A 144,179-nucleotide genomic window follows, 5' to 3' on the forward strand; every position below is an offset into this window, starting at 1 on the left:
ACCAATTTCTGTTGAAAGAGCTGGATTATTATTTTTTTAAACCAAATATACTTCTTACTGCCAAATGTATAGTGGAAAAATTAAATTAGGCTGGTAGTTTATCTTAATCATTCAAGAACATCTAGCTATTAATAGAAGTCAGTGCCACCAAACATGCCATGTATTATTAATACAATATTGTTTTAGGAGGCAGGAAACAGAATTGGGGGAAAAATCATTCGGTGTTTGAGTCAGAAAATCTCTGGAGTCAGGGAGCTCAAAAGTTCTTTGTTAATAGTTCTGTGACCTTGAACAAGTAACTTTGCCTGTCTGATCCTGGCTCTACAGCTATGAAATGCAGCCAAAAACGACTGCCTGGAGAGCAAGTCAGTTGTGTCAAAGACATCAAAGTGTTACACTAGTGAAAAAAACCGATGCTGTGAATAGACACATTGCAGTATATAAATCTATCGCTTTGTGATTTTACACTGTACGAATTTGGAAACTAGGCATGTGCACCGGTCCCCGCCCCCCGCCCCGAGTCTAGTTTCCTGCAGGTAAGGTAGTTTATTTTCAGAAAAGAACTGAGCTTGTTGCCCTGCAGAAAGAGGAGGCTTTTCGGAGGGGAGTTCCAGAGAAACTGGCTGGCTTCCAGGTGCATAAAATCGAAATCCACGGCTGCAGCAACTTCTGCAGGAGAGGTGTCATTTGAGTCCTTTCTATGACAAGGGTGAAAGAGACCACCCGCCACAGAAACGTGGCATCAGGGTTCACTAGGAGGAACCACTCTAGGACATGATATTTCTAGTGTCACCAGGATATTTTCAAATAAACCAGGATACTCACTGCAGGAGGGAGAGGGCGAGGGGGGCAGAGAAGGAAGATGCAGGTTTTAGTGACTTCTGTTTTGGAGGCTCCGGAGGGTCAGTGAGTGTGTCCTTCCCTTGAGGGAGAGGGCTCAGGGAGCTGGAAGCGGTCTAGGGGAAGCATCCGTTAGTCCCCAGGGCCCCGCGCTCCCTTTCCTTCGCCCCCTGCTTAGGGGGCGGCTGGGGCGCGCTAGGGGCAGCAGTGTCGCGAGCCCTCCGCACCCCGCCTCCATTCCCACGCGGGTCTCGGGTTCGATCGCCCCCGCCCCGTCCCGCGGGCATCCCCCGGGCCCGTCTGGTAACGGTTTCTGGACCCGGTGGCCTCCGACCCGCCACCCCAACCCCCCCTCCCGCAACCCACCGGAGCCGCAGTGCTGCGCGGTTCCGAGAGGGGTAATCCGCCCCGGAACAGACGTGAGCGGCCCCGGGGCGGGGTCGCGGAAGGCGGCCCAGGGATTCCCCCACCCGCCTCCCCCTAACTCCATCCCGCCCGCCGTCTCTGCACCTCACCGGAGGTTTGCGCTAGCCCCCTACCCCCGCCCCTTCCCCATTCCCCGGAACGACCCCCGGCTCCTCCCCACCTACCGCCGGGCGCCGGCTCCCGCCGAATACCTCCTCCTGGGCCCATCCCCTTCGCGGCGCGGCTCCTCCCCCTCCCCTGGTTGCCGGGTCCCCCGCCCTCGCTCCCCCCTCAGCCCCCTCCCCCCCCCGGGCCCCGCCGCTCTCTCGAGCTGCCGAATCCGGCACCGCCTCCATCAGAGCCGAGCCCGCGGCTCCGCGGAGCAGCAGCCTCCGCCGCCGCCGCCGCCGCCGGACCCTCCGCGTCCCCTCCCCGTCCCGCCCCTCAGTCCCAGGCGCCCGGGGCCCCCGTCACCACCCTCCTCCCGCCCCCTCTTCCTTCCCTCCCTCCTCCCTTCTCCGTTAGCCCGCAGCCCGAGCCCGGCCCGCTTGCCGGGCTGGCAGGAGGGCGGCGGCGGCACCACCATGAGCTTTGAGGGCGGCCACAGCTGCGGCCGGCGCCGCGAGGCGGAGAGCGGGGACGCCGAGCCTCCCCCGCCGCCTCCCCCGCCGCCGCCGCCGCCGGGAGAGCCGGCTTCGGGCCCCGCGCCCCCTCGCTACCTGCCGGCGCCGCCCGCGTCCCCTGAGCGCCGCGCGGGGCCCGACGAGCCGCCAGCGGAGGTGGTCCCGCGGCACCGGGGCGCCGAGGAGCTGCCGCCGCCGCCGGCAGGGCAGGAGGTGTCTGCGGCCGGCGACTCCGGCGAAGGTCCGAGGCGCCTTCCGGAGGCGACGGTCCCCGAGGCGGCGGCAGGGAAGGGCGGCCCCGGGGAGCCCGAGGCCGGCGCGGGTGGGGAGGGCGAGCGGCGGGGCGCAGGCGACCAGCCCGAGACGCGCTCGGTGTGTAGCAGCCGCAGCAGCAGCAGCGGCGGCGGCGGCGACCAGCGCGCCGGGCACCAGCATCAGCACCACCAGCCCATCTGCAAGATCTGCTTCCAGGGCGCTGAGCAGGTGAGCCCCGGCGGGACCTGGGGCAGAAGGAGGTGGGCTCAGGCAGGGCTGGGCTGACTCTCGGTCCGGATGGCCGACTTTCAGCACCAAGGACAGCGCCCGCTTCTGCGTTCCTGGGATGAGCGGTTGCGTGGCGGCTACCCAGGGTCCCTTTCTTGCAAAGGCAAATAACCTTGTCCCGGTGGCGAATAGTGCTTGATTTGGTCTACACTTTTTTTTTTTTCCTACCTGGTTTTGCAGTTACACACTCTTCAGGTGTTTTAGTGATAATGCTATAAGTATCTCTTTTGTGAATTACTAAGTGGATTTGGTTTATACATAGAAACCAACCTATATTCCTTTATCTACAAGTTTATCGTGTGGCAGATAGCCTTAGAGCACAAACAGGGAGTGAGTCACTTCAAAACCAAAAAGGGCAGAGTCTTTCCTTATTGCAAATTTTGGTGACTCAGTCTCACTGATGTGAAAAGCATGTTAGAGTTTTTAATAGGACACATAAAAATGGATTTTGATCTTGTGAAAGAAAGCCTATTTAGCCAACAATGTACTTGATTAGAAACACAATTCTAAAATTATTGACTCCGTTAGAGGTGCATGCAAACTTATAAGCAAGTAATCACGGGGTAAACAGGATATACATCTCTCTTATGAAATGTGTGGTCTCAGAAAACATTAGGTTTAATATTTTTATAAGTAAGGAAATTGCATAAGAACATGTAAGCTTTCAGGAATATAGTGCCCTAAGTCAATATTTATGATACTACATTTAGAAAAAAAAAAAAGCATAATGCTATTGCAAGCTACTTTCTGGGATGGCATGCATTTCTTCTTTAGCAATGATTAAGAATAACTGCAGAGGAAATGCATCTGACCATCCACTTAAAAGTTATTAAAGAGATTTAATAGTACAGCTTTTCCCCAAGGGTATTGAGAGCTATATCTTGCAGACATTTTGTATGTTGGTAGAACATTTATGTCATGACTCTAAGTAATATCTTTGAAATAGTTTTAAGACTTTAGTTTCATTCCCACCAGAGATATAAAAATTAAATTTCATTTTCTAGGATGGAGTTCGATGCTTGTATCCTTCTGAGTAAATTGCTTTGCAAGAAAAGAAAGCAAGTATTGGGTTTTTAAAACAAAAACACAAACATAAAGATTCATGCTGAGTTGTTTTCTTTTCAGGGGGAGCTGTTGAACCCCTGCCGATGTGACGGGTCTGTTCGGTATACACATCAGCTGTGCTTGCTAAAATGGATCAGTGAGAGGGGTTCCTGGACCTGCGAACTCTGCTGTTACAGATACCATGTCACAGCCATTAAAATGAAACAACCCTGCCAGGTAAACTGTTGTGAAATTTCCTTCCCTTGAAGTCATTTTGCTACTAAGCATGAGGATATCTGCATATGCTACTTAAGATATTCTATACACATCACTCTAAAACCAAGATTTAGAATTTGTAGAGATGTGCTTTGAGAAGTCTGTAACATTTTTACCTGAGAAACTCCAAAGCCATTTTTATTCAAATGGCTTCCTTTATTAATTGGTTGTTTATGGATGAAATTATACTCATCCTAGTTTGTAAATGGGCAGGTAGGTAAAAAAATGTCTTATACTCCAGTTAATTCAATTTTATTAATTAGAAATGTTACACAAATTATTTTAGTAGTATTTTGTTAATTTAAGCATTGAAACTCTAAATGGGCTCCATTTACAGGAGATAGATGCAAGGAAAGCAAAAGTTTACTAATCTGGAAACTTTGGTGGGATCCATTATTTCTAATCTGAGCCGCTTTTACACTTAGCCAGACTTTCTTTTTCATATGAGTATTTTTTCACAGTTTTATTTTGGCTACTTTCATTCATTGCTCTGTTCAACTACACAGTGGATGCAGAAGTATTCCCAACATTTACTCTCAATAATATTACTGAAATTTTATATATTCTTAGAAATTTTAGTGCATAATCACACGATCACATAATGCTCATAACCAAACAAAAATTCTTGGAGAGATAAGCTTTTTTTTTTTTTTTTCTAATGGTGGAACAGATTCAGGTTCTTGGAATAGACTGGTGGGATGTAAAATGATACTAAGAAAGACGTCTTAGACTAAAGCAGAATAGTGTGTAATCGACAAGGTCTTATAGTGACATGGGGTTGACGTTTAGCCGATATAAAAGAGTAGGTTCAAAACAGAAATGAAGGAGGTAATGGAAGGAAAAGGAAGAGGAACTGAAAGGTAGGAGCGTGAGAAAGTAATAAAGTCCCATGTTCCCTGTTTCACTTTAAATTACCAAATTTAGTTTGCATTGAGCAATATAAAATAGATGGAATTGTTAGTGATGGCAGTAGGAATATGGAAGCTGAATTCAGTTCAGTTCTGTTCAGTTGCTCAGTCGTGTCCAACCGACTCTTTGCGACCGCGTGAACTGCAGCACACCAGGCCTCCCTGTCCATCACCAACTCCCGGGGTTTACCCAAAGCCATGTGCATCGAGTTGGTGATGCCATCCAGCCATCTCATCCTCTGTCATCCCCTTCCCCTCCTGCCCCCAATCCCTTGCAGCATCAGGGTCTTTTCCAATAAGTCAACTCTTCACATGAGGTGGCCAAAGTATTGGAGTTTCAGCTTCAGCATCAGTCTTTCCAATGAACACCCAGGACTTATCTTCTTTAAGATGGACTGGTTGGATCTCCTTGCAGTGCAAGGGACTCTCAAGAGTCTTCTCCAACACCACAGTTCAAAAGCATCAATTCTTCGGCACTCAGCTTTCTTTATGGTCCAACTCTCACATCCATACATGACCACTGGAAAAACCATAGCCTTGACTAGATGGACCTTTGTTGGCAAAGTAATGTCTCTGCTTAATATGCTATCTAGGTTGGTCATAACTTTCCTTCCAAAGAGTGTCTTTTAATTTGCAATTAATTTGCATTTCTGATACTCACCATTTAAGGGATGATTAGCTGGCATGAAATAAAAGTATGAATTTTCTCAAGCTGACCTAAGGCTGGTAAATAATTTTGAAAGAAGATGAATAACTAATGTGAATGAATGATGATGGTGGTAAAGATAGGCACAAACCTGACATATTTTCTCAGAACCACTAACTGATTGACCTACTTGGGTATCGATTTATAGATCTGTCATAATTGTCTTGAAAAGCAGAGGGAACCATGCCCAAATAACAGGATATGAGTAGTATAATTGAATCTATAATAATTTTATGAATAGAATGTGTGGAGATGAGAAATGGAGAGCCTTGAGGCTCCAGTGAAAAGTCCCATGAGAAGTGCTACGGTCAGATGTTCCAGAGCTGATATAGATTGCTAAGTATTTAAAAAACTTCAACTTATGCCACAATGTGTTAATTCGCTTGGTGTGGTTAATTCTAAAGTAAATAAAAATAGGCACTTGATGTAATTTTAAAATAGAAGAGACAGAGGGTTGGGGCAAAATGATATTTACTAATTCTAAACCTATAGCAGTATATAGATTATTACTGTATTTTGTTTCATTTAAAAAATCAGTAGTTTTGCTTCATTTTAAAAACCAGTAGTTATTTTAATAAAAACAAGTCCCCAAAGTGTGTATGTAATATGACTGAAAAATCAAGAGGAAAAAAAAACAACCAAAAACCAAAAGCTAACCTAGTATTACTAATACATTTAGGATTAATTTTATTATGACATGTGCAAATATTGTCATAATCTATGGCCTGACCTGTTTGTTCCAGTGAACTACAAAATAATATTTAGAAACAAAATTGATATGAGCTCATGATGATGATAGTTCAGATCATGCCTGAAAACACAACTTTCCAGGACTGCATTACGTGCTTATAAAGCTCAGTACTCTTAATGAACAGAACTCAGTTATAAGGTTCCCATAGCATAGATTGCCATACCTAGGAGCAGATTATCCTCAGATAAAATTTGAATGATTGACTGACATATCTGTTATTGATGACCCACACACTGAGCATTTACTCTGAGTTTTGGTTTCCTCTGGTGTGAAGCTAATCAAATTTAGCATTTGTCGCACTCATATTTTTATGACATGGCAGAGATCCATCTCCTCATGGTATAGCATCAAACGGGAACCATGTCATGTCCGTCCCTTGCACTTTCTGAACCCCTTCATTTTAAGTAGAGAGCCCTCCCATAGCTGTGAGTGGGTAGTTCCTTGGATGTAGAAGGGAAAAAGATTAAGTAATACTAGTAAGAGAAAGCATTTACTGAACACTTACTTTGTGCCAGGCACTGTTCTAAGTGCTTTACATATTCTATTATTGATGTTTAATCTTTAAAATAAACTAATGAGGTAGAGACTATTATCTCTATTTTATACAAAAGGAAACTGAGGTACAGCATAGTTGAGTACTTTTTACTACACTCATATCTAGTAAAAGACAAAGCCAAGATTCAAACAGTCTGAGGCTCTGAGGTCCATGGCCTTAGCCACTGTGCCCTGGTTGGAAAGTGTTATTCTCAACTTCATCATAGCCATCCTGATGTTTCTGGGTTCATCACGACTTATCCTGTGTTATGCTGAGTCAAGCAGGCACTGGTTTCAGCCTGAGTCTCGAAGATGGTCTGGAAAGGCTTTATCTACTGCTGTTTAACAAACTACCTCACACACTTAGTGGTTTAAACAACATCCATCGTTTATTATCTCTTAAGAGTCTGTGGGTTGATTGAGATCAGTTGGGAGGTTCCTCTCCAATATGGCATCATTCTAGAGCGGTGAGGTTTGACTGGATGGGAACATCCAAGAAGGGTAACTATTTGACTTGACTGACCCAATGGACACGAGTTTGAGTAAACTCTGGGAGCTGGTGATGGACAAGGAGGCCTGGCGTGCTGCAGTCCATGGGGTCGCAAAGAGTCGGACACGACTGAGCGACTGAACCGAACTGAACTGACTTGTGCTGGTCGTTGATTGGAAGCTCAGTTGGGGCTGTCAGCTGGTGCTTCACTCCTTTCTGTGTGTGATTTGGGTGTGATGATTGGACTCCAGGAGCATAAAAGTAAAAGTTACAGGTCTGTTATGACCCAGTTTTTATGTCTGCTGCATTCCCTTGATTGAAGCAAATCAGAGGACCAACCAGATTCAAGAGAAGAAAACATAGACTCCACCTTTGGAGCCTGCCCTTCTTTAAAAAGAGTGGACATCTTTAATCCCCTGTGGAGGTAGCTTCCAAAATGGTGCCGTCTACCTACCCTGGTGTTTGCATTTGGCCCTCATCAGGTCCAGATCGGTCAACAAGTACCACCATAACTCCCCTTTCAGGGATCAGAAATAAAGAAAGTTAAAAGATGGATGGGAGTTGGACTCCATCGGCAGTGCTCGATGTATCCACTAAAGCACTTTCAGAAGTGACTGTTGCCATGATGCTCCTCTTGGTGCCCAGAGAGATGTGGGGACAGAGAAGGAAAGGAACAGCTAACCAAGAAGCATGTGTGTGTGCAGGAAACATGTTGCAATGAGTCTAAAACCTTAGTTCTACTTGTTTTTCTCACTGAGATTAGAATTCGTTGAGAATTGGGGTGTAAACCTCCCCATTTTGTGAGCTTTTAGTGATGCTCATCAACATGACCCAACAGAAATCTGATGTAGCCTGTAGAATATATTTAAATCTTAATTACTGTATCATTAGCAGTAGGAGCTAATTAAGACATTAGAAGTAATTAACATGCATTTACGTTCCTACTACCTCCTTGCAGAATCTTTTATTGATTACCATATTCAAGATGATGCATTAATGATAATTTTAAGAGTAAAAGCTGATTCTGTTTTGAATCTCATACTGTGGTATAAAATTAGTGCAATCTAAGAACATATAAGATCAAATTTGAGATGTTGGTGATATTTTAAATTAATTAAGCAAGTATATTTAGCTTTATGAATGCTTTCAGTACTTTTTCAAGAACTAGAGATGTTTGAAGAGAGAATATTTACTAGATGAAGCATTGTATGGGAAACTTTAAATATGCTATAAGACATGGATTATATGGCAACCCACTCCAGTACTCTTGCCTGGAAAATCCCATGGATGGAGGAGCCTGGTGGGCTGCAGTCCATGGGGTCGCAACTGAGCGACTTCACTTTCACTTTCCACTTTCATCTATTCGAGAAGGAAGTGGCAACCCACCCCAGTGTTCTTGCCTGGAGAATCCCAGGGACGGCGGAGACTGGTAAGCTGCCATCTATGGGGTCGCACAGAGTCGACTGAAGCGACTTAGCAGCAGCAGCAGCAGCATAATGCCTAAACATAGAAAAATAAAATGTTAATGGAAGGCAGTAGCTATGTTACCTTGGCTGAGTTAACTATTTGTGCCTCAGTTAATTCATATTTAAAAGATAATAAAGGCATCTATTTTATACATTTTTTTGAGGATTAAATATGTATATACCTGTAAAATGCTTGGAATAGTGCCAGCACATAGTAGGTGCCATTTTAATGTCGACTGCGATGACATTTACTTGTTCAGTTGGCTGAGCGATGGGGACCCTCGCTCACTCCCAGCAACAGTTCTTGTTGTTTCCTTCAGTCTCTTGTCACTGAAATAAAGTTATTGACTCTTCTTTCCATATCATTCTTTATCCCTGCGTGTTTACTCTCTGCTTTTTCTAGGAGAGCCCGCCTAGGTTTCTGACCAGATTGGTTATTATAAATAAAGAAGGAATCAGCATTTTACAAAATCAGATGTAGTGAGATATAAAATGATCTCAGCTCGTGGGCGCATATTTACCCTCCAGCTGTTCCTCCCCATGAGTCTTTGTTGGAGTCTGCTTATAATTGGAGAGATGCTTTTTCATGGCCAAGCACAAGGCAATACCCTCCAGTGTCACTGAGTAGCATTGCGTGTTTACGCTCTGGAAAGACCCCTGAGTTTGGGTGTGTGTGATAAGCAGGAGGTCGAAGAAGCTCCAGAGATCCTGGGGGGCAGTCACAGAGGGCACAGGCAGGTGGTCTGGCATCAGTCAACGGTGAATCTGGTATCCATCAGCTTTCCTTCCTCCCCTGTTACTTGGGGCACCAACGACTGGCAAAGGGCTTGTGGGGTAGGGTCGGAGACTGCCACGTGGGACGCCTGCCTTTATAGATAACAGGGCCCCAGCCATCTTTACCAGCCAATAACATTTTTGTTAGTCTGCCCCGATGCTTTCCCTTGAAGCTCTTACAATGGGCTATCAGCGCCAAGTCTTCTAGCAGTGAGACTGATTGGAGCGACTCCTTGAAATGAGAGTAGTTTTCATTTTTATCCATGTTCTTTTCCTGATGGGATTCATTGTGATAGTTTTGAATTAGAGATGAAGTTGACACGAGGCAGCTTCACCTTGGCTACCGTTCTAAGGTACAGCTTCTGGACTACATGTGTACAAAGCATTTATAGACCTTTAATGAGCTTCTCGAGGGCCCCATGATCATTATTTTGCTAAACAGGGCTCTGTCGTGAAAGGGGTATTTCCTCCTTCAGAGGTGATTTAAGTTGTTCTCATGACGTAGCTGATGAAGTAAGAGAAGCTGACAAACTATCATTGAAAATTGACTGTGATTTTGGAAATGTATTAGGAAAACATCAGAAGATGAACTTTATCAGCCTTGCTGTCTGTTGAAATACTCAAGGCGTTTGCATTTAATGGATTAAGAATGTCTGCATACATTCAACATGACTGAAGTGGTGAAGCCACCACTTTTGCTTTTTCTCTGTTGCTGTTGTTGGCATCTCTGTAGGTTTCACAGCAAATGACACGTGGGGGGTGGTTATTACCATGCCTGAATATCTGAGAAACAGTGCTGAAATGTTAATATTTAAATACATGTACTGATGTATATAATAGGTAATTAAAAATATCAAAATAAACAAAGAACACATCATGAGGCATCTCCCTGGCCTTTGAAGTGATTTTTGTTTCATTTGCTTACTAATTCTCAAAGCACTTAGATCTGCATTTTACTGCAGTTAAACACTGCCCAGTTAAATCTGCACTAGAACAGATTAATAATCCTCTAGTGAATAAAACATGTAAATTATACTGCATCTACTACTATAGCCATCTTACTTACTGTATGGGCTGTGTGTACAGTAATTTAGCAATCTGTTTCAAAGCCAGATGGTTCCAAGATGATAGTAAAAAAAAAAAAAGATGGAGACCCTTCAGGGTATCGCGGACTGGTGCTTGCTTTTGTCCTTTATGGAGAGAGGGCCAGGAATGATGCAGTCCTGATGGATGATACTCTCCAGAACTTTCTTTCCCACAGGTGTCTGCTTTTCTACATTCATTCTAGCTCTTTTCAAGTATATCTTCCTTTTGACACCTTTCTCTGCTTTGCTCTCTTGGCCTTTCCACTCAGCTGCTTGGAGAGGACGAATCTGCCCCTAAAAATCTGTGGGACAGACTTTAGAAAAAAATGAGGTAACACAGATAATGTAGCTTGGCAGTCACTTTCTTGGTCACTTCGTGGGCATTCAGTGAGTATTTGTAGTAGGCATGAGTGGATGAACACATGAGCAGGTGTTTTAGAAAGACAGAGAAGATCATGGGGGTCGTGTTCGTATTTCTGTGCTGAGAATATGATTTAAGGAAATTAAGTTGCATTTACTGCTCACCCATTAGCCATCTACAGTTAATTTTCAACTCCTTCTTAAACTGACCTCATACTCCTATCTGAATCTGCCTGGGAAAATATGTTTGGTTCTTCAGACCATAGGGAAAAAAAATCTTAAAAGTAGGGTCTATTTTTAAAAACCTAGAATAAAAAAAAAGTTTCCAGTGAGACAGATCTGCTCTTTTCAAAAACTAAAATGTCATGAAAAAGACTCTGTGAATGTGAAGTTACCCATGTGTGACACACTTGGTTTCTTGAGGTTGTCACTGGTTGAAGGATTTCATCTAGCATTTGTTCAGAGAAATTGAATAATTTGTTGGAAATTTTACTGTATGATCGCGGGTGTAGATGAACTGCTAAGAATGTCTACTGGGTAGTTTTCTTGGTGTGAAATCTGCCACCTGGCTGAAAACTAGGTGATGGATTTTTTTTTTTTTTTTAATGAGCAGTTTGTACAGTTGTAACATAACTTCCAAAATGATTTTCCACTGGTGAGTACCATACCCCAACGCAGGGCGATGCCGCAAGGGAACAGACCATCTCTCCCTTACTCATTTCCTGCTTTGTCTTGGCGTGTGGCTTTGCTGTGATGTGACTGACGTTTGCTCAAGGGGTTGGAACAAAGGAAACTCAGCTTCCTTCTATTTTTGGACCTCCTAAGAGTAGGATGGGATGACTCTGAGGGTGAAGCTACAGTGCTTCTGACCCTTCAGAGCAGCAGGGAACGGACAAGATAATCGCCTACAATTGCAAGTAAATGGATAGCGGACATTGAGGACGTTGCCAAGACAAACTGCACCGTGGCTTGTACTTTTCTGTATCCTTGGATATTTGACAGCATCTTCCCTGTGCCCATAACTTATAGTTGAACAACTGTTCTTGTGATTTAGCCAAATGAAGTCCCACATAAGGAGAGGTGGTCTGGAAGCAGTCCCGTGGGAAGACGTGACAAAAACGTTGCTGTGTAAAGTCAGTGAGAACTTACTGGGGAGATATTTCTTATTCAGTCCCTCCTTTTAGGTATATATGCTCTGAAAGTGACTCTAAAAACCTGTTCCCCCCCCACCCCTAGCTTTCATCTCTTCAACAAAGCTGATTTTGAATAATGACACCTGGGCAATGCATGTGTCCTTTACATGGTAACAGGGTTCCATTGCCCTTGTTTTCCAGTTTTCTTTCTCATTTTGGTATGCTAATTATGTGCAAGTGGCCAAGGCTTAATCTAGGCACAGGGGCCCTCATCGTATGAATGGAGCATCCAGCTCTTATTTCAGGAGCCCTCTGGGCACGCCTTTGTTATATATGGACCTGCAGTTGTGCCCTGACACTTACATGTCATAACTCCAGGGTACAAAATAGCTCAGATAAACAAGGAGCTATTTCAAGAAATGTATACAGGCTTGCTTTGGTTTGTTCAGCCTGTTTAAAAAAAGTCTTTAAGAAGGATAATATCTCTCACAAATATTAGTGGATTTTATTTATATTCCTGTGACAGAATATTCCAGAAGCCACAGGAAATAATTTTTCTCTTTTCTTCCCACCCCAGTGTTAACTTCTTTTCTGTGTTACATTTGCAGATTTTAATATAAGTATGTATGTAAGCATCCTCGCGTACATACACACTTTAAAAGAAAGTTTTAAAAAGAAAATCAAGGGCTTCCCAGGTGGTACTAATGGTAAAGAATCCACCTGCCAACGCAAGAGATGCGAGAGACTCAAGTTCAACCCATGGGTCGGGAAGATCCCCTGGAGTAGGAAGTGGCAACCCACTCCAGTTTTCTTGCTGGAGAATTCCATGAACAGAGGAGCCTGGAGGGCTACAGTCCATGGGGCTGCAAAGAGTCAGACATGACTGAGCAACTGAGCACAAAGAAATTTAAAACTTTACCACATTTTGGTAAAATCAGTTGTAATCTTAAGAGTAGAATAATAATAATAAAAAGCACAGGATTTTCCAGGCATATACTGAGCATTCTGTAAATATTTCTCTTATCCTCCTTCCCTCTTTTTCTTCCTTTTCTTGACAACATCTTAGCCTTCTCTTTGCACTGAAGATAACTAGATGGGAGGTGTCCAGGGGAGCCTGCAGCTCTTCAGAGAGAAAAGACGCAGTGAACAGGGTGACGGCCCTTGCCCACGTTGTGTTCTCTAGGGTCGACAGGCATGCCTTGGGGCAAACCTGGAAGTGGGAAGAAAGTCTTGGATGCAGAATCCCTTTCAGTCCCCTCTCAAGCTGTCTTCTTTTTACCTTTCATACTACAAAAGCTTCTATGAAAGACCTTTTCAGAACTAGACACGGTTTCTCAATAATTTGAGAAATAATAGAAAGAAGAAAAATGCTAAGTCAACAAAATTAGAACTAATTGTTCCAAAATGTGTCAGGTAGCTTTGAGTGACACGTCGTCCCTAGACTTGGGGGAAAAGACCTCCTTGAGTAGTTTGGTGAAGCATAAGGATGGGTGAGGAATATCCTTACCTCCTGTCTGCCTCTTCTGTCTGAGCTACACCCTACTAAGACTGAAGTAGTATACGTTGCATAGAAGGACATCTGAGATAGAAATATGTTACTTTCATTTTGGGCATAATTAAGCTCCACTATAGTAAACTTCAGGGGAAAATTCTCAAGCATTCCTTGAAATGCTTTTGGGGAAACTTTCATCTCCTAGTGATGGTGAATGCACAGTGATTATTGATATAACAGGGCATAGAGTTGGATTAATATCTGTTTATTTTTCATTTAGAAGATCTTACTCATGTCAAGGGTTAGGCTCAAAATATTTCATCTTTTTTTCTACTATGAATTAGTTGATGATTTTTATTGACTATTTTTTCACTCATCAGTGCATTAACCACTCCCAAGTTGCAGGCACTGTTCTCAGTTCTAGAGCTATGGAATTTGTTGAAACAGGCCTCTGTTTCTAAATTTAAATTCTTGATGATGAAGGACAAACAATAAACAATAAGTAAGCAAACTAGGTAATTTTAGATTAAGTTAATAATTTCAGTAGGAAAAATCTGGAAGATTTAAAAAATGATTAAAAAATGATTTAAAAAATGCAATGAACCATATGATACTGGGTTAGAGTTGGAAACATCAGTGTAAACTCATGTTTTGCTTAATATGGATACAAATGGTTACATATGGAAATATTTACAGATATGTGCTTGTGCATGAGTTAGTATACACACACCCATTTCTTCTCTCTGTCTCTTGAGAAGGCCCAATAGTAAAACCCCAGTTACAGTTTACCTAGCACCAGATCTTAGTTTCCAATATCATCCTCCAGTAAAAGGAACCAGTCTTATACAAGATGTTATTCTATGAGACTGGAGTGTGTTGTTCCAGAAAAGAAAATGCTCAAAAAAACAATGATGGGACTCAGGAAAAGGACACATGAGCCAGCCTGGAAGAGTCCCCAATGGCTAAATTTGGAACAATTTGAGCAATAAAATACATAATGTAGTATTGGATTATAATGTAAACTGTAATATGAACTTCCATGTATGCATATTATTATAAATAAATGACTGCATGAATAAGCAAATGGAGAAAAAGAGACAAATCTCCCACAGAGGAATTCTAAGTTATATATTTATATACTGTCCTCTCCAGGAAGTGGAGCCCGGCTCCCCTTGGCTCTTGAGTATGGGCTGTACTTAGTGGCTTGTTTCCGAAGAATAGACTGGTTATAGGATAGAATGTGGGGAGAGTGATTAACTTAACAGTAGAGAAGTCTGGCAAATGCCACCCAAGCCTTGTGGCCAAGTTTAACATTACCAGTGATAAGCCACGTTGCTAATATGTGCCCTTGATACGGTGTGATGAGACTACCTTCCTTACCTTTGTAGTCTTCCTCCTAAAAACCCATAACCCTCACTGAACCATGAGAAAAACAGCAGACCAAACCTAATTGGGGTACAGGCTACAAAATACCTGACCAGTACTCTTCAACACTGTGAAGAAAAAACAAGAAAAGCCCAAGAAGCTGTCACAAGCCCAAGAAAGCTAAGGCTATGTGGCGTGCATGTCCCTCTGTCCATGGGGTTCTCCAGGCAAGAATACTGGAGTGGGTTGCCATGCGCTCCTCCAGGGGACCTTCCCAACCCAAGGATCAAACCCAGGTCTTCTGTATTGCAGGCGGATTCTTTACCGCCTGAGCTACCAGGGAAGCCACCAGGAGTTGCGGTAACAAAACGTAATGTGGTGTCCTGGATGGCATTCTGGAAATAGAAAAAGGACATTAGAGAAGAACTAGTGAAATCCTAGTGAAGTGTGCTGGTGGTTTCATTTCTAAGTCGTGTCCGACTCTTGCGACCCCATGGACTGTAGCCCGCCAGGCTCCACTGTCCATGGAATTCTCCAGGCAAAAATACTAGAGTGGGTTGCCATTTCCTTTTTCAGGGGATCTTTCCAACCCAGAGATCAAACCCCGGTCTCCTGCACTGCAGGCAGATTCTTTACCAACTAAGCTACCAGAGAAGCTTAGTAAAGCTTAGTAAAATGTGGAGCTTAGTCAATAGTAACGTGCCAGTGTTGATCTACTAAGTTGTGACAAACGTACCTTAGTAATGTTAGATGCTGACGGTAGGAGAAACTGTGTGTCATATATGGGAACTCTTTGTACTTGTCTTTGCAACTTTTATGTACATCTAAAGCCACCCTTGGAGAAGGCGATGGCAACCCACTGCAGTACTCTTGCCTGGAAAATCCCGTGGACGGAGGAGCCTGAGAGTCTACCATCCATGGGGTCGCAAAGAGTCAGACACGACTGAGCAACTTAAAAAAAAAAAAAAGCCACTCTAAAAGTCAATTTTTTTTTTTTTTAAGGTATGGGAAACACTAAGAGTGTCTAGATAGAAGGGGTAAGGAGAGTCTTTCTGAGATGATGGTAGTCAAGTTTAAACCTAAAGATTGATGATAATCACCCTGAAAGGAGGAGCAGCTAGATCAAAGACTCGAAATCATGAAGAGCTTGTTGTATTGGGCGGAATAAAAGGGGATCCGTGAGTGAGGAAGAGTAGGAGATGCTGGGGAGTAGGGGTGCACCTTACCACACAGGCCACTTGTGATAGATTGGTGTTTCATTCCAAGAGCCATGGGGCGTCATTGTAGAGTCTCAGGCAGAGGAGTAAAATAGTAAAAGTAACAAATGCCTTTGGCTGGTTTGTAAAGCCTGGATTGGAAGGAACCTGGGCTGAGAGCAGGAATGCTGCTAGAATGCTCCCTGATGGATAGGAAGGAGGTAACAGGGGTTCCTATTTGGATGATGGCAGCAGAGATGAAGAGAAGCAAGAGTTAACATTTTTTTTTTTTTGTAATTTATTTCATGACAAAACACCTGGACTGAGTTGAAGCTGTTTGTAGTCTTTTTCTAAGGTAGGGTCCGTTTTCATATATTTTGCTGTAGAAATATTGTGACCAATTATAGGATATTGACCTAGACCCTGCTGAGCATGAAGGATATTATATAATACAATAAGAATGCAACATACTTTAAAAATATGGACAATTTGAAATTCTGAAACACATATGGTCTGAAGTGTTTTGGGTAAGGGATTTTGCTCTAACATATGGTCTACTCTGGAGAGTATTCCATGTGCTCTTAAGAAGAGTATATATTCTGCTCTTGTTGAGTGATGTATTCTATAAAGGTCTGTTTGGTGTAGTTAGTTTATTTCCTTGTTGATCTTCTGTCTAGTTGAAAGTGAGGTATTGAAGTTTCCAAATGTTATTGTTAAATTGTCTATTTCTCTCTTCAATTCTCCCAGTTTTTTATGTATTTTGGGGCTCTGTTATTAAGTGCAGATACATTCATAAGTGTAACGTCTTGATGGACTGACTTTTTTTTTTTTAATGACAAAATGTTCTTGGTCCCTAGTAACAATTTTTATCTGTAAGATACTCGTATAGCTACTCCAGCTGTCTTTTGGATATGTCTGTGTGATTTATCTTCATTCTTTTTATTTTCAACCTATTTGTTTCTTGAATCTAAATTGTGTCTCTTACAGACAACACATCATTGGATTATTGGGTAAAAGAGTTTGGACCTGTATGTAGTTATTCCTGTAATAGTGTCTAATGAAAATCAACAAATGTTGTTAACATTGCTTGAAAGGAACTATATCACCTGAGGCTTGATGTGAGTAATTGAGAATTTGTGGAACCCTAGGCCTTTCTATGGAGAAGGCAATGGCATCCCACTCCAGAACTCTTGCCTGGAAAATCCCATGGACAGAGCAGCCTGGTAGGCTGCAGTCCATGGGATCGGTGAGGGTTGGACACAACTGAATGACTTCATTTTCACTTTTCACTTTCATGCATTGGAGAAGGAAATGGCAACCCACTCCAGTGTTCTTGCCTGGAGACTCCCAGGGATGGGGGAGCCTGGTGGGCTGCCGTCTCTGGGGTTGCACAGAGTCGGACATGACTGAAGCGACTTAGCAGCAGCAGCAGCAGCAGCAGCAGCAGCAGCAGCAGCAGCAGCAGCAGCCTTTTCTAATAAACAGGATATTCTTATAGCTATTCATAAATACTCAACTGTTTCTTCTAAGTCTCCAAAGCCCCCTGAGTATGAGCATTTTGACACAATTAATCTTTGTAATTTTAGATCACCCTTTTATACACTTGTTACACATCTTCTAGAGGAGCTGAGATTATATGTAGGTCAGTGGGATATAATGGATAAAACATAGACTTTAGCAACATGCAGACCGGGGTCTAAATTTTAGCTCAGCTACATACTAAGTTGTGTGACCCACAGTGATACCGTAGGTATTCATTCCTTAGTGTTGCTGGAAAGTTAAATCAGGTAACATTTTCAAAGTTCTTGGCGTGTAACTGTTTTATTAGTTCTGTTAGAACAAGAGTTGGAACACATAAAGTTCTGCTAGGTTTTGTATTTGTTGTTTATTCATTTACATTCATCCGTTTAATCCAACAAATATTTATTAATTACTTACTAGGCCAGGCACTGTTCTAAGGGTTGGAGATAAACAGAAGAGTAAGCAAAAGAAATAAAATTCCTGCCCTCAGAGGGCATATACTCCAGAGAGGGAGATTGATAATAAACAAATAAAAATTCCAAATAAAAAATTAGTAAATTAATTCATTGTAAGTGCTAAGGAAAAAACTTTGGCCAAAAAGAGGGGTATGAAAAGCTGAGAAAGGTAGCTAAAATTTTAGATGAAATGGTTAGGAAAGTCTACCCATGCATGAGATTTGACATTGACAGAAATTTTCCATATGTGGCTTTCTAGAGATAGGAAGTAGGATATACTCATGAATATTTAGGGGCTTCCCCAATAGCTCAGTGGGTAAAAAATCCACGTGCAATGCAGGAGACACAGGCTAGGAAGATCCCTGGTTTGAGAAGATCCTCTGGAGCAGGAAGTGGCGATCTACTCTAGTATTCTTGCCAGGAGAATCCCAGGGACAGAGGAACCTGGCAGGCTACAGTCCAAAGGGTCGCAAAGAGTCAGACATGAGTAAGCATGACAGTGATATTTCCCATGGTTAGTTTTCCTACTAAAGTACATTCCATTCTGGGTTTTAGTTTTCCATGAGTAGACTGTTGGGGTCCATGTTTTACCGCCTATAGTTTTCAAGTTTACATACGTATATTAAAAACCTTGGTGAAAGTTGAAAGTGAAGTCGCTGTCATGTCCGACTCTTTGTGACCCCATGGACTGTAGCCTGCCAGGCTCTTCCATCCATGGGATTCTCCAGGCAAGAGTACTGGAGTGGGTTGCCATTTCCCTCTCCAGGGGATATTCTCAACCCAGGGCTCGAACCCAGGTCTCCCGCATTGTAGGCAGATGCTTTACCATCTGAGCCACCAGGGAAATCCTTGGTAGTGGCCCTATTTCCTTGACCTGTTGTATATCTTGGATATTATGGTGAATGTTCAGACATTGGTTTTAAAAGCAAGGAAAAAAACTACACTGTCATATATATAAAGAGAAAAAGAATAGTTAAAAGTGTATTTTGGATTCTAAGAATCATAGATGCTCAATTTGTACTTCCTGAATTATTTAAAACATATGTGTTGCCACATTCACTGTTCAATCTATAGAATTATCAAGGGGTTAGGAGTATCCCCGGGACGGGAGAGCCTGGTGGGCTGCCGTCTGTGGGGTCGCACAGAGTTGGACACGATTGAAGTGACTTAGCAGCAGTAGCAGCAGGATCTTAAATACAAACTATCATATATGAGAAACGTGAGAAATTCAGCCTGTTTGGATTATAATTCTTTTTAACACTGATTATTATAACTACAATATATTTTATAAATATAGTGATAATAAAACACTTTTCTAGGACAAACACATTTTTTTTTCTGTTGAGAAACACACATTTTCTGAGATGGATTGTTTTGAAGGGACACTCCATCATCTCATGGAATGCCATCCAAGAAACTTGATTATCTGGAGAATGAATGTGTGAGGCTGTAATTTTCAACCTACTGTAATTAGGAGCTTTTGACATGGCATGTACATGACTTGGCCACTCTGAAAGTCTTGCAGGGGCTGAAAGTGGAGAAGTGGCTTTTTATGTTGCTCCTGGAGCTACAGAAATTGAAACTTGGGTTTCCAAAATCCACGTGACATAAACGGCTTCCATTTATCAGTGCAGTGGAATGCAGGGTACCCATCTTTTTTGAATCTCGGCCATTGACAGAGAATGAGCACCGAGGAGCTCTGAAGGTTGAGCACTTCTTCCTCCTCAGAAAACTTTTAATAATATGGAGACATTTTGTCTCAGCTTATGGTACTTAGCTCACCAAAATGGGATAATCAGTTCCTCAGATTTGACGGGAAATGTCATCTGTAACTTAAAATCCCTGGGTTTCAAAGGCATGAGCATAAGTGGGTTATGAACAATCTTTTATTCAGGAGAAAAGTGATGGTTACTTCACGGGGAGTGACATGTTATAAACATGTGCAGGAAGGAAGATAGATGTTCTTACAGCAAATATTCTCCATAGAACTCCAGTCTGGGTGTCCTGTGTTTGACTGTAGTGAACTAGTTTAGATCTTCTGTTAAAAATCTAAAGCCTTTTAAGATAACTCAGTATCTTGAGAGTTTGTAATAAGGGCAAGCATCTGATGACTGATATCCCCTTCCCCAGTGAGATGTCAGAAAGACTTCACCATGCAACTCCGCCCTCTAGTGTTTCCTGGTAACTACAGTCATGGTCTCAAAATCGGACCCATGGTGCCCAGAATTTCACTAGGTTAGAGATATTTCTATATATTTCACATCTTGTTTGAAAATAAATTTGGCCCAGGTTCCATTTGTGTAAAAGCCTTTGACATCTGTTTTTGTTTACCTAATTTGTTTTAGAAAAGGTGTTCCCCCCATTTGATTCAATTTTGATTAAATCAAACTTGTTTTCTTTATTCTACTTTGCAAATATGGAGGATTGAATTTTAGTCTGTTGAGAGACTTTGGAATAACTATGTCTTAAATAGTTTAAGAATATAAATCATGTGAGCGCAAGAAGAATGTTAAATCCATTTAAAGTTATTTTAGGGAGCACATTCACATGTTGATTCCCCACTGACTATCTAGGTGCAACAAGTTTACATAGAAGATGATTATGACATCTAGCATCCCTGTCGGGAGAAGGCAATGGCAACCCACTCTGGTACTCTTGTCTGGAGAATCCCTTGGATGGAGGAGCCTGGTAGGCTACAGTCCATGGTGTCACTAAGAGTTGGACACGACTGAGCAATTTCACTTTCACTTTTCACTTTCATGCATTGGAGAAGGAAATGGTAACCCACTCTAGTATTCTTGCCTGGAGACTCCCAGGGACAGAGGAGCCTGTTGGGCTGCCGTCTATGGGGTCGCACAGAGTCGGACACAACTGACATGACTTAGCAGCAGCAGCGGCAGCAGCATCCCCGTCAAAGCTGTGGTTTTTCTAGAAGTCATGTATGGATGTGAGAGCTGGACCATAAAGAAAGCTAAGTGCTGAAGAATTGATGCTTTTGAACTGTGGTGTTGGAGAAGACTCTTGAGTCCTTTGGACAGCAAGGAGGTCAAACTAATCTATCCTAAAGGTAATCAGTCCTGAATATTCATTGGAAGGGCTGATGCTGAAGCTGAAGTTCCAATATTTGGCCACCTGATATGAAGAACTGACTCATTGGAAAAGACCCTGATGCTGGGAAAGATTGAAGGCAGGAGAAGGGGATGCCAGAGGATGAGATGGTTGGATGGCATCACCAACTTGATGGACATGAGTTAGAGCAAGCTCTGGGAGTTGGTGATGGACAGGGAAGCCTGGTGTGCTGCAGTCCATGGTGTCGCAAAGAGTCAGACATGACAGCAATTGAACTACACTGAACTGAGCATTTTTGTCAAAATATTTGTAATATATTGATGATCAAGTATTTTAGATATTTTGCAAATTAGACAAAAATATCCTTAGTATTTGGATTAATGTATTTAAGAGAAACTGCTGCTGCTGTCATTCAGTCACTAAGTCGTGTCCAGCTCTCTGCAACCTCGTGAACTGCAGCAAGTCAATTCTCCTTGTCCTTGACCATCTCCCAGAGTTTATTCAAACTCATGTCCATTGAGTCAGTGATGCTGCCTCGTCTCTGCCTCATCGCATCCTCTGCCTCCCACTTCTCCTCTTAGCCTCATTTTTTCCCAGCATCAGGGTCTTTTCCATGAGTCAGTTCTTTGCATCAGGTGGCCAAACAACTGAAGCTTCAGCTTCAGCATCAGTCCTTCCAATGAATATTTAGGGTTGATTTCCTTTAGGATTGACTGATTTCCTTTCAGTCCAACGGACTCTCAAGAGTCTTTTCCGGCACCACAATTCTTAAGCATCAATTCTTAAGAGAAACTATTGATCGAATATTGGGGCAGTTTTATTTGAAAGAGAGACTGATCACATTTCAGCTTCTTTTGTTCAGCTTCAGATTTTTCAAAGAGGCCCTTTTATTTTGCTGCAGGCAACATTTTTAAAAAAAGAATTAGATGAGAAGCAATTTTCATGATGTAAAACTTATGAACTATATGTGAAAATGAGGTTTTTAATTACTGCTGATTGTTTTACTAATGGTGAGCCATCTTGCTTGAGGGAGAAAATTTTTCCAGGAGGCTTAAGCTCTTAGTTAACAACCAGAGGAACCTTAATTAAGCAGTTACTATTGAGGTCCCAGCCACCTCCTGAGGTTTATCACTGTGGGGAGAGATGGTGAAGAGAGAGTGTTTCTGTCTGGTTTGAGTACCCTCAAAATAACTAGAGTAAATGAAAAGAAATAATAGCAGAAGGAAAAGGAATGATAAGTAGAGTTTTCTTTTTATAAGTGGGGAATATAATTTTATTTTAGAGATACAAAGGTTTCTAAGAGTATTAATAGGGGTATTAAACAAACTTAGTTGTCTTGAACAGTGTTAATATCCTTCCAAGTCAATGAGGCCATAGGTACTCTTGGTTCCATGCTCAGAAACTAAGACCTATTAGTTATTGTGTGTGTGTGTTTCTGTGCGTGTGTGTTTGTGTGTGTGTGTGTTAAACTTGTGATTTATTTTGCAAGTAGTCTTGGTAATGTGGTTATATAAAATTGCCCGTGGTTAGAAAACTCAGATGTTTTTTAAACTTTATATTTTATATTGGAGTATAGCCGTTAACAACATTGTGATAGTTTCAGGTTTTCGGTAGAGTGACTCTAGCCATACATACACAAATATTCGTTCTATCCCACACTCCCCTCCCAACCAGGCTGCCACACTAGCACTGAGCAGAGTTCCCTGTGCTGTATAGCAGGACCTGTTAGTTATTGAAAATGAATAATACGTAACTATCAATAGGTCAAAGAGCTCAGTTTGTGGTACTGTCCCTGCCCTCTTGGCTGAGTAACTCAGTTATCAAGAAGTACAAGAAAGGATGGTAAACGTGGAAAGAACGTTACACTCTATTGGGGGAAACGATTTCAGCACTGTAGTGTCCAGCCTCATAGGTGGGGCAGGGGGCTTGTACAAAGCTTCTGATAGACACTTATGTGGGCATAACATTCATTAAATATATTTTAAATAGGGATAATGTGAGGGGGATTTTAAGTGGACAGATAAACATTTAAAAGAAATACACTGTCTCTTCCATAAAGATGCACAAGTAGTTCTTTCGGCTTATCAAAAATTAAAAAGTATTTTGAGACCAGCGTGGATTTCAGAGAAGATTTTAAAAAGCTGAACATGATCATAATTGCATAAATTAGCATGATAAATTTACAGTTGACTGTCTTGGTCGTGTATAAGTTTTAGTTTCGACAGCTGGAAAAATGTTCTTCATCAGATTTTCATACGGTGAGAAAAAAGGCTTACATTACTTAGTGAATGCCTTTTTTCTCTCTGAGTAGCAAACCATAGGTGCTAAATGAAATAAACACAGAATAAATTAAAATTATTTTGCAAGGGTGATAACATGCTTTCAGTGGTTAAATCTTACAGCAAAATGAAAACATTCTCATTTTTACGGTGTTATTGCAATGGAGAGTTAATAGCAAATTGGGACAATTTTCAATGAAATAGCATAATGTTTCATTAAGAGTAAGGAGAAAAATTCTTATATTAATCGTGTATATGCATTACACGTTCTGTGTGAAAACATATTCGTTTAACCATTTCTCAGCAGCTTCACATCAATATAAGACTAGTATTTCCATAAAGAGCTATGAGAATAATGGCCATCATTGAAGGCAGTTTTAGTTTATAGTTTGAAGACAAGGCCTTAACTTTAAATAAGGTGCTAATTATATATAGATGACAGTTCTGTGATATGAAAAGAAAACACAGAACTCCTTATCAACTGTGAGTCAGAATTTGGCCAGCACATTAGAAGTAAAGAGAAGCTCATTTCTCATATGGTATCAGAATCCAGTGATGGAATTTCTTTTAGATATCTGGTCAAAACCAGCCAGTGTCAGCAAAGTGACTTTACAATAATTAAATTATACAATTACTATCTTTTAAGTATCTAATAAATCCACTCAGAACTCAGTACAAAATTATATTGCTTTATCTACTTGGAGATATTTATGGATTAAAATGAACTTGATTGCACAGTGAGCAGCAGTGCAAAGCGACGAAGATTAGACAAGCCTTTACTTTAAGCAAATCCCAATATGTCATTTCCAGGACTGAAAATATTTCTGACGTATGGTTGAGAGCTATCTGCTACAAGAGGATTAGAGTATGTTTGAGCATCTCCCCTTGGACACGCTTTCTCTGCGGCAGAGCCTTTGAAGAGCTCGGAAAATAAGCGTGTTTATTGTAAAGTTTGTGTCCCACTACAAGACACTTGTGGAGACTCTTACTGATGATAATAATAGCTGTTGTTTATTGAGCTCGTAGGTGCTTAAGAGGCATTACCTCATTTAATTCTCAAAAATACTGTAAGAATGAACATTTGGAAAAATGTATCTTACTTGGAGGTGCTTCAGTTTAAGTTTGTGTCTGCATTTACAGGATCAACCAAACTCTCTGGAATTCAGTGACATTTAAATCAGTTTGGGAAAATGGAAAAACCCTTTCCAATCAGTTAAGGAGACTGAATGCTAGTTTATGAGTCACCACATATAGTGACTCAATGGTGAAGAATCTGCCTGTAATGTGGGAGACACAGGGTTGATCCCTGGTCCAGGAAGACCCCCTGGAGAAGGAAATGGCAACCCACTCCGGTATTCTTGCTGGAGAACCCCATGGACAGAGGAGTCTGGCGGGCTACAGTCCACAGCGTCACAGAGTTTCAGACACAATTTAGTGACTGAACAAGTACAACAACAACAACAACAACAACATGTCACTCTGAGATTTGGGATAAATTTAATAATTTACTGAACTGTTTTTACACAGATAACTCAGGAAAACATAATATTGTCAAAAAAGCATGTTGAAATTGCAATAATTGAGATAATATAGAGACCAGTAAAAAATGAATAATCTCTCTCTTTATTGACTCTCAAGGCCCCACCCCAATCTGGGTAATCACTGTTAAAACATTGGTCTGTATACTTCAAGTCCTTTCTGAAGAATGCATTTACATATATATAAATATATGTTTGTGCAATTATAGTATTTTTTCCTCACCTCATGCCTTATTCTTTAGTTTCTTTTACTTGATAGTATGTATTACATGACTGTTATTTTTTTTAATTAATGAATTAATTATATTGTTCAGACTGAATCTAAGTTTATTGAACAGTTTTTCTGTTGAAGGACACTCAGGTTATAATTTTTCACTGTTATAAAAGTGCTGCAGATAACCCTAGACACGTGTTGGGAACATAACGGTAGGGTGGAGGCAGACATGGAAATGTTGGGGTATAGGGTATGTGCCATAAACTTTTGAAAGACAAAGTCACTTCCCAATTGGCCACCATCTCCAGTGTCTTAATACGACGCTCCATCAGCAGTGGAGGTGAGCATTTTCCGTATCTTCACCAATACCGGCAATCATCAATTATTAATAGTTAGTAAACTAAATTATTAATGTTTTATAAAAATGATACTTTGTTATTTTAAATTTTATTTCCTTAATTGTCAGTGAGCTGGAACACTGCTTTTTGTGTTTACTGACCATTGGCATTTCTCTGTGTGTGCAGATTACATGCTCATACCCTTGGTTTGTTTTTGATTGAGACCAAGTTTATCAGTTTTAAAAATCTATGTTCATGTCTTTACAAATTTTCCCCTTTTCTTGACCAGTTTGATCTGTCAGTTTCTCTTATATAACTTAGAATCTATTGGGATATAGACATTAACAAGTTATCATGCAGTTAATTTTTAAATGTATAAGGATTATCTTTGTGTTACTGATTTTTAATTGAATAGCCTGCAGATATGTAATGTGTGCTTGCAAAGAATGTGTTTTCTTCAGTTATTGGATGCAGTTTCTCAAGTCTGATTGGATTGTCCAGTATGGCTTGCCTCACCCCTTACAGAATTCTTGAGTTCCTAAGGTGAAGTTAACAGATTTGCTGGATGTGTGACTGCAAAAAGCCTCTTGCATCACTTTCTCAACCGTGTCAGATAGGATTTGGTTTAGATGCCTGTGGTGAATATCCAAAATACCCAAAGCTCAGAAAAGATAAGAATTTCTTTCTCTCTTTCATGAAAATGTCAGGTAAGATGCTCCGGTGCTGTGCAGGTGCTCCATGTGTCAGAGCCCAAGGTCTTCCTCTTATTGTCCTGATATATGAGACCCTCATGTCACGGTCACCTTATTGGCAATGTTGGCTGCTTCAGCTCCAGACATTACACCTACATTCCAGCATGAAGGGGAAAAGAAGGGGAAGATCCCTCCTCAAGAGATGTGTGGAAATGTCTAGGCCACTTCCCAGAAGTGTGCACAGCACTTCAGACTATGTCCCATGGTCCGCAGTTTAGTCTTATGACCTTATCCAGCTACAGGGCAAGTTAAGAAGCGTTTGGTCTTTTTTCTGTGACTTGCCTACTCTGGAGAATTCTTTAACAAAAGTGATGAATAGGTATTGAGTAGCAATTAACCATCTCTGCCATAACCAGTTTCCATCAATATGTACACATATCAATTAATACTCAATTTATTGAATGCAAATGTCTTAAAATGTAAAGAATATGCTTTAATTTTGTGTGCCATCTTTGTTAAAAGACTTAGAACTCCACCTTTTCTACATCTTAAACATAACTCTGAACATCTGAATCCCTTCTTAAAAGCTTTTTCAGCAACTACCAGTTGCCTACTGAGTCACATTCTTGCTCTCTAGCATGGTAGTCAAGGTCTTAATTGACCTCGTCATAGCTTAAGTTACTGACATATGCCTGCTTCCTGGGCTTCTTCTTGCAAACCTGGTAAAGAGTTATTCTTATTTTCCCAACACAAACCATAAACCCTGCCTTAGTTCCTATGCTCCTTTGTCATCTAGGAAGTGTGCTTTCTCTATTTTCTACATGGAGAAATCTCTTGCTTTCCAAGTGTAATCCAAAAGCCGCTTGTCCATTGAGCCGTCTCTGATCACTCCAGAATGTGCGTTATCTTCCTGTTGGGACCACTATGACACTTTATCTTTTCTGTAATTGTGTACACATTTTGTCTCTCTGTTACACTGGGAGGTGTGTGAGGGCCAATCTAGTGCCTGAGTTACTTTCCATCCTCTCTGCCTAACCATGTGTATAATATTGGGCAATAATACATCAATAAAGGGGTAAATAAAGTGAATGATTGATTGCTTATAAAATGTGTGTATTTAGTGCCATAATATTTATTTTATACAAATCTATAGTATTAAATTACATTCATGTAGTTCTTTTTCTGTGTGGTCCAGATGATATAGTTGGTTCTTGATCACAGTAATAAGCAGAGATGCTTTCAGTTCAAAGATAACATGACCAGCTGCAGGTGGTGAGAGAAACAAGATCCTACTTACTGGCATATCTTAATATTTTAACAGATTTATTCTTAGCCAAACAGAGGAAGCAGAATTTAGAAACAATGCCGGTTCCTGAAATTGGATTCGTCAGGGGGCACTTTATTTCATAAACTTTGGGAAAGAGTGATGAAACATCTCGGGTTCCATTTGTGTCTCTGATGGAGGGTAAGAAATGGATGTCTGGTTTTGCTGTGAAAGCTGTTTGTAGGTAATCTTATCCTGTGGTTTTATATCTATCTGGTCACAAACAGGATTTCTTTACATCAGACTAGATCTTGCCAAAATTTGGTTTAGTGTCTCTAAGATGAATTAATAAAAAAGGCTTGATTTGGTTTGTGACACAGATCTTGATTATATTGTTATTACTCTTACATTGTACATATACTCAGAACATGTGCTTTAACTCTATTTTTGCAAGTTGGTACAGAAACTTGGAACAAATCTCATGTTTGGACAGAAACTGAAAAAAGGGTCTTTGTTAGACAGATGGGTAGGCAGGTAGAAACTGTCTGGTTCATATCACACTCACCATGAGTATCTCAGTCAGTGTGTATTCATCTTGATAGATACACAAAAGCTTCATTTGGAAAAAGTCATTTAATCATAATGGAACTGTGAGAGAAATATAAATAAAAATATAAAACTCAACTAAAAAGTGTCTTGTGCTTGATAACTGAGATACTGGAAATATAACTGCTAATGTCAGGTCAGAACACAAGTACTGCTGTCATCTCAGCTGTTTGAAAAATTTCTGGAAGTGCAAGTTAATGCAGTTTGGAAAGAGATCCAAAAAAATGGACATATGTTTCTTTCCCTGACACTTGCCTCAAGAGAGAATATTACTCTTTGCCTTCGCCTCCAAATGACAGCAACAAGAAAACAAAACCCAAATAGTCATTGTTATTTTATTTGCATTCTTTTGGTTAGTGGGAGTTTGGATATCTTTTCATATGTTTACTGGCGAAGTTAAGAGTGAGTGTTGAAATGTTTACTTGTGGCAATAACTAGAGACATGGAAGGGAGAATTCTGATTGACATCACTTTTCGATAGCTCCCATCTCTCTCTCTCATACGCGCGTGCGCGCGCGCGCGCACACACACACACACACACACACACACACACACACACACAAGCACGTGTGCTCTTAAGGCAAAGTAAATAACTAAGCTGCCAGATTTTTGTCTTTCTAAGAGAAGGCAATGGCACCCCACTGTGGTACTCTTGCCTGGAAAATCCCATGAACGGAGGAGCCTGGTAGGCTGCAGTCCATGGGGTCGCTAGGAGTCAGACACGACTGAGTAACTTCGCTTTCACTTTGCACTTTCGTGCATTGGAGAAGGAAATGGCAGCCCACTCCAGTGTTCTTGCCTGGAGAATCCCAGGGATGGGAGAGCCTGGTGGGCTGCCGTCTATGGGGTCGCACAGAGTCAGACACGACTGAAGCGACTTAGCAGCAGCAGCAGCAGGAGACAAAGTAATTAATCAGTCTCCAAGAGTGGGATGTGTTGGGGAGTGGTTCTGGGAAACGGATTTGGGTCCTATAAACTGATATTCTGTTTTAGGAAAGTAATCTGGGAATGTTTATACAAATATAAAATCTTCAACTCTTTGACTTGGCAATCACACCTTGAGATTTACTCTAAGGATATAATTATACAAGTCTGAGATGGTGTATGTACTAGGATATTGACTTCTGTCTTGTTTGTGATAGAAAAATATTGGAAGAGATTTAAATGCTCATCCATCAAGGCATTGTACACCATACAGTAGTACGAAACCAGTGAAATGTATGGACTTGGGAGAATTTCTGCATCCTTATTTTGAAAACAAAGTGGAGGTTCCTAAACACGTGTATGTTCTAATTCTACTTTGTAGTTGAATAGACAGGTAGATTCATATCTATATATCTAAACATATCTATGAATGTAAAGAGATAGTTAGAAAAAACATTTGCTAAAATATTGACATTGATAATTAAAAATCTAACTGGGAAGATGAGCTGGTAAAGATTCCACCTGCAGTGCAGGAGACCTGGATTCAATCCCTGGGTTGGGAGGAGAAGGGAATGGCTACCCTTTCCAGTTTACTGGCCTGGAGAATTCCTTGGACTATATATTCCATGGGGTCACAAACAGTCAGAAACGACTGAGCAACTTTCACTTTCAACTGGGCAGATACATGCAGATTCAAAGCTGATGGGGAGTAATGAGAGATACAGTAATTCTTAGGGTCTCAGGGCTTCAGAAAAGGAGAAGCTTTGTGTAGCAAGAAAGGTCAGAGGGTCTCACATAGTTGGAAGCACTTGGATTGATTCATTTATCCAGGGTACGGCTTGAGCGGCTAGAGAGGCGGGAACAGCATTTTAGGTGGGAGTAAAGCATTCATCTGCCTCATTGGTATGAAGCAGTGAGGGCAGGCACCAAGAATCACATATAAGTTATGGCCTGTAGACTGAAGGAGCTTATAGTCCAGTGGAGAATAAAAGCACCTAAGTTACAATCCAGTGTGGAACATGCATCTGTAAAACTGTGCCCAGGGCACTGTGAGAATACTGAAAATGGGTACTTACCTAAGTCTAGAGGGTGGTGAATGAGGAGGAGGGGAAATGGGAAGGGGCTCCATGGAGGAAGTTTCCAGGAGTGGTGAGTGTGAGCTGAAACTCAGAGGGTGAGTTAGCTATGTGGGGATTGAATAATGCTAGAAATAAATGTGAATGTTTACCTCAGTTTTGATGGTTACATGGATAGAAGAGGCTGCCTCCAACCTACCAGCAGGATATGAATGCATTGATGAAAGTGAAAGAGGAGAGTGAGAAAGTTGGCTTAAAGCTCAACATTCAGAAAACTAAGATCATGGCATCTGGTCCCATCACTTCATGGCAAATAGATGGGGAAACAATGGGAACAGTGACAGACTTTATTTTGGGGGGCTCCAAAATAACTGCAGATGGTGACTGCAGCCATGAAATTCAAAGACACTTTCTCCTTGGAAGAAAAGTTATGACCAACCTAGACAGCATATTAAAAAGCAGAGGCATTACTTTGCCAACAAAGGTTTGTCTAGTCAAAGCTATGATTTTTCCAGTAGTCTGTATGGATGTGAGAGTTGGGCTACAAGGAAAGCTGAGCACCAAAGAATTGATTTTGAACTGTGGTGTTGGAGAAGACTCTTCAGAGTTCCTTGGACAGCAAGGAGATCCAACCAGTCCATCCTAAAGGAAATCAGTCCTGAATATTCATTGGAAAGGGCTGATGCTGAAGCTGAAACTCCAATCCTTTGGCCACCTGATGCAAAGAACTGACACATTTGAAAAGATCCTGAGGCTGGAAAAATTGAAGGCGGGAGGAGAAGGGGATGACAGAGGATGAGATGGTTGGATGGCATCGCTGACTCAATGGACATGAGTTTGAGTAAACTCTGGGAGTTGGTGATGGACAGGGAGGCCTGGTGTGCTGCAGTCCATGGGGTCGCAAAGAGTTGGACACGACTGGGCGACTGAACTGAACTGATCTTATGTGGGTGTGATACCCTCCTTCTCTTCTCTGTCCCCTGCTAGGAGTACAGGTCCCTACAGGACTGTGTCTTCTCCTTTCCTACCAGATTCTTTGTGGATCTTTCTTTACAGCTTTGCCTGTAGAAAAATCCTTTCACCAGCCTCCTGGTCGTCTTCAGTAAGAGGTGCTCCTCATGTGGTTGTATTTTTGACGTGTTCATGGTGGGAGATGAGCTCAGCATCTGCTTACCTGACCATCTCCAGCTCTACCACCTAGTAGGGAGCATACTGGTATACACACACCCAGTCTTCCTCTTGATTAACATCTTACATTAGTTACTATGGTGCACTTGTCACAGCTAAGGAGGAAATACTGGCACATTATGATTGACCAAGCTTCATTAAAATTTCACTATCCTCTCCACCCCCAATAAATTTTGTCTGGCTCAGAATCCTCTCCAGGGCAGCACATGACGTTCAGTTGTGTCTCCTTAGGCTCCTTTGGTCTGTGACATTTTTGAAACTTTCTTTGTTTTTGATGACCTTAACAGATTTGAGGAGAATTGGTCAGGTGTCTTCTAGAATGTTGCTCAGTGTGGGTTTGCCGATGTTTTTCTCTCTTAGGCAGACTGGGATTATGATCATGGTTTTCAGGGAGAGGTGAAGTGTCATTCTTAACACATTGTATTAAGGATACCTGCTCCCACTAGGAATTGTAACCACTGATGTTAACCTAGTTTGAGATAATATTTAGCAGGTTTCTCTACTGTAATGTTCCTCATCCTCCTTACTCCCATAATTTCATAATTTACTCTTTTGAAAACAAGTTAGTAAGCGCAGGTTTCCTTGGTGTTTCAGATGGTAAAGAGTCTGCCTGCAATGCAGGAGACTCATGTTTGATCCCTGAGTCAGGAAGATCCCCTGGAGAAGGGGATGGCCACCCACTCCAATATTCTTGTCTGAAGAGTTCCATGGACAGAGGAGCCTGGCGGGCTACAGTCCATGAGATCACAAAAGAGTCGGATAAGACTGAGAGACTAACATGTCGAGTATTCAAAGGGTAGAATATCTTTGACTTTATTAAACAAATGTGTTGAACTCTTTTCTATTACCCTAAACTGTTAAAGTGAGTCCCAATTCTTATCCTTATCTAATGGGAAGTTTTTTAAAAAACATTACTGAAATACAGTTGATTTACAATGTTAGTTTCAGGTGTACAGCAAAGAGATTTAGTTATACATATATATATACCTGGAGAAAGAAATGGCAACCCACTCCAGTATTCTTGCCTGGAGAATCCCACGGACAGAGGGGCCTGGTGGGCTACAGTCCATGGGGCCACAAAGAGTTGGACCCAGCTGAGGGCTTAACGTTATTTTTGTTTAGATTCTTTTCCATTATAGGTTATTAAAAGACACTGAGTTTAGCTGCCTGTGCTACACAGCAAGTCGCTGTTGATTATCTACTTTATATATAATAATGTATATATTTTAATTCCACACACCTAATTCATCCCTCTCCTCTTTCTCTCTCTGGTAACCATATGCTTGTTTTCTAGGTCTGTGAGTCTATTTCTGTTTTTTAAATAAGTTCATTCATATCATTTTTAAAAAGATTCCACATAGAAGCAATATCATATAATATTTGTCTTGCTCTGTCTGACTTCATTTAGTATAATAACCTCTAGGTCCATCCATGTAGCTGCAAATGCCATTTCATTCTTCTTTATGGCCAAGTTTTCCGCTGTGTTTATATGCACCACTTCTTTAGCCATTCCTCTGTTGATGGACACTTAGGTTGCTTCCATGCCCTGGCTACTGTAAATAGTGCTGCTGTGAACACTGGGGTGCATGTAATGGGAAGAATTTTCTCTCGTGATTTTCCTGCAAGCTCCACGTATTCTCTTCTTGTCATTTCTGTCAGCTGTCATTCTTAACTTTGCCCCCCCCCCCTTTTTTTTTTCTGTTGTGCGCACATGGCATTTAAAATCCAGATTAAGATTGGAAATTTTAGTCAGCTATCCTCCTGTTTCCACTTAATTTAAATGTTTGCCTAATAGCCTAAAAATTCAGATAACAAACTGAAAATTGTTTTTCAATTACAGATTTTGGCACTGTAGGGTGATATACTTACTTTGGCACCGTGAATTTCTCACTTTGTTATTAAATTGTATATAATTTCAAGGGATGTGGAGCCACATGACTCATATTTGAGCATTCCTCTGTGGGCTTGATAAACAGAGTGCAATATGTTGCTTTGATTAAGAATCAGCAGGCTGCATGCTTTAACTAAAAGTGAAAACCCCTAAATCAATCATGTGGGCTGGTGGAAAAACAAGTAAGGTTAGGGGATAGAGAGGAGAAGGCCAGTGAGCACCTGTTTAGTAGTTAGTGCTGGAGAACAGAGAGAGAGAATAGGACTGTAAGTGATGCTGTTAGGAAATGTCCCATTATGGAGAGGGCCGAGAGGGCATGCTGATGATGGCAGATGACGGAGATGATAACGCACTGGGACAGCATGTATGGTCTAGGCAACTCGGAGCAATTTGATAAGTTTTATTTTAAAGGGCACAAGTCATCTCAGTGAGTATTTAAATAGTATTCACGAATGCAGCTATGGGCTTCCCTTGTAGTCGGTAAAGCATCTGCCTGCAATGCAGGAGAGACCTGGGTTTAATTCCTGAGTGGGAAAGTTCCTCTGGAGAAAGAAATGACAACCCATTCCAGTAGTCTTGCCTGGAGAATCCCATGGACAGAAGAGCCTGGCAGGCTACAGTTCATGGGATCCCAAGAGTCAGACACGACTTAGTGCTATCTTTCTTTCAAGAACGCATTCTTGACTTTTTGCTTTACTAAACTCATTTTACAGTGTTAATTCTGAGTTTCTCTGAGAAACAGTAAATTAACATTTTATTCTTGTTTTTCCATGCATAAGGTGCTTTCACATTCATTCACTGAATAATCTCATATGAAAATTATATGATGTTAATTTTTTTCTTAGTCCCATTTTACAGATGGGTCTTTCGAGGCTTGGGGAGGTTAACCAACTTATTCTGGCTCACCTGCTCAGAGATAAGCAGGAATTTCTATTAATTTCAGTTGACTGGCTTCAGTGAACATAAGTGAGTAACGTTGACTGAATGAGAGTGAGTCGTACACCTGGGTCTCCATACAGCTGCTCTCTACACTGGAGTTCACTGCAGTCTATTTAAATCAGAATTCTGAAGTCCTGCCAGTGTTTGAAGGAGATTTTACTATCAGGATGTCTAAGCCAAGTTTCTGTTTTGGGAGGTGTCGCCCAGAGGAACCTGGGAGGCTACAGTCCATGGGGTCGCAAAGAGTCGGACATGACTAAGCGACTAACACACACACACACACACACACACACACACACACCCAGACTCAGGCTTGATTATGACTACCCCTCCTACTCCGTGCCCACACTCCACTAGACTCAGGCAAGATTCTCTCCAATGCCTGCCTCCCTTTCTCTGACCTTGCCCTAGTCACCCTGGTTTAGGTAAAAAGGGTAGATTAGGGTTAGAGGAAAAATCTTTTTTCTTACAACATTTCCTAGGGCTTGGCTCTTACTTAGGACAGTTCTCTTTCTTGAGCACATTCTTGTTGAGTGATGTTCAGGTTAGCTCCAAGACAGGCTCACGCCAGAAAGGGAGAAGGTCCACATTCAGTGGCACAGTGACCCACTCCAGGGAGTCAGCGAGGAGGAGCAGACTGGCCAGGGGGGCCCAGGAGACCTGGCATCGAGGTGTTAAGAGGGACAGGGAATGACTGCACAAGAGAAGCAATGGGCGGGGCAAGATGTGTGTCCCATCAACCGCCCTCGCCAGCCCCCTGTCTGCCTCCCCAGCTCCAGCACGTTCACAGCGCTCTCTTACTCCCCACCTCCTGTGCTGCCTTAGAAATAGGACGCTGCTGCTGTTTAGTCGCTATGTCGTGTCTGACTCTTTTGTGACCCAGGCTCCTCTGTCCCTGAAATTTCCCAGGCAAGAATACTAGAGTGGGTCACCATTTCCTTCTCCAAGGGCTCTTTTCTGACCCAGGAATTGAATCCGGGTCTCCTGCTTGGCAGGCAGATTCTTTCCCAGTCTGAGTCAGCTGGGAAGCCCCAGAAATAGGGATAGAACAAAGCTATCAGCTAGAAGAGCTTCAAATAGAGTGGAGAGCCAAGGACAGGTGAAACAGAAACAGAGAAAGCAGGGGGAGGAGATATGGGCACAGGGGGGGTTGTCTCTTTTAAGGTCTGAATCGATTTGCATTTATACATTAGAAGGTGATACACCTGCGGTGATATGCCTGCGTCCCTATGCCTGTCCTGCAAATAGGTTCATCTGTACCATTTTTCTAGATTCCATCATATATGTGTTACCTATATATGATATTTGGTGTTCTGTTAGGATGGACATGCAGACACGGGAGGGAAATGGGAGAGGGGGACGAATTGGGAAGGTACCACTGATATATATGCTACCATGTGTAAAGTAGCTTGCTGGTGGCAAGCTGCTGCATAGCACGGGGAGCGGTGGAACGGTGGCGCAGGAGGGAGGCGATTCATGTTGTACCGCAGAAACTAACACAGCATGGTGAAGTAATGATGCTCCAATATTAAAATTTAAAAAAAAAATTTAAATGAACATTTTTAAGTATTTTTGAAAGAAGCTAAAATACACTAAGTACAAACAGGGCTTTCCCTCTGAGCGGACTAACAGAGGAGAGGAAGGCAGGGGTCGTGGAAGCTGTGGTGTCATGACCTCGGCCTGGTCCGCCAGATGGCACAGCACCCTGTGCTCCACCAAATGGCGGCTTCCGGAACTTGTCGGCAGTTTGAATCCTCAGGGCAAAGCCAGGCTGCGTTTTACGGTACTTCCTCTAGGGTACATATATATTTTTAATCTGGTTGCCTTAAGAGCCATCCACTTGGCGGAAGACACTGTTGGACTCAGAAGAGGACTATTTGAAGTCTGTCCCAGTGGTCCTGGAGCGGAATGACTCTTCCTGTTGTTCTTCTAACGAGGAAAGTGAGTGTGAGCGGAGGAGATGATGAAGGTACCAGGTCCGCCCGGAAGACTGTGTTCTGGTTGTCAAGTTCTTGGATGCTGTTGCCTCTTAAACATCTCACCTCAGAAACGACTTGTCTTTGTCAACAGAGCACCATTTAATAGCTTCCCCCTTCATTATAACTACTTGTCGGGAACTGTTTTGGTTTCGGAAACCGCAGTGCCAGCTCTTCAGTGGGGTTTTTAGTCATGTTGGCCTGAGTTGATACTCTGTGAATAAGACAGAATCTGCTGTTTTTCCTTTAAAAAAATGGTCACAAGACTGGGCTCCTAAATTTCTGGCAGTGACTCATGTGGAAACCACGGGGAGGCTCTGACTTGCCTTTTAAAAATCTCTATGTTAAAAGTAATTTGCCAGGAAAAAGGGAAAGAAGTCTTTTAAAAATCCAGCAACATCCTGGTCACGGAGGGCCTTGAGGGTGTTCCTGTACTGTGAGGTAATGACTGTGAAGTGCCCAGATCCTGGAAAGTACCCTTGACAGGGCAGAGGGTTTGTAGGCAACATCACTCTTACCTCCTCAGGGTCACAATATATTGTTCTCATGTGCTTCTTGGCTCTTGAGCTTCAATCCACATTTTCAAGGTGAATGGAAGGAAAATTTTATTCGTTTTTTAAAAACCAATAAAAACCTTTTCCTTCAAAATGTTAAAGTGAACCTGCTCTGCAGATGAGGGTGTCCTAAGCCACTGTTTAACTTCTGATGGGTGTGTTTCTTTCCTATTTCTGTTTCTGAGTTTCCAAAGACACTGCTTTCTTTTATTTTGCTGATAGGATATGACAGGGTAGTCATGGTTCCTGGTGACACTTGGCCTGCACATCCCATGGGTGCCTTGAGAAAGACCATGGTTTTGTATTCATTTAATCTAGTGCCTGAGGTTTGGGGAGTGTTTGCTGATAATAAACAGGATTCGCACTACTATGTGCTTCCTGTGTTTAGATTCAGGACCAGAATGCGAGACAGATGAGGACAGTTTATTCTCTTGGTAAATCTCCAGCACCTAGAACCGTATCCGGCACCCTGCAGGCATTCAATAAATATTTGCATGTTCCATGAGCGTGTCTGCCATCTGATGAGATATGCATTGGCTGTTGGGTAAAGCAGAGCACCTGCTACACGGTCCCTGTCTAGAGGGTCCAACGGACTCTGGGAGGTAAGCTTATAGATGTGTCTTCTTCTGGTTTAGCGACCAGATGATTCCTGCAACTTTCAGAATAAATCAAGGGCCCTACCGGGTGGGCCCTGCCTCCCTGCTTCCTCTGTTCCCATTGCCCTTGTGTTACTTTCAGAAAAGCAAAAAGAGAGTCTGAATAAGTACGCATCCACCTAAAACACCACGTAGTAAACACTTTATAAATATTAGTTGTTATTATGATGTTACTGAAGTCACCATGTTCTATTTTATTGAGTTTTTATTTTATTTTATTTTTTTAATTTAAATTTTTATTTTTACTTCATTTTACTTTACAATACTGTATTGGTTTTGCCATACATTGACATGAATCCAACACGGGTGTACATGCGTTCCCAAATATAAACCCCCCTCCCACCTCCCTCCCCATAACATTTTAAAAAATCAGGTGAATACATTTTAAATTTTATCAAATTTTGTCCAATTAATTTTTAATGAAAATCATTTCTTTTTATTTATTATTACAATGAAAAGTTATGTCAACATTATTCTCTAATGTTGAACAGTCCAAAATTTTATTGGATTATAGTTGATTTATGGGCTTCCCAGATGGCTTAGTGATAAAAAATCTGCCTGCCAAGGCAGGAGACACGGATTCAATGTCTGGGTTTGGATGAGCCCCTTGAGTAGGAAATGGCAGCCCACTCCAGTATGTCTTGCCTGGAAAATCCCAGGGACAGAGGAGCGTGGCGGACTACAGGGGTTGCAAATACTTGGACATGACTGAGCGACTGCACATGCATGTATAGTTGATTTACAATGTTATATTAGTTTCTGGTATACAACAAAATGAGTCAATTGTACATATAAACACTCTTTATTTCTAGATTCTTTTCCCTTATAGGTCATTGTGGAGTATGGAGTAGAGTTGCCTGTGCTATGCTGCAGGTCCTAGTTTTTATTTATTTACTATTTTTTGGCCGTACCATGTGACCTGCAGGATCTTAGTTCCCCAGCCAGGGATCAAACCCATTCCCCCTGCAGTGAAGTGCAGAGTCCTAACCCTGGGCTGCCAGGGAAGCCCCTAACATTGAACAGTCAGTAAACGCCTCTTGTGAGCCCCACTGAGCTGCATAATTTGGCTTACGTTAATTTAGGACTTTTGCATTGAGAACATAAGTGAAATTTGTCTGTAGTTTTGTTTCCTGTGGGTGTGCCATCTGCAGATGTTGGTGCTGATTTTATGCTGGTTTTGTCGAGTCAAAAGCTTCTCTTCCTTTTCAGTGTGCATTGTAAGTAGCGGTGAAATCTGATCCTTTGAGGATTTGTAGAATTCACAAGTGTGAAATTGATTAAGTCTGGTGCATTTTGGGAGGGGTTATTCTTTTAAAAATGTACTACAGTTTCATTTATGGTAATTGCTAGTGTGCAAAAATCATCCATCCATTTAGGATTTTACATTTATTATAATATTTTTCAGCCAAGTAGTTTTTATGATGCACATATTCTATGAACAATTGTGGTTATTTCTATAGTCTCACTTCTGTTTCTTTTTCTTTATTTTGGTTAGTCAAAGGTTTATCTTATTTATTGGCCTTAACTTAAAAAGAAGACTCTCATATATATAGGTATATATATGTATATATATATGTGTATATATATATATATATATATATGTAGGTAGTTTAGACTGTGAATTTTCCTTTGAGCACATCATAGCTGTATCCCAGAGATTTCAATAGAGAGCATTCCATTTTATTATATTCTGCATATTCTGTATTCTTGGCTTTGATTTTATTTTTGACACAAAGTTTATCTTGGAGAATTAAAAAATTTTCAGATGGTAGGGTCTCTTTCTGCTTTTGTTATAGATTATTATTTTACTGTGAACATAAATAATTTTTATCTCATTTTAACTTTTGTGATTGATTGAGGCTTTATTTTTGACCTAATAAATACTCAAAATGGAGTATTTGTAAAGAAGCTGTATTCTCTGTTCTAAGATATGAAATTCCATTTATATATCAATTAGAACAGTTTTGTGTCTTATTATTTCTTGTTCATGTGATCATTTTTCAGCAGGAATAAATTGTCATCTGTATTTCTTACACCTCTGTGCTTCAGATAATTTTTGTTATATAAATGATGATGGCATATCTATAAATGCTTATTGTGGATTGTACTCTCTGCAGGTTTAAAGTACCCTCTTCCCTTGTAGCTAAGTTGGTAAAGAATTTGCCTCCAATGCAGGAGACCTGGGTTTGATCCCTGGGTCAGGAAGATCCTCTGGAGAAGCAAATGGCAACCCACTCCAGTATTCCTGCCTGGAGAATCCCTTGGACAGAGGAGCTTGGCTGGCTACAGTCCATGGGTTCGCAAGAGCTGGACACAACTTAGCATCTAAACCAAAACTTTGTATTGGATATCTTTCCTTTGAATTCAATGTGCCTGATACTAAGATTAAGATTTCTGGTTTTTTGTTGGTACTTGCCTGGCATGCCTTTACCCAGACTTTTATTTTCAAATTTTCTGAGTCATTTTATTTTAGGTGTTTCTGACATAGAGCATACAATTTTTTTTTTTTTTAACTTTAAGAACCAGTTTGGGTCTTTTTGTTTTGATTTTTGAATATAATGCACATATGTTTCTTTATAATAGATATGTTCAGCCTTAATTCTGTAATTATACTTTATGCTATTCTTCACTTTATTGCTTCACTTTTTATTATATGGTCTCAGTTTAATTGTATGTTTTTCTCCTGTTATTTGGAAAGTTCTTGCCCATCATGCCATAACTGTTTTAGTGATAACCTTTACAACAATAGCTTAATCAGTTCAGTTCAGTCGCTCAGTCGAGTCCGACTCTTTGCAACCTGCAGCAAGCCAGGCCTCCCTGTCCATCACCAACTCCCGGAGTTCACTCAGACTCACGTCCATTGAGTCAGTGATGCCATCCAGCCATCTCATCCTCTATTGTCCCCTTCTCCTTCTGCCCCCAATCCCTCCCAGCATCAGAGTCTTTTCAAATAAGTCAACTCTTCACATGAGGTGGCCAAAGTACTGGAGCTTCAGCTTTAGCATCATTCCTTCCAAAGAAATCCCAGGGTTGATCTCCTTCAGAATGGACTGGTTGGATCTCCTTGCAGTCCAAGGGACTCTCAAGAGTCTTCTCCAACACCACAGTTCCAAAGCATCAATTTTTTGGTTCTCAGCCTCCTTCACAGTCCAACTCTCACATCCATACATGACTACTGGAAAAACCATAGCCTTGACTAGATAGACCTTAGTCGGCAAAGTAATGTCTCTGCTTTTGAATATACTATCTAGGTTGGCCATAACTTTTCTTCCAAGGAGTAAGTGTCTTTTAATTTCATGGCTGCGGTCACCATCTGCAGTGATTTTGGAGCCCAAAAATATAAAGTCTGACACTGTTTCTACTGTTTCCCCATCTATTTCCCATGAAGTGATGGGATCAGATGCCATGATCTTCGTTTTCTGAATGTTGAGCTTTAAGCCAACTTTTTCACTCTCCACTTTCACTTTCATCAAGAGGCTTTTTGGCTCCTCTTCACTTTCTGCCATAAGGGTGGTGTCATCTGCATATCTGAGGTTATTGATATTTCTCCCGGCAATCTTGATTCCAGCTTGTGTTTCTTCCAGTCCAGCGTTCCTCATGATGTAATAGCTTCATAGTTAATTATAATCTGTTAACCAGTGTCTGTCTATGCCTCCTGAGACTCATGAAGAAATGAGTATAATTCTACTTATTTCTACATTCCATTCCTTCCTTCTACCATCTAGTTTTAGTTGATTATACTATATATTTTTAGTTATTCTATTTCCTTTTATACTTTTACTTCACTTAAATTTCCTTTCCTTTACCAGATTTGAATTTTATGTTTTTACCCTGGCAATAAAAGATGAGTCAACCCGTGCATTCCACACGTCTTGACTTCTCTTTCTGCGTGCCCCGAGTTTTGTGGGCTACCTTGTTTCTATACCATTTTTGTTCTATTCTATAGCCACAGTTCCCATGGTGGCTTTAATCCCCATTCCTTCATTAAATGCAGTCAGTGCTCAGTACTAGGCATTTTGATGAAGGTTTTGTTTTTTTTTTTTTTTTAATCATCTCTTGGTTTACCTTGCCTGAGGACTTCTTGCCTTAGGTCTTCTACCATGTCTTAATATTGAATGTTTCTGGGGGAGAAGCCAAAGTTGGCTCATGCCTTTTCCTTCAAGATAAAGTCATCTCTTTATCTTATCTGGATGCCCAAGCAATTTTCTTTATTTGAAGTCCCGTAGCTTCATGTTGGTTGTTACTTAGCAGTTTTTCCCCTTGGTATCCAAGACTGCACTTTCAGTCTGCTTTGAATCTTTTCTTTCTAATATTTTCTTGTATTACTTACCTGTTGTATGTACATATGTATGTATATATATATTTATCTATCTTACTTGTTTTTCCTTTTTTCTGCAGCATTTATACAAATATAGCATCTGTTTGTTTAATTGCTATCACTTTGTCCCTGAATTTTTAAATATCAGATTACATTTACTCCTTAATTTATAGATGAGAAACTGAGGCATAGTAAGAGGACTGGCAAGGATTCAAACCCAGGTCTGCCTTTTCTGTGTCTTTGTAGAGGGGCACCTGTCTTCCTACTGAAGATCTTTCTAAGTTTGTTCCTTCTCTTTCTCTCCTTTCTTCCTTACCTTCCCCCACCACATACCTCTCTCTCTGCCCTTCCCTCCTCACTTTCATTCCTTCTTATTGTCTTTGATATCTTTCCCCACATCTTTTCACTGAGGAACATGTTCTAAATAACAATGTGGCTGTAACAGTGTGTGTCACTGGAAGCAGTCGTGGAAGAGAAGGAGCTGGCATGAAGGTCACATTGCTTACTCATACTGTTTTGGAGGCATTTCCTTCAGTAGACATGGAGACCTCAGTTACTTTTCATGTACCCTAAGCCTTCTAAACTTTTCAATAGTGTCCTCTTTGGGCTATGTGGTCTTGTTTCTGAAAAGGTACTGTGATAGATGATGTTTTCCTTTAAGCCTTTCTTTTTAAACTTTGGATCAAAAACTATAGGTGATATTCATTAAAGACTGAACATGGTCAATGGGATGGGAAGGAATTCAGCTCACGTTTTTGTTAGTCAGTGTAGATTTCCATAATGCACTTGACTTTATACACAGCTTTTTAACTCATGTTCATTCAGTTCCTGGTCCACTAACTCCTAGATCCATTCTAGACACGCCTGCACCCCCTCTCTGTATTGCCTAGTGTAATTAATGCATGTATTTACAGAGGATGAGATACAATATGCATCTTCTGTAAATGACCCAGCAGACATCTCTTTTGGACCTCATCCTATTTATTTCTGATTACTTCAGTGTTTAACAACGTCATTCTGAATTCATAAAGTCTTCTGGTTTAGCTATTATGTTTATATACTGCGCCACTGTGTAGTGACCAATGAAAAGATTATAAAATGTACTGAGCCAGGAATTGACTTCAAAAATTCATCCAAAGCTATACTAATTATTTTTTACTTCCAGTTTTACTGAAATATATTTGACATAGAGCATTGTAGGAGTTTAAGGTGTAGAGCATAAAGATTTGACTTACGTACATCATGGACTGATGACTGCAGTGAGGCTAGTGAACATCTGTCATCTCACATCGACACAAAACTTGAAAAATAGAAAAAATATTTTCACCTTGTGATAAGAACTCTTAGGCTTAACAACTTTCCTACATAACATGCAGCCATGTTAATTATATTTATCATATTGTATTAATACATCATATCTCTAGTACTTATCTTATGACTGGAAGTTTGTATCTTTTGACTGTCTTCTTCTAATTCTCCCTCCTCTCACCCTGTCTCTTTACCCATTAATTTATTGATCAACACTAAGGTGGCTATATAACTTATTCCTTAAAAAGTGAATTTACTGATTGTATTTATAACATTAAATGTATGCTTACTGTGCAGCATTTGAAAACTGTGTGTGTGTGTAATGTTACATAAGCGTACTCCTGCAGGCACAATGATTACTTAGCATGCTTTGTGTTTCCTTCTGGTCTTTATATACACACACACTTTTATTAAATTTTAGTCATGCTTAAATATCTAAAATTTAGTATTGTTTTTCTCTTTATATTGCTATGTTATCTCATTTTGGTAAATATTCTTTATTTATGGTTTCTGTAATGGCTACTTAATTTTAAATAAGGCTACACCAAATTTTAGTCACTCCCTTATTATTAAACCTCTTGTATTATCAGATTTTGTCCACATTTGTTATCTGTTTTATTAAGACAATGTCCGAGTGTAGAATTAATAAGTGAAATATCATGATTTTTTTTTAGTGCCATTTGTTTTCTGTTTCATTGTAAAGTACTACATGTGTAGAAATGTAATATAAGCATGAGCCTTTTTCAGACTCAAAATATGAGACTCGTCATAAGAATGGCTTGTCATTTTTACCTTCTAACCAAGAATGTGTTTGAGTGGTTGCCTTCCCATGCCACACTCAACATTTAGCCTTGTGAGTTTTAAATTTTATTGTCAATTTAGCATGGAAAAATGGCATTTTTTTTTGGTTTAATTTTTGTTTCTTTCATCTATGGAGTTGTGTGGACTGACTGTGATATTTATTATCCATTTATATTTTTTCCGTAAATTGTCTAAAGGAGTTCTTTGCCCAATTGTCTGTTGGTGTGTAGAGTTTTGCTTATTTCCTTCAAAAGCATTTCAAATATTTCAACATTTTTCATATACTTATATGTATGCATATGTGGGTGCATGTGTATGCATGTTACAATATTTTTGTTCCTATTTAGGTAAATTAGTTAGCTGGTGCTGCGTAACAAAAAAATTATGAAACTCAGTGTCTTACAATTATCCTTTATCATTGTTCGTTAGTCTTTGGGCAGTCTTTCTATGGGTTTTTGATCCTGACTGCAGTGTCTAATGTGTCTGCTGTCAGCTATGGGGTAGGGAGATGTTTCTGCTGATCTTAGTCAAGGCATTTTAGGCAATGACAGGCTGGCTGAATGATGACCTAAACTAGGGCAACTGAGTTCTGTTTTCTTCAGGAGGCTAGAATGGCTTGTTCAAATGATAGGATTTCAAAAAAGCCTGGAACTGGTACACAGCTATTTTTGGTACATTTATTGGCAAAAACCAGAACCAAAGTCACAGAACCAACCCAGATTCAAGAAATGGAGAAACAGACTCCACCTCTCAGTGGGAGGAACTGCAAAAAGCATTGCAAAGACACAGATAAAGGGAGGAGGGGATAGTTGTGAACATTCTTTAAATTTTTCACAGTAGCTAACTAGTTTGGTTTTTGTTTTTCATTGAATCCTTTTAGGATATTTCCTCACCCTTTTGTTTCGAAGATTTTTCTACGACATATCTAAAAGACATTTTAAAATTTAATTTCACTTCTCTTTAAGTGCAAGATTTTCTCAAGCATGTCTTTGATGATTGCATCTATTCCTGCTTATGTGCATGCTAAGTCGCTTCAGTTGTGTCTGACTCTTTGTGACGCTATGGATTGTAGCCTGCCAGGCTCCTCTGTCCATGGGATTCTCCAGGCAAGAATACTGGGTGGGTTGCCGTGCTCTCCTCCAGGGGATCTTCCTGACTCAGGGTTCAAACCTACATCTCTCTTACCTCTTCTACATTGGCAGGTGGGTTCTTTACCACTAACACCACCTGGGAAGCCTGCATGTATTCCGATTGCCTGTGTTAATGTCAGTTGCTTACTCCAGTGTGAATTTTGTCTTACTTGTTATGTTTTATTATTTCCTTGCAATTATTTGTCTCTGTTGTGGCAAATTGTGTTTCTATCTGTTCCTGTTAACTTTTCATCTGAGGGTTTTCTGTACTTGTTATTTTCTGCTTTTAGCTCTTATAAGGCATTGCTTCTTTTATTCTTGAGGCTTCCAAGAAGTCTTTAAGATGTTCTTTGGGTTTCTTTAATAAAACATCAGCTCTCTTATTTTTGGTCTCCAGATGAACACTCCACACTGTCTTGTTCTCTGACACTTTAAATATAAATCATCCATATCCAAATGCAACCCTTGATTTGCCTGTTTCTGAACCTTTTTCCATATTTTAATACCTTGCTTATAAAGAGCTCTCCTTATACAGCTAAATTTCCATGTCCTGTTGAACCTTGAACAACATGGATTTGAACTGCATACATCCACTTACACATGGATTTTTTCATAAATGTTACAGTGCTACACATCTATTGGTTGAGTGAACAGATACAGAAACTCAGATACAAAGGGCTGCCTATGGGACTCGACAGTTCACAGATTTTGGTCCTGGAACCTATCCCTTGCAGGTACCAGGGACAGTTGTACACACTTTACACCATTAAGCATCCTTGGTTCTTGCAGTCCAGACACTCTAGGGAGTTTATGAGGGTCATGTTAGGGAGAAAGAAGCCAAAGATGGATGCAAAGTGTAAGCTCCTAGACCAGCAAGGAATGGAGCCCTGAGATGGGTACTGAGTTGGACTGGTAGGATACACATGACTGGCCTGAGGCTGATAAGATCAGACCAAAAGGAACATATTCAAAACAGGGCCCATTATTCTCTTTATCATCACCTTTTCAGACATATTAGTTCCTTTTTGCTTTTAAGCCATTCATACAACTTGAGAATAAGTCACAATATGCTTGGTTCTGGCCACAGCAACAGCTCCTGCCTCATTCTCCTGCATCACTTGGGCAGCTTCTCCAGCCACAGCTGGGGATGCTTAGAGCTCTTGTCCTGAGGGCATGGATCAGGAATGAAAGGAATCCTTTGTAGCAGGCTCTGGGCTACACTCTGGGGCCTAAGTCCTTGACCTTGTCTCTGCTTTTCCTTTCTGTTCTTTTATGTGGGTGAACCTTACCCTACCTCAGAGCATCTGTGACTTTATCGTTGCGTCTCCCTTTTAAATGCTGCCACATCACTGCTATTAAATATTTTGCTTCACAAGTTGGCAGAAGATAGAACTGAGTAGGTATTTAGATACGAAAGGACATATATTCCAGTTCCAAGCACAAAGTAAAATGATCTTTCTATTTAAGCTGTTCTTTGTGAAATGGCAATGTTCCCAGGTTATTTGAGCTGGAAAGGATCTAAGAGATCATCAGCTGTACCTGGAAGAAGATGAGCCCCAGAGGCGTAAGGATGATTCATTCATGATTCCAAAATTGGAATTCAGATCCAGGTCCCATCAATCCATTGCTTCTTTATTTTTAACTTTCCCTCTGGTTCTTCACACTACTTTGCTGATAACATATTTTATTTTAGATTGTGATTTTTTTCTTTTCTCTCTACTGTACTTAGTCGTATCTGACACTTTGCCACCCCCATGGACTGCAGCCCACCAGGCTCCTCTGTCTGTGGGAATTCTCCAGGCAAATACACTAGAGTGGGTTGCCATCCCCTCCTCCAGGGGATCTTCCCAACCCAGGGATCGAACCCAGGTCTCCTGCATTACAGGTGGATTCTTTACTGCCTGAGCCATCAGGGAAGCCCAAGAATATGGAGTGGGTAGCCTGTCCCATCTCCAGGGGATCTTCCTGACCCAGGAATCAAACCGGGAAATCTTGCATTGCAGGCGGATTCTTTACCAGCTGAGCTACCAGGGTTGAAATCTTTTTCACCTTTGTTCTATTTTGTATACTTTCTATATTTCAAAATTGAAAATACCCATAATCTAATAGAAAGTCCTAAGTAAGAAATTGTAACTTACTATTTTCTGCTTTCCTTTCTCCATAGTAGGTAATTCTAATGGCATTATGTTACTGCTTATGAACTAGAGTACATTACTGCCTGCTATTTCTTTCATAATGATTGTTTGGTTTCTTCCTTACAAATTAATGAGGAATTACTGCAATTAGGATTAGAATGTTGCACTTTAAAAAACAAAGCATTATGTTGAACTGTTTTATTAACATGCATTGCCTTAAGTTGCATGTGCATCCTGGTGAGCTGAGCCTGGCCTTCTGTCCAAATTCCCCAGGCTGTCCCCTATTAAATGGAACAGTCAAGCCACTGCTGGCTTTAAAGTGTGTGTCTAAATGCATTTGTAAGTATTCACCATTATTTCATCTATTTAAAATGAAATATCAATCCCGTCAGATCTCATTTGCCTGGTAAATTAACATGAGCCTTCAGACATGTTGTTTAGTCACTAAGTCATGTCCAACTCTTTGAGACCCCATGAACTGCAGCACATTAGGCTTCCCTGTCCTTCACTGTCTCCAGGGAATTTGCTGAAACTCATGTCCATTGAGTCAGTGATGCCATCCAACCATGTCATCCCCTGCTGCTCCCTTCTCCTCCTGCCTTCAATTTTTTCCCAGCATCAGGGTCTTTTCTGATAAGTTGGCTCTTCCTATCAGGAGACTAAAGGATTGGAGCTTCAGCTTCAGCATCAGTCCTTGCAATGAATATTCAGGGTCTATTTCCTTTAGGATTGACTGGTTTAATCTCTTTCTAGTCAAAGGGACTCTCAAGAGTCTTCTCCAGCTCCACAGTTCAAAAACATCAATTCTTCAGTGCTCAGCCTTCTTTATGGTCCAACTCTCACATCTGTACATGACTACTGAAGAAACCATAGGCTTGACTATTCACACATTTGTGGGCAAAGTGATGTCTCTCCTTTTTAATATGCTGTCTAGATTTGTCATAGCTTTCCTTCCAGGGAGCAAGTGTCTTTTAATTTGTGGCTGCAGTCACCATCTGCAATGATTTTGGAGCCCAAGAAAATAAAATCTGTTACTGTTTCCACATCCATTTACCATGAAGTGATGGTCCTGGAAGCCGTGATCTATAGGCCACAGTAAATTTTGTCAGGTGGAAAGATTTAGGAAGTGAACTGATTTCAGTAAGAATGGAAAGTGTTGTCTACTGTAGGAACATATCTGGAGTTAGACTGTCAGCTTACAATTGGATCTCTGGCAGTGTTACTGGGTTGATTTGTTGGTGACACGATTGTCTTTTGCCTCAATAATGACAAATTAGAGTATATTTTGAGCACTCTGACTTTGTTTAATAATGCTGTCTCAGTTGTCTTCACCTATAAAATTATTACTGCCTTTTGCCCTTTTGCGTCTATCCCTTTATGTATATCACCATCAGACTTTTTTTTTTTTTTTTACCAGAGCCAAGGATGTTTTATTTTCCTTCATTGAGTAGCACCCTGCACAGATTTTGTTCTGTAATATCCTACAACTCTACAGAAGTCTGAAAGACAGTAAAAGCCAATGGAAACCCACTCCAGTACTCTTGCCTGGAAAATCCCACGGACGGAGGAGTCTGGAAGGCTACAGTCCATGGGGTCGCTGAGGGTCGGACACGACTGAGTGACTTCACTTTCACTTTTCACTTTCTTGTATTGGAGAAGGAAATGGCAACCCACTCCAGTGTTCTTGCCTGGAGAATCCCAGGGACGGGGGAGCCTGATGGACTGCTGTCTGTGGGGTTGCACAGAGTCGGACACGACTGAAGTGACTTAGCAGCAGTAGCAGTATATCCTACAACTCTACAGAAGTCTGAAAGACAGTAAAACTATCTTTATAATGCCCAAATGTCATGGGCACAGCATTTTGTGTCACAATATCTTAATTTTGAGTGTGTTTAGCATAATAGAAGTCTTCAAGTTCAAGGTTTGTAAACACTTGATCTTTTCAAATAGCTCATGATCTTCATCGATTGGAAACATTGACCAATGTTTAACAAATAGTAAAAATATGAATACACCTATTGTATATGTGTGTTTATCACCTAGAATTGATGGTACTTCCATCAGCACCGCAATTAATATGAACTATTAGCTGAGAGGTGGACCAAATTTCCAAAATTAAATCTGGATTTAATTATTGAGTTTATTAAAGTGAGATTTTACTCGTATTTACATAATTCAGTTAGAACAGAATCTTAAGGGCAACAAATAACTATCTCATTTTCTCTGTAACTGATGTAATATTTTGTCTTTATTAATTTACTAGGAAATTTTCACATCTTGAAATGCTAAGAAAGGGAAACATGGAAATTTCATCATCCTTGCGTTTACTAGCACAGATTTTTAACTTCATAGCACAAATGCATAGCATTGCATTCTCTTTTTAAAATTTTGATTTAGTTTTCTTTTGGTCCTTGATCACTGATAGGAATTCCTCACTCTGATAACAGTCCCAGTGCCACGTAAGGACAAAAATAAGTTGGGACAAGTGGCATAAAATGACCTCAAATGAAAGAATTGTGTAACTTATTGGGATGAATGTCAACTGGAAATTACTCTTTCTCTATTGAAACACCTGAAAACAAACTCAAAAATGATGTTAGTGATATCTTACTCAATTCTACAGCTAATTTTTATAAAGTCTTTTTTGGAGCTCTGAAACTCAGTATAGAAATAAAGTATTGCTCAGCCAGCAAGTTGCTTGAAAAATAATTTACTTAAGGTATAATGGGAATGTAAAATAATCCTAAAATAAGTATTATAAATATCTTTATTTGGACATCTTTGTAAAGGGCTTTCCAGGTGGCTAGTGGTAAAGAATCCATCTGCCAATGCAGGAGTCACAGGAAATGCAGGTTCAATCCCTGGGGAGAGAAGATACCCTGAAGGAGGAGATGACAACCCACTCCAGTATTCTTGCTGGAAAATCCCATGGACAGAGGAGCCTGGTGGGCTATAGTCCATAGGATTGCCAAGAGTTGGACACAATGGACATGACTGGAGCACACATTAAATAAAATTTGACATAGCTATTTCCTATAAAATAGTTGCCTTAAGAATAAGGACATTTTTCCATTTTAAACTGTGATTTAAAAAATTATTATAGTCTTTTGCTTCATAGAAAAAAATGAAGGGCACCAACTGTATGCTAGAAAAATGTTTCTTGAGCAATGCCAAGAAAATATACTCAATAAACACTGATAAATAGTATGAAGATGATAGAAAACATTTCCAGGCATTCCACAACTTTAAATACCTATAAATGTCTTTGGATGGTTTGACATAATACTGGTTTATTTGTACAGCATCTGGCTTTTCAGAAATGAGAGAAGGTATTGTGCCAGGGTAAGCAGCAGCATAGCAGCAGTTGTATGTCAGTTGCCCCAATTGCATGAACTATGATGAACAGTTGAGAGATTCAGGGTTGCCACGTGAAGGACTGAATGATGTATGGCAAAACCAATACAGTATTGTAAAGGAAAAAAGGAAAAAAAAAAAAGAAATAGAGGCATTCATCTGTAAGATCACCTTTTCATCAGCCCTTACTAATCAAGGGTTCATGGGACTTGTTTGCATAAGCATAATGTTGGAAGGGAGTGGTTTTGTATACAAAATAGACACTTTGGAAAATGAAACCAGCTCAGCACCGAAGGGCAGAGTAAGTGAAAGTCTAAGGTTTAAATATCCATCTGGAATTGGTGTTTTATAAGTTACTTGCGTGAACAGATGACCAAGCTTGCTTCCATTTTTCCCCCTGAAATTTGGAATATTGGATCAGTTTTCCTATGAACTTTGAAAGACTCATTTGAAGTGGTGTTTTCACACACACACACACCAAAGTTTAGTATATGACTTGTAAATTCATTCCAAGGAAGTCATTTCTTTTGCTAGGGCACGTGCTATTACTCAGAGACTTTTCTGACACCTCACTCTGGAATTACACAGGGACTGACAGCAAGAGCATTAAATTCTGGTTCTCTGGTTCTTGCCTCTCCTGTTTAGGGAGGAACCCTGAAGAGCTTCAGACCATTTCCAGATACTCCTGGGCTTACCCAGGGGCCATTGCAGTCGGCTTGAATACACCTTGGGAGTTAGTAGTTGTTCCGCAAAACTGCAGTGGTCAAAGCCGCATGGAAAGAGCCAGCCACGGCCTCTTGAGCCTGTACTCGAGCTGCCTACAAACTGTCACAGTCCTTGCAGGTCCCTCCACCCAACAGGTGTGAGGATGTGACTCACTCACTAGGGCCCTGAGGTGCCCGTGGGTCTCTGGGAGTTTGCGTATAGCCCAGCTGCGCCTTGCCTCGAGTCAGGACAGGGAGAACACCTCACTTTCTCTGTTCAGCTGTATGTGTCTTGGTGTCTTACCATTATTTCAGGAAACATAGTTTTAGCCTTTTAAATTACACGCAGCCTGAATGCAGCCCTGATAGGAAACACAAAGATCTCTAGATGTGTCTTGTGGATGCTGTGAGCAGGGTGTGTGTATGCTTAGGCACTGCGATCGTGTCTAACTCTTTGTGACCCCCTGGACCGTAGCCTGCCAGGCTCCTCTGTCCATGGGGATTCTCCAGGCAAGAACACTGGAGTGGGTTGCCATGCCCTCCTCCAGGGGATCTTCCTGACACAGGGACTGAACCTGTGTCTCTTACATCTCCTGCACTGGCAAGCAGGTTCTTTACTACTTTTACCGCTAGGACCACTTGTGAGAGGGGTAAAGAGAACCAACAAGACAGCTAGGATGTGAAGGGATGGGGGGAGGGTTCTTGGAGATTGTTCAGAGCTGTGCTGTGGAAGAGGAGGTGAGCTGAGGTTAGAAGAATGTAGCCACTGCTGTGTTCGTCTCAGGTAAGGAGGAAGCAGGGGGAGCAGACACCCCACCTTCACTCTGCTCCTTCCCCTTGACCTTCTGCAGGCTCTTCCCATCCAACCAGAATCCCGAGAGGGGAGCTGATGTGACGGTTTCATAAAGAAGAGAGCAGACAGAATGGAGATGCTTGGCACTAACAGTGCTTGGCACACTGACTTCCCCTCCCCTCACCCTTGCCTCTCCTGTGCTGCAGTAGACTGGGTCCTGGGAGCTGGGTCCGAGTAGAACTCTGCAAAGCAGGTGGCTTATCACTCTCAGAAGAGTCCCTCTCTGCAGAGCAGTGACAGATCGTAACTGTGGTGCTTGAGTTCACGTGCAGAAGGCTGGCTACTCAGGCAGATGCACTCCTGTGTTGACCCAGGCACTTCTCCAGACTTGCCCAGACATGCCTCATATTAGTCAGAGGAGTTAGGCTGCAGTGTGGATCAGACTGCAAAATCCCGGAGAATTTACCCACTTAACCCAAAGAGAACTGCTCACTCGTGTTCTGGTCCAGGATGGGTCAAGTGCTTTCTGTCTTGGAGATGAACCGTCTACACATGGGGTCTCCAGAATTCAGGGAAGGAAGAGAAAGGGAGGATTACAAAAGATAATTTTATGGCCAGGCCTGGTGGGGCTGACATCTGGCCACTCACAATCTCTTGACCTCTTAGTTACCTGGTTCCACACTGCACGCAAAGAAAGGCAGGACTTTGGAGAGTTTTGACAGTCTCTATTGTGTGCCTGAAGCCCAGCAATGAATGTAACTAAGAGTGAGTAGAGCTCCTTAGGACATGTTCATTGAATACTCAGCCCCCACCGTGTGGGTTCTCAGTCACTCAGTCGTATCCAGTTCCTCACGACCCACCAGGCTCTGGGAGAAAGCCCATGGAATTTTTTTCAGGCAAGAGTACTAGTATTGTCCTCCTCCAGGGGATCTTCCCAAACCCAGAGATCTAACCTGAGTTCTCCCAAGTCTCCTGCATCACCGGGGATCCTTTTCCACTGAGTCACAGGGGAAGCCTCCACAATTGTACATATCCATTAATTCTTGTTATCCTGGGGATTTCCAGCATAGCCTATGAAACCTGAATGTTTTACTAGTTACTCTAAATCTTTAATTATCCAATTAATTAATTTTATGTAACTTTAATTATCTCCACAATTCATGTTTGGAAGAACCATTGTGGGGGGTGCTTTTTACTTATTGATTTTTTGATTGAGTTGAGATGATGTAAGTAGGTAGATTTATGTTGTTATTAGAGATTTACGACCCTTCAAATATATTTCCCCAATGTTTAGTACCTTAATCAAGTTATTAATTTATCTCTTTATAAAGCATCCATGCCCATTAAAAGTAGATGCTTATCAAAGCAAGACTTTTAGAGATATCATATCTTAAGGTTAGAAAAAACAATATTATGGTGGGCAGTTACTATGGTGAATTGATTTAATGTCAGTACTTATTAGAATTTTAACTCTACAACTGGAATCTTAATTCAATATGTCCTATTACATGAGTACCTTAAAATATTTGAAACCAAATATTTAGGACTAAAGAGAGGTCTAAAAGGAGAATATGTCATTGAGCTTTTCTTGCCTTAAGAAATACAGGACCATAATATAATGCTAATATTTTTCATTCTTATAAGCACTTTAAAAATATCTCTGCAGGGCATTAAAATAGTAGCTGTTGTAAAAATAAGAACAATATAGAAAGCCTTTGCAATTAAAGACTTAAGTTGAATTCCAGCTGCAAAGTGTTATAATTTGAAATAGGGTACAAAATAATTCATGTGTTAAAAATTGGTCTATCTGCCAACGTTTTTTTGTAAAAGATTTAGTTGTTAATTAGAGGCATTTATATGGCACATTCTTAGCACGCGACTTCATGGAAGCACTGTGCAGATGAGAAACGGATTCATCTTAATTCTTGATTCTCCTTTATTTAGACGTCAAGTGATCCATATGAACCCCTTACACCCACCACCCCAACTTTAAACCATCCATGGTTTATGTTAAAATGATGGCTCCTTTCTTCCTTCGTTAACAATTTCTCCTTGACTGCACCAGGCTGCAATGCTTAATTTGCACAATAACTGTTAGCTGGAGTGATGTTATTTAAGAAACACAAACTCAACTGAAGCAGTTAAGGGATTCATCTGAATTCTTTACGGTGAACACTTTCTAAAGACTTGCCAGGAAGAAGTTATGTTCACAAATCAGAATGAGGACATTCTCATCACACTGACTTGGTATTATTATATAAGGGTTTTAGGGCCCACGTGTCTTTGTTCTCACACATTCTGGATTTCTTGACATGGATCCCTTTGATAGTATAATGAAGCAGAAGTCAACAAGAACTTACAGACTGCCAGGGTTCCCCTGCCGAGAGAAGTCCATGGATGAAGCAGTCCTAAGGTCCTGGCTACTTTTACAAGCTCCGAATCCATCCTGAGATGCCCACCTTGGGACTAGATTCTTCGTGGCAGGCTAGGTATTGCTGGGAATATTCCATACTTTAAAAGCCACATGGCAAGTGGCCATTTTGGAGACCAAACAGTATTGAGAGCTCAATTATTGAACTTGAACCACATGCCATCCAAGTCATAGGACAGATACATGTATTTTCCTCAGTCTGGGTTTCCAGGTGACTCAGTAGTAAAGAATCCACTTGCCAATGCAAGAGACACAGTTTGAATCCCTGGGTCGGAAGGAACCCCTGGAGGAGGAAGTGGCAACCCACTCCAGTATTCTTCCCTGAGAAATCCCATTGACAGAGGAGCCTGGCAGGCTGTAGTCCCTGGGGTTGCAGAGTTGGACAGAGCTTAGCAACTAAACAGCAACAGCAGCATCCTTAGTTGACACAGCAGCAGCCTTACTGATATTTAATATACGAGTTGGCTTTTGTGCCAGTATTCAGTTCAAACGTCAGATGGTCATGAATATGCTATCAGCAATGTTCCAAAGAAGGAACCTTGGCAGTGTCATCCTCATTGGGGTTGCATTTCAGCTTAATGTGACATATCCCGTTATCAGGACCCCATGGGATAGATATTGCAGATGACAGTACTTGATTTAAACTCCACTTTACCATCACACAACTGACAAGAGGTTAAAAAACATTCTGGTAAAGAAAGCTTGGCTGAAAGGCAGTTATAACAATGCACACCTAATCAAACAATAAGAACACGGTTCAGCTGCCTCGTAGCAGTGCAAATCTAGACATCTGACAAAACAGTTAGCCCACAACTTAGAAACAATTAACAGATTAGCAGAAATCGAAAGATGTAGATTCGCATCTTCTATTCTTAATTATGAGTCTTGCCCATAAGTGTAATGTTATGTTTGAGATATAAACTAATGATTTTATAAGTCTCTGGGTTGGAAATTTATGCCTGGAAACTTCCAGGGGCACCACTGGATACTGTCAATTTTCAAGGAAAATATGGCACCATCTGTCTGGAAATGGGTGAATTGCCAACTCAGGGTAGTTCATTGTTTCAGGTTTCCAGCTTCCTTTTGATAGCCTAAGTTTGTAAAGTCAGATTTTCAGGATTGCTGGGATACGATGAAAGTGCCCCGTGAAGATAGAGCTGAAGCACGGAATGGAGGAGGCAGTGTCTTCTCTCAGTTGAAAACCTGAGAAGCCGATCAGGGTCCAGCAGGGACACATGTTACGTTACAAGTAATTGTGGTCATTGAATAATGACAATTATTATTTCTTCAAGTGGCTACTAAGTTGTTTAGAAAGGTACTTATTTAATTGTCTGGATCTGACTACTTCATAAACAAACAGGACTTTAAGCTATTTTGTTTGGCTTAGGGGCAATGTGAGAAAATTTATTGTGATGATAGGGGCCCTGTGAAACACTTAGGATTCTTGCCTGTAAATCCATCATTACCAAGACCTTTTCAAAAATTAATAGGCAAAAAGGAACAAATCTATTACATCATTTCTCTAAAGATAGTTTCAAATCACATTTTAACAAAGCAGATCATTTTTACTCATGTGCCTAGAATCTTTATGAATGTCTTATGAAACCTGCTAGTTCTCACCATGTCTGCAAATTTTTATTAGGCTGACCTCAGCTCTTATCTTGAGGCATTATTCACCCTGAATTGGTGACTGAATTTCCAAGAACCATGGCTTACCTTGGGTTTTCATTTCATTATGCAGCTGTGATGATACAGACTGAGGATGCAACCCAAACACCTATAGCTGTCATTGACGTGAACAGATATGAAGTTCCTTAGCAGGGGAGCATGTTCCAGCCTTCCCTATGGTCAGTAGTGATCAGTAGTAATAGAACATATAGGGAAGGAGGCCATGCCCGCGTTTTGTCTTCGTTTCTAGGGAACATGCTTTTGTACTCCCTGCACATCTCTTTTCAATCCATTTTGCTGACCTCCAGCCCTAGCTATCCATCTTGTGTAGAAGTATGGTCCCCGACTCATGGTTCTGTCCTCTCATGGATTAATGAATAAGAGAGGTCATAATTTCTGAATTACTGAGTCTCACTTTTGAATTCCAGGTTGAATTAGAGTGCTTATTATCCCCGCCACATTCTAACAATACCAGGCAACCAACTCAGCCTCAAAATAAAACCCTCAGTGTTCAGTGACAAGGCAGCACAGGACATATCCTAAGGCCTTTTACTGTGTTTGAGTTGCTACGGCTGCAGTAATAGAGTGCTGCTGCACACTGGCCATCATGGACCACGGAAATTTCTAGTCTTACAGTTCTCAGGCTGAAAGTCTGGATCAAGGTGTCAGCAGAGCGGGTCCTTCTGAGAGCTGTGAGGGAAAGGTCTGTTCCTGGCCTCTGTCCATGTCTGTTGGAAAACAGATGGCTGTTTTCTCCTGTGTGTTCATGTGGTCTTCCCTGTATATGTGTCTTTGTGTTTAAGTTCCTGCTTCTTACAAACACACCTATTTTACTGGATCAGGGACCACCCTAATGACCTTATTTTATCTCAGGTACATGGTGTTATGAATGGAACGTTAGTATACTTCTCAAATTCATATGTTGAAATCCAGTCTCCAGTGTGATTATATTAGGAGAGGGGACCTTTGGGAAGCGATTAGGTCATGAGGGTGGAGCCCAGTGATGGGATTAGTGCCCTTATAAGAAGAAGGCCAGAGAGATGCCTAGTTGTCTTTCTTCCATGTAAGGATATAAGAAGGCAGTCTTATGGAATCCCTGGGCAGACTCAAGGAGGCATCTTCACTGGAACCAATTATGCTGGCAGCTCTGTGGGCTTCCCTAGTGGCTCAGCGGTAAAGATTCTGCATGAACTGCAGGAGACATAAGGGACATGGGTTCAATCTCTGGATCAGGAAGATCCCTGGAGAAGGGAATGGCAACCCATGCTAGTATTGTTGGGTTGCAAAGAGTCAGACACGACTGACTGACTAGCACACACACATATCATTTTATAGATTCCACATATAAGTGCTATCATATGATATCTGTCTCTGACTTCACTTAGTATGAAATCTCTAGATCCATCCTTGTTGCTGCAGTATAGCAGCAAAAATATTTTAAGTTACGTTGGAACATAGTTGATTAACAATGTTGTGTTAGTTTCAGGTATACAGCAGAGTGATTCAGTTATATCCCTGTATCTATTCTTTTCAAATTCTTTTTGCAGAATATTGAGCAGAGTTCCTGTGCTACACAGTAGGGTCTTGTTTGTTATCTATTTTAAACATGTCTATATGTACATGTCCATCCAAAACTCCCACTCTTTTCCCTACACTAACCAGTTATGTTGGTACCCTTATCTCTTGATCACCATAAATTTGTTTTCTAAGTCTGTGAGTTAGTTTCTGTTTGTAAATAAGTTCCTTTGCATCACTTTTTTTAGATTCTACATATAAGTGATATTATATGATACTTATCTTCGTCTGACTTACTACACTCAGAATGATCATAACCAGGTACATCCATTTTGCTGCAAAAGGCATTATTTTATTATTTTTGTGACTGAGTAATACTCCTTTTTATATATGTACCACATCTTCTTTATCCATTCATCTGCTGATGGACATTTAGGTTGCTTCCGTGTCCTGGCCATTGTAAACAGTACTGTAACACACACTGGAGTACATGTATCCTTCCAAACCATGCTTTTCTCTGGATATATACCCAGGAGTAGGATTGCCCCAATTGCTTCTGTTTAAATCCAGTACTACTGATTCAGTTCAGTTCAGTCGCTCAGTTGTGTCTGACTCTTTGTGACCCCATGGACTGCAGCAGTATGCCAGGCTTCGTTGTCCATCACCAACTCCCGAAGCTTACTCAAACTCATATCCATCGAGTCAGTGATGCCATCCAGCTACTGCTTAGCACATACCTAAATTCTCAGTCTCCTAGCTTCTGTCTGTACAATGAAGATAATAATTTTCAGTTCAGTTCAGTTGCTCAGTTGTGTCCCACTCTTTGCAACCCCATGAATCGCAGCACGCCAGGCCTCCCTGTCCATCACCAACTCCCGGAGTTCACTCAGACTCATGTCCATCTAGTCCGTGATGCCATCAAGCCATCTCATCCTCAGTCGTCCCCTTCTCCTCCTGCCCCCAATCCCTCCCAGCATCAGAGTCTTTTCCAATGAATCAACTCTTCGCATGAGGTGGCCGAAGTATTGGAGTTTCAGCTTTAGCATCTTTCCTTCCAAAGAACACCCAGGACTGGTCTCCTTCAGGATGGACTGGTTGGATCTCCTTGCAGTCCAAGGGACTCTCAAGAGTCTTCTCCAACACCACAGCTCAAAAGCATCAATTCTTCGGTGCTCAGCCTTCTTCACAGTCCAACTGTCACATTCATACATGACCACATTCATACAAACCATAGCCTTGACTAGACGGACCTTAGTCGGCAAAGTTATGTCTCTGCTTTTGAATATGCTATCTAGGTTGGTCATAACTTTTCTTCCAAGGAGTAAGCGTCTTTTAATTTCATGGCTACAATCACCAATGGGTTAAAATGCATAGTGTACCATAGACAGTACCTGCAGCAGTACAGTCACTTGAAAAGATTCATATTGTGATTATTGTTACCTGGGATAGGGTAGCTATAAAGATATTGATGGCATAATTGATAGGAGAGGTCATGAAAGACTACCTACTTCAGGACTACTTCAGGACTGGTACAAAGCTCTAGCCTTCCTTTTTGGATCTGTCGGTGGACACTGACCCTCGGCAGTTATATTGTATTCAGCCATGATCAGAAACAGTGGCATTACTGGTGTGACACTTACATGCAAACTGAAGAGTTTATTCAGGTGTTCATGCAAATGTCGCTACCTCAGCAATTCCTTCTGTCACCACCAAATCTGAAGGAGACACCAGTACACTTACTATCTCATCATCCTATTTTAAATTTTTTTATACTAGTTATTGCTATCTTATATTTCCTGGTTTGTTTCTTTCACTCATTGGCTTACTTATTTCCTACCATGTGCTAGGCATTGTATCAGTTACAGGAAACATAAGGATGATGAAACAATAAAAAGCCCTGGTCCTCATGGGACTTATATTCTAATGGACAAGGTAGATTAAAAATAAAATATATAAATGTATGGTAAATATCATATATTAGATGATGAGAAACCTCATGCAGAGACACAAAAAAAGTGCTGGGCTGCAGTAGGTAGGGTAAGTTTGCAGTACTATATACTGTGTGCATTTCAGACTCTTGTTGACTGTGAGGGCTACTCCATTTCTTCTAAGGGATTCTTGCCCATAAAAGTAAATATAACGGTCATCTGAATTAAATTCGCCTATTCTGGTCCATTTTAGTTCATTGATTCCTAAAATGTCGATGTTCACTCTTGCCATCTCCTGTTTGACCACATCCAATTCACCTTGATTCATGGACCTAACATTCCAGATTCCTATGCAATATTGTTCTTTACCGCATCAGACTTTTTCACCACCAGACTCATTCACAGCTGGATGCTGTTTACTACGTTGGCTCAGCCTCTTCATTCCTTCCGGAGCTATTTCTCTGCTGTTCTCTAGTAGTATATTGGGTACCTACAGACCTGGGGAGTTCATCTTTCAGTGTCAATTTTTTTTGCTTTTTCATACTGTTCATGGGGTTCTTAAGGCAAGAATGCTGAAAGAAAAACCAATTCCAAAGAAGGGCAATGCCAAGAATGTTCAAACTACTGCACAGTTTCACTCATCACCAACTCAATGGACATGAGTTTGAGCAGGCTCTGGGAGATGGTGAAAGACAGGGAAGCCTGGAGTTCTGCAGTCCATGGGGTCATGAAGAGTCAGACACATGACTGAACAACAATACTGTGTGCAAGGAATGTCTCACTAAATGCTCACAGTTGGGCAGAGATCTGGAGAGTGTGATATATGTGGATATCTGGTTGAGAAGTGCCCTAAAGGGAATAGCAACTGCAAAGGGTGGGAGGCACACAGTTTAGTTGTATTCATGTGACAGTAAGGAAGTGGGTGTGGCGGGGATGAAGTGAGTGAAGGGAGACGCATCAGTTAGCTTTTGTTGTGTAATAAGCCACCTCGGAGAAGGCAATGGCACCCCAATCCAGTTCTCTTGCCTGGAAAATCCCATGGACGGAGGAGCCTGGTAGGCTGCAGTCCATGGGGTCGCTAAGAGTCGGACATGACTGAGTGACTTCACTTTCACTTCTCCCTTTCATGCATTGGAGGAGGAAATGGCAACCCACTCCAGTGTTCTTGCCTGGAGAATCCCAGGGACGGGGGAGCCTAGTAGGCTGCCGTCTGTGGGGTCGCACAGGGTCGGACACAACTGAAGCGACTCAGCGGCAACAGCAGCAAGCTACCTCAAAGCCTAATGGTTTAAAACAGTGACCATTCGTTTAGCTTAGTAACCCATTTGTGGGCAGTTTAGCTGGACAGTCTTCTGTTGAACTTGACGGAGCTCAGTCACATATCTTTGGCAGCTATCAGAAGCTGAGTGCTGATTGGCCTTGGGGGCCACAGACAGGATGGCTTATCTCTGGTCCTCATCCTCTAACAAGTTATTGGAGGCTTGTTAATATGGCAGCTCACTTCTCCCACATTCTATTGATCAAAGCAAGTCTCATGGCCAATCCCAGGTTCAAGGCCTGGAGAATTTGACTGTTGTTGGGACAAACAGCCAAACACTGTGTCCATTTTTTGCAGTGTGCCCTAAGGAGAATGGCAGGGCACGAGGTCAGAGGATTTCAGCCTTGCAAGCTGTAAATGTGAGTTGATATTTTATTCATAATGTAAGTTGTAAATGTAAGCTGGAAAGCCATCCAAAGGTTTGGAGCAGAGCTTTGACATGGTCTGAATTAATAATTGAAAAGTCTTTCTTTGGCTGCTCAGTGGAGAAGGGACCATAAAGGGACAAAGTGGAAGTTGAATATCCAGTTAGGAGGCTGTTGCAGTAATCTTAAGTGAGGCTTGGTGGCAACTTGAACTGGGGTGGAGGCAGTGAAAGAGGTGAGAATTGACCACATTCTCCATGTATGTTGAAAGTCATCCCTGGCTTATTCTCACTCTCTGTCATTTTGAATGAAAACTCCTAGTGGGCAAGGAATATTTTATTTCCCACAATTTTCTCAGCTCCTAGGACCACGGCTGCCATGTGGTAGATGCTCAAAGCATATATGTTGAATGAGTGAATGAGTAAATGAATCTGCTGGACTTCAGATTTCCAAGGTGAACTTGTGGAAGGAGATAGAGCCCCATTCTCAGACACTCCTCCCGGGATCCAGTGGCTCTGGGCTGCTCATGGTTCCTACAGAACAGCAGGTGCAGGCCCTGCTTGCTGTCCTTGGACCATCTGCTGGGAGGGGAGTGTCCTTGAGTTAAGCACTTAGCAGTGTAAGTAAGTATGGGCATAAAGCCTAGGGGAAATCCATTTGTGAAGGGTTATTTAGTACACAGTGCATTTTAAGCTAGTTCATTTTACTTCATTTCATTCTGCATGTTTATTTGAATCTGTGGGTTGAGTTTTTATTACCATAAATAGAAGTAATAAAACACTGAGCCTTGGGGTTTTTTGCCTTAGAGGTATAATTGGTGGAATAAACTCAAAATTGGAGAATTCTTAAAAGGTATTGTCAGCAAGTCAGTAAACATAATTGTTCTGTTGGCTGATTGGACTTCAGCATCACCAAACAGAGTCTTCATGGGCGGGCAGCTTTTAACATTTTAAAATCCCAAAGCTTCCATTCTTCACGGCTCTGGGAATTTGGATTAAAATCAAGTTTTCCTCAAGCCGTGTGTATAATGTCAGTGATGCTTCTGGCGTGATCTCTCCCCAGCTTGGACCAGAGAAGGAAGAGCAGCCTCTTCAGAGCTCATAACTCTTCTCTTGCTCCAGACCTCAGCCCTCCCTCCCCACTACCAACAGCTCGAGTCTTTTGTTCCTTGGTTGTTTCTTCTCTTTCTTGACTCTTCAATTGGATTATTTCCAAGAGTGGTGGTACAGAGTTGTATAATCTCCCCTCATTCTAAGAAACAGAACTGAAAAAGCAAAAAGCCAACAAATAAACCTACCTTTGACCTACTCAGCTACTATTTCCTTTTTCTTTCCCAGCCACACTCCTTAAAAGTATTCCCCATGACTAACTGTTTCTACCTCTTTGCTTCCCAGCCATTCTTCAACCCCCACTAAGCAGGATTCTTCTGTTATGTTCCTGAAACTGTTCTGGTAAAACCAGTCATGGCCCGGGAGAGGGGTCTTCAGACATTCCAGACTACGATAGAGTGGGTGATGCCCTCCTTTTCTTCTATTGCTCTTGATTTCCCTGACCTGGGCTCTTATCTTCTCTCTGACTGCTCTGGCTTTTTTGTTTGTTTGTTTGAATTTTTATCCTGGTTCTTCCTTCTCTATATAGTGTGGTAATTCTTTCATGCTCATAAATCCAACAACTACCATCCTAAAATGAACTTTCTACTTCTACTCAGATCCATTCTCTATCTATACCTCACCTCTCGTGTTAAAATCCTTCAGTGGTTTGTTTCCCTGGGCGCTTGGAAAAAAATTTCAGTCCTTAAAATGACTCGCAGGTTCTGCGTGACCCGGGCCATGCCTACATCTTCAGGCTCCTTTCGTGTTGCTTGCATGCTCACCCTGCCACTTTCCATCTCTGGCTCTGCGTGTTCCTCAGAGTCCCCCTAGGTGTTCAGTGCTCTTCCCCTTGCTGTGCACACCTGTCCCCAAGCTCTTCTCCTGATGAACTCTTGCCCATCCCTCACGTCTCAGGATAAAAGAATCTTTTGGTTGAAGGGGCTTTGCTGAACCCTTAAACCCTTATCCTCCCTTCCTCCTTCAGAGCAGCCTGTGCTGTCTCATAGCAGTTGTCACAATTTATAGTTACGTGCCAGCTTCCTTTGTGCCATTTTGGGTCTAATTTCTGCATCTTCTGCTGGCCGGTAAGTATCATGTGAGCAGGAACTTGCCTGTCTTTTCACCAACACAGGTCCTACATCAGGCACGTGGTAAGCACTAAGTTATAGGATGAATGAGTGAGTTTTATGTCTGAGTTTTTTGGGGAAGAAAGCAGTCATCAATTTCCTTGGGCCTGTGGCCTTCCTGAGGGACCAAATCCACCAGTGGGTGTGGCTTGGCTCTGTTGCTTTGTGTAGAGTACTTCCTACATGCATGTTATTTTTTCCCGGATGTATAAATGGATGTGAGTTCAGGACTGTGAAGAAAGAAGCTGGCCCTGAAATGTGTTTATGCAAATGAATCAATTTTAGCAAAGAAAATCTGATAAAGTCAATTTTTATCAGATGGCTTTAAAAGGTTAGTAAGTCAACATGCTGAATGGGTCCACAGTCAGGAGTAAATAATTCACAGCATCCAAAATGAGTCCTATTACAGCACAGCTGATTCAGTCATATTTTATTTATCTCTGGATTAAAGAAAATCAGTTTGAGGAGATTTGCAGGGCGATCCCAGTATCCTGGTACTTACCTGCTATGGCTAAGCGGGCAAGCACCAGGATACCAGGTATGTTAAGTTAGATGGTTCTTTTCAAGTGAAACAGCTGCACAACTTCCTCCTGCTCTTTCTACCTCTCTGATAAGATCTTCACTGCAGGTATTCAACACCACTGCAGTTGTTGCACATTTGTCCTTCTCAGTACACTCTGACTTGTAATTTAAATGATGGCTCTGGGGTTCTAATAGTCAGAATGACATTACCGTCAGAGCTTAGTTCTTCTCCTTTGTCCATGTCTTCCCGAAACGTCCTGGCTGGACAATGTCAGATCTTCTCCTTGAACTTTCATTCCTGTGCCCGAGAAAGTCTTAGCCCTTCCTAGTGCCTGACCCTTCATGAGGTGATAGGACTCTGAGAAAGCAACTTCTGTTACAAGGGTGCTTTGGGGGAATTTTACCCAAATTTGATTGCTTAAACATTTGTCCCTCGATTTAGATAGCTCTTTATTTAGATGCATGAGTGTGTCTGTGTGATCAGTCATGGCCGACTCTTTGCAACCCCTGGACTGCGGCCCGCCAGGCTCCTCTGTCCATGGGGACTCTTCAGGCAAGAATACTGGAGTGGACTGCCATTCCCTTCTCCTTCATGAGTTTGGAGAAGCAGGCAATCCCCGCTCCCTGCTCGGCAGGCGCACATCATGAAGGTAGTGTAGTGGGTGAAGTATATTGTCTGGTGAGAAGGACTCAGTTCCTGGCTCCAGGCATTGAAGTGTGGTCAGTTTGATTTCTTAGTGTGAGATTCAATTTTGTGGTTGTTGACAGACAGACAGAAAAGACTGAGGACAGTAACGTCGAGAATGCTGTTCATTGACTTTGAAATACTCAAGCATAAAGAGAGTGGTTTTCTTTGTTGTCTGCAGGGTCTCTTTTGATGGTCATTAAGAAGTACACGCCTATTTCAAAGGCGAGAATCAAGTCACTAAACTTTGCCATCTCTCTCTCAGTGATGCTCAGCCTCACAAAATGCATGGCAACGTGGGTTTCCAACAGTATCTAATTCCCACAGAGAAACCCACAAAGCCAATCTCAACACAGGTGTTCATACTGAAATGTTCCTGGAAAACAGATGAGTTTTAGAAAAGTAAGCAGGCTCCAAGTTTTCAGTTTAACTGATAAAATTTTTACATCAGTCTTTTTATTCTATCCTGCTTACCCAATGTTTTAAAAATTGTAGATGACTCCTAACTTACATGCTTCCTATAAATGCTTTTTAAAAAATTTATTTGTAAATGCTTTTTAAAAAAAAATATTCTCTTCACATGTCGTTGCTTCTATCTTCTCTTCTACCTTCCAAGGGTATTGATTCAAATTTAGTGATATGATCCTATAATCCTACTCCTGGGCATATATTTGGAGAAAAACATTGTCCAAAAGGATGCATGCACCCCAATGTTCATTGCAGCACTGTTTGCAATAACCAAGACATGGAAGCAACCTAAATGCCCATTGAAGAATGAATAAAGATGGGGTACATATATACTGGGAAATATTACTCAGCCATTAAAAAGAATGAAATAATGCCATTTGCAGGAGCATGGATGGACCTAGAGATTATCATACTGAGTGAAGTAAGTCAGGCAGAAAAAGTCAAGTCTCATATATCACTTACATCCAGAATCTTAAAAAAAATGTGATACAAATGAACTTATTTACAAAATAGAAACAGACTCACAGACTTAGAGAACATACTCATCCTTACCAAAGGGGCAGGGTGGTGGAGGGAGGGAGAGTTAAGGAGTTTGGGACTGACATGTACACACTGCTATATTTAAAATGGATAACCAACAAGGACCTACTGTATAGCACAGGGAACCCTGCTCAATATTATATAACAACCTAAATGGGAAAAGATTTGAAAAAGGTTACATGTATATGTATAATTGAATCGCTTTGCTATACATCTGAAACTAACATAACATAACATTGTTAATGAACTATACTCCAGTATAAAAATTAAAAGAAGATAAAAAATGGATTTAGTGATGAGTTCATTCTTCTCTCCTAAACTCATGAGGCTGTGGCATCAAGCTGCACCTGACGGTTTTCCTCAGCCGAGGAGAAAGCCAGAAACTCACACACGCACTGCAGGGAAGCACAGGAAGCGGACCCGAGTGCATGTCGAATGCAAGTGTTATGAAGGAAATGGAAGAATTAAGGAATGAGAGGGCACTCAGTACAAAATAATGGCTTAAATTAGATTGACAGATTTTATCTTAAGAACCCGACTGACGAAATATTTCAAGTTATGCTCACTGCAAGATGCCCTTTACAAAGTCCCACCTTAGCCTCCGTTAAAAATGTTGCAGCAGAGTCAAGACTCAAAATCTTATTTATGACCTTCACTGATGACAGAAATGTATTCACTGCAGAAGGATAAAGTAATAGCAAGAGAGTGAGCCATGGTGTGCAGCTGCTGCTGCTGCTGCTAAGTCGCTTCAGTCGTGTCTGATTCTGTGCGACCCCATAGATGGCAGCCCACCAGGCTCCCCGGTCTCTGGGATTCTCCAGGCAAGAACACTGGAGTGGGTTGCCATTTCCTTCTCCAGTGCATGAAAGTGAAAAGTGAAAGTGAAGTCGCTCAGTCGTGTCTGACCCTCAGCGACCCCATGGACTGCAGCCTACCAGGCTCCTTCGCCCACGGGATTTTCCAGGCAAGAGTACTGGAGTGGGGTGCCATTGCCTTCATCGACAGCGTGCATCTAAATACTGTAAATACCATCAACTAGAAGAGCTTAGCCTACTGGCTTTTGATTCCACAACACAGTTTTGTTTTTCTTTTAATTCTTAAAAGAACAAGCCCAGTAATAAAAGTAGATTTAATTAAGGGAAAATATGAGACCACATCTCATTTCTTTTTCATACCATTAATTAAGGCAGCCTTGTCTTCCTGATAACAAAAGACTTCCAATAATGTCTGCCCTGTGTATGCACCACAAGCTCCTCCTCACCTACTGGTTCCACAGTGGGACACTTCTGGACCAAAACGGAGATTGCTGCTCAACAATAATGATGCTTCTTGGGAAACACACAAGCTGGAAATAGGAAAAAAGGGCATGTTGGCAACTGACCTGCAAGCCTAATCAGTTCACAAGTGAAACACCAGAAATATTTTTTGGATTTTGGCTTCCTTCTATATTTTTTCTTGAGTTGCATAAATCTCAGTTTGTATATTATAACCAAAGTTTGTGTTAATTTTTAAAATTCTTATACTATAAACCAGCTCTGTGAAAAAACTATGATAATAGCCTTTCTTTGAAAAAAAATATGCTCTTGATATAAAGTATTGGTATTAGGAGGGAGGATTGTATTGTTAAAATTTTTTCAAAGACATTGTGATGTTGAGATTTGTTTAAATTGAAGTATAGTTTATGTACAATATTGTATAAGTTTCAGGTGTACCATATAGTATTTTAAAGGTTATGCTCCATTTATAGTTACTATAAAATATTGGATATATTCCTTGTGCTATATATTACATCCTGTATCTTATTTATTTTATACATAATAGTTTTTGCATCTTAATTCCCTACCTTTTCACTGTCCCTAATCACCTTCTGTCTCCTCACTGGCCACTACTTGTTTGTTATCTATATCTGGGAGTCTGGTTCTGTTTTGTTATATTCACTATTTTATTGTGTGTTTTATAGTTCACATATAACTGTTATCATATGGTATTTATCTTTCTCTGTCTGACTTATTTCACTTAATATAATACTCTTTAAGTCCATCCATGTTGTTTCAAATGGCACAATTTCATTCTCTTTTTATGGCTGGGTTAAAATAGGCATAATAAAGGACGGAAATGGTATGGACCTAACAGAAGCAGAAGATAATAACAAGAGGTGGCAAGAATACACAGAACTGTACAAAAAAGATCTTCATGACCAGATAATCACCATGATGTGATAACTCACCTAGAGCCAGACATCCTGGAATACAAAGTCAAGTGGGCCTTAGGAAGCATCAGTATGAACAAAGCTAGTGGAGGTGATGGAATTCCAGTTGAGCTATTCCAAGTCCTAAAAGATGATGCTGTGAAAGTGCTGCACTCAATCTGCCAGCAAATTTGGAAAACTTAGCAGTGGCTACAGGACTGGAAAAGGTCACTTTTCATTCCAATCCCAAAGAAAGGAAATGCCAAAAAATGTTCAAACTACTGCACAATTGCATTCATCTTGCATGCTAGTAAAGTAATGCTCAAAATTCTCTAAGCCAGGCTTCAACAGTACGTGAACCACAAGTGTCCAGATGTTCAAGCTGGATTTAGAAAAAGCAGAGGAACCAGAGATCAAATTGTCAACATCCACTGGCTCATTGAAAAAGCAAGAGAGTTCCAGAAAAACATCTGCTTATTCTCTATTGACTACACCAAAGCCTTGTTGGGTGGATCACAACAACTGTGGAAAATTCTTAAACAGATGGGAATACCAGATCACCTGACCTGCCTCCTGAGAAATCTGTATGCAGGTCAAGAAGGAACAGTTAGAACTGAACATGGAACAACAGACTGGTTCCAAATAGGAAAAGGAGTACATTGAGGCTGTATATTGTCATCCTGCTTATTTAACTTATATGCAAAGTACATCATGTAAAATGCTGGGCTGGATGAAGCACAAGCTGGAATCAAGATTGCTGGGAAAAATATCAATAACCTCAGATATGCAGATGACATTACCCTTATGGCAGAAAGTGAAGTGTGAAAGTGAAAGAGGGCAGTGAAAACGTTGGCTTAAAACTCAACATTCAGAAAACTAAGATCATGGCATCCGGTCCCATCACTGCATGGCAAATAGATGGGGAAACAGTGGAAATGGTGAGAAACTATTTTTCAGGGCTCCAAAATCACTGCAGATGGTGAATGCAACCAGCCATGAAATTAAAAGATGCTTGCTCCTTGGAAGAAAAGCTGTGACCTACCTAGACAGCATATTAAAAAGCAGGGACACTACTTTGCCAACAAAGGCCTGAATAGTCAAACCTGTGGTTTTTCCTATAGTCATGTATGGATGTGAGAATTGGACTACAAAGAAAGCTGAGTGCCAGAGAATTGATGCTTTTGAACTGTGGTGTTGGATAAGACTCTTGAGAGTCCCTTGGACTGCAAGGAGTTTCAACCAGTCTATCCTAGAGAAAATCAGTCCTGAATATTCATTGGAAGAACTGAAGTTTAAGCTGAAACTCCAATCCTTTGGCCACCTCATGCAAAGAACTGACTCATTTGAAAAGACCCTGATGCTGGGAAAGATTGAGGGCGGCAGGAAAAGGGGATGACAGAGGAGGAGGAGGTTGCATGTCATCACTGTCTCAATGGACATGAGTTTGAGTGAGTTAGTGATGGACAGGAAAGCCTGGTGTGCTGCAGTACATGGGTCACAAAGAGTTGGAGATGACTGAACAATTGAACTCTACTAATATTCCATGTTATGTGTATATGTATGTATATATAGTGCTTCCCTGGTGGCTTAGATAGTACAAAATCTGCTTTGTATGTATATATATTCACATCTTCTTTATCTGTGCATCTGTGAATAGACACTTAGGTTGCAGTCATATATTGGCAATTGTAAATGCTTCTATAAACATTCGGGGGCTGTATCTTTTTGAAATAGTGTTTTCATTCTTTTAAGATCTCTACCCAGGAGTGGAATTGCTGGATCCTATGGTCGTTCTGTTGTTAGTTTTTTTGAGGAAGCTTCATATGGTTTTCGACAGTGGCTGCACAAATTTTCATCACCACCAACTGTGTACCAGGCTTCTCTTTTTTCCACATCCTCACCAGTATTTGTCATCTGTGTTCTTTTTGATCATAGCCATTCTGATAGGTATGAGATGCTTTCTCATTGTGGTTTCAATTTATATCTCCCTGATGATTAGTGATGTTGAGCATTTTTTCATGTGCCTACTGGCCATTTGTCTGTCCTCTTTGGGAAAATGTCTATTCAGGTCTTCTGCTCATTTTTTAATCAATTTTTTTTTGATGTTTCGTTGTGTGAACTGTTTATACATATTAGATATGAACTCCTTATTGGTCATATCATTTGCAAATATTTTCTCCCATTCAATAGGTTGTGTGTGTTTTTTAAATTTTTTTTTTTTTGGTATTCTCAGTGATTTCCTTTGCCGTGCAAAACTTTTAAATTTAATTAGGTACCCCTTGTTTATTTTTGGTTTTATTTCTTTTGCTTTAGGAGTGGGATCCAAAAAAATATTGCTGAGATTTGTGTCAAAGAGGGTTCTGCCTATATTTTCCTCTAAAAGTTTTATGGTTTCTGGTCTTACGTTTAGGTCTTTAACCCATTTTGATTTTATCTTTTTAGGTGGTATGAGAAAATGTTCTAATTCCATTCTTTTTCTGGTAGCTGTCCAGTTTTCCCAGCACCACTTATTAAAGAAACTCTATTTTCTCCATTGCATATTCTTGCTTCATTTGTTGTAGATTAATTGACCATAAGTATGTGAGTGTATTTTCAAGCTCTCTATTTGCTTCATTGGCCTGGGCCAATCCATGCTGTTTTGATTACTGTAGCTTTGTAGTATAGTGTGAAGTCAGGGAGCATGATACCTACAGCTTTGTTCTTTTTTCTCAAGATTGCTTTGGGAATTCAGGGTCTTTTTGTGGTTCAATATAAATTTTAGGATTATTTGTTCTGTTTCTGTGAAAAATATCATGGGTATTTTGATAAGGATTGTGTTAAATCTGTAGATTTCTTTGAGTAGTATCAACATTTAACAATATTAATCCTCTAATCCAAAACACATTATATCTTTCCTTTTCTTTGTTTCATATTCAGATTCCTTCATCAGTGTTTCATAGTTTCCCTGGTATAGGTCTTTTACTTCCTTGGTTAAGTTTATCCTAGATACTTCATTCTTTTTGATGAGATTTTAAACATATTAGATTTGGTTTGCTATTGTTATTTCTCCATTTTCATTTCTTATTTTGTTAATATCTGTCTTCTCTCCTTTCTTCTTGATGGGCCTGACTCATAGATTATCACTTTCAAAAAACCAGCTCTTGGTTTTATTGATCTTCTCTATTGGACTGGAGGGGATCTCTATTTTATTCATTTCCTCTATGATCTTTATTTTTTCCTTCAACTGACTTTGAGGTTTGTTCTTCTTTTTTCTAATTCTTTTATACACCAAGTTAGGTTGTATATTTCAGATTTTTCTTGTTTCTTGAGGTAGGCCTTCTAAATGCTTCTTTTAAACCTCTAATGTTTAGTTCAAACAAATGCATGCATGCTAAGTCACTTCAGCTGTGTCCAAACCTGTGTGACCCCATAGACTGTAGCCCGCCAGGCTCCTCTGTCCATGGGATTCTCCAGGTAAGAATACTGGCATGGGTTACCATGCCTTCCTCCAGGGGATCTTCCCAATAACCCATATCTGTTACATCTCCTGCATTGATAGGCAGATTCTTTACCACTAGCACCACCTTGGAAGCCCAGAAAAGTGAACACTAACCCCAACATGATTTGAACACACAATCTTTTGATCTGGAGTCAGATGTGCTACAGTTGTACCACAAGGTTGGGCTCAAATAAATACATATTTAATATTATATAATTGTATTGTATATTGTATTCTAATTGTACATTCAGATACAAAAATGCTGCTCTTCACCCACAACTAGTAACCCACATATAAGCAGTGAAAAATGCAATGAATTTTTTCTTTGGGTTGTGTGATTTTCTTCTTTAAATCTGGTCTCCTTTGAGTCCAGTGACACAATTTAATGATTCATTTGTGCAAAACAGTCTTACAGGTACAGAAAGTGAATTATGTGATCTTGATCTCAGTTAGTGTCTTAAACATTAGTCTTTGTCTTGTTCTTGTTTTCTAAAGGAGGCCTTTAAAATTACATGTATTAGAAATTTTCTAAATTAATAAAAACATATGAATATAATTTGTCTAGAGATCTAGGGAGAAAATATATTCCCTATGTTACCAATGGTCCTGGGGGGAAAAAAAGTGACAGTTACTGTTTTTGTCTGTTGGATTAAATATGCCTGGGCGTGCCTTCTCTCAGGGCTCAGCTGGTGAATTTCTGGGAACTTTGACCTCTTTACAGTTAGTAGCTAGATGCAGTCCGTTGAACTCTTCTGTTCCAAGGATGCCACTAAGTGCTTAAAATCATCTCCTGTGATGCTCAAAGTAATCCAATAAGGTAGGTATGATTATCCTGTTCTGAAAATAAGGAAACTGAGGCTCTGAAAGGTCAGGCAGATTTCCAGGCTTATGTAGGAAATAGCAGAATTAGGACTCTCATTGAGACTGGACCACACTGAGGCTTGTTCAGTTCAGTTCAGTTCAGTTCAGTTCAGTCACTCAGTCATATCCAACTCTTTGTGACCCCATGGACTGCAGCATGCCAGGCCTCCCTGTCCATCACCAACTCCCATAGCTTACTCAAACTCATGTCCATTGAGTCGGTGATGCAATCCAACCATTTCATCCTCTGTCGTCCCATTCTCCTCCTGCCTTCAATCTTTCCCAGCATCAGGATCTTTTTAAGAGTCAGTTCTTTGCATCAGGTGGCCAAAGTATTGGAGTTTCAGTTTCAGCATCAGTCCTTCCAATGAATATTCAGGACTGATTTCCTTTAGGATTGACTGGTTGGATCTCCTTGCTGTCCAAGGGACTCTTAAGAGCCTTCTCCAACACCACAGTTCAAAGGCATCAATTCTTTGGTGCTCAGGTTTCTTTATAGTCCAACTGTCAGATCCATACATGACTACTGGAAAAACCATAGCCTTGACTAGCTGGACCTTTGTTGGCAAAGTAATATCTCTGCTTTTTAATAAGCTGTCTAGGTTGGTCATAACGTTTCTTCCAGGGAGCAAGCATCTTTTAATTTCATGGCTGCAGGCACCATCTGTAGTGATAAAGTCTGTCACTGTTTCCATCGTTTCTCCACCTATTTGCCATGAAGTGATGGGACCAGATGCCATGATCTTCGTTTTTTGAATGTTGAGTTTTAAGCCAACTTTTTCACTCTCCTCTTTCACTTTCATCAAGAGGCTCTTTAGTTCTTCTTCACTTTCTGCCATAAAGGTGATGTCATCTGCATATCTGAGGTTATTGATATTTCTCCCAGCAATCTTGATTCCAGCTTGTGTTTCTTCCAGTCCAGCATTTCTCATGATATACTCTGCATAGAAGTTAAATAAGCAGGGTGACAATATACAGCCTTGACGTACTCCTTTCCCAATTTGGAACCAGTCTGTTGTTCCATGTCCAGTTCTAACTGTTGTCCTGACCTGCATACAGATTTCTTGGGAGGCAGGTCAGATGGTCTGGTATTCCCATGTCTTTCAGAATTTTCCACAGTTTATTGTGATCCACACAGTCAAAGGCTTTGGCATAGTCAATAATGCAGAAGTAGATGTTTTTCTAGAACTCTTTTTGGTTTTTCTATGATCCAACAGATGTTGGCAACTTGATCTCTGGTTCCTCTGCCTTTTCTAAATCCACCTTGAACATCTGGAAGTTCACGCTTCACACTGAGGCTTATGATATTAACTATCATCAATGCCAGGCAGGGGACACAGGTATGTAGTCATAAACACACATACTCATGTATACATGTGTGTGTTGACAGAAGAAAAAAAATACAACATACAAGTTGTAAATTTTTATTTGGAAACCTTCAGTTCAGTTCAGTCACTCAGCCGTGTCTGACTCTACAACCCCACATACTACAGCATGTCAGGCTTCCTTACTGAGGATTATAGCCTGGGAGCCAGCCACTCAGCTCTGAGGAACAGTTCCAAAAAGGTAAGAGAGGAGCCTGGGTATATAGGAATTTTTGCTGAAAAAAGAAACACGTAGTCAAACACCAAAAGATTACTGCTAATCACACAAAAAATGATTATAGTGCTTTTCCTTGTATAGGAAAGTGCAAGGGTCTGGGCTCATTAAAATGATTTCTTAGATATGCATCTTAACTATTGAGGGCCAGTATCCAGAGTACAGAACATTTCCTGTTTTTCTTCATTCTGAATTCCCCTCAGGGCACACCACTGGGTACCACTGCCAGGGCTGGTGGCTTGCTGGTGGGCAACACTCATAGTTTACTGGAATGGCTGGCAATGTTCCTTTTTCATAGGCATGCACGCATACAGAAACACACACACAGACACCGCACACACTGCACAAATGCTGTCTGCACAGAGCTCTTTGCACAGAGCTCTGCTCCTGTAGCTGCAGGAGAAACTCAGACCAGAGCATGCCTTTCTCATGCCCATCAGCTACCTGGAAAGACACTGGCCCTGTTTTCCGTTGCCTGCTCTCTTGGGCCACTTCAGCTCGGAATCTATCATTTTGCAGACCCCCTCTTCACCGCTCCCTCCTCTGCCCCAGGTCGCTAAGCCTTCTGGAAATGAATGGAACTGATCCTCTCCGCTCTCCCTTTTCTCCAGAGCTTGTCCTTCCTGGGGATGGTTCTGCCACCAGCAGGCCCCCTTTCTCTTCCCTGACAGATGTTAAGACAGGACCTTCCAAGTTCCATGCCCATCACTGCAGCCCTATACCTGCCCTCCTCTCCCATCTCTTAGCCAGAGATTTAGGCTTTATTTCTTTAGCAGGAGCACGTTTAATATTGTAGCTATTTAATAGTTTATTAATTACTTGGGAGCACAGGAGGCCTTATTTTACTGTCTGCAAAGCATGCTTAGTTTCAGGCATTCATTCTTCCTGCTTCCAACTATAAAACTTTTGTCAGAGAAGTTTTTTGAAGAATAGATTTTTATTTAATAAGGATATAGTCTCCTAAAAGGACTTCCCTGGTGGCTTAGCTGGTAAAGAACCCTCCTGCCAAAGCAGGAGATAGATATGCAGGTTCAGACCCTGTGTTGGGAAGATCCCCTGGAGAAGGAAATGACAACCCACTCCAGTATCCTTGCCTAGAAAATCCCATGGACAGAGGAGCCTGGTGGGCTGTAGTCCATGGGGTTGCAAAGAGTCAGACATGATGCACGCACACATACAGCCTTCTAAAAAGCAGTAATATGGTAATCTAATTTCCCCCCCCCAAAAAAAAATCAATAATGCTTCCCTCAAGCCCTTCTCTTTTCCCTAAACTACTTACTTTTTTTCACTCTAAGCATTTCTTGGGGAAGGGAAAGCTCTGGAAAAGTTGCCTTCACATCTCCTCTTAGATAAATCCTATTCATAAATGAAGTGGCTTAAAAGCTAGGTCATCTGTCATGTGAATAATTTAATATTCATCTCTTCTGCAATGTGCATCATTTTGGAACATTTCTCAGGATAGACTGAGATTTCCTAAGAAGTAGAGGAGCAGCTTAGTGAACACCTGACCTGTAGGCAGGTCCCTGGCCAGTGTTGAGGATCCTCCCTGAGTTGCCTCTGACATTGTGGGTCGTGGGGCAGGGGGTTTCTACCACTATCATGAGTTATGGGCTGGATCCGTGGGCTTGATGAGGAAGAGTTAAGAGTGACTAGTACATTAGCTCATCGGAGAAGGCGATGGCACCCCACTCCAGTACTCTTGCTTGGAAAATCCCATGGACGGAGGAGCCTGGTAGGCTGCAGTCCATGGGGTTGCTAAGAGTCGGACACGACTGAGCGACTACACTTTCACTTTTCCCTTTCATGCATTGGAGAAGGAAATGGCAACCCACTCCAGTGCTCTTGCCTGGAGAATCCCAGGGACGGTGGAGCCTGATGGGCTGCCGTCTATGGGGTCGCACAGAGTCGGACACGACTGAAGAGACTTAGCAGCAGCAGCAGCAGCAGTACATTAGCTCATAGGAGTGAGATGGCCCAAGATGAGAGAGGAGAGGTTTCAGGGTAAGTTCAGAGGCATCACGGCAGAGTGGCTGGACCAACGTCAATGGTCACGTTGATGTCCCAGCAGCCAGCTTGGTGGCCTTGACTAGCAGTTTGCTTCTCTTCTGGGACCTCTCTTTTCTCTTCCTTAAAATGAAGGGCCTCTGAGCAGCTTTTTGCCTCCTTCCACATGTGTTTCTACAAGGACAGGTTCTTGGTTGTGCATGTTCAAATCTGAAACAGGTTGATCTCTGTCCTCAGTAGACATGGCTTTCATCCGCACCCATCATTTCTCTATAAACCAGATTATCTTTGCTTTTCTGCCTTATCTGAAGAGCTCTCCTCTCTCCAGGACCACAGGATTATTTAGTTTCTAGGGTAGGTTCCCTCTCTGAGGTGCCTAATCCAAAAGCTCTTTGGTATCAGAATGTTAGAAATACCCTAAAGTTGTTGAGTAACTTTCTTCTAATTCCTAATCAAAAACCAGAAAAGGCTAATTTGGGTTTCTTCAGTGTATGGAGACTCTGTGCAGGATGATAATACAGCATTATGGATGCTTTAGTGACCTTGGCTGTGGCCTTGGATGGGGGTAAGTTAGTCTGTCTTTGCATCTATCCATTCATTTGTCTACCTGTCATCCATCCATCCACTCATCTATCCTTCCCCTCTCTCTCCCTCCCTCTGTCCCTCCCTCCCTCCCTCCCTCCCTCTGTCCCTCCCTCCCTACCCCGTTCCTTGTTTCCATCACTCCCACCCTTCCTTCCTTGCTTCCGTACCTCCCTCTGTATCTGGAGTTACACAGAAACCCTTCCTTAGCAACATGCTTTTCCTTCCTCTATCAATGCTTCACTGAATCATCTGTCATTCATTTCAAAACTTAGCATGCTGGGTTAATAGATGCCTGTAGGTTATTCCATGCAGAATCACAAGGAATTGGAATTTTTTTTTTTTAATTGGCACATTAGTCACCGTCTGACATTGTCCTCCCCGCACCGTTTCTCACGAATTTTCCAGCTGAGTCACCATGTAATGCAGTTGGCTGGCTGATGAGATGACCCCTGACACACTTTGGGCATCACCGCTGTTAGGTTTCTCAGGAAACTACATTGAATTATCTTGAGAAGAATCAAGCTTTTTCCCTCTCATTTTCTTTCTTTCTTTCTTTTTTTTTTTTTAAGATAAGCATGCTTTAAGTTCAGAAGAGAGTACAGCTAAAATACCCACAATCCAAACACAGTGTCTATTTCAGTCTTAAGTGTGAGAGACTAGTTTCTCGACCTTGGCACTATCGACATTTGGGGACTGATAATTTTGTGGGGCTGACTTGTACACTGTAGGATGTAAGCAGCTCCCCTGGCTTTTACTTCCTAGATGCCAGGGGCACCATTTCCAGTGATGATAACTGAAAATGTCTCCAAATTCTGTCAAATGTCCCCAGGGGAGAAGGTGGGCAAAAATCATCCTTGGTTGGGAACTAGACCAGAAAGTTACAGTGACTTTGGGATCCTTTCATGCTGTCAAAACAAATCACTCACATAAAGAGATAAAGCAGAACTAAGTCTCCTTCACTGACTCAGTGTGAGTTCTGATGATGTGCCAGGCACAGTGCCAAGTGACAAGGATTCAGACATTGATAAGGTTTTGTCCCTGCCTGCACAGAGCTCCCAGCGAAGTCGGGGAAGCAGACGTGTAAACCGATCACCATGTATCGATGGGACTTAATAGGGAGAAAGTTAGTCATATTGCTGGATGTTCTGTGTCTCAGATTGTAGAGCAACATCACTTCTCAAACGATTCTTCTGGGGTCCTGCGAATACAGCCTGCCTTTAGATCGGGGACCCCAGAAGCATCCCTTGTTCTTTCCTTCACCTTGGAGCCTTGCTCAGGTTGCTCCTCCTGAAACATCTCATGTCAGACTTTTACATCTCCACATTTCCCCTGTCACTCACAGGCAGGCCAGGGAGCCGTTCTGGGTCGCTTGAATTTGTGTTGATGTCTGCCCACCTAATTCCCATCATGAAACTCACAGTCTCTTCTGCACAGTTGATGGCTAAATTGCATGCTGTATTGCTTGATTCCCCTGTTGCTCATGCATTGGTCTCATCCCTCAAGTAGACTATGGGCTATTTGAGGTGGAAGCCAAGTATTATACTCAAATGTTTACATTAATGGCCTAAAAAGTCACTATTTGACTGCTGTTGGCTTACAAAACTAAGTGTGAGAATTGAACTAAAATCTGTTATAAAAGACAGGTGAAAGAATGATAAAATGAAATTAAAGCAAAACCTGTAGCCAAAGAGAGAGAGGTGCTTGGTCTTCTGTCTGGCACGTTCTTTTCTGCCTAATGAACTTCTACTGATGCGTCAAAACCCCCCAGCACATTACCTTCCTCTTTATGCTTTTGTGGCTTCAGATTGTGAAGCGCGTCTCTGCTCTGCACTTTGAGAGTGATGTGTGCACAGATGTGGTTGCTGGGGAATCCCCTGGGGTGAGCCGCTGCCTCAGTCTCTAGAACCCAACTAAGGAAGGAGTGCTAAGTGTGAAGATGTCCATACAGTTATCTGAGACAACTATGTCAGATGTCATTTTACAGTGAAGACCACTGAGGTCCTTAGGAGAAGAGTAACTGATGTGGTAGAACAGCCAATTCCAGTTCTCTTTTGGAACCAGTCCCCCCATAGCCAAGGAAAACCACTGTGTAAAGACTGCATCAGTTACAGAAGAGGTGATTTTGATTCATGCTCTGGTCCTTAACGATCAGGGGGTACTGTTCTGACCCCCAGGAGAGTATACGGTGTTCAGTCTTCTCAATGAAAATAACCAATAAACCATCTATGGTAAGAATAGAAAAGAGCTTTATCTGAGATAAATTGAAGACTATATCTCAGGAGAGACCCTGTCATCTAACTCCAAGGAACTGCTCCAGAGAAGCACGGTTTTCCTGCTTGTCAGAACAAAGAGAATGAAACAAGTCAGGAATACATTCCTGGAAGGTTTCAAGAAAAACAGATCAGGATGTCCACAGCCAGTCAGTATGGCCTTGGCACCTGGAAGACAGTCTTATCATCAAAGGAGGACCAGCACTGGCACCTCAGGAAGGGAGGCACTTAATCTTTATATTTAGCATGGACATTCTCTTCTGCTCCTCAGTGTACCCTTTTCTTTAATAATTAAAGCAGGTTTGCAACGTGTGTTTGATGGGCCACAAACAGGATGTTTTAGGTAGCATAAAATTCACGTCGACTCAAGTATAAGCCGAATGACTTCCCTGTACCTCAGGATGTGAATGTTTCTTTTATCAGTCTGCATGAACTGAATATTTCAAATGAGAAGGTAGTTGCTTTCCATGCAAATCCTGTCCCCAAAGCAAGGCTGAAGACAGTAACAGCCCATTGAGAGTTTTAGTTCCATTAACAAAGGTAGCTTTCAATTCGTGGAGAGAACAAGTAAATACGATTGTGACCACCTACTAATTACTTAGAGATGCCCTGGGCAGTGTGTGTTCAAACATTGTGCTAATACATGCATGCTCAGTCGCTCAGTCATGACCTTCATGGACTGCAACCCACAACCAAGCTGGTTCCTCTGTCCATGGGATTTTCCAGGCAAGGGTACTGGAGTGGGTTGCCATTGCCTATTCCAGGGAATCTTCCCGATCCAGGTATCAAATTTGCATCTCTTCGGTCTCCTGTATTGGCAGGTGGGTTCTTTACTGTTGCACCACCTGGGAAGCCCGTTCAAACATTATGAGTACCAAATATTGAGAAGAGTATTGAAACAAAAGTGCTTTATATGCAGGCATACACTTTTAATTCATATGGGATAAAATCTAGTTATTGAGATTAACTATATTAGACAGTTGACACTTGAGGCAAATTTCCCTGCTTTGAAATAATGGATAGCACCTGCTTTTGTTGCAAGAAAGAATTAACACAGAGAGGGAAAGGGCAGTATAAGGTCTTGAACACTGAAGAGCTGAAGTGTATTTTTATTTGAACATTTGCAAAGTTAAATCTGGATCAACATGCCTTTGACAAGTATGGACATCTACAACAATCAAAACAGTTGAACAAGAGATTACCTTGAGGGACGAGATATGGATGGTTCAGAAAGAATTAGACAAATAAAATGCAGGAGTAAATATGCATTTTCTTAAGTGAGATCCAGAATCTTTGGTATCTTCATGTAGACTCCATACCCTACAGTTGCTAACAAAATACTAGCTTGTGGCCTTGTGGTAAACAACCTGCCTGCCAATGCAGGAGATATAAAGAGATGTGGGTTCAATCCCTGGGTCAGGAAGATGCCCTGGAGGAGGGCATGGCAGCTCACTCCAGTATTCTTGCCTGGAGAAGCCCATGGACAAAGGAGCCTGGAGGGCCACTACAGTCCATAGGGTCGCAGAGTCAGACACGACTGAAGTGACCTAGCACAAATTAGTTTAAAAAGCTGTTGCTCCTGTTAATACCAAGTCACTTGAGAGATTTTTTTCAGTGAGACAAAACCTTACATCTAACGATACTCATCTCTTATAAAAAAAACTTCACACTTTCTGCTCCTTTGATCTTTCATCTTCCTATGACTCTGGAGACAGCTAGATAGGATGGTCTTCAGCTTCCATTTACAAAGACTTGGGATCTGAATAGAGGGCAGCTTTGGTTAGAAGGGTTTTTCTGGACAGATAATGTGGAAAGGCTCATCTGACAGATGAGTTAGTGTCCATCTCTCTGGCCATTCACAGGCACTTCTCCTGTTTGGCTTCCCTCCCTACTCCATGTCTGTGGGCTCTGCTGGTCCTGCTTCTTACTTAGTGATGAAGCTTTTTCTTTGTTCCTCTCATCCCGGACTTGAATTTTCAAACTTGCCATGCTTATCTGATCACTCTGGCCCAGCCCTGAATTTTTGGTCCCTTTGCTGTTCCACGTGGCCTCAGACCAGTTTAACATTTTTTTTTTCCTGATTCATCCAAGACTATTCTCCTGGAGTTAAAGTCAAAGGGCAGCCTTGCCTCAGTTCAGTTCAGTTCAGTTCAGTTCAGTCGCTCAATCATGTCTGATTCTTCATGAACCCATGGACTGCAGCACGCCAGGCCTCCCTGTCCATCACCAACTCCTGGAATTCACTCAAACTCATGTCCATTGCGACAGTGATGCCATCCAACCATCTCATCCTTTGTCATCCCCTTTTCCTCTCACCTTCAATCTTTCCCAGCATCAGGGTCTTTTCAAATGAGTCAGTTCTTCACATCAGGTGGCAAAAGTATTGGAGTTTCAGCTTTAGCATCAGTCTTCCAATGAATGTTCAGGACTGATTTCTTTTAGGATAGACTGGTTGGATCTCCTTCTAGTCCAAGGGACTCTCAAGAGTCTTCTCCAACACCACAGTTCAAAAGCATCAACTCTTTGGCACTCAGCTTTCTTTATGGTCCAACTGACATTGACCACTGGAAAAACCATAGCTTTGCCCATTCATGTGTAAACTCCATGTGACGCGAGTTGTCATGCGGAAAACTGGGATGACTGTCAACACTGGAGGGAAATCTTCTTAGGGTCCGCCTTCTCTCAGAGGTTTCCTTCCTGGGGGAAGAATATTTCTCTCCTACTTCATAATCCAAGGACCCAGGCACATAGTTCTGGACACTCATCCTAGGAAGTGTGCACATTTTGAAGTACACGGAATGCTAAGACATCTTGTTTGTGGTCCATCAAGTACGCCTCGTGCTGGCTTCCCTGGTGGCTCAGTGGTAAAGAATCCACCTCCAGTGCAGGGGACTTGGGTTCAATCCCTGATCCTGGAAGACCCCCTGGAGAAGGAAACGGCAACCACTCTAATATTTCCTGCCTGGAAAAATGCCATGGACAGAGGAGCATGGTGGGCTAGTCCATGAAGTCTCAATGTGTCCGACAGAACTTAGCAACTGAACAAAAACAAAACATACATTTTACAACTACTTTAATTATTAAAGAAAAGGGTACAAAGACCAAAAGTAGTGAATGTCACTCATGCTGCATTATTATATTTATATATTGATGGATTTGATTTGCTAATATTTTATAGAGGATTTTTTTTTTTCATCTATGCTCATAAGGAGTATGGTCTGAAAGTTTTTTTTTTTTTTCTTGTAATGTTTTTGTCAGGTTTTGGTACCTGGTTGATGCTGACCTCATGAAACGAGTTAGGAAATATTCTGTCCTCCTTTATTTTCTGAAAGAATATGTGTAAAATTCACATTTTATTTTCTAAATGTTTGATAAAATTCTCCAGTCAAACTATCTGGTCCTGGAGATGTTTGTTCATTTGTTTGTGGAAGGCTTTGGATTAAAAATTCAATTTATTTTATATAGTATTATTCTATTTCTATACATTCTATTTCATCTTGAGTCAGTTTTGGTAAGTCTGTTTTCTCCAGAGAATTTGTCTATTTCATATTTGTAATTGAATCCATTGGCATAAAATTGTCTACAGTGTCCTCTTAGTGTTCTTTTCCTCTGTAACATCAGTCATCACATTTCCTCTTTCATTTCTTGGTTAGTTTTTCTAGAGTTTTATCGATTTTATTAACATTTAAAAGAAGCAGTTTTGTGTTCCCCTAATTATTTTTCCTAGGTTGTTTAGATTTCACCTTTCTCACACAAAGCAAATTTCTCTTGCATGACATTTATCTCAGGTCTGACAAATTTATGAAAATGCTTTTCTCACAGAGAAGACTCATATTAAGCCATGAAATCATTTTTAATATGCAACCTATAAATGAGAGTCTTCAAAGAATAGGCATATAATTAACTGAATGTTTTATCCGCCTGTCAAATTGATTACACATTGAGATGTTTTCTGCCAGCGTTTCAAATTCCAACTTTAGTGGTTCAATTTAAACACCATCTAAAGATGATTGAAAATGGGTTTTCGCTGAATTCACTTTTCTGTAGAGGACCCTTCTTAAGAACAGGTGTTTTCTCCTGTGACATTGGTAAGTAATACCACCTGTCACACTGCATGTTATAAATCACTGTTCTGCAAATCTATTAGCTGTGATTCATATCTGACCTGCCTTGTAAAAACAAAGATGAAGCAGTGCTTCAGACTGAATGATTTAATGGACCCTGAAACACTCTACTTTCTCTGAGTTTAGCCTCATTCCCTCTGAGCACGTGCTATTTTCAGGGAGGAAATTGGTTCTAAATTGAGAGGCTGCATTAACTCTTTCAGACAACAGAATGACAGGAACACATCATTCTAAACAGCTTCCTGGAGGCCTGATAGAGTGCACGCCTTTCTCTGGTTCTCATTTTACTGGCTAGAAGTGATTTATACAAGGAGGGGACTCGATCTCGTCATGGCTTGGGCTCCCATCATTTCTTTAAAGAAAATTCCTGGCTTTTTCTTCCATCCTTTTTTGTCTGAAGACAGTAATACACCTGTGATTGTACTGTTGTTCAGTCGCTCCGTCGTGTCCGACTCTTTGCAACCCCATGGACTGCAGCACACCAGGCTCCCCTGACTTTCACCATCTCCCAGAGCTTGTTCAAACTCATGTCCATTGAGTCAGTGATGCCATCCAACCATCTCATCCTCTGTCAACCTCGTCTCTTTCTGCCTTCAGTCTTTCCCAGCATCAGGGTCTTTACCAGTGAGTCAGCTTTTCCAATCAGGTGGCCAAAGTATTGGAGCTTCAACATCAGTCCTTCCAATGAGTATTCAGAATTGATTTCCTTTAAGATTAACTGGTTTGATATCCTCGTAGTCCAAGGGACTCTCAAGAGTCTTCTCCAACACCACAGTTCAAAAGTATCAATTCTTTGGCACTGAACTTTCTTTATGGTCCAACTCTCACATCTGTACATGACTACTGGAAAAACCAAAGCTTTGACCAAAAAGACCTTTGTCAGCAAAGTAATGTCCCTCCTCTTTAATATGCTTTCTAGGTTGGTCATAGCTTGTTTTCCAAGGAGCAAGTGTCTTTTAATTTCATGGCTGCAGTATGATTTCATTGGTAACGGCAACAGTTAGTGCCATGGTTTCAGAGCAGTCTATAGAAATTATTGGGATACTTATCAAGTTTCCCATGAAGGGGATACCAAACCAATATGGACCCTCACACAATATCATATCCCGTTTGGGGCCACACACACTTGTCTGTGTCTTTCTAGCACCGATGGACCTTACTTGGTACATCTCTGAACAGTTATATATAAAGAGAATGTTAAAAAGTTTCCAGTATGAGTTTATTTAATTCCTTCCAAACTTTGTTAAAATTAAAGAAGTATAATTCCATTAGCATGTCATCATTATGTTAATATTCATTTACGTGTATGTATATGTGCTTAGTCCTTCAGTCGTGTAGCCCACCAAGCAAGAATACTGGTGTGTGTTGCCATTTCCTTCTCCAGGGGAATCTTCCTGACCCAGGGGTTGAACTTGGGTTTCATATATTGCAGGTGGATTCTTTGCCATCTGAGCTACAAGGAAAGCCCAATATTCATTTAACGAATTGCAACTTTCATACTGAAGAAGTATGTGAGGATCGATCCCATTTGAAAAGCTATTGGTCAGGTTTAGTTGGTATTCTGCTGATCTGCTTTTTGCATTTGTTGACTTTTTTCATCCCTAGAGTTACCTTTAGGTAGGTATAGCCATGTCCTCTTTGGTTTTGCTTTTAGGTGTAGGATGGGTCAGTTTAAATAGACAGAAGATGTGAAAAGCAGACAGTATGCAGAGGCAGACACTTAAGAAAGAAGTCAGGCTTTGGAAACAAATCTGAGTTTAAATTCTCACTTCTTTACTCACTGGTGGCTTCGCCAGAGCTGAACTTTATCCTGTCGGCAATGACAGAATGGATGTGGAGAGAATGTTTATCTGGCAATCAGTTAGGTGATGGAAACTAAAGTCAGGTATGGTGTATTTAAAGCATTGACTAGGTGCATTCTGCTCTTTGGTGAACACAACGGGAGGTGAGACTTAGCTTCTGCTATCATGTCATGCAATGTGTGGACAATAGGATTCCAAGACAACATGGGAGTCCAATGAAAGAAATCCATGCTAATCAGAAGTATACAGAGTGGCTCTTGGGGTCCATAAGGAGGAATTCTGCTTAGAAGAGAAGGGGCAGGAGGGGGCTGCCTTTTTAGAAGAGCCGGCATCACAGCAAGTTGTGGATGGATGAGAGGTTTCATCAAGTGAGAACGGGCTCAAAAGCAGAGAAGGGACCTAATTAAAAGGTACACAGCCTTTGGGAGAATACAGAGAATCAGATGAAGCTGAATTGAGGAGTATACCTCTCTCTCCCCTCTCCCTCCCTTCCTCCTTTCCTCCCTCCTTCCCTACCTTGCTTCCTTCCTTCCTCCCTCTTTCTTCCCTTCTTCCCTGTCTTCCTTGTGATATTCTTCCATCCCTTTCTTCCATCCTTCCTGCAACAGTTATGTGCCAGGCCCTGGGAATATGTGCTGAACCAAATATTTAGCCTCCTTAATGGAGCTCAGAGTCCAGCCCAATGGGGGCAGGTTTTCTTTCGTTAGAAGCATAGATTTGGGAGTTAAATAGAGGATCAGTGAGTGACTCACAGCTGCCTATGCAGCTAGAAAGCTGTCTCAGTAGACCAGAAAAGACAGTCTTGAAGCTTTTATCAAAAAACTGCCATGGCACTGAAATGATGGAGTATAAAAGAAGGACATGGCAACCCACTCCAGTGTTCTTGCCTAGAGAATCCTGTGGACAGAGAAGCCTGGTGGGCTGCTGTCCATGGGGTCGCACAGAGTCGGACACGACTGAAGCGACTTAGCATGCATGCATGCGTGCATGCAATTAACTGTTATCAGAGCTCAATGAAATTATTACACAGAATAGTAACAGGGTTGAGAGCATGACCTAGAGGCCAGACTAGCTGGGTTTATATCTCAAATCCAGTCCTTACTAGGTGTTTTAATTTGGAGCAATTGTTAAGCCTCTCTCTACCTGTTTCCTTATCTTTAAAATGGGGATTGTAATAGTACCTCCCTCCTAAGGTAGCCAGGGGAATTAGATGAGTTAATATGTATAACTTCTTATAAAAGTGCCTGACACATATTAGTCCTGGATAAATACAGGGCATGAATATTAAATTACTTCTTCTAGTACACTAAATTAGAAGAACTTCCCAAACAGGAACCAATTGGTCCCATTTTTTCTAGAAACAATAGGTTGAATAGCTGTGTAGAGGTGAACAGCTTTTCAGGAATATAAAAGAGTCATACATATTCACATATTATAGACTGAAAGAAAATAACAGCAATTATTGGCTTTAAACCAATCTGATTATTGTTACTTTCCTTTCCAAACTTGGGAAGACATTTAAGTGAAAATATATATATATACATACTTATGTATGAAGTTTTAGAGGAGAAAAAAAGTGTGCTCAGCAGTTGACAAATTTTGTTCAGGATTCAGAAGTGCCTTACAAACTGCCGTCCAGGCCTTCAGTATCCTTGTGGTAGAGAGAGATGCCCCAAGACACTTGTCTACTGTTTATATTGTCCAAGCTAATGGTCCATTAACACAGTTCCTTTAGGCTGAGCCTGGTAGATAATGAGTGTCTTCCAGGGCAAGGAGTATTTCCTTGTGGTGGGAAGTAGTAGTATTTTTCCTAGGGGAAGAATGTGAAAAATCCCACTTTTTGTACATAATGGTAAAAATAAGAGAGCGCTATACAATGGGTGAAGAAATTATCAAGATGGTGTCAGTGTTCAAAGGGCAATCTCTAAGTTCATAATTGGTTTCATAAATTTAATTTCAGTAATGGTTTGTCCTCATTAGCTATTCAGTGAAATAGTACCAATTTTAAGGTTCATCAGCATGTGAAGAATATACATGCAGTTTCAGACACACTTGCATGCACATTTGCACTATTAGCGAAGTAACAGAAAACCAAAATTGCAGGGAGCTCATTGCAGATTTTGAACAGTTTGTCCTTCTTTAAAAATAAACTTCAAAAGTCTCAAATTACTTCTTATATCCACCACTAAAAAATCATTTCTATGATAGTAAATAATTGAGCCTCCAGGTGTATTGTAATCAAGAGTTGTTCTTTTTTATCCTAGCTTCCTGATATAATTTTAAATGCACTGATTGCAAACAGCCAGGCATTTGAATTTTAAACCATTTTAAATCTGGTAACACCAAACAAGTGTGAAGCATCAATATTTCCTTTTTCTCTTGTTGGGGTATAGTTGACTTACAATGTTGTTTTAGCTTCATTTGTACAGTAAAGTGATTCAGTTATACATATGCATATATTTGTTCTTTTCAGACTCTTTTTCCTTATAGTTCACTGCAAAATATTGAGTACACTTCTCTGTGTTATATAGTAGGTCCTTGCTGGTTATCTATTTTAAGTATAATAGTGTGTATATTTTAATCCCAACCTCCTAATTTATCCCTTCCCACCCCCACCCTTCCCCTTTGGTAACCATAAATTTGTTTTCTATGACTGTGGGCCTATTTCTGTTTTGTATATAAGTTCATTTGTATCAAGGTTTTTTTTTTTTTTTTTTAAGATTCCAAATATAAGTGATACCATATGCTTCTTATTTCTAGTAAGTCTGTCTTGTTGTTCATTCACCTTTCTTGTCAAGGCACAGCTGAGCCTCATGTTTGGGAAGCCTGCTGCCTGAGCACGGCCTCCCTGTCTTGGCAGTCAGCTGACTCTGAGACCCAGAGTCACCAGCTTCCTTGTCCCACGATGCACCACAGCACCATAAAACCAGCCCCACCAGTTCTCCCAAATCCAAGTGCCCCCAAGGGTGTCTGCGGCCACCATCAGTTATGCTGTTACTCAATTGTCATGCAGGCAGCCTGGATCAACTAATTAATTAATAAGCTTAACTGGAGCAAAATATAATTAATTATACAATATTGAGCTGTCCAAATTTAATGCCGCTGAAATTACATAATGAATCTGGAACATAAAGGATTCCTGGCAAAAGGAAAAGAGATATCAGTATGTAGAGTGCATTCCTGGTGAACCCTCGTCACACACTTTTGACTTTCTGACTCCTGTGATGCAGGCGTATGTATTTTGAAACCTGTAGCCCATCCTGTGAAAATCAAACATACATACATATGCACACAAATTGGACACCTTTGCCTCATGGGTTTAAAATGATGCTTTGTTTTCATCTGTGTGATGTGATTAATAAATTGATAAAGACTAACATAGTGTATACAGACCTGTTAGCATCCATCTAAGTTGAAGATTAGTTGGAAGCAGTTTTCTGTGTTGCTTACTATGTTGTTGTATTTCATGCAGACTTTAATGGATATCAAAACTAAACAAGACCACAGACACTGACACTTCACACTTGGCTGGCAACACCAAATTTAAAATGGTTTAAAATTCAAATGCCTAGTCATTTGAAATTAATGTGCTTAATGTTATGTCAGGAAGACAGTGGAAAAAAAATAAAGCTTCAGAAATGTGCTCAAAATATAATACTGATTTATTTGTAATGATATAATAATATGATAAAATGATATTGACTAGTTCAGTTATTATTCATGCAAATTTATAAAGATAAGAACCACTTTTCAATAAATTAATCTTCATATTAAAATGATTTAAAATGTCTTCATTATAGAATCCACAAACTTTTTCATTTGGTTCTGGTTTGTGTGTGTATTTTTTTCTCAAGAGAAGCCAGTAAGTGACTTGAGAGAATGAAGTATTTTGAATTCATTTTGATATTTAATCTTTAACAAATGTAGACTTATGTGTCTTAAGAATATGAAAGGTTCAAATCACGCTTAAAATCATTATATGTAACTTATTTGTGGTGAGAGAGGCAATGAGGAAGAGAGGGAAGTTATGAGTAGTGATAGACTTCTTTCTGGGGAATTCACATATTCACACTCCAGGTAAGTAAAGAGTTTAAGGAGGTTGTCAGATTCACCCAGTGGATTCTGACTGTTGAAGCTCATTTGTTTTTTAAAGGTTATTTAAACTGTTTAGCAATTCTTCTGACAAGCCATATGTTGTAACAGCCACAACTCTCACACATGAGGAGACTGTGCGGGTTGTTTTGAGTTTCATTGCTTGATTTACTGGCAGACCATAATAGCAATTCTAGTTGTGTTTCTGTCTCAGTGATGCAAAAGTGAGAACATGATTAATTAATTCTCTCAAGTTGTTAACACCCTTGAAAGATTTTTCATCATTTGTACAATAAATCCTCTCAAATGTTGATGCTTTGGACACCAAATTATTGTCTCCACTGAATGGTGGTTGCTTATACAGTTTGTGAGTTTCAAAGATACTCCTTAAAGTACAAATTCTAAATCTTGACAAGAATGGCTTCATGGATTGCTCATTAGATAATAAATAGCCAGTAATATCTGAGCATATGAAATGTAACAATAACAGATAACATACAGTTTTATAGTTTCCTTATAATTATTTCAGTGTGTTAAATGACTTTTTCATAGATGTTCTTATATAGATTCTTTATTTACTTTTTATGTTTTTTCACAAAAGGAGATAGTTCCCTTTTTTGCAGTAGCCAGATGTATTAAGAGCAAAATAAATTTCCAGGCAGAGGAGCCCTTACCATGTTTCTTCAGAGTGCATTTAATTTCATGCATGTGTGAAAGATGACAATGTGATTCCTCGGTACTAAATATTCCTCAGCCATTCACACTCAGTACGGTTATCTGGAATAAAACTAGATTAAATTTGCAGAGTGGTGAATTACTGAAAATAATGAAGTTGAGGCAATTCATTAATCTTTATCTACTGGTCTATTTTTTATACACTGAATGAAATGGGAGAAAAATATTCATTTGGGGACCGATCAGATTGAAAAGGGTCTAATGTGAAGAGAAACATGGGGCTAAAAATGTTTTTTTTTTTTCTTTTTAAATTATCCACAGCACTTTTTCTTACATGCCTCTGTTTTTCTTTTAGTGGCAAAGCATTTCTATAACACTGGTTGAGAAAGTTCAGATGATCGCTGTAATTCTAGGATCCCTGTTCTTAATAGCGAGTGTGACCTGGCTCCTCTGGTCCGCCTTCAGCCCCTATGCAGTGTGGCAGAGGAAGGACATCCTTTTTCAGATCTGCTATGGAATGTATGGTTTTATGGATCTAGTGTGCATAGGTAAGACCATGACGTTCAACGCTAACAAACTGTCAGTAATCCGTTTCTTCCAGCTCTTTCGTTTCCATCAGTCGGATCTCACCTAGAATGTGGTGGTTCACGTGATCTTGGTTCTCTAGCTCATTAACTACCTGGGGCGCCACAATCCACCACTTTTCTCAAAAAGCATAGCGTCTCTGTTCCCAAGTAATCTGAAAAAAATAAAATAAAATGAACAGGATAATGCCCCTTTAAAGTGGTTTATTTTGCACCATAAAGAAGGAGGAGTTGAAGAAATTATTTGGGGGTGGGTGATGGAAGGATGGTCATTTAATTGTCAAGAAAGAATAGCAACTAAATCCCCCTCACGAAGCTGGGAAGGTATTGACTAATGTCAACGGCCATAGTGTGTGTCTGGGGAGAACACGGATACCTGGAGGTCTTACTTCGTGGCCAGGCAACCTCAGACTCCCTGCCCAGGACATAAAGGGCTCCTTGGAAGGGTAAGGACTTGGGGACAGTTTTCCTTGCCATTCTGTGCCGCTTAGTTTCACTTATTACATTTAGTGGTTCAGAAGAGGAAAAGGATGGGACACTTTAGCCAAAATAGACGCTACAAAAAAGGTTCTTCACACGTTTCACTGGCCCAATCTCATTTCCCTTGTACCATGGGAAAACGGAAGCTGATGCAGGCAGCGTCTACTTGATGTGTATGAGGTGCCACAGGCATTGCAATGGTGACCAGTTGGCACCAGTGGACAGGCATGGAGAGCAACCGTACCTTACCCAGGTGAGCCCCTGCTCCGATGTGGCTCACAACTTATGGGATGTAAAGTGAGCCCACGGAGGAAAGTATGGTCTGAGGACCACTCTTGGCTGCAGCAGCATCTGCAGCGCCTTATAAAGAAATGCACGTTCTCAAGAGCCACCCCAGACCCGCCAAATCCAACACTTCAGGGTACCCCCTCTCCAGCCACCATCTGTGTTCACAAGCTCACCAACAGGCAGATGATGTGAGAGCCACTGACTTCAGGGAATGGACTCGACCTGCCATCGAGTGCCTTGGTTTCTAACCCTGGCCTCTGCTTGGACAGGTCAACCTTTTCTCTCTCTGTTCCTCTTTTTTTTTTCCCCTCACCTATAAAAATGGAGATAAGCCTCCATAGCACACAGACTTAAATAAAGGAAAAGACTATTATAAAATAATTATGTTAGTAACTGGGAGTTGTAGATTAGGTGTGTTTGAATAAGACACAAACACTGAAAGACTTGAAATCACTTAGAGTAATGCCTCTACTCACAAAAGCCTTTCAATTAGCAGCAATTTCAATATTCTCAGTCAGTTTTTCTAAGAGAACTTTGTACATTTAAAAGCTATGATCAGCTGGAATTTCACCTGTTTTTCTTCTTTTCGCCATTGTTACTAACACAAGACTAGTAAGAAAGAAAAGTATAACATTTCAAATCAAGAAGGAAAAATGAATGGAGGGAGATGCCATGAAAAATATGTAAACTGAGCAGATGCGGCCTGAATAATTGGGCTAATCATGTATATTAACAATTTGCATTAAATGTGATAATACATATGTAGGCATTTGGAAATTCCAACTCTCTATTCAAATAAATCTCTGAGGTATGGCTCTAAATTGAGAAGGATTACGGAATTGTTCTACAAATCCTTCAACAAATTCAGAAATAGTGTTTTCTATCTTTCAATATAAAAGTTATAAAATGTGGTATTCCACTGATATTTAAAGGAGAGATGAAAAATGAAAGAACAATTAGGCTCCTAATCTGACCTGAAGGGAAAAACAATTCCAGTTGACTTTATTACAGCACTGAAAGGGCCAGGCCTTTCTTGCTTAGGAGATCATCTTCTTGAATATCATAGCTTATATTTAATACTGAGTTATTATATCTTGAGTTTTGATTGCTGATGCCAGTCTTTTAATCAAGATTATTAGGATTCTGGTTTTAAGAGCACATACATAGGCGCTAATGATCTTTTTGACAACATAAGATGTATTTGGGCCTCCCTTTTGAAATGTAGGTGTTTGCCCATTTTATAAAGTTAAGTTTCTTAGGAAGAAAACCCAGTGGGCATTTTCCTGGAGAAGCTTTGGAGAGTGAGTTTTTATCTAGGTTTTAAATATTGACAATGCTTTTCATTGTCTTTTGGCTCATCAAATCAAAATCCCATCATTCAGTGATTTATTTGTATATTTTGAAAAATATTAAAGAATTCAGATGGAACAACAGTATTTATTTCACTTTGCAATGTCATTAGTTAGCCTTTTTGGACCCAGAAGTGAAGTGAGAGTTGCTCAGTTGTGTCTGACTCTTTGCCACCCCATGGACTGTAGCCCGTCAGGCCCCTCTGTCCATGGAATTCTCCAGGCCAGAATACTGGAATGGGTCGCCATTTCCCTTCTCCATTTTGGACCCAGAGAAAAGCTTATTTTTCCCCCAAGAAATTGGAAACCTATTAGATTTAGAAAGCAAATACATGTAGGCTACCAACAGCCAGCTGGATCATGGCAGGTAGTTATTCCTGCTAACTTTTCAAATTAATTAAAATGTCAGCTAACTAAATGTAGACAGTAACAAAGTAGCTTACATTGATTATACCTCAAATACCCGTGACTGCAAGACCAGAGTCAGAGTGAAAAGTGTACATCTTTGTGTCCAGTTTGTTCAGTTCAATCAGCTTCCTATGTGTCAGACACAGTGCTAAGTGCTGGGAGTGCAAATGAGAGCCGATCACTTTCCTGCCCTCTAGGAGCTCCCAGCCACACAGGGAGGACAGATATGAGAGCTAGAATTCAGCAGGATGTGCAGTGATGGACTTAAGCATAGGAGATGGTAGTTGAGCAAAGCTGGGGGAGACTGACACTGGTTGTTTTACGTGGGAAGGGAACTGTTTCAGGCAGATTTCATGGGGAAGCGATAGCTGAGCAGGCTGATGGATGAAGAGATGCTTGGCACATGGGGAGATAGCCCGCTTATCACCGCTAGAGGCTGTAAGATTGGCTCTCCATTTGGAAGGCTTTAAGGCGGCTGGAAACATTCCCATATTCCTGTTCGTCTAAGCTTTTCAAACTTATTTATACCTAAATGGAAAAGGAGCAGATTGACAGCTTCATAAATGTTCTTCTTAAAAAATATTTCTGTCAATTCATAGAAGATTATTCCAGAATCAAAACAATGTTATAGTCCAGTCAGGGTAAGTAACGTGTTGTACTCAGTCACTCAGTCATGTCCGACTCTTTGTGACCCCATGAACTATAGCCCTCCAGGCCCCTCTGTCCATGGGATTCTCCAGGCAAGAATACTGGAATGGGTTGGCATTTCCTCCTCCAGAGGATCTTCCAGACCAAGGGATGGAACCCACATCTCTGGCATCTCCTGCATTGGTGCCATCCAGGAAGCCAACATAATGTTTAGGAAAATAACTTGGGGAAATTTACTTATTCCCAAAGTTAATTTGTTGTTTTCATTTATTATCAACTAATATATCTGCTTTCTCAAGATCCAGTTTCTTCTTGCTGTTAAAGTTTTGAATTCTCCCAAGGGTCTGGGTACCATGATAGTTTAAATACTTAGATCAGGGCTGTCCAAAGTTCTCCAGAACTTTCTGCAATGAGTAAAATGTGTTTCTGTGTTGCCCAATACCGGAGTCACTAGCTCCATTTGTCTGTTGAGCACTTGAAAGGTATTTAGTGTGAATGAGAAACTGAATCTTAAATTTAGTTTTACTGAAACTTCACATAAATAACCACCTGTGGCTCATGGCTACCATATTGGACAGATTTCTAGATGATGGGATGGTAAATGTGTAAGGGTTTGATTGACAAGTTTCAGCTTGTCTTTATAACAGGTTACAGTTCCTAAATGATGAAGTAACTCTGTTTCATGAGATGAATAAAGTGAAAATGAGTGCAAGAGGATTGGGAAAAGAGTATTGACAGTGAGAGGGAGGTGGTCCCAAGCTAGACAGAGAGCTGTCAGAGGGAGCCGTCTTAAGGAAATGGGAGTACAGAGAGATGTAACTTTAGATTATATTTGGGGAACTCTTTTAAATATTTAAGTAGATGGCATTCAGACTATAACTGTGTACTAGGAAAACTAATATAAAGGATCTCAATCACTGAGATGCTATAGCCCAGGGGCAGCAATTTAGGGAGAAGTAATAGTCACAGCAGGCTCACAGTGGCTCCCTCCTAAGAAGTTTTGCACAGTGGACACAGAAAGATGAGCCAACTCAGAAATTAAAAGCAAGTGCCTGGCAGAAGGCTCTGGGCACAAGACCTGGTTCTCAGCTCCATACATGGCACATGGAAAAAACAAGACTCCTGCTTATAACGGCCGTGTCCCTCTAAGGATGCTTGGACCACAAGAGGAATATGTTTCTGAGTGACTCAAAGAAATGAGGGATTGAGATGCGACCATAGGACGGGGAGTCATCTGATGAACTTGCATCTGGAAAGTTGAGGGCCCTTACCAGGTCCCCTCAGTGTCTGATGACCCTGAGGAGGTGAGTTCAGTCTCTCATAGAAGCAGTAAACTAAAACAAAAGCCTCATCGTGTTCCCTGTTATGTGGGATTCCTGGAACAGAGGCAGCAGTGCTTATACCTACCTCGTCTCCTGCACACGCCAGGTTAGTGCTAAAACCACATCTGGAAGATCCGTATCTTCCTTGGAATGATAAGGGAAGGGTGATGAGGGTTATGGCTACGAAATTTAGAAATCTGGATCACTGTTGTTCTTTCGAAAGGTTTTGTTAGTCATCCACATAATATAAACACAAAACACCTTTCATGTTTACAACTGCGAAATTATATAAAGTTAAAAAAAAAGACCCTTTCCCTCCCACTGCCCTTTTTCATGTCACTTCCTGTGCAGAAATGTCCCCTCTCCAATGGTGATGTATATCTTTGAGATCTTTTTCACACTTTCCTTTTTCGGCATAGTGATCGGTAGTTTGGATTGTATTTAACGCCATTAGAGTGGTTTTCTTAAAATCCATTCTATGACCATATCCCCGGAGAAGGAAATGGCAGCCCACTCCAATATTCTTGCCTGGTGAATCCCATGGCCTGTAGCCCACCAGGCTCTTCCGTCATAGCTCAGTTGGTAAAGAATACACCTGCAATGCAGGAGATCCCGGTTCGATTCCTGGGTCAGGAAGATCTGCTGGAGAAGAGAAAGGCTACCCACTCCAGTATTCTTGGACTTTCCCTGTGGCTCAGCTGGTAAAGAATCTGCCTGCAATGCAGGAGATCTGGATTCAATCCCTGGATTGGGAAGATCCCTGGAGAAGGGAAAGGCTACCCATTCCAGTATAGTGGCCTGGAGAATTCCATGGACTGTATAAGTCCATGGGGTCACAAAGAGTCAGACACAACTGAGCAACTGAACACATGACTATCTAGGTTTGTGGGACAAGTTTATCTAAGAAAGTGGGAGTGGCCACTCCGGACCTTGCTCCTATGCAGCTTGTCCTGTCTGGCGTCTCTCAGGGACATCAGGATTGCCATGTGCAGCTTTCAAGAGAAGGACAGTGTAAATTCCATCTTATAATTTATCTCATTATTTCAGAAGCATCCTGCGAGGTAGTTCTGGTTCCTGCTCGTTACATCTGTGTGTGTGTGTGTGTGTGTGTGTGTGTGTGTGTGTGTGAGAGAGAGAGAGAGAGAGAGAGAGAGAGAGAGAGAGAGTATATCCGCTGTTGTGCATGCTTGTACTTGAGTTTGAGAAATAGAATAATCAGGAGAGTCAGCAATAACAGAATTGGGACATTAGCCACAGAGCCATGCGACAAAGGGAAGCAATTTTTCTTAAAGTAATTTCTGGGAATGTTTACTACATGAGAAAAAGAGATTGAGAAGTGAAAGCCTTTCAGTGTTAACAGTGTAATAGGTATAGAAGAACGTGACCCCAGAGCTCCTGAATGTGCTGGAGAAGGTTGGGGGTCTTGGGAGGCAGTGATCTGGATCACCCCTGCTGGATTTTGCTTTCCAAGATCTTCAGAGCAGATCCAGTATTTCAGTATTGTATTCAAAAATAACCCCAGACATACTAGAATAAGGATCAGATCAAGGTGCCTTCTTCTTTCTGCATCAATTATAGTCAATACTGAACAGTGCTTCTTCTGCAGAAATTTCATGATCTCCAATATAAGGTTTTTCTAAGTTTCAAGTCCATTTTTTTTAATCTATATAAATGTTTGTATCTATTGAGGCCCTTTTGAAAATCTGTTTTTCATAGTTGATAATAAATCTAGCTAAAGCTACTCAGGCAAATGCAAGAAAACTATTTAGAGTTACCAGTTGATAACTTTTATTCACATTTCATTCTAGAACTTTGGAAGAACAAATAAATACAGCAGTTTCCTGTGGTCTTGGATTGACGATATTAGACCTACATTTACTGTTTAAAAGGCACAATAATTCTCTTTAAAAGGCACAAATTCTCTTGCTTTTGACATTGCTTCACTTCTCTATTTTTTTTTTTCCTTCAGTCAGAATAGCTAAAAGTAACACAGAATTTAACATTTGATTGATGGGAAGTGTAAAATGCAAATTTTCCATTTTTTTAAAATATTATATGAAGAAAGATGAAGTTTGACAGAAAGTTTCTGGATATTCAGAGTCTTGGTTACAAGGAATGAATCCTTGCCGTGAAGGATGACCGATGTGTATTTCATGGTGGGGTTGTTTTCCCCTAAAATGATGCTTCTAGGTCATCTTCCTTCCTGTGGCTGGGTTTCAACACATGCAGCCTAATTACATAAGGGAAGCATAATTGAGACAGTGAGTCAACTAAGGGAACAAAATCCTAATGCATATTTATATTTCTGAACAAAATATCAGTGACGTTGAAACCATCCCCTGTTTAAAATTTTCCATGCTTCCTGGCACTTCCCAGCATGATTCAGAAGCTGACAATATTTCTTAGAGTATTTTAGGTGAAAAACACATTTACTGAAGGAAATTAGTATTGGAATTGAAACATGCCACAATAATTTCGAGCAGGAAAAAAAATGGGTTTACTGAAGAGCACCCCCTTCCCTGTTCTTACCTTGTCACAAGGGGTCGTCACGAAACAGAGGTGCAGCTGTTGGTGAGGTTTGCAAAATGTGCAGCCCCTGGGCTGTGATAGAGAGACAGAACTTTCTTCTTTTAAAAAAAAAAAATGTATTAGAGTATAGTTGACTTACAATGTTATGTTAGTTTCAGATGTAAAACAAAGTGAATCAGTTATACAGATACATATATCCCCTCTTTCTTTAGCATTTTTTCCCATATAGGTCATTACAGAGTATTGATTTGAGTTCCCCGTGCTCTACAGTAGGTCCTTATTACTGATCTATTTTATATATAGTAGTGTGTACATGCTGAGAGACAGCATTTTCTTAAGCTGTCGAGTATGTATGGATAAATATAGAATTTCACCACACTCCTAGGGCCAGTGAGGTCCTGCACAGAGCAGGTGTGGATGTCCGCCAAGGTCACCTCTTGCCCGGTCCTCCCAGCGGAGAGCCTGGGCCACAGAGCCCAGTTTGACCTGAAGTGGGGCATCTCCACTTGAAGAGGCTTTCTCTGTGGGACAGGGGCACCCCTTTTCTCTTCTTCTCTTCTGCCCAAATGACACAGCCCTGACTCATTCAAACTTGCCAGCAACTTTGTTCATGAGATTTCAGATGCACGTGAAGTAGATTTTTTTTGGTGGGAGACAGTCCACCCTGTCCCACCCCAGTCACCACCACCACCATCACCACCAAATCTGGGATCTGCGTCACTGGAATCACTTGGGAAAACAGAGCTTAGACTGCCAGTAGGTCCACATGGAGCCTTGGGGAGAGGATGGGGATGTGAAAGCTACTTGCGTGCCCTGGTTGGCGCTCTGCATTGCAGTGGATGGTGGGGGTTGTAGTTGCCTTTGTGTCGCACCTATTTTCATAGAAAGCACAGATGTGGGTGCATCTGCATGAATCATAAGATGTGAGAAGGAAAGAAGCTCAACTTAAAAAGTGTTTGGCAAAATAACTAGAAAAGTCAATTAGCCCAGTGCTTCCTTTTTGAATCTTCCTATTACAGTTTTCCCTCTAGACAGGAGAGGACCAGTCAGCCACCTCAGCTCCATTTCCTTCTTCTGTTTCCTGGTCTATAATTTGATCGGGGACCAACATCCCTCCAGCATCTCAGTTTGGCATCCTGGGAGACCTTGGCCCAGCTGCTGACTTAGGACAGACAGAAGCCTTCTTCTCCAGCCTGGAGCTCCCCTGAGTTTCTCTTCAAACATCTCCCCAGGGGAAGACTGGGCTGGGAAGTTGGCCACGCTGCCTGGTGTTACCCTTGCAGCCAGGGCTGTTAACCAGATTTGAATGCTCTCCTGGTTCGTTTAGAATTATTTCTTAGAGCAGAATTCCTTTACAAGCCCAAATCATTTTTCCTGATTTCAGAATATCTTGGTGTGCTTCATGCCCCCAGGAAATGCCCCAACTTCACTTAGAATCTAGCCAGACCCCTTGGAAGGAGAGGCAGAGTGGCCCCTTGTAATTCAACATCATTAGGGAAGGAACAGCTCTTTACCCTTTATATGCTGAGAGAAGTAAGCTGTTATTATCTCTTTACTCTGGAGGTACAAATTATAGGCTTGTCTATGCCTTAATCATACTGATGTTTACCAGTTTTTCCAAAGATTACTGTCATAGTTGGTTATTAGTGGTACTGATACCTTTAAAACCCCAGGAAAGAAAGTAGAAGGGATCTTGCTTTTGCTCCTTACCCTCAGGACTGTGCTGAAAGGGTCTCTCAAAGTGAATTTACTCTTCAGCCCTCCTCCTGGCAGAGAAAACCCAACCCCAGACCTTCCCCTCCTGTGACTGGGTACAGTTGAAGTTTTTTTTTTTTTTTTGGCGAAACATGGACATGATTAGCTGAGCAGCAGATCAAATATATTGTTGTTGGTGACTTTTGTTTCCTCTTTAGAAAAAAGTGTGAATCTTTCAACCTCTCTCAACTGGTGGCTCAGATGGTAAAGAATCTGCCCACAATGCAGGAGACACTGTGTTGATCCCTGGATCAGGAGGATCCCCTGGAGAAGGGAATGGCAACCCGCTCCAATATTCTTGCCTGGAGAATCCCAGGGACAGAGGAGCTTGGAAGGCTGTAGTTGGACACAAAGTCGCAAAGAGTCGGGACACAACTGTGCCACTAAGCACGCGTGAAATTGGAGGTGGTTTAGCCAAACAAGTATTAGTCATCTATTGGGCCAACATTAATTGGGTATTTATCGTGTCCCAAGCCTGGAGCACAGGCTAGAGATACAATTAGTTCAGAGTCTGCTGCCTGTTTTTACCATATAAGATCTAAGAATGATTTTTGTGTTTTGAAATGGTTGAATAAACATTAAAAGAATATTATTTCATGACATATGGAAATTATGTCAAATATAAATTTCCATGGCCATAAAAAATGTTTTGTTGGAACCCAGTCATATCCATTCATTGATATGATATCAATGAGTGGTTGCAGCTTCAACAAAGAGGGACTTTGATATCTGTATAACCTATAGTACTTACTGTCTGGCCCTTTGCAGAAGAGCTTTTGGACTATAGCATCCTCTCTGCTCTCCAGCTGCTGGCAAGAGACCGTCAGGGAAGTGAGCAATTAAAATACAACATGGAAAGTGCTAGGAGAGAAATATATGTGAGAGCAGATGGGGGAAAGGTAATCATCCTTAGGGTTGGAAATTTGAGCTGGGGGTTTATATCTGGTAGCTGAAACCAGCATCTGCAAGGGAAGTGATTCAGGAGAGATGAGCAGCATTTTGAAGAAGACAGACACAGAGCAAGCAGAGAGATGAGCATGGCCAGAGAAGGAGAGAGTGGGGTCGGGTGAGGTGAGGAAAGGACTTGGGGGCGGAGAAGCAAGCGGCTGACAGTGCCAGATGCTTTATCAAGAGTAGGTGAAATCAAGCCAAAATGCATCACTGGATTTGGCAGTGTGGGGGTTGGCTGGATAGACACAGATTGCAGAGAATGGCTGGGATAGGCAGAAGGGGCTCAGGATGTAAGTTTATAAATCATGTTTGAAAAAGAGCACAGTCAAATGAGGGTAGAATCTAGAGGTGGGGGTGTAGAATTGAGAAAGTTGCTATTCGCTTGTTTTCATGGCGGAGTGAAGTTTGAGCAAATGTTGAGAAGACAGACTTAGAAGGAATCAGAAGGCAGATTGAAGATCCAGTGGGGTGAGACAGCTTGATGCCCTTTAGGTGCAGAGATGGAACTCAGCACTCAGGAGAGGGGTCTGTCTTGCACAGGAAGGGTCCTCCGACCCTGAAATGGGCAGGCGGGGCAGGAAAGGGTAGGCATGGCTGTAGATGCCTCATGCACTGCTCTGGGAGAGTAAACAGAGGGACCTCCTTACAAAAGATCTGTTGCTCAGGCAGTAGGTGGGTGTGTGGTCAGTCTTAGTCATGTCCAGCTCTTTGCGACCCTGTAGACTGTAGCCCTCCAGGCTCCTCTGTCCATGGTATTCTCCAGGCAAGAACACTGGAGCAGGTTGCCGTTTCCTCCTCCAGGGGATCTTCCTGACCCAGAGATCGAATCTGCCTCTCCTGCATCCCCTGCTTGGTAGTAGGTTGTGTGGTCCTCTGCTGAGATGGAGAAAGCACTGTGTGGGGAGAAGAGTCTGTCGAGAGCATTATAAGTGATGGTCAGCTGCAGAGAGCTTTGGGGAAAGGAGGCTGAGCCAGGAGACAAGAAGAACCACAGGACATGGCTGAGTGCCCTCCTGAGGCTGGGCCAGGGGTGCCCCAGTCTACAGGGCCAGGAGGCTGTATGTTTTTACCCATTAGGGCTGAGGAGTGAGTGCAGAGGGGTGAAATAGTGAGACTAGGTTAGGATGAGGCTTTGTATGCAGAGCTGCTGGAACACCAGCAAGGACAAAGATCACCCTTGTCCTTGACCTTGAGAGGTGGAGAGTAATTACAGGATGGGATTGCTTTCTCAGAGACTGGGGAAGGAACCAAAGCCAGAAAGAAGCTTACCAAGGAAGATTGCCCAATAGAGGGGCTTGAAGTCATAAGGGAGCAGAATAGGGTGCATTCATTGAAATGAAGTAGCTCAGTTGCTAAAGAATCTGCCTGCAATGCAGAAGACTCGGGTTTGATCCCTGGGTCGGGAATATCCCCTGGAGAAGGAAATGGCAACCCACTCCAGTATTCTTGCCTGGAGAACCCCATGGACAGAAAAACTTGGCAGGCTGCAGTCCATTGGGTCGCGAGAGTCGGACACGACTTAGTGACTAAACCACCACCACCTTTAAAGTGAAGAAAGTGGATGAGTGAGAAGCGCTGGAGGTGGTGGTTGCCAGCAATGCTGGGAGAGTGTCAGGGCTTGTGGTTGGACCAGTTTCTGGAAGGGAGAGGCCTGAGCTGAAGTGAAGGAGGGACAGCAGAGGGTAAGAGTTACACAAGTCAGGTCACCGTGAAGTCATCCACATGGATGTGAAGGGGGTGGGTGTGTGGGGCTGCAGAGATCCAGGAGCCAGGGAACCAGTCATCCGAGATTATTGGGAACAGCTGAGGGGTCAGCAGGGGACATCCCTTGTGGTTTCATTCTGTATGTGAGCATGCACACGTGTGTGTGTGTGTGTGTGTGTGTGTGTGTGTGTTGTGCGACTTCACTCTCTCTCCAACTTGACTGTTTTCCACAAGAGCCGTTGTGTGATTTCTAAACACATGAGGCTTGGAACAACTGCAGCAACTTTGGAGAGAGCTGAATATATCCCTAGGCTACTCTAAAATGAGGCTATTAAAGAGGCCAACTCAACTTGGACACGGCAAGTTTTCCTTGGAAGAGAAAGCAAAGGCGCCCGTGGTAATGGGAACGGTGAAGTAAAGCAGCTCCTTCACTTCAGAACCTAGAGATGGTTCATCAGAACTGGCACCCAGTCTTTGGGGACCTCCTGACTTCAGACGATTTTGCAACAAAGAACTTTCTCACCAAGGAGAGTATGAATGTGGTGATTTTTCTAAACTATGTTCCTACTTGGAATACAAGTAGGTGTCCTGACAGGGTTCCTCTGGGGTCAGGAAGAACCACAGAGATGAGCACATTTCCAAACATGTTGAAAGGAGGTTTTCAAACCAAATCTCCAGTGATGGCTAAGATTATGTTTACTGTGATCCAAGCAGCATTCTAAGCACTTTACTTTGGTTTTCACACTCAATTTTCATAACAGCCCTATGGGGTGTAGGTACTCTTCTCATCTCAGAGGTGAGAAAACTAAGGCACCATTAACTAGTTTCCAGAGGCCATACAGATTAGAAGAGGGATGCAAGATTGTGGCTCCAGAGCCTGTTACAGACTGAGCTTGAATTGGTAATTTATAAAATGTTCCTGACTATTCAATAAACTGAAACTACTTCTTTAGTTACTGTCTCAAATACCTAAGGTATGATACCAGAAATAAATATTTGTTTTAACACTTTAGTTTTAGATCAGAAATGGAGAAAAAAATTTCCCTAAAAACCCAAAGTAATTAGCTATTTTGTGAATTTTTTATTTATTATTAAGTAATAGAACAAAAACTATGCAGAAACATATTAAAGATAAAATATTTAATATTACCATACCAAAATCCATTTCTCTCTCCATTGTTTTAAGTGAAGCAGTTTCTTGATAAGAATTATTTATGTAAAGAATCACATCTCAGCCTTGAATTTTCTTGCTAGATCACAGAATAATAGTATATTAAGAGGAGAGTGAAAAAGTTGGCTTAAAGCTCAACATTCAGAAAACGAAGATCATGGCATCCGGTCCCATCACTTCATGGGAAATAGATGGGGAAACAGTGGAAACAGTGTCAGACTTTATTTTTTTGGGCTCCAAAATCACCGCAGATGGTGACTGCAGCCATGAAATTAAAAGACTCTTACTCCTTGGAAGAAAAGTTATGACCAACCTAGATAGCATATTCAAAAGCAGAGACATTACTTTGCCGACTAAGTTCCATCTAGTCAAGGCTATGGTTTTTCCTGTGGTCATGTATGGATGTGAGAGTTGGACTGTGAAGAAGGCTGAGCGCCGAAGAATTGATGCTTTTGAACTGTGTTGTTGGAGAAGACTCTTGAGAGTCCCTTGGACTGCAAGGAGATCCAACCAGTCCATTCTGAAGGAGATCAGCCCTGGGATTTCTTTGGAGGGAATGATGCTGAAGCTGAAACTCCAGTACTTTGGCCACCTGGTGGGAAGAGTTGACTCATTGGAAAAGACTCTGATGCTGGGAGGGATTGGGGGCAGTAGGAGAAAGGGACGACCAAGGATGAGATGGCTGGATGGCATCACGGACTTGATGGACCTGAGTCTGAGTGAATTCCGGGAGATGGTGATGAACAGGGAGGCCTGGCGTGCTGCGATTCATGGGGTTGCAAAGAGTCAGACACGACTGAGTGACTGAACTGAACTGAAGGAAGTCTAAGGTCTGAGCCAGAGAAGGCAATGGCACCCTACTCCAGTACTCTTGCCTGGAAAATCCCATGGACGGAGGAGTCTGGTGGGCTGCAGTCCATGGGGTCGCTAGGAGTCAGACACGACTGAGCGACTTCACTTTCACTTTTCACTTTCATGCATTGGAGAAAGAAATGGCAACCCACTCCAGAATTCTTGCCTGGAGAATCCCAGGGACGGAGGAACCTGGTGGGCTGCCGTCTCTGGGGTCACACAGAGTCGGACATAACTGAAGCGAGTTAGCTGCAGCAGCAGCAAAGTCTGAGCATTTTTATATTTAGGTTAAAAATTCTAATTAACATCAATTCAAATATATCAAATTTAATTGATATTCTCAACTACAAAATATTACTGATGTTATGAGGCTGAAGTCAAAGAGTTACACATTTTGCTTATGCTGAGACGACAGCTTCTGTTTGGAATATTTACCCACAGTCTGTGTGATTTAAGAGAAATGAAAAGCAAAGTCAACAAAAGTGAACTAGCCTATGTCAGGTCAAAAGATAAACAGGTTTTAATTAGATATTTCAATTAAAACTTCTAAAATATTGTTCTCACCCCATGAAATGGAAGAATCAATACATGTATTGTTTATCCCTAAGGTTAATAAAATCATAATCTGCAGGTTGGCAGTAGTTAATCCATTGGAGACGGAAGGGGAATTTGCATAAACATATTTCGGCTTGCCACTAAGAAAAGTCCACTCCTTCTCAGAACTGGCTTTGGTCCAGAGTGTGGGAAACAAATGGAAATCTACCAAGGTAGATCCTGAATCCTTAAAGAATTAATTCACAGAAGATAGACATCTATCTTTAAACCAGATGCTGTAGCATTGAGGTTTGCAGAGTTATTTATTAATATTTTATATATTGTGAAGGTCACTATAGTCCTCCCCTCTCCTACCCAGATGCGGCCATGCACACTTTAGGATAAAGGTCAGAGGAGAGCTGACCATCACAGCCTCTTGTGTTACTGAAGAAAGATTTTGACTGTCTAGTCATAGTCAGGTAATATCCCTCGGGTCAGAGACACACGTGTGAGGACAAGCTTTGGCCAGGGATGGCTCCTGAAATCTGAGTTCTTGCAGAGGAGTATACTGGATCAGGCTTCAAGGGTCTAGCTCTGATTCTGGCTTTGAACGTAACTGTGGCCCGTTGGTCAAGCTATGTCACTTCTCTGGGCTTCAGAGACTTCATCTCTGCATATGAACGGGTTGGGTTAAATCATACCAATATTTCCTAATTTTGAGATTTAGTTACTGTGTTTGTCCACTTCATATCTCTCTGATGCCAGGTGTTCCATTTGTCCATAATTTGAAGGACAGAATTGGAGTTGCATTCAACTGAAATTAAACCAATTCTAATCCATGCTTCCAGTTACAAGGAAACTCTGTGTGTCTGTGTGCTCAGTCACTCAGTTGTGTTCGACTCTTTGTGACCCCATGGACTGTAGTCTCTCTGTCCATGGGATTATCCCAGCAAGAATAATGGAATGGGTTGCCATTTCCTTCTCCAGGAGATCTTCCGGACCCGGGGATTGAATCCCGAGTCTCCTGGGTCTCCTGCATTGGTAGGTGGATTCTTTACCATCTGGGAAGCCCAGGGGAACTCTAGGATACCTGTATTATATATTAAAAAAAAGTATTGGACTCCTTCCTTTATGTCTTTTATTGAAATAGTAATATCCACAGATCTTTTTTTCCTTGAGCCCTGTTGGGTGGAAACTTAGATAATATAACAATTCTCTCCAGTGAATTCTTGTAATCCTTTTTTTAAAAAATTTGCATACTGTGTATTTTATAATGTATAACAAGTTTGCAGCTTTTGAGGAATATTCTGTGAATATGCCTATGGTAGATTTGTGCTCCAGGGCTGGTGATTGAAAGAGCAGAAGAAGAATCTCCTTTCTACAAAGGAAGAAAAGAAATCATTAAAATAATTAATTGATGGATTGATTTCTGAACAGAGCAAGTGGTCAGAAAAATGGCCAGCATTTTTCTAATTCTCCTGTTTTGTCTGGAAATACGAGAGAATATCCACTCTGAATTGTAGGCTTTTTGGTCTGGCACAGGCATTTGTAACTATATCATTCATGATTGTTTAACTCGAGTAAACATTTGATGACCAGGCCAACAAGATAGAGGGAGAGGCTGCTACAATTTAGTGAGGCTAAAACAAGCCCTTGTAAAGAATTTTCGCTCTTCTACTTCTGGCAGGCTGTGTGTATGTGTGTGTGTTTATTTTGAAACGTGAACATGAACATGAAGTCGCTCAGTCGTGTCTGACTCTTTGTGACCCCATGGACTGTAGCCTACCAGGCTCCTCTGTCCGTGGGATTTTCCAGGCAATAGTACTGGAGTGGATTGCCATTTCCTTCTCCAAGGGATCTTCCCAACCCAGGGATCGAACCCGGGTCTCCCGCATCGTAGACAGACGCTTTACCGTCTGAGCCACTGTGGGAAAACCCACTGTTATGAAATAAAGGCCCAAATTTTTAAACCCTTTTCATTTCTAGTCTCGAAATACATGTTTCAGTTTGTCTTTGGTATCTCCAGGTATTATTCTAACTTTTGAAAGAACAGTACTGGAGACATTTTGTGTTTTAACAAGACTGTTGCACCCAGATGGAGTCAGTCTTATCACCTTTCAGATTCCAGTGACAGTTGGTCTTCTCTTTCTCACTCCCTCTCATTTAGCAAAGATTTGTCGAGTTCCTACTATGTATCAGCAATTGGATTAGGATTCCTGTCCTCAGAGAGTACATGGCTGATTGGGGTCACAGACAGAAGGTTCTCTGTTCTATGATTTTATCTCAGATTTGTTAAGAAGACAGAATTAGCAGAATTCAGTGCAAGAGGATAGACTACCTAGGTGATCATCGGGTTTTAGCTTAACTGATTTGAGGGGATGGTCATTAGCTGAATTAAGGATATTAGGTTGAGAAGCAAATCCAAATTATGTCAGGACCTTCTAGAAAAGGGAGGGCTTCCCTCACTACCAACTATGGGAAGTGACGCTTCATGTTAAAGTTCGCCTCTGCACCTTGCTCTGTTCCCAGGCAGTGTAGTCATCTGCACTGAAGGGGCAGCACGAATGTGCGCTTAGCATCCAGGCTGGTGACACAGACTTCCTTGAGTGGAGAGGAAGGTGTAGACGGTGACAATGTTGTAACACAAACGCTGCAAACTTCCTTTGGTGTGCTCTCAGAGGTGCAGTCATTTAGGGTCTTCACTACGATCATTTCTTCGTGGGTGCCATTCTCTACTTTGAGGATGCAGAGGATTAGATCATCCATATTTAGATATTAGCCAGTCTCTAGTGTCAGGGGTTTCCATATTGTGAGAGGTTACTGAATAAATTGTTGTCTTTATCTCATTTCTTGTGCAGAAGGTTTTATTGCCAGTACTCATGATGAATCTGTTTTTGAACTGCTGAGCTTTAAACTCTCATAACCAGCCTACCATTCTCAACTTGGTTCTGGGAGTGAAGTGAAGTGAAGTCGCTCCTTCATGTCCAACTCTTTGCGACCTGTGGACTGTAGCCTACCAGGCTCCCCCGTCCCTGGGATTCTCCAGGCAAGAGTGCTGGAGTGGGTTGCCATTTCCTTCTCCAGGGGATCTTCCCAACCCAGGGATCAAACCCAGGTCTCCTGCGTTGCAGGCAGACGCTTTACCCTCTGAGCCACCAGGGTGCTGGGGGTAGGGGTATATCAAAATACAATAATCAACAATAGAAAAATCAACTCATCTCTAATAGATAAAAATGCATTTATCCTAAAAATGTAGGATATCTCTTTTTATTATTTGTTCTGATGGGCAACATTGCAAATTTGTATTCTCAAAAATCCCCATATGTAATCAGGACACTGTATTGATAGCTCCTAGAGGCCTAGATTTAGGGTATCAGAATGATCACTTTCTTTTGTGAACTTAGTGATTTCTGTAATTGAATATGTATTGTCTTTCAGTCTTTATGGGCTTCCCTCATAGCTCAATTAGTAAATAATACACCTGCAATGCAGGGGATCCCAGTTCGATTACTGGGTCGGGAAGATCCACTGGAGAAGGGATAGGCTACCCACTCCAGTATTCTTGGACTTTCCCTGTGGCTCAGCTGGTAAAGAATCCGCCTGCAATGCGGGAGACCTGGGTTCAATCCCTGGGTTGGGAAGATCCCTGGAGAAGGGAAAGGCTACTCACTCCAGTATAGTGGCCTGGAGAATTCCATGGACTATACAATCCATGGGGTTGCAAAGAGTCAGACATGACTGAGTGACTTTCACTTCCATCTTTATATCACTATTTAAGTTTTGTATTTTTGCACTTCTTTTTGTTTTTCTGATTTTTGTTTTACTTTAAGCTTCATATATATTTGAGTCCAACAAAACCCATTCATCATACATAGAAATAACTTGTGGTTATTTCTTCAAGATTCATATTAACAAGATTCAACAATGGAAGAGTGACTTTTAAAGTGATTACCTCCACTCTTACATCTAAGTTTCCATAACTGTTGGGCATTTACCTGTAGAGTATCTTAGGAAAATGTGAAAGAAGAATTAATGCATTTTATTACATTCTAGCAAAGATGGCCTCAACAGAAAATATCCTGGGCCCCTGTCTTATTTGGTTAACCCTCGTTGTTGTAACCACACTCTGGTCTTCCCCAAGTTCCTCCAGGGGAATTAAGTAGTAAAACTTGGGCTATTTTATGCTGTTGCTGCTGTTAAGTCACTTCAGTCATGTCTGACTCTGCAACCCCATAGGCAGCAGCCCACCAGGCTCCCGCGTCCCTGGGATTCTCCAGGCAAGAACACTGGAATGGGTTGCCATTTCCTTCTCCAGTGCATAAAAGTGAAAGTGAAGTTTCTCAGTTGTGCCCAGCCCTCAGCAACCCCATGGACTGCAGCCTACCAGGCTCCTCCGTTCATGGGATTTTCCAGGCAAGAGTACTGGAGTGGGGTGCCATTGCCTTCTCCAGCTACTTTATGAGGTTAACTCTAATCTACTCTAATCTGTTCTTCTTAAATAGAGTTAAAGGGGACCAAAAGTCGCCATTCTACTGATGGTACACACTGACTTTTCAGAATGACACAGGTTATATTTACAGAGTTCAGTTATGTGGAAACTCACTGAGAAAGAGAGGGGGAGAGAAAACGAATCTTGGCCAGGGAGAATAGTTAAATTTAATTGAGAAATCTTGGACATTTTCACAATCAAGAGAGCCTTTTCTGGCCAATTATCTGCTGAGAGTTCTTTAGCTTTCCCAAGGGTCTCTGTGACTGAACCACACACAGGCCTTTAGGTTGTGTTATAATTAGGATTTTGCATGCCTTGGGACAGTTCAGGATGGGTACAGCTTACCAGATAGAGAGCACACCACTCACAGTGTTGCCTGCATATAAGGTTCCTCAACACTTCTCTCTCCTAAAGATGGCGGCAAACGGAAAGGGCTGTTTTATTGGCACTCCTAGAGATGAAATAGTGTTGGTGACACACAAGGATATTAAAAATGGCAACTAATTATATCACTTTGCCCAAATCATAGTTTCTGGGTCTTAATTTACTTATATTTTAAATGAGGGTATTATAGTTTATATACCAGGTCTGTCTTGATTTGTTTGAACTGCTTATAAAAAAATACCACAGCCTGAGTGGCTTAAACATTAAAAGTTTATTTCTTATAGTTTTGAAGGTTGTGGGAAGTCCAAAGTCAAGGTGCTGGCTTACTCAGTCTGCGGAGGGCTCTCTTCACCCTGTTATTATCCCACAAGGCCTTTCTTTGGTGTACACACACACACACACACACACACACACACACACACACACACACATTTGCACACAGAAAACTCACATCTCTTTCCCTTTGTATAAGAACATTGGTCACTCTCAGGAATTATAACTCTAATTACCTCCCAAAGATCCCACCTCCAAATACCATCATGTTACAGATTAGTGCTTCAACATATGAACTAGGGGAGATACATTCAGTCAATAAAGTGAACTCTTTCAGTTGGTCATTATGTGACTAGAAGATACAACCATCCATTGGAAATTTACCATGAATAGGCTTGGAGCACTCAAGATTTGCAACTAGACAAATTTGTGCTTTAGTGTCAGAGCTGATATCATCATAACATTGGACAACTGGCTAAATCTCTCTAGGTCTCAGTTTTCTTAACAGGGAAACTAATTATTCAATAATATATCTATTTGTAGAGTTACAGTCAAGATTACACAAGAAATAAAATGATTAGACTGGTGGTTTGGTAGTTAATATCAACATTTGTTGATATTTGACCATAAATTTTGCAAGTCTCTGTTAATTGTAACTTACCATTTGTCTATGGCCTTCCCTGGTACCTCATCTGGTAAAGACTCCACCTGCAATGCAGGAGACCCTGGTTCAATTCCTGGGGCAGGAAGATCCTCTGGAGAAGGGATAGGCTACCCACTCTAGTTTTCTTGGGCTTCCCTGGTGGCTCAGACAGTAAAGAATCCGCCTGCAATGCGGGAGACCTGGGTTTGATCCCTGGGTTGGGAAGATGCCTGGAGGAAGGCATGGCAACCTACTTCAGTATTCTTGCCTGGAGAATCCCCATGGACAGAGGAGCCTGATGGGCTACAGTCCGTGGGATCACAGAGAGTCAGACATGACTGAGTGACTAAGAACAGCACAGTACAACATGTTTGTCTATATTGAAATAAACATAGACAAATAGTGTATATGTCTATGTGTGTACATAGATGCACACATTAGTCTGTGTACCTTGAGAGTCTTCCCATCATTTCTTGGTTAGTTAGCTCATTTTCTACTACCATATAAGAACTTCAACTAGCACATCATTTCCAAGTTTGGGATATATTTTACTTTCATAACCACTGTCCCCTTATTTCAATGAACCCAGAAACTATTTAAACCTTTTCTGTTGATAAAGGTTATTTCATAACAAAAATGTTCCTTTGTACATCAATAAAGGGATGATCTAACTAAATGCTACTGGCAAGAAAGTGATAAAAAAAAAATGAACCCACACAACCAACCACACACACAGGGACACCCCTGCACACATATTCTCCTCAAGTCTCAAAACTCCAAGTTACCATGAATCACACCTTGTTGACATCTTTGCCATTAATAATGTAGCAAGGACAATAAAATATTTAATATTTACATTTTCTAGAAATTATCATTGCTTTTCACTTCAGAGTTAGTGACTCAGATGAAGTAAATCTAAGCTTGTTTTCCCTATGACCCAAAATGTCAAGATGACAAATTCATTTTAAAGCTTATCTAGAGATGTGAGTCAGAGAGTGGCTATGGATGATGTGAAGTGATCAGTTATGAAACAAGAGGGGACCCCCAATCATCAGGAGGATTCTCAACACATGAACTAAAATAAAATGAATCCTTACCTCTGGATTTCAATGACCATAGTAGTCAAATTTTCTCATGAACATTCATAAACACAAATGATATTTGCCACAGCTTCAAACAATGTAAAGGAGAAAGAGGGAACGTGCACATTGCAAAGGACAGTCTAGGGGTGAGATAGGGTACCTCATATTTTGGTAAAATGAAAGCCTCCAGAGGGTGAGGAGCAATTCCAGACATTATGGAGAATATGGGCTTCCCTGATCACTCAGTTGGTAAAGAATCCACTTGCAAAGCAGGAGACCCCAGTTTGATTTCTGGGTTGGGAAGATCTGCTGGAGAAGGGATAGGCTACCCACTCCAGTGTTCTTGGGCTTCCTTTGTGGCTCAGCTGGTAAAGAATCTACCACCTGCAATGCAGGAAACCTGAGTTTGATCCCTGAATTGGGAAGATCCCCTGGAGAAGGGAAAGGCTACCCACTCCAGTATTCTGGCCTGGACAATTCCAAGGACTGTATAGACCCTGGGGTCACAAAGAGTCGAACACGACTGAGCGACTTTCACTTTTCACTATGGAGAATAAAGCCAAGTCAAAACATCTCATAACTTAAATGCAATTAAGAAGCAGCACATGCAGGGGAAAACTTAAGAGGACTTGTCCTCATGAGAACTTCAAGTAGTCCTCCTTTAAATTCAGTTCAGAATGTACTATAAAGACCTGTGGGATTTATTTCTGCTTGTGGGGTATATTTATGTATTTAGGAAAAGGCTACCAGGAATATATTCCCAGAAAATGATTTAAGCTCAAGTAAATGATCTGATTTCTGGTCTTTCAAAGGAAATCAACTAAAAAGACTAGGATCCTATGAAATGAGTGGATTTCCCTGGTGAAACCACCCTCCTGCCCCATTGCTGCCCTTATCCAGGATGAACCTTTTGCAGACTGGAATGGTCTTGTGATTATTGTGAATGAATGCCCCGCACCACCCTTGTGACTTAGCTGGTAAAGAATCCACCTGCAATGTGGGAGACCTAGGTTCCATCCCCGGGTTGGGAAGATTCCCTGGAGAAGGAAAAGGCTATCCATTCCAGTATTCTGGCCTAGAGATTCCATGGACTATAGAGTCCATAGAATTCTATGGACTATAGAGTCCATGCGACTATAGAGTCACAAAGAGTCGGACGCCACTGAATGACTTTCTCTGCACCACAAAGATTCACTATTGATTTTTAATTAATAATAATGTCTTGTATTTAGATAGTTACCACCCCCAAGGAAATCTGAGTGCTTTATAGTTGATTAATTTCAATCTATCTTCATAGCATCTGGCGGAATATACAGATTAGGTATTCCAATCACATTTTAAGGAGGAAAAACAGAATCAGAAAAGTTAAATTATTACCTGTGGAGATTTCACAAATCTAATATTAGAGTTATCAGTTAAAACCTGGTGGTCTTGACTTATAACTCTGACTGCTTCCCCAAAACATCTGGTCATTTGGGTCAACTCTGATTATTCCTTAGGAAAACAAGAATCAAACAATTGAATTGCAATGATTGACAAAAGTTTACCTTTCTTCTTATTATTTTAGTGGTATATAATAATTGAGTTCAAGATATTTTTGTTTATTAGACTACATGCATTTTTTAGTGGCCTGTGTTAGTGTCTTTGGAATGCTTTAAGTCATGTGTGTTAGAAGTTTATCTCCTGGTAAGGGATAGATGTTGTTGTTCATAACACAGCAACTGAACAACAACAGAACGGGATAGATATAAAACTTAAATTCTGATATTAGAGACGTATGATCTTTCAAAGATGAGGTATTTCCACCACCTACCAGCAGTGTCTTCAGTTCAGTTCAGTTCAGTTCAGTTCAGTCGCTCAGTTGTGTCTGACTCTTTGCGACCCCATGAATTGCAGCATGCCAGGCCTCCCTGTCCATCACCAACTCCCGGAGTTCGCTAAAACTCACGTCCATCAAGTCAGTGATGCCATCCAGCCATCTCATCCTCTGTCATCCCCTTCTCCTCCTCCCCCAATCCCTCCCAGCATCAGAGTCTTTTCCAATGGGTCAACTCTTCACATGAGGTAGCCAAAGTACTGGAGTTTCAGCTTTAGCATCATTCATTCCAAAGAACGCCCAGGGCTGATCTCCTTCAGAATGGACTGGTTGGATCTCCTTGCAGTCCAGGGGACTCTCAAGAGTCTTCTCCAACACCACAGTTCAAAAGCATCAATTCTTTGGCACTCAGCTTTCTTTGCAGTCCAACTCTCACATCCATATATGACCACAGGAAAAACCATAGCCTTAACTAGACGGACCTTTGTTGGCAAAGTAATGTCTTTGCTTTTGAATATGCTATCTAGGTTGGTCATAACTTTTCTTCCAAGGAGTAAGCGTCTTTTAATTTCATGGCTGCAATCACCATCTGCAGTGATTTGGGAGCCCCCCAAAATAAAGTCTGACACTGTTTCCACTGTTTCCCCATCTATTTCCCGTGAAGTGATGGGACCAGATGCCATGATCTTCGTTTTCTGAATGTTGAGCTTTAAGCCAACTTTTTCACTCTCCTCTTTCACTTTCATCAAGAGGCCTTTTAGTTCCTCTTCACTTTCTGCCATAAGGGTGGTGTCATCTGCATGTCTGAGGTTATTGATATTTCTCCCAGCAATCTTGACTCCAACTTGTGTTTCTTCCATCCCAGCATTTCTCATGATGTACTCTGCATATAAGTTAAATAAGCAGGGTGACAATATACAGCCTTGACGTACTCCTTTTCCTGTCTGGAACCAGTCTGTTGTTCCATGTCCAGTTCTAACTGTTGCTTCCTGGTCTGCATATAGGTTTCTCAAGAGGCAGGTCAGGTGGTGTGGTATTCCCATCTCTTTCAGAATTTTCCACAGTTTATTGTGATCCACATAGTCAAAGGCTTTGGCATAGTCCATAAAGCAGAAATAGACGTCTTAGTTGACCAAAAAACCAAAAATCTCCTCAACAAAAACTTGTCCCAAACACTAACTCATTGTCTGTATGGGAGGTTATTATCATTCTTTCAATCACCCATTCTTCTAGCCTTAAAAATGGGAGACTGATTTTTCCCCTTCTTGCATTTACAATTTCTGTCAGTTTTTTCTCTGCCAAGTTTCTTTCTTTGTTTCTCTGTGTTTTCCTACTGCTGACACTCTGCTCCTCACATAAATGTGGTGAACTCCTTATTTGTCCCCCTCCTTCTGTTGTCTGTTCCTCAGCCCATCTTAGATCAATTTTGCTAACACATTTCCCAGTATTTTTGACATTATCAATTATTTGGGTACACAAAAGCATATAGAATAATACATTGAACATTCACATCTCCACCACCGAGCTTAAAAAAACACGATACTAAAGATACAATAGAAAGCCCTCTTTGAAGCCTCTCTCCAATGTAATCCCCCTCTATCATGAGTTTATTGGTCATTATTCCCATGCACATTTTAACATTTTTACCACATATATATCTATATCCATAAAAAACATTTAGTATTTCTTCACTCCAATCAATTATACTTCTAAAACTTTCATTTGATATACGGCTTTGAGATTTCCACTATCGCTTCAGATTTGTAGTGCCTGTGACTTTGTTCCCTTCTCTTTCATTGCTATGATCCTTTGGATCCACACACTACAGTTTATCCATTCTTCTCAGGATGGATATTGAGATTGTGATATTTTTCATAAATACACACAAATGTATAAAACATTTTTTACATGCTTCCTTTTCCTTATTTATGACATGAGTTTTCTAGGACATGCACCCAAGATTCTAGATGCTGGGAGGTGGTAGGGTCTTCTCATTTTCAAATTTTGGTTAGATGTGATCATGTTAACTGACACATCCTCCTTACCTGCCATATTCCATTTTAAGAAAGACTTCTTTGGCCTCACCTCCAACTTTCAATGGAATTTCAGATTCCTCTAAGAGATACGCCTTCTTGCTTTTCTATCTGAAGGGATCTCTCCACCAGAGACTCCTTTTAGTGATGGGTCACAGATTCAAAAGCTTTTAGACTATGCGGTGAAATGTAAATGTGTGAAAAATGCAGGGTGTGCTGGGATCTCGGGTGGATGCTAGAGATGGAGCCGTGTATCGGGGCACCACATTTACAGATGGCCAGTTTGCTGTCCCCGAGGTTCCTGTGTTATCTTGTTTATCTTGTTCTGAGTCTGTCTCAGAAATGTGTGGTCATCCGTTCACTGTATAGCATCAGAGAGCCTTCTGGAGCTTGCCTGCCTGGGTTTGAATCCCTGCTTCACTGCTGACACCAGTGTGGTCTTGTAAAGTGGAGAACATGCTGATACTTGCTTCATAAGGGTGTGGTGAGAACTGAACGAAATGATATAAGTAAAGCTCTCAAAAGAAAGAAAGTGAAAATAAAAGTCATTCAGTTGTGTCCGACTCTTTGTGACCCCATGGACTCTGCAGTCCATGGAATTCTCCAGGCCAGAATACTGGAGTGGGTAACCTTTCCCTTCTCCAGGGGATCTTCCCAATCCAGGGATCAAACCCAGGTCTCCTGCTTTGCAGGCAGATTCTTTACCAGCTGAGCCACAAAGGAAGCCCAAAAGCTCTCAAGTAGACGCTTAATAAATATTTGTTGAATTGGTGAGGGGAGGAAAAATAGCAGAAGGTTTGCTCATACCTCCTTCATATCATCGTTTTAGAAGCTGCGGAGATGGCAGTGAGCTTGACGTCTGTTTCACAAATCAAGTCGGCAACACAGACCAAGCCCGCAACACATTGCTTGGCTCACAGTGGGCACTCAGGAGATATATGCCGGTCGAATGAACGAAACTGATAGCTTCCTAGTGTCAGTGTTGGTCTCTCAGTGGTGTCCGACTCTGCAACTCAGTGGACTCCATGTGGCCCACCAGGCTCCTCTGTCCATGGAATTCTCCAGCCAAGAATACTGGAGTTGGGTTGCCATTCCCTTGTCCAGAGGATCTTCCTGACCCAGGGATCAAACCCAGGTCTCCTGCATTGCAGGCAGATTCTTTATTGTCTGAGCCACCAGGGAAGCCCCGATGGTTCTCCTAAGGCAGCATTTTATTAAATAAAATGCAGATTGAAAGCATTGTATTAAATACCTAAGCATACCCTGCGCCAAAATGAAGCAAGTAGTTTGTACCCAGGATGACCTTACTGTCTGCATGGCAGTAGATTCTTATTTTGGAACATTGACTACACCTGTGTAATACAGAGAGTAGCTTGCCATTAGACATAATATTTGAGTAATCAGAATACCAATTTGTTTGATGATGCTGAATAACAGATAATTGACTATTTCCTTAATGTCTTACTTGGATACAAAATAACATTCTCACCTTTTGGATGATGACCTGTCTTTCCCCGCTCCCGCCTCAAATTTCAGGTCTCATTGTCCATGAAGGAGCTGCAGTTTACAGAGTGTTTAAGCGCTGGAGAGCTGTCAACTTACACTGGGATGTATTAAATTATGACAAAGCCACAGACATCGAAGAAAGTAGCCGGGGAGAGTCTTCCACAAGCAGGACTTTATGGTTGCCGTTGACGGCTCTGCGGAACAGGAACTTGGTCCACCCAACCCAGTTGACCTCCCCAAGGTTTCAGTGTGGCTACGTGTTATTACATCTGTTCAATCGAATGAGGGCCCATGAAGATCTGTCAGAAGATAACAGCTCGGGGGAGGTTGTGATGAGAGTGACTTCAGTGTGACAAAGCTGAGAAGGTGCGGTGTGGACCACCCCGCACATTTTGGAATGTAATTGCAATGAATGGCAAAACCATAGCACTTCTAAAAACACACATCTATGAACTTTTTAAAATTTATGCTTTTTATATGAACATTTGAATTGCAAATACATTTTTCTGAAAAAAGAGTCCTCCTGTTCTTTGCTTTCTAATTTATCACATCTTTTATAAGTTGGTACTTGAAATCATTATATGTATTATTTAACTCTACTTGGTTAAAAGAATGATAAAAGTTATACTTAAGGTCAAAACTATTTTTTCTTGCTTGTTTTAAATATATTTTTATCAAACGTTTTGCTCCATGTGTAATTTTTCAGGCATGCTATGAGTGGGGAAGCCTTTAGAATGCTGTGGGAAATTTCCAAAGTGCCCATCAAGGACAAAGCAAAACATCCTCTGTGATGCTCACACTGGTGCTCCTCATGCCTCCGGCTGGTTGTCAATCTAAGCGTGACTTTTTTGTGTGGGATAAATTAAACTGTCACCAGGAATACAAGTCCTAGGAATTATGGCTTGTTTTCTAACTTCTGAAATAGTTCAGATAGCTTATAAAAAGATACAGATGATTGGAATAAAAATAGTCTTACAGACATACTTCAAAGATACTACAGGTTCCCTTCCAGACCTGCAATAAAGCTGATATCACAACAAAGCAAATCACTCGAATTTTTTGGTTTTCCGAGCATATGAAAATGTTTACACCGTACTACAGTGTGTTAAGTGTCCAATAGCATTATTTCTTAAAAAAATAACCCCCAATGTACTTACTTTAAAAATCTAAATAGTGCTAGCCATCATCTGAGCTATAATAATAACAAGCTATAATAACATCAAAGATCACTGATCCAAGATCACCATAACAAGTATAATAATGGGAAATTTGAAATATTTCAAGAATCACCAAAATATGGCACAGATACATGAAATAAGAAAATGTTATTGGAAAAATGGTGCCAATGGACTTGCTCCACACAGAGTTGCCCTAAACTTTTGATTTGTAAAAAAACGCAATGTCCGTAAGGCACAATTTAAAAAAAAAAAATGAAGTGCAATAAAACGAGGTATGCCTGTCCTATAGTGCAGGTTACATAGACAGGGCACCCCGCCTACTTATAACTCTAAAAGCTCACCAAAATGTTGCATCTTGACCATGTAATAATAACCCTGCCTCATATTTCCTAACCCTCTCATAGACCAGCCACAATTATTTCTGTTAATTATTAGTATCTTGATTTCTGTTGAGTACCATCTTAATTAGATCTTGTTTTTGAGAGAGCTTATATACCTGCTTAATCATTTAAACACTGATTCTGTTCCTTGGTTTAATGAAGTCCTGGGGAATATATTCTCCAGCAGTGAGAAGTGGTTCTCTTTTACTACATAAGTATTTTTTAAGAGAAAAGAGGAAAATAAAAATTAATCTTTTGACTCCCCAGGAACAGGTGGCTAAGTAGATATACCTGGAAATTTTCCACCTTTTTCTCCTCCTCATGGAAGTAAATGGCATGTTTTAACGGGTAATGACAGAATAGACGAGGAGGCAGGCAGTCCTGCTTTCATTGAAAACGAGACAAACAGGTAGGTCTGAAGTAACTGATGGTGAGATTTTTAAAGCACATGAAATCAAATGCTAAAAATAACCTTTGAATGATTCATAATAGAACAGTTAACATTTACAGGTAGCCTTGTGATTCATACAGAGCCACTTCTACTAAAAGTTGAAATAATTTCCCAGTTAATAAAAAGCTGCATCACAAATGAGTTAAAGGTGTGACCATTTGCAGAAACGTGAAGAAAGAATCAGGAAATCATGAAAGAAAGAAGATTAAAACTACTCTTTCGGGACGGATCTAGAAAGTGAGAGGATCTAGGAAGTGGTGATTGCTTGAACCCGATGTTACAGGAACACCATCCCTGGTGAGGCTCAGTCCTGTCCACCTGCTCTCTGCCATCAGTCTTGCCACTCGGGGCAGAAAAGAAGACTGTTTATTTAATAGACAACAAAACCAGGGATGCAAATTTCCTGGAAAAGCAGCAATCCATGACTTGTGCCCATGAGCGTGGACACTTGCCCTGGACACTTTAATCACCAAGGCAGTCTTCAATGACCACATTTAATGCAGTATGCTCTTGTTTAATTAAACACACATTTAATTTTGGGTGCTCTTGTTTACAGCATGGTGGTAAAAATACTGGATCAAGAGATGGCAAACACAAGTGAGACTATCACTTCTCCACCCCTTGTATTCATACCAACCTTTGTATTCATATCAACTTCCCCAAAAAATGAGGAGGAGAGGATGGGAGACTCTTTCTTTAATCCTGCATGGAGTGCCCAAGGCTGAGGCATCTGGAGATGACAAGACACAACGGGTCTGTCAACCTGAAAGGAAGATTCACCCCAGTCTCCCCTTCCATGGCCTTGCCCTATGGACACCTATTTTGTCCATACGTTTATCTTCCCTCACCATCTTCACAGGCCCCAGCTCCTGACACACTCCCATACCCATACGTGACCCGAATCAATGCTGGAAAATAATCTGGCAGAATTTCCATTCAACAAAATGTTTGGTTCCTGAAATGGTTACATAGAAACTCAAATTACTCTGGGTGGAAGGTAGCGTGGGTGCATTGAGAGAACTGAATTTTCTGTTTCAAAATTAATATTCTACAGATTTCCCTGGTGGTCCAAGCTTACACTGCAAGGGAACTAAGAGCCCACATGCCATGTAGGGTGGCCAATATATAAATAAATAAAAATTCTAATATGCTGTATCAGTTGTGAACTTCCGTGATGACTCAAATGGTAAAGAATCTGCCTGCATTGCAGAAGACCTGGGTTCAATCCCTGAGTCAGGAAGATCCCCTGGAGAAGGGAATGGCAACCCACTGCAGATATAAACAATTTTCAATTGCAAATGCTATAGTTCTCGCTAAGGCTGTCTTAAATTTCAAAACAATTCATGGTAGAAAAAAAAAGTTGGAAATATTTAAAGAGTATTTTTCAATATATATAAATCTAGACCGGTATCCATTCTGTCTCTTTTCAACCAGTAATCTGCAATACAAACAATGATGGGGCACCTTCAGTGTGCCAGACACTGGGAGCCGTGGCTGCGGAATGATCCAGGTCCGCAGGGAGACACACCGCATGATATGCGTCAGGTTCCGGGTGAGTGAAAGGCAGTGGCAGCCCACAGGAGCAGTCAGGTTTCTCTGGGGCAACTGAAGAAAGCATCACTGAGAAACTGGCAGGACCTGGGCATTGAGGCATGAGTAGAAGTTCGCAAATCAGGTAAGTGGAGAAGAACATTCCAGAAACAGCTTGGGGGTAAAACAGACGTATGTCCCAGTAATGGTGAGAGAGCTCACATGAGGGAGTGTAGGGTACATCTGAACAAGTGATACAACTCGTTGACTTAAAAAAAGCACAACCTGAGACTTTCGAGTTAAGCTTTTGGGGGGCAAAATGAGGACCGCAGCCCAGGAGATAGCACCCAGACAGCTCTGAGAGGCTCCTCTAAAGAGGTATGGGGCAAGGACAGCATATACGTGATTTTGCTGAAGGGGGAATACATGCAATCAGGACTTCCCAGGTGGTGGCTCAGTGGTAAAGAATCCATCTGAAATGTGGCATATTCACAGACGATGTGGGTTCAGTCCCTGAGATGGGAAGATCCTCTGGAGGAGGAAATGGCAACCCACACCAGTATTCTTGCCTGGAAAATCCAATGGACCGAGGAGCCTGGTGGGCTACAGTCCGTGGGCTTGCAGAGAGTCAGACATGACTGAGTATGCACTGCTGCTGCTGCAATCATGCACTTTGTATGTGTGTGTGTGGAAATTTGTGCTGGTCTTGTGAGGCTTCTGCTAGTCATGAGAAAACAGTCACCACTGTGAAGGGTGTCAGTGCTTTTCTCTATATGAGGAGATACAAGACCTGGGCTCATAGAACTCATAAAATCAGCTCTTGAGATTATCTATCTGAAGACCCATCCTGCCGGTTTTCCTGGAGCACAGAGTGCCTCATTTCTGCTCTCCACTCTGAACTCCTTCAGGGGGTGTTGGAGGTCAGCAGCTGCAGCAGCACATGATTCAATCCTTGTGGAGGCAGATGGCAAGCACCCAGGGCAAGCGCCAATTTGTTGTTGGCAAACCCTATGGGATTTGATTAGGTAGCTGGGACTGAACCCCACAGGGACCAGTAAGAACATGGTGCTCAAGCATTGGGTGCTAAAAGCCGGCAAGGTCAACTTTGGGGGGGATAACTATCCTCTCTTGACCCTGTAACTATGGGTCACACTCCCAGTTCTCAAGATCAGGGGCAAAATGTAATGAATTATAACCCTGTCCGCAAGAGAGTTTGGAGACATCCTACAGCAGGCAGCAGGCAGCCACTGTTGCTATATGCTAGCTACCATAGAAAACTGGAGCATCAAACGGATTTTCCTCCTCTCTCCCAGAAGACAGAAAACCCTTAACTCTGAAGCGAAGAGCATGCTGAAGCTCTTGTGAAATAGAATATAGTTTCTTTATTATTGACAATTTAGTTCAGTTCCATCACTCAGTCGTGTTTGACTCTTTGCAGCCCCATGGACTGCAGCACACCAGGCTTCCCTGTCCATCACCAGCTCCCAGAGCTTGTTCAAACTCATGTCCATAGAGTTGGTGATGCCTTCTCTGTCATCCCCTTCTTCTGCTGCCTTCGATCTTTCCCAGCATCAGGGTCTTTTATAAGGAGTCAGTTCCTTGCATCAGATGGCCAAAGCATTGGAGCTTCGGCTTCAGCATCAGTCCTTCCAATGAATATTCAGGACTGATTTCCCTTAGGATGGACTGGTTGGATCTCCTTGCAGTCCAAGGGACTCTCAAGAGTCTTCTCCAACACCACAGTACAAAAGCATCAATTCTTTGGGACTCAGCTTTCTTTATGGTCCAACTCACATCCATACAAGGCTACTGGAAAAACCATAGCTTTGACTAGATGGACCTTTGTAAGCAAAGTAATGTCTCTCCTTTTTAATATGCTGTCTAGGTTGGTCATAGCTTTTCTTCCAAGGAGCAAGCATCTTTTAATTTCATGGCTGCAATCACCATCTGCAGTGATTTTGGAGCCCAAGAAAATAAAGTCTGTCATTGTTTCCATTGTTTCCCCATCTATTTACCATAAAGTGATGGGACTGGATTTTCATTTTTTGAATGTTGAATTTTAATCCAGCTTTTTCACTCTCCTCTTTCACTTTGATCAATAGGCTGTTTAGCTCCTCTTCTCTTTCTGCCATATGGGTGATGTCATCTGCTATCTGAGTTATTGATGTTTCTCCCGGCAATCTTGATTTCAGCTTGTGATTCATCCAGCCCGGCATTTCACTTGATATTCACTGCATAAAAGTTAAATAAGCAGGGTGACAATATACAGCCTTGATGTACTCCTTTCCCAAGTTGGATCCAGTCCATTGTTCCATGTCCATTTCTAACTGTTTCTTATTGACCTGCACACATATTTCTCGGGAGGCAGTTCAGGTGATCTGGTATTCCCCCTCTTGAAGAAACTTTCACAGTTTGTTGTGATCCACACAGTCAAAGGCTTTAACATAGTCACTGAAGAAGAAGTAGATGTTTTTCTGGAATTCTCTTGCTTTTTCTATGATCCAGCATAATGTTGGCCATTTGCTCTCTGGTTCCTCTGCCTTTTCTAAATCCAATTTGAACATCTGGAAGTTCTTGGTTTACATACTGTTGAAGCCTAGCTTGGAGAATTTTGAGCAGTACTTATTGACAGTACTTCTAAACATTTCCCAGAGTAAATAAATTCTATCATCTGTCTTTTCTTAAATATCATTAAAAATGTTTTAATTCTATATGTTAAAATTATACCAAAATAAAGCAAGCTCTCACTGTTGGCTTCTGTTTCAGTCTAGGACTACTCTTCTCTTTTTGGTTTTTCCCTCATAAATAAGCACCACGTACATCCTGTATTATTCTTTTTGATTCCCAGTCCTTCTTTATCTGTGGAGTTAAATCACAAAATTAATTTCTCTTTGCTTATCCAGAGTTTGATTCCTCATCATCTAGCAGTTTATCTTCAATTTAAACACTGGACATGTCTTACCCATATTTTCCTTTAAAGCTTACTTTTTTTAGTTAAAAATTTTAATGATAGTAGATTGCAAATACCAGATATTCTAAAATTTTCTTTCCAAGATCATCCTTTATCAGACTTCAGTGGTGAAAATTTGGTTTTTATTTTTAATATATATGCTCATATAATGATGTAACACATACAATATAAATTTACGTTCAGTATATTTAGAAATAATTGGTTAAAGATCTTAGGAAGATACTTTAGGCTGTTAATTTAGTTACAGTTTATCAGTTCAGAAAAAAATGTTCCCATCATGTTTGTGTGATACAGAATCACAACAGGTGCCATATTTTATAACAAAGCTCAAAGCTCAGGCCTCTGTGGAATCTACACAATAATTCACTATCTTCATAAAGATGCTATTTTATACACAGTGAATTTGTTTAGCCAATTAGTCAAGACTAATATACAAAGTTATTTTAAGAAATATTCCCTTAGGATCCAGTGGGGAATGAAAACAATGTATGATTTCCTGTAAAAATTTTTAAATTTTCTCTTTTGGTCACATCATGCAACATACAGGATCCCAGTTTCATGACCAGGTATCAAATTCATGCCCCCTGTAGCAGGAAGGCAGAGCTTTGTCCACTGGACTGCCAGGGGTGTCCCACATCTGTAAAATTTTGATGGTGTATTAAAATAAAAAACCTTACTCCAAAGCATTTCACATTGATTTTCCAAAACAGGTTAGCAGTCTCTTAATTTTTGTGAAGATTTATTGTATTTTTGAGAAGTTTTTCAGGGCTTTAAGGGGAAATCATCATAGTGTCCCAAGGAGAAAAAAGAGATTTGCTCTCAGATGCACAGACAATGGAATCTAATGTATATAAGCGAATAATGGTAACCTGGGCATTTTAAATTCTGCTGTATGGAGCCAGAAAGCAGGAACACTCATCCTAGCTGCTGGACCACAGAAGGACATCACCCATGGGTGAGAGGAGCCAGGAGAGAAACATCTTCTGATGATGCCACCTTTAGCTCCTTGTCATAGCTCTAAGGGAAATACTTATTGCCTAGAGGCTACTATGGCAACAAGGACAATGTGGAAGGATGCTGGAGATTCTCTGTGGGACATTCTTCCCGTAACAGTCTTGGTAATGTCAGGAATTAAGAAGGAACCAAGGCATTGATTCAGAGACTAGGAGAAGAAGAAACAGTGCCACCCAACTTATGCTTCTCACAGTGTGATTGGCTGGGTTAGCTGCAGCTCTCAGGATGCTACTTCTGTAAATTCCCTCTCTTATTCATCAATCCTGCCTTAGGCAGATGAGGTGGAGCCATCCTTTGATGTGACATGCATGAATGAGCTCAGTCATGTCACACTCTTTGTGACCCCATGGACTGTGGCCCAGTGAGCTCCTCTGTCCATGGGATTTTCCAGGCAAGAACCCTGGAGTGAGCTGCCATTTCCTTCTCCAGGAGATCTTCCCGACCCAGGGATGGAACCCAAGTCTCCTGCGTCTCCTTCATTGGCAAGCGGATTCTTTACCACTGAGCCACATGGGAAGCCCCTATAGCCTGTTAGGCCATGGTTAAAAGCACTGTGACTAGGCACACAGCAGGCTGCTCTTGGTGGTGACTACAAAGAACCAGCTTTCCTGATGAGCTGGACACACCTCCTTCCTTAGAGAAGTCAAGAAGAGATCAGGTGAAGCAGCAAAAACGAAAGGACAGGAAAATGTGGGGCATGGTGGTAACAAGCCCAAGGAACTGCCCATGAGGTGACACCAAGGGAAGGCCACCTGGGGATGGACACGAGACAGCCTGATTGCAAGAAGTGTGTGGTCTTGGGGAGGATGAAGTCAAATATATTGGCAAGTCAATTACAGTAAGCTCCCTACACATGAACGAGTTCCATTCCAGAGCATGTTCGTAAGTCCAATTTTGTTTGTAAGTCCAACAAAGTTAGCCTAGTTACCCAGCTAACACAATCAGCTATATAGCACTGTGCTGTAGTATGTTTGTAACACTTTTCACACAAATACCACATAAAGAGCAAACCAACACAAAATTTACCATTTGTACTCTTACAGTATAGTAGCTTGACAAATGAAATAATACAGTACAACAGCTGGCACACAGGGGCTGGCATGAAGTGGACAGGCAAGAAGAGCTACTGGCTGAAGGAGGTGGAGGAAATGGGAGATGGTAGCACTGAAGGATCGTCAGCAATAGGAGATGAGGGCAAACGGCAGTTCCACTCATGCTTGACATTGACAGAATGCATGCGCGCATCTTTGAAAGTTTGCAACTTGAAGGTTCCTATGTAGGGGACTTACTGTAGGTGGCTTAAGGGTTGCAATGTCAGAAACAAGAATTTAAGAAAGGAGTGCGTAAGAAGGACTAAGGAGTCAGATGGAAAGCTCAGGGAAGGTTTCCTAAAGAAGGTAACCTCGAAACTGAGAACCTGAAGAATCAGGAGGCAGAGAGAGAGTTCAGGAGAAGCCAGAGTATCTGGAGAGGAGGAGGTGGGAGAAGGAGCCTAAGTTCTGTTGTGGATTAGCTGAGTGTGTGCGTCTGTAAGACAGCAGTGTGGAGACATCTAAGAGGCATTCGGATGTGTGAGTCCAGAGCTCAAGAGCAAGGTCTCTGCTGGAAGTAGTTGTGTGTGTGTGTGTGTGTGTGTGTGTGTGAGAGAGAGAGAGAGAGAGAGAGAGAGAGAGAGAGAGAGAGAGAGTGATCAGCACACAGTGGAGCAGGAAGAGGACAAGAGGAAGGGGCAGCCAGAGTGGGGAGAATAACCAAGGAAGATGACTGTTTAGAAGCCAAAGGGAAAACCTGCTTCAAAAGGGGAAAAGAGGTCAAGAGTTTGGACATGCCAAGTTGCTTCAGTCGTGTCCAACTCTTTGCTGACCCCATGGACGGTAGTCTGCCTTGCTCCTCTGTCCATAGCATTTCCCAGGGAAGAATACTGGAGTGGGTTGTCATGCCCTTCTCTAGGGGATCTTCCCAACCCAGGGATCAAATCTACGTCTCTTATGTCTCCTGCATCTGCAGGGATATTCTTTACCACTAGCGCTACCTGGGAAGCCCTCAAGAGTATTAATTGTAACTAAAAAGTTAGGTGGAGACTACAAAGCATCAGTGATATTTAGCAAGGGGGCCTTGATAATCTCGACAGAAGTGGTTTCTGTAAAGCTGGTGGTGGGGAAGAATTTGTGATCCAGTTATGAATGGCAGCGAAAAGTACATGACAGCTGTGTTCTCAGAACAGAGTTTTCTTACTCCCTTAAAAAAGGTTTTCTTTCTCTCCTTCATTCCAGAAAGCAAGCAAAATTGGAAATAAGCTGACATGGGATAGGGTACAACTGAGAGGCTGAAATTGTAAATAAATGAGGGAAGGGACCTCTCTCTGGTGGTCCTGTGTTTCGGACTCTGCTCTTGCAATTCAGAAGACGCCTGTTGGATCCCTGGTAGGGGAACTAAGATCCCACATGCATTTCGGTGCACCCAAATAATAATTAATTAAGTGAGGGAAGGAGATTATCCTTACAAGCTCCCTGAGGAGGGTGTGGGGCGGGCAAGGATCTGGAGCTCAGATGTGTGTGTGTGTGTGTATGTGTGTGTGTGTGTGTGTGTGTGTGTGTGTGTTTGTGTGTGCATGCTAAGTCACTTCAGTTGTGTCAGACTCTGCAACGCTATGAACTGTAGCCAGGCTTCTCTGGAGCTCATAAACAGTATTCAAAGTATTCAAACTTTGACCTCAACTGGAGGGGAAGGAGGAAAGGGAAGCAAGAGGTGAGGATGAGTCTGTAGTTTGGGGGGAAGAAAATTAAGGTGCCTCTGCCTAGAGGAGCCTGTCTTCTTGAAATAGGAGCTGAGGCATCTCCGACTCTATCCAAACCAGAACTGCTGATCTTGCTTTGAACACCTGCTCCCCTGCCATCATCATAGATGAAAATTCCACTCTTTCAGTTAACTGCTCAGGCCAAAAGTCTTGGTCGGTCATCCCTGAATCCTCTTGTGTCCCACAGTAAGGCCACTAGTGAATTCTGTCAATTCTGTAACGTTTTCCCTGAGTCTGATGGCTGGTCATTCCCTCCCTTTCTGGTCTAAACCACCATCATCACTCATGGGGACCATTGTCACAGCTCCCTTAGCCAGAGATACTGGGGTGAATGCTTTTTCCCACCAAATGCATGTCCATATGGACCCTAAAAATGTGACCTTATTTGGAAATACATTTTTACATTTATAACTAGTTAAGATAAGGTGATAACAGATATCTAAATCCAACAGTTACATCCTCATATGAAGGCCACGTGAAAACATACAGAGACACAGACAGCCGAGGAGGATGCCGTGTGATGATGATGGAGGCAGAGACTTGATGGTGCAACTGCAAACCAGGGACTGTTGGCAGCCACTGGGAGCCGGGAGGAGGTGAAGGAGAATGCACATCTCGAGCCTTCAGAGATCAGCCCTCCGAACACCTTGATTTTGAACTTCTGCCCACTAGAGCTGAGAGAGAATAAATTTTTGGTTGTTGGCATCCAATCCCATCACTTCACGGCAGATAGGTGTGGAAAAAATGGAAACACAGATAGACTTTATTTTCTTGGGCTCCAAAATCACTGCGGACTATAACTGCAGCCATGAAATTAAAAGATGCTCACTCCTTGGAAGAAAAGTTTTACAAACCTAGGCCTCATTTTAGAAAGCAGCCAACAAAGGTCTCTATAGTCAAAGCTATTGTTTTTCCAGTAGTCATGTACAGATGTGAGAGTAGGATCATAAATAAGGCTGAACACTGAAGAATTGATGCTTTTCAAACCGTGGTACTGGAGAAGACTCTTGAGAGTCCCTTGGACAGCAAGATCAAACCAGTCAATCCTAAAGGAAATCAACACTGAATATTTATTGGAAGGGCTGATTTCATTGAATATTCATTGGACTGATGCTGGAGCTGAAGCTCCAGTACTTTGGCCACCTGATGCGAAGAGCCGACTCATTAGAAAAGACCCTGATGCTGGAAAGATTGAAGGCAGGAGAAGGGGGAGACAGAGGATGAGATGGTTGGATGGCATCACTGACTCAATGAACATAAGTTTGAGTAAGCTCCAGGAGTTGATGAAGGACAAGGAAGCCTGGAGTACTACAGTCCATTGGGTCACAAAGAGCTGGACATGCACAGAACTGAGTGACTGAACAATAGAATTTGGTTGCTTTGCCCCAAGAAACTAATCTTCTCTCTTTGTCCCCTCACTGTCCCAGCTCAATGGAGCAGCAGAGTCCTTGTTTCCAAATGTAGATCAGGTCGTGTCTCCCTCTACTCAAAGGCCCTCTTAGGAGGTCCCCTCCCTCTGAACATGAAATCAATGTCCTCATTCTCACAGGTGCCATGTGGTCTGACTCTAGTTGCCCCCCTGATGTCAGCTCCTCTTACCCTTCTCACAGCTCAGTCTGACTTGAGCTGGTTTCCAAGCACATAAGGCACATTCCTGCTTCAGAACTTTAGCACCTGCTTTTCCTTCTGCCCAGAATACTCTTGCCCTCCAGTCTTCACAGCACCACTTCAGTTTCTTCTTGTCAGGAGGTCCTTCTGGATCTCTTAAAAATGGCACCCTGCTCCCGGTTCCCTTACTCCACTTTGTTTCCCTGGCAAAACACTTCCTCACCCAACACAGTGTATGCCTACTTATTAAGTACTCTCTGCATCCACGCAGTACAAGCTCCATGTAATCTGGGGCGGTGTCTGCTCATTGCTCCTTTTCCCATGCCTAGGAGACTGGCTGGCCCAGAGTGGGTCCTAAACAATTATATTTTGAGAAAAATCACTAAATGAATCTGCTAAGAATAAAAAGGGAGAGGCTGGAATCAGAGGAGATTGTTGAAAGTACTTAAAATGGGTGAAAAATGGAGAAGAAAATGGCCTGAGAAAGAGATGGACTGCTGGAATATTGAGGGGACCGCTGACAGCAGATACTGAGTTCAGTCAACCCGGTGAGAGCCACACCTGGGTTTAAGCACAAAGAGGGTTCAGTTGTGCCAAAGAGGCTCTGCTCACCACTAAGTCCCTTATTAATTGGCTAGCCTTTGCATTAAGAAATCATGTGACAATTTTTAATGCAAAATAAAGCATGGTCATTGACCTGCTAGGAGATTGCACTGCATGGTCTAGTCAGATTAGATAACCTCTAAGATCTCATTTGGAGAAGGCAATGGCACCCCACTCTAGTGCTCTTGCCTGGAAAATCCCATGGACAGAGGAGCCTGGTAGGCTGCAGTCCATGGGGTCATGAAATGTCAGACACGACTGAGTGACTTCACTTTCACTTTCCTGCATTGGAGAAGGAAATGGCAACCCACTCCAGTGTTCTTGCCTGGAGAATCCCAGGGATGGCAGAGCCTGGTGGGCTGCCATCTATGGGGTCGCACAGAGTTGGACACGACTGAAGTGACTTAGCAAGATCTCATTAACCATAACACTTGGCAATTTTTTTCTTTTCTTTCTTCCTCTCCTTCTCCTCCTTCTGTTCCTTCTCCACCTCTTCCTTCTTCATCATTCTTCAGCAACACCACCATTATCAAAATCCATAATTTATTTCCTTTTTTGAGAAAAGAGAGCTCTTCCTGACTGTCACCATTTCAAAAAAGAAAAAAAAAAAAAAGGAGTATGCTTTATATTAAGCCTAGAAGAAGAAAAAAAAATGTACTCTTTCCTGAATAGATCATCTTTCCAACAGTTACTCTGCCAGCTAGGATCTCTGGAAAATCCCACAAATATCTTAAGGGCCTTTGTGCTTGAAGCAAAATCTCCTGAAAGGAAGAAGTCATAAGTGTTTTGGGAACACATAAGCTAGGTTGTTTACAAGTCCCTGATTGGATGGATTGGGCTAGGATTAATCTTATTACTGCATATAGAGTTGGCCTAATGGCTACTGAAATGAAAAAATCAATTTTTCATTATATCAGCTTCCTAGAGACTTTTCTGTGAGCTTCAAAAATTATCTATGCAATTGATGTTTAAATGCCCTGTGTAGAATATTGGTGATAAATTGTTGTTGTTTAGTCACTGAGTCATGTCCATCTCATCCTCTTTTGTCCCCTTTTCCTCCTGCCCTCAGTCTTTACCAGCATCAGGATCTCAGCCTGGGCACTTCTCATAAGATGAGGAGGAGGTCATTGAGAAATGTGACAGTGAAACAGATGAATGATAAGCTCTGGTGTTAGTTTCCTGTTGCTGCTGTAACAAATTACCACTTCCCACCAATGGCTTAAAGCAACACATCTTTATTATCATATATTTCTGGAGGTCATAAGTCCAAAGTGGATCTTCAGGAGCTGAAATCAACAGGGTTCCTTCTGGAGGCTTGAGGGAAGAATTGCTTCCTTCTCTTTTCTGGCTTCCAGTGGCCGCCCACATTCCTTGACTTGTGGTCCCTTCCTCCATCAGCAAAGTGCATCACTACCACATCTCTTCTCTTACTTTAACTGTCCTGTGTCCCTTATAAGGGCTTCTTATGAGGGCTCTTGTGATTACACTTGGTCCCCCCAGGTAATCTAGAATGAGTATTATTATAATTATATATTATTAATAATTATCCCCATCTCAAGATACTTAATTTTAATTAAGGATTAAATTAAATTATCTTCCAAGTCTTTTTAGGACAAATTTGCCTGGTGTGCCTACAGCAAGAGTGATCTTCAGTTTGTGCTCACCTGCAAGTTTATTATTCTCAGTGTCTAAACTTTTGCTAAGTAAGGCTGCCTCTTCTAAGTTTGGGTCCCAGTTGGGCACAGGTACTGCCGGAAGCAGATGTTTCCAGAGATGCCTTCATCATATTCACGCCATCAAATTATTTGCAGTAAAACCTTTAAAGCATGCAGAGTCTAGGTCACCAGGTAGCCAAACAAGAGAGGGGGTGAAAAGGGAGAGCACTGTTCTGCTCTTACCTCCAGGACCCAGAGCAGCTGCTCTACCAAGAAGGCAAAGTCTTAAAAGTGCAGCACTGTTTATAATATCCAGGACATGGAAACCACCTAGATGTCCATCAGCAGATGAATGGATAAGAAAGCTGTGGCACATATACACAATGGAGTATTACTCAGCCGTTAAAAAGAATACATTTGAATCAGTTCTGATGAGATGGATGATACTGGAGCTGATTATACAGAGTGAAGTAAGCCAGAAAGAAAAACACCAATACAGTATACTAACACATATATATGGAATTTAGAAAGATGGCAATGATGACCCTGTATGCAAGACAGCAAAAAAGACACAGATGTGTATAGCGGACTTTTGGACTCAGAGGGAGAGGGAGAGGGTGGGATGATTTGGGAGAATGGCATTGAAACATGTATACTATCATGTAAGAATCGAATCGCCAGTCTATGTCCGATGCAGGATACAGGATGCTTGGGGCTGGTGCATGGGGATGACCCAGAGGGATGTTGTGGGGAGGGAGGTGAGAGGGGGGTTCATGTTTGGGAATGCATGTACACCTGTGGTGGATTCATGTCAATGTATGGCAAAACCAATACAGTATTATAAAGTAAAATAAAGTAAAAATAAAAAGTCAAAAAAAAAAAAAAAAGCACTATCACAATACCCAAAAAAAAAAAAAAAAAAGTGCAGGTTTTGGCCGTCCTACTCAAGTTGCAAATTGCATACGTGCTCAGGCTCCAGGAAGAGCCATCACAGAACAATCTGCTTCAGTTTCTTCATAATCCCTTAATGGCTCAGATCCCCCTTCACCCAGGGACTGCCTCTTGAATTAAGAAACCTATTGGAATTCACGCATAATGCAATGCAATCAGATAGACCTGCAAGCAGAATCATGTCACTCTCCAAATTTCCCTTGCATTAGTTTTTGTTTATTTGTTACACTTATTTAATTTTAGAATTTTTGAAAACAATTTTACTTGGCAAATCATGGATGAGGATGGTTATTAGAAGGCACAGCGTTAGAGTAAAAATCAATTGATTACTTCTTTGAATGTAATTTTCCACTATAATAATTGAATATTATGACCTGTTCAAAGAGACTGAATGATTTAATAAAAGCAACTGACATTAATGAGTCTTCACTCTGTGCTAGGCAGTGTTTTGTTGTTGTTCAGTTGCTCAGTTTTGTCTCATTCTTTGTGACCCCATGGACTTCAGCACCCCAGGCTTCCCTTTCCTTCACTATCTCCTGGAGTTTCCTCAAACTCATGTCCTTTGAGACGATGGCGTCATCCAACAATGTCATCCTTGGACGCCATGTCTCCCCCTTCTGCTCCTGTCCTCAATCTTTCCCAGCATCAGGGGCTTTTCCAATGAGTCAGCTCTTTGATCAGATGGCCAAAGTATTGGAGCTTCAGCTTCAGCATCAGTCCAATGAATAGTCAATGAACTCAGCCCTTCCAAAAAATATTCATGGTTGATTTCCTTTTGGATTAACTGGTCTGATCCTCTTGCTGTCCAGTGTTTGGAAAGTTTATTTTATGGATGAAGGAAGTCTGGCCTAAGAGGTGAATGAAACGTGGATGACTACTGGGTGGTGAGTGGTGAAACTGAGTACTGACTCAGGGAGCCTGTCTCAAGTTTCTTTCTCTTCACCTCAACGATATTCCACCTACCACCAGTTATTTTAGTATCCCATAAAGGTAAAGCTCTCAGGACTTCCCTGGTGGTCTAGGGGTTAAGACTCCACCTTCCACTGCAGGGGGTACAGGTTTGATCCTTGGTCAGAGAACTAAGATCCCACATGCCACAAGATGCAGCCAAAAGTTGAAAATGAATAAATAAAGCTCTCCAAATCAGATGTTTTAAAATTTCCCGAAATATCCAGATAAGGGATTTTAAAATTTCTGTTAAGTGAAGCTATTAAGATTCTGCTTAATGCCCTTTATAGACTTCCCCAACTTTCCTTATCACTGACACTTGTCTATTGCTTTGGCCTCTGCAAATGCCATTTCTTAGTCAACCCAACACCCACTCCCTACTCTCTTGCAGCTGTCTCTTACAACTGTATGTGTATGTGTGTGCTAAGTCTCTTCAATTGTGTCTGATTCTTTGCAACCCAATGGATCAGAGCCTGCTAGGCTCTTCTGTCCATGGGATTCTCCAGAAAAGAATACTGGAGTGGGCTCCCATGTCTTCCTCCAAGGGATCTTCCTGATGCAGGGATCTTCCTGACCTAAGCCTCTTATGTCTCCTACATTGGCAGGCCAGTTCTTTACCACTAGGGTCATGTGGGAAGCCCTTGCAACTATATACGTATACACACATATAACTTTATCATTAGTTTCAGCTTCTTGGCCAAGGATGGCAATGTGCCACCATTTGGTAAAAGATACATAGACACAAGCCAGGTAGGGTAACTGGGAGGAAGTTCCTGGTTTCTTGATTAGAAGGGTCAGACTGGTGACCCTCCCCCTCCCTGCTTTGAATGTATATGGAGGCTAGAGCTGAAACAGCCATCTGGAAATTTTAGGATAACAGAACTTCAGACACATTGGTGCTAACATCATTGAACATTTGAAACAATGACAGCAAGCACTTACCTCTTAGCTTTTTGCTATGTGAGATGAATGAAACTCTGTCATTCATTTTCTGATTTGGTTTTGTTTTTGAAAAAAAAAAAAGCAACCCTTTTGCAAACTGAACACCCAATCTTTCAATTTTTGTTACCACTCCACTGTAGAATTTTTAGCCAGGAGTTTACTTAGTTCTTCCTAATCTCTTTATTTTCTTTACCATCAAACCAAAATTCTTTGTTGAGTTTTAAGACCTAAAATGCAAGAGGACCTTGGAGGTATCCTCTTGAATCTTCCATGGACATTTCACAGTAACAGGTTAAAAGCTCATCATTTCTCCCTTCTGTTCCTCAAATCCACCCCTGCACCATATTCTTTTTTTATTAAATGACATCACGACCCACCCAGTCGGCCAAGCCAAGATGTAAGCACCATTCTTATATTCTGCCTTCCTATGGATTTACTTCCTTGATCTCATCCAGTCCCATTTTATTCACACCCACTGCCACTCTCTTTTAAAAAAATACCCTCACGACTTCTTGCCTAGCTTTCTTCAATAGACTCTTATCTGTTCTCTCAGTTTCTAATTTTGCTCACACTAAACCCCATACTTCTGTCAGAGTGATTTTTCCAAGTGACAAATCTAATTGTGTCACTCACTGACTTAAAACATTTCAAAGCCTCCTCCTTTTTGCCTTTAGGATAAGATCCAGACTCCTAAAATGGTACCCAAAAGTTGATTCCTTTCTCTCTATCCGGCCTCATTACTTGCCACGATCCCACCTGCTCCAGCCAGAACTGAATGAAGACTAAAAACCAGAATGAATCAGGATGGAAATGTATATGTGTGTTCAGTCACTCAGTCGTGTCTGATTCTTTGCAACTTCATGGATAGTAGCCTGATAAGGCTCTTCCATCTATGGAATTTCCCAGGCAACACTGGAATGGACTGCCATTCCCTCCTCCAGGGCATCTTCCTGACCCAGGGACTGAGCCCACATCTCTCTTCTCCTGCAATGGTAGGCAGTTTCTTTACCACTGCCTCACCTGGGAAGCCAATTGAAATATATATACTATAGCCCAGATTGTCAAAAACAAACAAAAGGGGTTTTAGTTTTTACGAGTGTGACTCTAGAGTTTTAGGGTCCCTACTCGTGTTGAAAGTGCAGTTGGGGTAGGGGTGAGATGTTTAAATTTGCTGGTTAAGATAATTCAATCTCTTCCGGTTTAGAGTACAAGTTTCTAAATAAAGGCTGTATCTTGTGAACAAATATGAGCAAATTTAATTTTTAAATCTTTTTTAAAAAATAATTTTTAACTCTCCTCCATTTTCTTCTCTATTATTTAGGAGGCAGAAGGGAAAGTGGAAAGATTTGTATTATATATCAGTGGTGGGAGGAGGATGTCTGGTCTGCATGTGATCTTACTCTGCAGACTGACCTCAGTCTCGGGTGTAGCTGGTTGACCAAAGGGGCATCAGCCTCGGTGCCCACTTCCTACTGGCTGCTCCAGTAGCCCACCTGCCTCCTCTCTCACTGTGGTTTCTATGGTGACCGCTCCAAGTGAGTCTGGCGATCACTCCTGGCTGAGTGTCCTGCCAACCTGGTATCTCATGAGATTGCTGATTGTCTGAGCCTTACCCAGGTCCTTCAATCAATGCCTAGCAGTGGATTACTTGTCCTATGGCGTTTGATTGTCCGAGGGGTTGAAAACTCACTGCTAATTAACATTATTAATTAAAACAAGTTATAGTTAATTACTAATTATAATAAATAGACATGTTAGTTAATTTTTTCTTATAAATTAATTCTATTGTTTTAATGTGCTGTGTGCTCTAGTTAGTCGTTCAGTCATGTCCCACTCTTTGCAACCCCATGAACTGTAGCCCACCGGCCTCCTCTGTCCGTGGAGATTCTCCAGGCAAGAATACTGGAGTGGGTTGCCATCTCCTCCTCCAGGGGATCATTCCAGTTCTAACTGTTGCTTCCTGACCTGCATACAGATTTGTCAAGAGGCAGGTCAGGTGGTCTGGTATTCCCATCTCTCTCAGAATTTCCCACAGTTTATTGTGATTCTCACAGTCAAAGGCTTTGGCATAGTCAATAAAGCAGAAATAGTTGTTTTTCTGGAACTCTCTCACTTTTTCGATGATCCAGCAGATGTTGGCAATTTAATATCTAGTTCCTCTGCCTTTTCTAAATCCGGCTTGAACATCTGGAAGTTCATGGTTCATGTCCTGTTGGAGCCTGGCTTGGAGAATTTTGAGCATTACTTTATTAGCATGTGAGATGAGTGGAATTGTGTGGTAGTTTGATCATTCTCTGGCATTGCCTTTCTTTGTGATTGGAATGAAAACTGACATTTTCCAGTCTTGTGGCCACTGTTGAGTTTTCCAAATTTGTTGGCATATCAAGTGCAGCACTTTCACAGCATCATCTTTTAGGATTTGGAATAGCTCAACTGGAATTCTATCACCTCCACTAGCTTTGTTCGTAGTGATGCTTTCTAAGGCCCACTTGACTCTGCATTCCAGTATGTCCAGCTCTAGGCTGGTGATCACACCATCGTGATTATCTGAGTCATGAAGATCTTTTTTGTTTAGTTCTTGTTTGTATTCTTGTCACCTCTTCTTAATATCTTCTCCTTCTGTTAGGTCCATACCATTTCTGTCCTTTATTGTGCCCATCTTTGCATGAAATATTCCCTTGGTATCTCTAATTTTCTTGAAGAGACCTCTAGATTTTCTCATTCTATTGTTTTCCTCTATTTCTTTGCATTGATCGCTGAGGAAGGCGTTCTTATCTCTCCTTGCTATTCATTGGAACTCCATTCAAATAGGTATATCTTTCCTGTTTTCCTTTACCTTTCACTTCTCTTCTATTCACAGCTATTTGTAAGGCCTCCTCAGACAATCATTTTTCCTTTTGGCATTTCTTTTCCTTGGGGATGTTCTTGATCACTCTCTCCTGTACAATGTCATGAACCTCTGTCCATAGTTCATCAGGCACTCTGTCTATCAGATCTAACCCTTTGAATCTGTTTGTCACTTCTACTGTATAATCATAAAAGATTTGATTTAAGTCATGCCTGAATGGTCTAGTGGTTTTCCCTACTTTCTTCAATTTCAGTCTGAATTTGGCAATAAGGAGTTCATGATCTGAGCCACAGTCAGCTCCCGGTCTTGCTTTTGCTGAATGCATAGAGCTTCTTCATCTTTGGCTGAAAAAATATAATCAATCTGATTTTGGTATTGACCATCTGGTGATGTCCATGTGTAGAGTCTTCTTTTGTGTTGTTGGAAGAGGCTGCTTGCTATGACCAGTGTATTCTCTTGGCATAATTCTATTAGTCTTTGCCCTGCTTCATTCTGTTCTCCAAGGCCAAATTTGCCTGTTATTCCAGGTATTTCTTGACTCCCTATTTTTGCATTCTAGTCCCCTATAATGAAAAGGACATCTTTTGGGTGTTAGTTCTAGAAGATTTTGTAGGTCTTCATAGAACCGTTCAACTTCAGCTTCTTTAGAATTACTGGTAGGGGCATAGACTTGGACTACTGTGATATTGGATGGTTTGCCTTGGAAATGAACAGAGATCATTCTGTTATTTTTGAGACTGCATCCAAGTACTGCATTTCAGACTCTCTTGTTGACTTTGATGGCTACTCCATTTCTTCTAGGGATTCTTTTCCACAGTAGTAGATATAATGGTCATCTGAGTTAAATTCACCCATTCTAGTCCATTTTAGTTCACTGATGATTGCTAAAATGTCGATGTTCACTCTTGCCATCATCTCCTGTTTGACCACTTCCAATTTGCCTTGATTCATGGACCTACCAGTCCAGGTTCCTATGCAATATTGCTCTTTACAGCATCAGACTTTACTTCCATCACCAGTCACATCCACAACTGGGTGTTGTTTTTGCTTTGGCTCCATCTCTTCATTCTTTCTGGAGTTATTTCTCCACTGATCTCCAGTAGCATATTGGGCACCTACTGATCTGGGGAGTTCCTCTTTCAGTGTTCTATCTTTTTGCTTTTTCATACTGTTCATGGGGTTCTCAAGGCAAGAATACTGATAAGTATTGACAAATGTATATACCTGTGCAACAAATGTCCCAATGAAAATAGAGAACATATTCATCACTGCAGAAAGTTGCTTTATGTCCATTTCCAGTTGGTTTCTGTGCCCTCTGGAAGCAGCTGCTGTCATATTTTCTATTGAGATGGATGAGCATTGGCTGTTCTGAACTTCATGTAAATTAAATACTACATTCTCTATACTATGGTATGTACAATTTATGCCAGACAACTTTTGCTCTTCAAAATGTTTTTGAGATTAATCCACAGTATGTGTGTATCAGCTATTTGCTCTTTTTTTTTTTTTGAGTAGTATTCCACTACATGAACAGACTCTTTATCTATTCTTCTTTGATGGATGTTTAGGCTATTTGCACTTTGGAATTGTTACGAAGAAAATGGCTATGATCTTTCTCACATAAGTCTTCTGTGAAGAAATATTTTAAGATATTTCTCTTGGATAAAAATACCTAGGAGTAGAATTTATGCTTATAGTTTAGTTATGAGAACTTTTAGAGTAAGTAAATCCTCCAGCTTTGTCAGTTTTTCATTACATTTCCATATACACTTTGAAATCATCTCATCAGCTTTACAAAAGGGAACAAAGTCTGCTAGGATTTTGTTTGGCTTTACATCAAAGTCATAGACGAACTTGGGAGCAATAGACATTGTAAGAATATCGAGTCTTTCAACACATAAACACTCATTTAAGGTTTCATTAATTTATCTCATTCACGTTTTATAGTTTTAAGTGTGGAGGTCCTTTGCATATTTTCTTAAAGTCATTTCTTTTGTGTGTGTGTGTGTGTTTTATTTATTTATTATTTTTATTTATTTATTTATTTTAGTTTATTTTGCTTTACAATACTGTATTGGTTTTACCACACATTGACATGAATCAGCCATGGGTATACAGGAGTTCCCAATCATTTCTAAGTCGTTTATATTTTTATGGTTTTGTAGATAGTATTATATTTTATCTTTTTATTTGTTGCTAGCATGTAGATATATATTTATTTGAATCGATATTCTTTGAAAAGAATCGATGCCTTCAAACTCTGGTGCTAAAGAAGACTCTTGAGAGTCCCTTGGACAGCAAGGAGATCAAACTAGTCAATCTTAAAGGAAATCAATCCTGAATACTCATTGGAAGGACTGATTCTGAAGCTGAAGCTCCAATATTTGGGTCACCTGCTGTGAACAGCTGCCTCATTAGAAAATATCCTGATGCTGGGAAAGACTGAGGGCAGAAGGAGAAAAGGGCAGCAGAGGCTGAGTCACCAATGCAATGGACATGAACTTGGGCAAACTTTGGGAGATGGTGAGGGGCAGGAAGGCAAGGTGTGCTGCAATCCATGGGATCGCAAAGAGTTAAACACAACTGGCAACTGAACAAGCACGTAGAAAAACTTTGATTTTCTATGTAGCCCTTGTGTCTTGAGATGTAGCTGAATTCCCTCATTATTCTCAAGTGTCTTGTTGTTGTTACGACCTGATGTTCTCTACATGGACAATCAGGTCCATATCTATAAATAATGACCATATTACTTCTTTCATTCTACTAAATATGAGCTTAACTTTTCTCTTCTTTGTCTGCTTGTTATGGAAGAAACTCAGACCATGAATTAGTTTAAACCTTTAATCCTTTCAAATATAAGGCCTTGACTCCTAAGTAGTATAACATCATTTCTGCCTTGTGCTATTGGTCAACGCTGGTCTCAAGACCAGCTCAAACTAAAGAGGTGAGAAAATAGATTCTACCGCTTCACAGGAGGAGAGACAATTAACTGGTGGCCAAGTTTAATGTACTACACTTCATGAAGTTTTCATGATTCTTGAAAAAAGTGTGCTCTTGTAATTGTTGGGTGTGGTGTTCCATAAATTCCAATTATGATGAATTGGTCAATGTTTTTCAAATCTATATCCTTACAGATTTTTAAAATTTAACTGTGGTTGTACTGGATTCCACTATCATTGTAGATTTGTCTGTGTTTTCACTTGTAACTTTTTATTTCACGTATTGCAAAGCTTTACTCTAATAGATATCATTTGTTTTCCTGATAAATTGACCTTTTTCATCATGAAATGTTCTTCCCTATCTCTGATATGGAAATTTTACCTGGTCAATATTAGCTGGGCTGTAACAGCTTTCTTATATTTGTAATGATATACATTTTCTCATCCTTTTAATTTTTTGTATTTTTATACTTAAAGTTCTGAATTTCCAGGTAGCTTAATGGTAAATAACCCACCTGCCAATACAGGAGACCCAGATTTGATCCCTAGGTCAGGAAGATCCTGTGGAAGAGGAAATGGCAACCCATTCCAGTATTCTTGCTTGGGAAATACCATGGACATTAAATTCTTTGATCTAGATACGTTGAACTCTCAAAATATCTAAAGATAAAAGTATTGTCTGGGCTTCCCAGGTGGCTCATCGGTAAAGAACCCGCATGCGAATGCAGAGATGCAGGTTTGACCCCTGGATCGGGACGATACCCGGGAGGAGGAAATGGCAACCCACTCCTTGTGGGCTACAGTCCATGGGGTCACAAAGAGCTCGACACCGCTGAGCAACTGAGCACATGTGCATAATTAAAGTCTGCTTCTTGTAAACAGGATATGATCGGGTCCTGCTTTTTTATTCACTCTGAACATTTTTGCCTTTTAACTCCCCTCTGTCATGTAAGATACCATAGCCACGACTTTCTGGGATTAGAATTCGTGTGTATGTAGGAGACCATTCTTTGATCAAGAATACATCATCCCTGCATCTCTACGTCCCATCCCTTCAGGACCCAGTGAAATTCTCCTCAGGAAAGTAATAATAATAGTAAACAGAAAAACTCTTGGTAACCAAAAAAAAAAGAGGCCAACACAGCTTGGGGGATGGGGGAAGAAGTATTATTCTCTTCTATTTTCATTTCCCAAGGACATACATAGAGGAGAAAAAACAATTAATGGTTAGCAATTAATGTTACCTCTCCACAATTTCCTTTCTTTTCCTTCCAAATTCATGAAACCCTCAAAATCTCTAAAGATAAAAGTACCACTTAAAGCATTAATTTATACAATTCTTTGTCAACATCTATAGCTGGGGTATGTTGTAATGTCAGAAGAATATTCAGAGAGAGGGTATAACACTCATCTCTCATGGTTTTAATCCTATTGCTTGCTTCAGTTCTGATAGCTTGTGGTGTGAAGTCTCTCAGTCATGTCCGACTCTTTGCGACCCCATGGACTGTAGCCTACCAGGCTCCTCCCTCCATGGGATTCTCCAGGCAAGAGTACTGGAGTGGATTGCCATTTCCTTCTCCAGGGGATCTTCCCGACCCAGGGATCGAACCCGGGTCTCCTGCATTCCAGGCAGATGATTTAACCTCCGAGCCACCAGGAAACAGAATTCCATGTGCATTTTTGAATTTCTCGACAATCTGTTCCATTAGAAATCTTCATGGAGCCACGTTTATGAAGAATTTGCATTAACCTCTTACAAAATAAGAGCAAATAAAATTTAGGATGAAATTTTTCCTTTCCTTTTCACTTTTACTTACAATACACCAGGATATTACTTATGTTGACTTTTTTTTTTTTTCTGAGGCTGGTAAGACTAGCCTTAATCAGAATAACAGGAAAACTTTTTATATACAAATTTCTGGCTCAAGTCTTTTATGTTTGGACTAAAATTGCATTAAGATGTCTAGCTCTGATTAACTAAAATAAAAACCACTTCCACAGGTAATGATTTTTCTGGACATAGGAGAGAATGTGCTTTGAAACTAAGTAAGTGGGTTTTCATCCAGGACATACACAAGCTTGGAACGTCTGTGACTTATAGGTTGGCTGAATAATAGCATGCTATGATCACTACTGGTGTCGGACTTGGGAGATTCTGTGGTTCTTCAGAACTTGCTTTGAAAATATGATCAGGATGAGTAGTTCTTTTAAAAATAAATCTCATAAATGTGCAGTTGCAACATCCTACAGAACAACCAAGTAACTATTAGCTCCAAATCCTTTATTTGATTGTCATTACCAGAAGAATGTTTACTTGAGTAAAGAGGTGGGCATCTCAGCTGGGCACAGGTGTTGGGCAGAGATTATAGCAGTTTGTCAGTGTCAGTGGAAAACATCATTACCAAGACAAAATGTTGGGACCATCAGTGCTCAAGGATTCAAACGTCTGGAGCTTGCTTGGTGCTCCTAGTCATTGAGCCAAATCTAATTCTCATTTATCATGCTAGCTCCTCAGACTCACTTAGAATCAATTCTAGCTGTGCTCAGAGATGTGGGGAAGTCTGGCTCCTATTCTAGCCTTATGACCTCACCCAGGGCTCACAGTCTTTAATGCCAGCAGCACCCAGGATGGGACATGTAAAACTTGCCCTTAGAAATAAGGCTACTCTGTCTGATAAATATTCATCCTTCCTCATCATGTGCCAGGCAATGTGAATGAGGGTGAGGGAGAGAGGGCTTAGACATAGAGGGGAAAAACAAATAATAATTAACACATGACCTCTCCACAGTTTACTTTCTTTTCCCCTGCAACTCATGAAACTCTCAAAATATCTAAAAATAAAAGTAGTGTTTGGGCTTCCCAGGTGGCTCAGCAGTAAAGAATCTGAGAATACAGGAGATGAGGGTTTAATCCCTGGGTCAGGATGATCCCTGGGAGGAGGAAATGGCAACCCACTCCAATATTCTTGCCTGGAGGATCCCATGGACAGAGAAGCCTGGTGGGCTACAGTCCATGGGGTAGCAGAGTTGGACACAATTGAATGACTGTACATGCCTGAAACACCAATTTGTATAATTCTTTGTCAACATCTATGCCCACAGCACCAGTCATGAGTTCAGGTAAAGATGGACCCCACCAAGGGGGAAGTGGAATCAGTACTGTCCTAGGACCTGAGAACAGAGGTCCCTGTCGTGTGTCCCTCATTGTACTCACTCTGCTTTAGTCTGCCCCTGCTGCACTCCCCCAAGGCACAAGGGGAAGATAGATTAAAAGCACCAGCCCACCAGAGTCTATCCAGAGTCTATCCAGAGCTCACTTCTACTGGATGATTTGGACTGTGCTCCAGGTATTGGGATCCCAGAATTTTCCACCCAAATGATCAAGTCTACTTCTGAGTGTTCATGAGCCTCTTTCCTGGGTTATTCTCCTGGAACTGACCATCATCATGACCATCCCTAGGACTTAGAACTGACCAAGAGGCAGCTAATGGGGCAGAGGATACAGCAATGAAGCTTGAATGTATGGGCTGGAGGTTGCACAGATGTGACCGCAACCATTACAGCAAGGAAGGAATCCAGTCAAGGCTGTATATCGTCACTCTGCTTATTTAACTTATATGCAGAATACATTATACGAAATGCCAGGCTAGATGAAGCTGAAATTAATGATTGTGGGAAGAAATATTAATAACCTGAGATATGCAGATAATACCACTCTAATGGCAGAAAGTGAAGAGGAACTGAAGAGCCCCTTGGTGAAGGTGAAAGAGGGAGTGAAAAAGCTGGTTTAAAATCCAACATTCAGGAAACTAAGATCATAGCATCCCATCCCATCACTTCATGGTAAGTAGGGGAAAAAGTGGAAACAGTGAAAGATTTTGTTTCCTTGGCCCCCCCAAATCACCGCATACAGTAATTGCAACCATGAAATTAAAAGACACTTGCTCCTTGGAATGAAAGCTAAGACAAACCTAGGTAGCATATTCAAAAGCAGAGACATCTCTTTGCTGACAAAGGTCCATCTAGTCAAAGCTATGGTTTTTCCAGTAGTCACGTCTGGATGTGAGATTTGGACCATAAAGAAGGCTGACCATTGAAGAACTGATGCTTTCAAATTGGGGTGCTGGGAAAGACTCTTGAGGGTCCCTTGGACAGTAAGATCAAACCAGTCAATCCTAAAGGAAATCAACCCTGAATATTCATTGGAAGGAACTGATGCTGCAGCTCCAATCTTTGGGCCATGTGACGAGAAGAACTGACTCATTAGAAAAGACCCTGATCCTGAGGAAAGACTGAGGGCAGGAGAAGGGGGTGACAGAGAGTGATGAGATGGTTGGATGGCGTCATTGACTCAATGGACCTGAGTCTGAGCAAACTTCAGGAGATAGTGAAGGACAGGGATGCCTGGTGTGCTACAGTACATGGGGTCATAAATAACGACTGAACAATTGTGAATCATCGACTGTTATGTTTGGTTTAGCAGGGACCTCTAAAAACATTTTCAGGGATATAGTAATGTAGTTCTGAAGTCAGACTTCTGGGTTCAAAATGAAGCTTTACTTAAAAACAATTTATTTATTTTTGGGAGGACTGGATTTTTGTTGCTGCACACAGGCTGCTCCCTAGCTGCAGTGTGTGGGTTCCTCACTGTGATGGTGCCTCTTGTTGCAAGCCACAGACTCTAGGAGCATGGACGCAGTAATTTGGGTGGGCAGTCTTAGTTGCTCTATGGCATATGGTATCTTCCCAAGCCAGGGATCGAACCTGTGTCCCCTGCACTGGCAGGCAATTTTTCAACCACTGGACCACCAGTGAAGTCCAAAGGTCTATCTTTTCATCCTTGTGTTATCTTGCTGAAGTTACAATACTTTGGCCACCTGCTACAAATAACTATTTCCTTGGAAAAGACCCTGATGGCTGGGAAAGATGAAAGGCAAAAGGAGAAGTGGGCTGCAGAGGATGAGAGGCCAATATAGCATCACCGACTCAATGGACATAAATTTTAGCAAACTCCTCACAAGTAAAGAGGACAGAGGAGCCTGGCATGCTGCAGTCCATGGAGCCACAAAGAGTCAGACAGGACTAAGCACGTATGTAGTTACAACCATCTCAGTATATAGAACCTTTTCTAAGAGTCCCATACATTTCTGCTCTTACCAGGTGAGTTGTCTAATATTAATAGATGTTAGATGTTTTAATATCAGTTATAACAATTTAATTAAATATGATAACTAATAATAGAATCAGAGTGTGAAAAAATGTGCATTTTTACTCCCCTGTGGAAATTAGGTGAATGCCTTGGAAGGACTGGATAAGAAAAAGCATGCAGGTTGGGCCTTGAAAACCTAACTGCAAAAAGTTAGAAAAAATTAAAAATGTTATCTAGAGGGATTCTACATCATATTGTCTCACATGTGTCTCCAAGTTGATTTTGCATCAAAGAAACTGAAACCACAAAATGTTGAGCATATGTAATGTGTGTGGTTTCTGCCAGAAAAACAGGGCTGCCTTCC

The 144,179-nt window shown here is 41.3% G+C and overlaps 1 protein-coding gene across 1 annotated transcript; it reads left to right on the forward strand.

Moving 5' to 3' along the window:
• The first annotated feature begins 1,829 nt into the window (after positions 1–1,829).
• MARCHF11 (membrane associated ring-CH-type finger 11) lies at positions 1,830–116,204 on the forward strand. Its single transcript, XM_068990792.1, has 4 exons — positions 1,830–2,351; positions 3,537–3,692; positions 89,406–89,598; positions 115,882–116,204. The coding sequence occupies exons 1-4, from the start codon at positions 1,830–1,832 to the stop codon at positions 116,202–116,204; spliced, it is 1,194 nt and encodes a 397-aa protein (XP_068846893.1).
• Positions 116,205–144,179: the final 27,975 nt, after the last annotated feature.

This window comes from Capricornis sumatraensis, chromosome 18 (assembly GCF_032405125.1).
Source record: "Capricornis sumatraensis isolate serow.1 chromosome 18, serow.2, whole genome shotgun sequence".
Lineage (NCBI taxonomy): Eukaryota > Metazoa > Chordata > Mammalia > Artiodactyla > Bovidae > Capricornis > Capricornis sumatraensis.

Bases quoted from the DNA above. Each gene is read 5' to 3' on its own strand.
- MARCHF11 (XM_068990792.1), top strand. From the start codon at position 1,830: ATGAGCTTTGAGGGCGGCCACAGCTGCGGCCGGCGCCGCGAGGCGGAG. The intron at 2,352-3,536 runs GTGAGCCCCGGC...TTTTCTTTTCAG, and splicing joins GCTTCCAGGGCGCTGAGCAG to GGGGAGCTGTTGAACCCCTG. The intron at 89,599-115,881 runs GTAAGACCATGA...CTCAAATTTCAG, and splicing joins TATGGATCTAGTGTGCATAG to GTCTCATTGTCCATGAAGGA.